General features: G+C 30.4%; 4 protein-coding genes and 10 pseudogenes across 4 annotated transcripts; 10 read left to right on the top strand and 4 right to left on the bottom strand.

Annotated features, from left to right (window-relative positions):
- Positions 1–5,528: 5,528 nt before the first annotated feature.
- LOC149514100 (uncharacterized) lies at positions 5,529–6,797 on the bottom strand. The gene is made up of 2 exons (XM_089745754.1): positions 6,093–6,797; positions 5,529–5,915 (listed from the first exon to the last, which is right to left on the bottom strand). Exons 1-2 carry the CDS (start codon positions 6,795–6,797, stop codon positions 5,760–5,762), a joined length of 861 nt encoding a protein of 286 aa, XP_089601880.1. The 3' UTR covers positions 5,529–5,759.
- Positions 6,798–8,215: 1,418 nt separating this feature from the next.
- LOC149514101 (uncharacterized) lies at positions 8,216–17,752 on the top strand (annotated as a pseudogene).
- Positions 17,177–19,791, top strand: LOC111274878 (beta-glucosidase 44-like). Its single transcript, XM_022859860.2, has 7 exons — positions 17,177–17,889; positions 17,989–18,274; positions 18,337–18,452; positions 18,658–18,929; positions 19,022–19,053; positions 19,124–19,226; positions 19,310–19,791. The coding sequence occupies exons 1-7, from the start codon at positions 17,771–17,773 to the stop codon at positions 19,585–19,587; spliced, it is 1,206 nt and encodes a 401-aa protein (XP_022715595.2). The 5' UTR covers positions 17,177–17,770; the 3' UTR covers positions 19,588–19,791.
- Positions 19,792–29,496: 9,705 nt separating this feature from the next.
- Positions 29,497–30,611, bottom strand: LOC149514102 (uncharacterized; annotated as a pseudogene).
- A 217-nt stretch (positions 30,612–30,828) lies between these two features.
- LOC149514103 (hydroxyproline O-galactosyltransferase GALT6-like) lies at positions 30,829–33,225 on the top strand (annotated as a pseudogene).
- A 16,264-nt stretch (positions 33,226–49,489) lies between these two features.
- On the top strand, positions 49,490–52,296 carry LOC111274885 (beta-glucosidase 44-like; annotated as a pseudogene).
- A 9,748-nt stretch (positions 52,297–62,044) lies between these two features.
- LOC149514104 (uncharacterized) lies at positions 62,045–63,493 on the bottom strand (annotated as a pseudogene).
- A 1,171-nt stretch (positions 63,494–64,664) lies between these two features.
- On the top strand, positions 64,665–66,619 carry LOC149514105 (hydroxyproline O-galactosyltransferase GALT6-like; annotated as a pseudogene).
- A 6,679-nt stretch (positions 66,620–73,298) lies between these two features.
- LOC111289254 (beta-glucosidase 44-like) lies at positions 73,299–76,042 on the top strand. The gene is made up of 11 exons (XM_022880134.2): positions 73,299–73,527; positions 73,629–73,687; positions 73,809–73,884; positions 73,973–74,044; positions 74,167–74,254; positions 74,354–74,606; positions 74,703–74,818; positions 75,077–75,294; positions 75,388–75,419; positions 75,490–75,592; positions 75,675–76,042. Exons 1-11 carry the CDS (start codon positions 73,299–73,301, stop codon positions 75,950–75,952), a joined length of 1,524 nt encoding a protein of 507 aa, XP_022735869.2. The 3' UTR covers positions 75,953–76,042.
- A 771-nt stretch (positions 76,043–76,813) lies between these two features.
- Positions 76,814–102,053, top strand: LOC149514106 (hydroxyproline O-galactosyltransferase GALT6-like; annotated as a pseudogene).
- A 1,573-nt stretch (positions 102,054–103,626) lies between these two features.
- On the top strand, positions 103,627–106,381 carry LOC149514107 (beta-glucosidase 44-like; annotated as a pseudogene).
- A 14,804-nt stretch (positions 106,382–121,185) lies between these two features.
- Positions 121,186–122,724, top strand: LOC111274882 (hydroxyproline O-galactosyltransferase GALT6-like; annotated as a pseudogene).
- Positions 122,725–129,407: 6,683 nt separating this feature from the next.
- LOC149514108 (beta-glucosidase 44-like) lies at positions 129,408–132,457 on the top strand (annotated as a pseudogene).
- Positions 132,458–142,110: 9,653 nt separating this feature from the next.
- Positions 142,111–143,717, bottom strand: LOC111289248 (uncharacterized). Its single transcript, XM_022880121.2, has 2 exons — positions 142,655–143,717; positions 142,111–142,477 (listed from the first exon to the last, which is right to left on the bottom strand). The coding sequence occupies exons 1-2, from the start codon at positions 143,423–143,425 to the stop codon at positions 142,322–142,324; spliced, it is 927 nt and encodes a 308-aa protein (XP_022735856.2). The 5' UTR covers positions 143,426–143,717; the 3' UTR covers positions 142,111–142,321.
- Positions 143,718–144,179: the final 462 nt, after the last annotated feature.

Raw genomic sequence — 144,179 nt, forward strand, 5'->3', positions numbered from 1 at the left:
CCATGAGCAACATAACCATCAATGCCTAACCCTTACTTTCCCACCTTCTCATCTTTCCTTTAATTGTTATAAGACTAACTTAAACCTATTTATACGGTGCCCCCACGCCATTTGCCTCTGACCTAACTAGCTTACCAAAAAGCATAATACCTAGCTAAACAAGTGAAATCAATCCCCGGAAAGCATCTTTCTACCATGCCTATAATGGGTCGAGCCTAAGGGTCCATTTAAAACTCCAATTTGAGGATTTTTATCGTATCAAAAAAATACTTTTCGATTGAATTTTTAATAATTATAAAATATATTACTTGATGCTGTAAAAACCGTTTAACCGAACCCTTGAATGGATATTAAGTAACTGCAAAAGTTCGCTAAGGGTTCTATTTTGAGAATAACTAGCATAATTATATAACTAATAACTCCTTAATCAAGTGTGGCTGAATTGAAAACGTGCTTCAAAAATGGCTTTGGTTACTATAGAGATTGAGGCTGAGAGTCGAGGGGCGGTGTGGAAATTTTCCTTGTCAGCGTCACATCCTGTCCATCTCATTCCCGAGAGCACATGCTGATGGCTGAAAGCGATGGGCTTTGGGCCAATTTTCACCGTTACATCAAATGGAATTCAATCGTACGTGGCAGATCGTGAACTGTACATAGTTTCGAAGCAAAAAAGAGAACGAAGATAAGAGAAAAAAAAAGATATAAACGTGGTGAGTATAGGTGATAAAAGCTTCCAGTACTTGGGAAGAATCAGCCTTACGTAAGATTAACTTTTTTTTTATTCTTTTTTAATGTTCACTTAATCCTTGAGTAAAATAATATTTTTTTAATTTAAATTATCAAAATTCAATATTTAACAATTTTAAATTTAAAAAAATTGAGTTTACAAAAAGCAATGTGAAAAATAACTACTTGAGATGGAACATTGAAAAGTTTAGAATATCTTAAGGATAGGTCCATCTTCAAGTTGCATTTCTACCCTATTACTTTTCATAATCATATGGCAAAATGTTTTCCTAAGTACAAATGTAAGTGTAATTGAGATGCAATAACTTGGGATGTACAAGTTTTAAAAACTCATTTTTATATGTTACTTTCCTCATTTGAGATTTTGATTTTGAATTTTAGGGTTTATGATTTTTTACTATCTTTACTTCGTCATGCTTAATTTAGTAGGATCTTGAAAGCTTATACCTTTGAAGGTACCTCTATCTTTCTTTTTCTTCATCATATTTTCTAACTAATAATCAATCGGTAAAAAATAAAAAAGACTCTCAAATAAAAATTTAATGATTATTTAAGCTTTTGATATTTTATTATAATCAATCAAATTATGAATTTTTTATTTCAAATAAATTGAATCCTAAAATATTTATTTTTACTTAATTAAATTTTTAAATATTTATTTTTACTCTATTAAATCCTTGATTAGATAAAAAATAATTAAAAAACTTTTTAACAAAAACTTAATTGATGAAAATGAATATTTAAAAATTTATTAATTGAAAAAATAATAAAATCTTGAATAATTATTTAATTTTAGTTTAAGAGTTTTTTTTTAATCCTTTTGCCTAATCAATAAAAGTAAAATTACTAGCAAATTCTTGACAAAAGCTTGTAAATTAATATGCTTTGTTAGACCGAATAAAGACCCAGGAATAAAGCTGAGTTCAGAAGGCCTACTACACAGAGAGAAGAGTTTAGGTAGGCTTTGAGAATGTCATCCACGCAAGCCCTGTTCTGTTAAAGGTGTCACAGGTACGAAACTTGTCTTAATTTAGTACGAAACTTGTCTTAGTTAGATACGCATTCATTTCTATAGAAAAGATTTAGATAAAACTTTTTAAATAAAATTTATGAAATTTTTTATTAAAATAATTAAATTAAAATTAAAATTGAAAATTAAAATTGATAAATTAAAAAATTTTGTTATATAAATTAAATATGAAAATTTTTTAAAAATTTAAATAAATTTTGATATATATTTTTAAATAGATATTTTTAATAAAAATATTGATAAAATTTTATTATTAAATAAGTATCGATCAAATTTAAATTATAAATAATATTTTTAATAATTTTTTTATATATGATTAATTTTTACATTAAATTTTATCAATTTAATTTTATTAAAAAAATTTTAAAATTATTTTAAAAATTTTTATAAATTTTACTTAAAAGAAATTCATGTAAATTTTGTCTCATTTTACCTGGTCCATGCCATGCAACTCACGTTTAAAAGCCTCTAGATAAAGGGCTGGAAGGTAAGATCATCTCATTCCAAGCATTCCAAGCTAATTTTCCCTTTAATCTTATTTTCTTCCTCCTTTAAAGATTTATTTGAGTGTTAGAATGCATCCCAAAATCTTAACTTTTGTGCCCTTTTAAATTTTTTTATTCTCTTTGGAAGGTTAAATGTACCCTCCATTCTGAGTCATGCTCAGATTCCGCCTTGTTAACCCATAAAACACCTCAATGTGCTTAACTAATTTACCTTAAATTTTTTTTTTTTTTGGATAAGTTGTATTTTATTTATCCAAAAGAAGTAATAAAATTACTACAATACATACATTATATATATATATAATTAAATCATATTCTAACTATTATATAGTATAACTTTATTTATATTCCATGCATCACACAAAATTTTATTGATTGGATCAACAACAATCAAATGTAATTCATGTAATCAAGTCCTAACAATTTTCTTAATCAGTTCATACACTTGTTTTTCTGTTTCTTCTTTATTTTTGAATAATTTATAATTCATTTTTTTTATATATAATATATATGAGCATTCCAAACAATGCACAATACTATTTATGTTAGTGCCTTACTTTTTATCATTGTCACTGTCCATTTCAATTCTTCAATGAAATGATTATTCTGTCAATCTTACATAATTGTAATACCTTTCTCCATATTATTTTTACATATTCACAACAAAAAACTAGATGATCCCTAGATTCCTTTCATGTGGACATAAACAGCATCTTTCATTCACCTCTATTTCTTAATTTCTCAATCTATAATTTATTGGAAGCTTATTTAATATAATTATCCATATAATCATTATATTAAAATCAAATTAATTTGTATCACTCAATTTTTCATTACTTAGACCTTAAGTTTGGACAGACCTATTGGTATGCACTAATTAAACTGTCAATGCTGATAAGAAAAGGGTACAGCACAGTACTTGTCGAAAGTAAGAAGCACATGTCTGGAAGGACAAAGGTCCTTAGAAATAAGCGTAGGTGTCATGCCAAGTAATATGTCTCACATTCAAACCAATAAAAAGGACTTTGGCCTACCCAATCTCTGTAGAAAGTTCCCACGTTTTCGAAAAATTACTTTTAACAATAATTTGTCTGTGAAATTTCTAATTCATTTTACACCACCTTATCCCTTTTCCTCTAAATTCCTAAATTTTAAGAGTTCAAATTGAGAATAGGGAATTGACCCTTAAACTTACAACAGGAAATTGACCTTTAAACCTGACATGCTTTCCACACAAAGGCAAACATAAACATATTTGTAACTATTTAGGGGTTGAAAGAGAGGTAAAGTTTATCGTCGGAAAACACAGGCTAAACTTTTATCTTCTTCATGCTTTCAATCTAAAGAGGAAAGAGTTACAAATATTAAAATTTGAATCCTAAATTTATTTGATGATAATTTTTAAAAATAATAATATGAATCAATTGAATTAATTTTGATTTCAAATTTTTATCTGTTGACTGTGTGTAATATTTGAATAATAAGCTCCTCAGAGGAATCAACCCAATTCTTTGGGTTTTTTTGAACAATGTCCCTTAAAATTAGAAACTGAATGACATTATACTTCCGGTTGCTATTCCATTACGCTAAAATGCCACTTTTTTTCTGTGCAGGACACTGCAGTTCCTTTCTAATTGAAGGTGGGGAGAAATATGGGATGCCCTTTATAAGCCCTTAGGCTTTTAGTGGAGAATAATGGGTTTTGGGGTAAAAGGTATGTGAATTGAAGTTAGATCCAAGAATTACAAACAAAATTAGAAGTTCCAGTTGGCCCAATTCTTTGTAAGAACATGGTTGTTTCTTGCCGGAGGTGGAGAGAATTCAGGCTTTGGGTCTGGGATGTGCGCCCTTGAGAAACCATAACAACAGGGCTGATAGCCATGTTTCCTGATCGAGTAGAGGAGCACTAGGCTGAATAAATTATCTCAGGTCCCTGAACCTGTCAAAAGTGCTTGATGACCACAGTCCTTCAACACACATTCAATAATGTACGATCCTCTAATAAATTTACTAATAGGTCGTATTTAAAACATCCTCCTTTCGCAAAGATCAAATAAAATCAATCCACTCATGCTACAAATTGCTGAAATTGGCTTTGAGATGTGAAACAACAGAATAAAGCGCTAGGAGCTAAACCGAATCTTAACCCCATTATGAAATAGGAATTGATAAGATACATATTACAGATAAGAGTAGGATCCAACTTTTTCAGTAAGATATTCATGGACATCTTAAAGTTTGAAAAAATAAAAAAAAAATTGAATGAAGTTTTTGTTCTGAATATTTTCAAAATTTTCTCAAGTACATTGATAAAATTATAAATTCGTCAATAATTATTTATATATTATAAGTAAATATTCTAAAAAAAAACCTGGCATGCTACAGTTCTTTGGAAGACCATCGACTATGTTGCCAAGCTTTGCATCAAAATAAAGTGGAAGGGACATCATCCTTGCATGTTTTGCAGGTTTCTTCTAAGCTTGCTAGTCAAAATAAGAACACGCATAGAATTGACTCCATCAGCCTATGGCCCACTGGTGGGACAACCTTCCTCCAAAAAATAGATGCTGAATTGCAGGACAAAGCCATATGCTCAGAGTCCGGCCTGAGGCCTCGGAAGTAAAATGTGAAACAATGAACCTGAGAGTCTAACAGGAGGAACATGGGGTCTTCTCTAGTTTGAGAGACTCCTACTAGTGCGGGTACCAATCATAGTATGCCACGTTTCTATCACTGCTAGGGTGCTGAAATCAAACTAGCATGATTGGATTGATTTTATTTCCGGTTTCTAGCAATGTAATTAGTCAAGTTTTAAGCAATTTCATTTCCTGTATTCCTAGCTTTGGGTTGTTTAATACCAAAAAGTAAGATCAAATTAACAATATGATAAATTGATTAAATTTAACAATTAGTGTATTTATATCAAATAAAATATTAATAATTCATATACTAATATCATATTTTATGTAAAAATTATATGTTATATTAATATAAAAAAATAAAATATATATATTTTTTATTTTTAATAAACTTGTATATAATTTTTTTAAAATTTTAATTTATAGTATTTTATTATTTTCATATTCAATCATCATATCCTATTTTAAATTTTAAATTGCAACTGCTAAGAGTTTTTGGCAATATCTTAAATTCAACCAGAAAACAATAGGAAGTTTTAGAATCCGAAAGAATTAGTACAACTTAGGAACCAAAGTGAAGATGGCACATTGGAATGTGAGCTGCTAATGGATTCTGTATTTCTGAGACAAAACAAAGTACTATATCTTACAGGTTAGACCACTTAAAAAGGGTCGTTTCTACAATTTAAATTAAACACAAATAACCTCTAATTCTTTTCTTTTTTTCAAAAGCAATGTAAAAGCTACAAATAGGACAACACTGCTTTAAGCTTCAAAAAGGTTTTCTATACTAGATATGCTTTAACTTCCAAAATGTTCTCTGTCACGCCAGCCACTTCAATCGGCTCTTTGTACAGTTGTTTTGAACAAGAGAACATACAACTTTTGATCCATTGAGAAATATAGAAACTCACCAACTGAATGTGTTACAAAAGACCCAAAACTCTTCCCCACAATGCAATGCCATGCCGGTCCATAGACACCATCAAACTCCTGCACACCCAAAAGTCCATCAATTATGTCAATCACAAACTCAAATACCCAAATAATAGTTCATAGGATCGACAAAAATTAATACAAAAAAACAATAGTCGCAAGGAGAGAAATCGTTTATTTTTTAGCACTTGAATTTGGATATACTTATTTTAACTAATTATCAGTATTACGTACCTTCTTGAGAGTGAGGGCAAGGGTTCTGCAAGTGAACTTTTCAAGGCTATCATGAGTCTTTCTTGCACAATCAACCGCATGGATCTGCATAAACGATGGCATATCAACTGAAACAATTTTGACACCACAATTTGCAAGAGTATCAGCCAGCTCTCCTTGTGAACCACAAAAGGATATCTTTCTACCTAATGAAGCTGAAGCTTTCTTCATATCATGATGCCCTTCATGCAGATTCTTCACCTCTTTCTCCTTCGTCGTCGAAATTAGCACTGATATTTGATGATGTTGTTCTTTCTTTTTATCCAAATCCTTTGATGTTTTCCTGACGTTCTCTTTTAATGATTCTTTAGCTGTTTTATGACGCAGGTAGTTTGCTTTGATAAGTGAAAACCTAGATGAATCAGCATCTGACACTGTCATGGCCTTGGCTTGTAAATGAATGTCTCTACTAGGTGGAGGGTGGTTATGTTGGTTGCTGATAGGCTTTTGGGGTGTATGGGTTTTGTAATTAAGGTTCAATTTGGAGAAGTAATCGGTCATGAAAAAGGGCTTTGTGGAAGGTATTAATGGATCTGAGTCTGGGTTTATTGGATGACTGGTTTTCGTGGTGGTGGTGGTTATAGGATTCTGCAACTTTTTTAGGATGGGATCTAGGGAATTGGATGATGCATTAGGTTCTGGTGCTGCTAGGGTGCTGTGAGCCATGTTATCTAATCGGTGGTGTTGTTGGGACAAGGCAAGGAAAGAGAGAAGGGGGTGTTTCTGGGGCTGCATGTAATGGGAGTTGTGCTTTTTGAGGGGTGGGGGTCAGGGGCTTGTGGACTGTGGTGTTGGGTTCACAGGATTAGGACACCTCGCATATGTGTGATTGTGAAGAGCTAGGGCTATTTATCCTCTAACATGCCCCGTAGGTGGTGATGTGTGATAGTGTTGGCCGTTGAGTTGATCTATTCCTCCATGGAAAGGCGAGGCTTCGATATTAATCAGTGGGTCCTTCAGAAATGGCAACGGAATTTGGGTTTCAGCCGAACTCCAAACCATGCCTAAACATAATGGGAAATGTTATTACAAATGATATAAAAGAAAGAGAACGTCATAAGAAAAAAAAAAAAGAGAAAATTTTATGACTTATGATCTAAGAATATTAACTTATATGCTGTGAGATTTCAACAAAAAAAAAAAAAAAAAGGGGAAGAGAGATTTAAGTAGCATATCCATTTGTCAAATAGCGGGGGTACAAATCAGACGAAGGAATGCTGCATAGATACAACACATTTTTATACTACCACTAGAAAAATATAAACGGATTCTGACTAATGGGAGAAATGAATGGGACAAATCTAAAGGACCAAGCATAATGATAAAACTCAAATACGCATATTCCAAGAGGTGGAATCAAAGATAAGAGCGGATCAGTTGCCAAATAATTATGAAAATCAATGAAGACGAAGCAAAATGCAAACAAGCAAAACATGGGGAGCAGAAGAAACAAATTTGTTACAAACTTAAAGCCTATTATTTTCTCAATAAAATGGAGAATAATTGTTACAAACAACATAAGCCTTCTCTTTCCCTCACCCTTCATTTAGCCGGCCGAAATCCCTACAATGGCTACATCTACGTACCACTTGCTTGAGGAAGTAACAAAAAAAATTATAAAAAATAACAGGTGATTAAAACATCGAATCGGACTAGTTGAATAAAAATTCGATGATATGTCTAATTTATAAAATAAAATTTCAATAAAATGAATAAAAACTGATTAAACTGAAAAAAACAAATATTTACACTGGTTTTAAGGTTTATTATTTTACTGTTTTATTATTCATAATTTTTTGGTAAGTGGTGAGATTTAGTCTTTAACCTCTTAATTCTACATTAAAGACATACGATAACCAAATGCGTATTTTTATTAAATATTTATTATATTCAATCCTTATTTAATATCAAAATTATGAATTTATTAATATTACAGTCTCTTTCTAATTGGATCAACCAATTGAATGAAAACCAAATCCTTCACCTATTCAACCTTTGGTCGGATTTTAAAAACAGAAGATCCATGAATTATACAAATTCATCATGGAACCATGGATTGCGTTACGTTTCAGTTATTTTAACAAATTCAACTCTCTTCAGGCCTAACAAATGAAAAAATTCAAAAGAAAACAAAAATCTACAGCTTTAATTCATGGCAATATTCTACGTTCTCATGCCAGAAAAATGTCTACTTCTTTATACCTGCAGTTGATGGTCAGGTCAAGTATGAGAAGTGGATTCGGGATGATAATCATGATCACTCTGAGGAGCACAAGACAACATGCGGTTGAAACAGTTAATAGGCCGAAGAAAAATGATGACCGTGGCCCTTTCGGAGCAAAGTTTTTGTCCTGACTCCTATTGCTGGTTTTGGAGGGATATCATGTTAATGTTGATGGAAGGCACATTACTTCTTTTCCTTATCAAACTGTAAGTTATATACTGTAAACGTAATACCATCCATCGTGTTGCATCTTGACTCATTCTTGATATGAGTTGATAATGTTAAGGATGCCAGTGGACTAACTTTGAACGGGGACATTGATGTCCACTCCGTATTTGCGGCATCTTTGCCTACATCACATCCTAGTTAATTTTACTCATCAAAAGCATCTTGAGATGACCAATGGATGGAAGGCTCCACCACTTTCTGAGCAGCCTGTGGATCTGCTTATTGGTATGCTTTCAGCAGGCAATCATTTTGCTGTGCGGATGGCTGTTAGGAAGTCTTGAATGCTGCATGAACTTGTTAAATCTTCAAATGTGGTTGCTTGTTTCTTTTTGGCAGTGGTACGTTAAGACTATCCTTAATAGTTTCAAGCCTAAAGTTCTGTATTTAACCACCTTCTCCGTATGTTTGGATAGCATCCAGGAAAGGAAGCAGAATTTTTTTGGACATATTGTTATTGTGCCTTATATGGACAACTATGACCTTATCGTGTTAAAAACTGTTACCATCTGTGACTATGGGGTGAGTGTGAAATTTGTTCCCAGTTTGAAGAAATGAATAGTTGAGGTGTTTCTTGAGATTGTTTTAAGGTGTTTGTTACAGGCCAGTGTGGTGGCTGCCAAGTACATAATGAATTGTGATGATGACACATTTATGAGAGTTGATGCAGTTATTTCAGTTCATCAGTTAACGGTAACATCAGTTCATCAAATGCATCTATTTCAGTTCATCACACATTTCTTTGTATACACATTTGTGATGATGATGCCAAGTACATAATGGATGGTCTTTGCTCTAGTTTATTTCAGTTCATCAGTTAATGCGTAGTTAAACGAATCATGGGATGATTTAGCTTGTAGAAACACCAATCTATATCAGTTGCACATTTCAGCTGTTTCTTGAGATTTTTTTTCTTCCTTTTTGACAGTTTTTTATTTGTTGAAAGTTTGATTCATTGGAATTTTCTAAATAATTTCCTGTGAATTCAAAATTGCTGTTGTTGCTGCATGGTAATTAATTTTATGGAATTTGTGGGAAACATCGGCTGCTTCGGAAGTGGCCGGGGGAACCGTTTCTGCCCTATGCAAACGGACCAGGATACATATTGTCATCTGACATTGCACTCTTCATCGTGCCATAGTTTGAAAAGCACAATTTAAGAGCAATTCGACAATTTCCTCTCTCTTCCGCTGAAGATCATGGTGATTGGCATGTTTTACTTAATATTTAAATAATTTCACTATCCGCAGTTGGTCAACATGGAAGATGTGAGTATGGGAATGTGGGTAGAGAAATTCAACAGCTCCAGACTGGTGTTTTATCTGCACAGCTTGATGTTCTACCAACTTGGATGCATAGAAGATTATTATACAGCTCACTGCCAGTCCCCAAGACAGATGATCTGCACGTGGGTCAAGTTACAAAGGCGGACAAGGCCTCATTGTTGCAACATGAGATAGTGTTGCAACAAGAATATGGTTGGCATATCTGGGATGGGTTAGTTGTATTTAGGTTGTCTTTTAATTCAAATTTATTCTTTATTTTTCCGAGCTCATTTTTTCTTTTTTGTTTCTTCCCCATTGTTTTCTATTCTCGCTGCAAATTACGTTTACAGAGCAATAGAATTGTTAAATCGTAAGTCATTTCAAACATTCTATTTAGGAGTTTGCAATTTATTGCTTCATTTGCACATTAATTCATCATTTGCTGCTGCAAATTTTGTGGCTGACAAACCCTTCAGCGCTAAGCCGAAAGGAATTCCAAGAATCGAATTTGAAATTTTCGTTTTTGTTTTCCAAATTTCGATCGATTTTCAACTTCAACAAAGATTTATTTCCATTTTTTCATCTCTTATAATGTAAAATTTTGATTCTGGAATCTTCATTTTTCTTTCTACAAATTGACAACGATTTTCAGCTTTAATTGGAGTTATGCTTCCAAATAAAATTCATTTCCTTTTTTTTTTTATGTCTATAATGTAGTATGAAATTGTTTTTTAAACAAATTTTCGAACAAAACATTGTTTACATGATAAATTATGAATTATCTAAAATGGTTGAGGAAATATGTGGAGTATAAAAATGTTTTTACATGATAAAAATGGGAAACAAATCTAAAATGGTAGACAAAACCGTTTGATATATGAATTAGCTTATGGTAATTTTTAAAATATTGAAAGTATATAACTATAAATTCTGAATCAATTATAATGATATATGATACAATCAAATTGAATATCTTTTGAGCCATTTATCTTAAAATAGAAACAAAACATAATATTTCTATCATTGTTATCTCATCAATTGACCCAAAATAATTATTCATGGATCAAGGCAAGCAATGAGATAAGCATTTTTCCTCTAGAAATGATAGCACTTATTTTATCCGAACCAAATTGTATGGTCTCAAGAACTAATTCATAATAAAACAAACTGTTTCTGAAATATATAAAAAATGTGAAAGGTAAAAAAAAATTTCTTGACAATAGGTTAAAATCAGGAAAAAAATTACCAAAAATCCAAACAAATACAAATTTTTAAAAAAGATATTCTAGTAAGTTATATTTTAATATAAATTTCCCAAAAAAAAAAAAGCATTTTAATAAACGTTTATGAACATACACTATCACCTTATGATAAATGATCAAAGCTCCTGAACAAAATATGAAAGAAAAAAAATAGTAAATAAGTGTTAAAAGAAAAATGAATCAAAATAAATATTAACTTTTTATAAGAATAAAATTATGAAAGTAGCAGTATACTTTCCAAAGAAAAGTTGTAAATTGAAAAATAATAGAGGTGTAACATAGGTTTATTGTATGAAAATTAAGTGTATAAATAATTTTTAAATTGATAAATATATTTTGAATTTTGAAATATAATAAATCATATATCTTTTTTAATTTTAAAACCATTTTAAAAAATAAATGAATATAAAAAAAATATATGAAGGTAAAAATATCAAATTTTGAGATTTTAAAATTTAAAAAAGAGATATATCTACATAACTAATGAAATTTGAATTAAATAAGATTAACTTTTAAAATTTCAAATTTATATTATAATTTACTTTTTATTTTAAAAGGGTAATTTTATCTATTTAATTATTTTAAATTTAAATTGGCTGAAAAAATGTTGATAATATAAAACTAACATTTAAAAATTTAAAATCAAGATTTCCCGTAAAAAGATAAAGCTAAAATTGGAACAACACTTGTAGTAAAAAATAATAGAGTTGATTATAGATAATATGATAAATTATTATTATATATATGAATTTATCTTCCATTTTTGTTTTGAAAGTTTTGGATAACTAAATAACTTTGAAATATATTTTTTGATAAATAACCTAAAATTTTAAAAAATCTTATGTATTATTTTAAAGAGAAAATTTTAAAATTTTCTTACATATTGAAAAGAGAACCTGTCTATATAAAATGTCCACATAGAGAGTACTTGTCTAAGAAAACGTCCACATTAACATCCATATAAACTTTTTTATTTTTAGTTTTACTCGTTAATGAGGTATAACCTTATGATTGATTGATAGTGTATTGCAATCATACAAAGTGCATTAAATATTAACTTTTAATAAATATTATTATTTAATTAAATATTTGGATAATTATGTGGGTTCAAAACAAATAGTTTTTTACATTGGCAGTTATGTTTGAATAAATAGTTTTATTTGAATAGACATTTATGTATGAAGAAACAGATAATTTAGATAGATAGTTATATCTATTAAAATAAAACATATACTTAATTAAGTTATAAATACTCTTGTGGTTTCTTTGAAAAGTATATAGAATACAAATATCAGAACACTCAATATTTTTTTAAATAATTCTTAGATTTTTTTTATAAATATTTGTTGTAAATTTTTTATAACAGTTCGTTAATCTTGTTATACATTAGTGAATGCTTAGTAGATTAATTTCAAAATGTAATCAATCGTTAAGTTTCGTTATACTCTTAAAATTTGTTATCTGTAACTTTTTCAACACATATTAAATAAATAATACCGCGAAAACAAATAAAACATTAAGGCAACTTCGCACTATTATATGTCTTAAAGTCTTTCCTCAATTTTGAAAAAAAAAATTTCATATTTTTTAAATACTATTTTGACAATCTTAAGGCTTTAATGGTTCAACAATGGCTATTGAAGGTAAAACGTTAAGGTAATTGGTTTCTAATTTTGTTAAATTGGATTGTTTTGATGGCGGTGATTTTCTAAAATATCAAAAGAAAATGTATTTCTTATTTTCAACCTTAAAGGTTGTATATGCTCTAACAACTCTCATGCAAGAAAAAAAATAAAATAAAATATGTTCTTGCAACTAGAGAGGCAGAAATGAGACAATGCAGATTAAATGTGTAAAAATTATATTTTGAATGGTTTGTCAAATAGTTTATTTGATACATACCAAAACTAGACTACTATAAATGAATTAAGGACAAATTAGAGAGTAGGTATATGATTGATGATACAACAAGTAAAAATTTTCTCAATGATCGTTTCAATAACTATCAAATAATTGATGGTCAAGCTGTTATCGAACAATTGCGTAAAATTGAAAATGCTTAATTAATTTAAATAGTATAATATAAACATGGATTAAATAATTATTGTGTCATCTATAATAAATAAATTTCTTTCATCATGAAAAGATTTTAAAACTAAAAGTAATTTATTTTTAAGAACTTGACTATTTTTAATTTTATTCATTAACGAAGTATTATTTTATGGTTGTATAACACTTATACATTTACGGTAAATCAAATTTAACTCATATATTAATTGTTTAATCAATACAAAACTGACCAAAACTTGGAAACCAAGTCTATGGTCTAACCAGGCACTTTGTCCACTTTAGGCCAATAACATTAGACTTTAATTCTTTTAAATTTAAATGGTTTTTTTTTTTTTTTTCAATTAGACATAAGCTTTCCATAAAATGTCTAGCAAGTTTTGGAGGACTTGGAGATGTGAAGGGACAAAATAACTAATAATTGCATAATGTTTTCCTCAATTTTCTTGAAATATGAAAAGTTGAAATTTATTTATAAATAAATTTAAAATATTAAAAAAAGTCTTTGAATTATTTTACTTTTTTCAAATAAGTTTTTATATTTTATTATATGCAAATAAATCCTTATTATTTGATTTGTGTCAAAATAAACTCTTATATCAAACAAAATATTAATTTATATTAAGGGTTTATTTAGATATAAATTAAAAATTGAGAACTCATTTAGATATAAATTAAACGTTAAAAATTTATTTACATGCAAGTTAAAATCAAGAGTTTATTTGGGTATAATAAAGTATAAAGATTTATTTAGATAAAAGGATAAAATTTATAGACCATTTTTTTTATTTAAGAAAAAAGGAAAAAGTTCAAACGAAGTTGTACCATTAATCTACAAAAATATTATACTACTAGTACTTGGAGGCAATCTCAAGGTTAGGCATTTGTTGGTTTGATCATTTTTTTCTTTTATTGATTTGAGATATGATTATATAACCTTTTTTGTTTAATTTCTTTCAATATGAAAAGAGATATTTTGTATGAAAAGAGAAAATTTTGTCTTATCTGGTGGATTTTTTATAAAATTGAAGAATTATTCAAAAATAGAAATTAAAGAGGAAACATCAGATTTTGAGAGAATAAAATATCCTAATAATATAAAATTTTAAAACCGACTGATTTTATTTAGCAAACTTATTTTAATTTTTTCTATCAAAATAAAAGTTTCATTTATCAACTATAGTAATTCTTTTTTTTTTTTTTTAGATTTCCCTATTCGATTTTATTATTCAATGTTCGTTTATTCAAATATTTAAAATAACAATTATATCTTATATTAAAACAAACACTCAAATTCAATTAAAATAAATATTTTGTTAAGAATTCCCACTAGCAATTTTATTATTGCTGTCACTCATAATATTGCTTTCACTCGCTTTTTTTTAGTATGGTTCCACATGCAAATGCCAGGCAGTCTGATTTAATATCAAAAGTTTGAGTAGAGATAGTTTTTTGAAAGGTTTTGTGTTCGGATAATGGCGTCAGTATATCAAGTTAAAGAAATGGCTAACAAAGATGGTAGAGGACCTAATGTATGAATGTTTTTGTCAAAGTTTCAGGTTAAATAAAATGATTTTGATTTGAGAAGTTAGTATATAGCAAAGTTTGTTTCTTATATCAAATTCTATTCAGCCTCACCTATGTGATGGAGTTATTATCAATATTATAGTTTAGATAGCTTCCGACATCATCTTCGCAATCATCTTCAACCTCCTAATTGAGGGTGGTTGCATTCTAAATTTGAGAGTAATAAATCTCATTCCTTATATATTGTATTTGATTCTTGCAGTGCAGCTTTAGTGAAGGGCTCAATTTAAGAGTCATAAATCCCTTTCCTCGTATATTGCATTTGATTCTTGTAACGGGTGGCCAAAAGTACATATGAGAAAAAACCTCAAAAGCTCCAAAACAGTTCTTTACATTCTCAAACAATGTTTGCTATCAAATAAGAATGCTAATTTTGTATATTCTCATTTTTGACATTCAGCAACTCACTTGTGAAGATTTGTTTGCTTATAAAGACATTGAACCGAAGCAAATACGACGTGACTGTGAGGAAGCAAGGAGCAGTGCAAAGAAAAGGGTGATTCGGTCTGAAAAGTGTGATTTGAATTAGCTCACACAGAATTGACAACTTTGACAGCCACAGGCAGAGTCCATGTGCACCATTTTCTCGTGAGTTTTGGCCTGGTTCATTGTTCACGGCTAGCCAGTTGCCATATATTTGTTTGGAAGCATTTGAGCTGCTAAAACAAGTTAAATCCAGTCCAAGCAAACTTTAGGCTTGATATTTACAAACACTAGTAAATAATGATTCTGTTTACATGGTATTAAATTAATTTTTTTATTTTTTAAAATATAAATAATCGCTGTATCATCCTATTAATTTTACTTGTAAATTTTAAAAAATCATTATCAGCCTATCTGATAATCAGTAATAATAATATTGGCCTTGTTAAACTTCAACTGTTTTTGGTAAAATTTTTGTTCAGTTTTGATTATAATTTCTTTGAGGATTTAGGGATATTTGGAACAGGTAAATTGATAGAAGAAATGACAATAATCAATAAGTGTACGCAGAATCTTTTCCCTGATTTATCAAAAAATTAAAAGCTAAGTTGAAATTAAGACGTTGTTTGATTAGCTAAAAAATTAAGTGGTGAATTTTTAATATTGAACTAATTTATGACTCATGTAATGCACAAATTAATTTTACCTATTTTTTTAAATATTAATTTAATCTATTTAAATATGTACATATACGCATAAATTAGCATTTTTTTAATTGCAGATACCATTTTTTTTTTTTTTATGTTTATTAGAGATTATAGAAAAATAAAAGTAAGGTAATCATCAAAATTAAAAACAAAAATAAATTTTTTCAATGGTAGATACTGTGTATTTTCTTTTTTATGTTTCTTAGAGATTAAATATTATAAACTCAGTACTATTTGCAATTAAAATAATCAGCAAGTTTAAAACAAAATATGCTTGTAACTTTATCTCCACTTCATGATTCAATATCAAATGACAATATTAAGTATATTATTTGATACGATATTCAATATCAAATGTTGAATATAAGTATATTATTTGATAACTTGAAATGTTAACTAATTTTGAAAATTATTTATTTTATATTTATATTTTTATCTTGATTTTTATTATATGTTATATTATTTCATAAAAAATTAAAATTTAATTGATACCTCACAAAATCAAGATATGACGCCACCTTCTTCCCTTCAGAATAATTGAGTAACTGAATTGTTAGAGTCATATCAGAGGTAATCCTAACTGTTTAGTCATTTCTTTTGTTTGATCAAATCTGTTTCTATCAAATTGAGATAAGATTACGATCATTTTTTTAGTTTTTTTTTTTTAATTATCACATTTTTTTATTTAATTTTATCATATCTGAAAAAATATTTATTTCTGGCATGAAAAATGATATTTTTGTTTTCTCAAGCAGATTTCTCAAGTTTTTATAAAATTGGAGAAACATTCAAAAATACAAGTTAATTAAAATATTCTTTTAGATTTTATTTTATTTTTCAATGTCTCTTTATCCAAATATTTAAAATAAGAACTACATCTTATCCAAAAAGTCAAAAACTGAAATTCAATTAAAATTAGCTTTAGCCTTTTCAATTCCAATAAAATCCCTCCACACACCTATAAATACACGTTGACAGTGAAGTTTTTTTCACTCAAACAAAACAATAGCTTTGGTCACCATGAAGAGTTTAGTAATCTTATTGTTGTTGTTAATTGCTGTTTTTAGTATTGTTTCACATGCAAATGCTAGTGCATGGCAGCCCCGATTTGACACTGGAGGCTTAAGCAGAGATATCTTTCCAAAAGGTTTTGTGTTTGGAACTGCCGCATCAGCATATCAAGTTGAAGGAATGGCTAGCAAAGACGGCAGAGGACCTAGCATATGGGATGTTTTTGCTAAAGTTCCAGGTTAAATCAAATGATTTTAATTTTAATTTTTACTTTTACTTTTTTTTAAATGTTAATTTTTTTAAAATGTAAAATTTTAAAAGGATATCATTTCATATATGTAACAGGAAATATTAAAAATAATGCTACTGGTGAAGTTTCCATTGATCAATATAATCACTACAAGGTATGATTTTATATCATTTTTATTTCTTATTAATGCAAAGGCTTGGAATTTTTATTTCATTTTTATTTCTTATTAATACAAAAGCTTATAGATTTAAATTAGTCAGGCTTATTTCTTTACTCTTCTTCCGTTTGCAGGAAGATGTTAATTTGATGCAAATGATGAACTTTGATGCCTACCGATTTTCGATCTCATGGCCGAGAATTTTTCCAAGTACATTTACCATCTTCCTTGATTATAAAATTGGCATACACATTTCATTTTTTGATTAATTAATGCTTATATTCATACCTTTATGTAGATGGCACAGGGGAGGTAAACTGGAAAGGAGTTGCCTACTATAATAGATTGATAAACTACATGCTTGAGAAAGGTATATATATTAATTTCAATGTATAAAATACTGAAATTTTGGACCGGGTATATGACATATTGCAGTATTCTAGTTATATTTTTGTAACTGGATGAAATATGTTAACTTTGTTATCCATGTAGGAATCACCCCACATGCGAATTTGTACCACTACGATCTGCCAGTTGCACTTCAGGAGAGATATGGAGGTTTTCTGAGTAAACAAATTGTGTAAGTTGAGAGATAACCTCTTTTTTCAGAGGGAGAAACCATTAACTTAGAAAATTAACTAAATTGTAAAATTAATTTACTATGATATGAATCTTGCAGCAAAGATTATGCTGATTATGCAGAATTCTGTTTCAAGACATTTGGTGATAGAGTAAAGAATTGGTGGACATTCAATGAACCGAAAGTGATTGCTTCTCTTGGATTTGACAATGGCATTAATCCTCCAAATAGATGTTCAAAGGAATTTGGAAATTGTACGGAAGGAAACTCAGCAACCGAGCCTTATATTGCAGCACATCATTTGATTTTAAGTCATGCTGAAGCTTCCAAAAGATATCGTGAAAAATATAAAGTAATGATTATTTTGGAGATTCTCTCAGTCAATTGATTTCTAATCTTGATATATAATCTAATATCTTATTTTAATGATTTTAATGTGCCTTTCAGGCTGAACAGAAGGGAAGAGTTGGTGTCTTCGCGGACTTTGTTTGGTATGAACCTCTAACAAAATCAAAGGCAGATAAGTATGCAGCACAAAGAGCAAGAGACTTCCATATTGGATGGTATAAATCTCTGAATACATACTGACAATGTACAATGTAGTCATCTATGTTTTAATTGTTCAATTAAATAGAATAAATGAAACATTAGGCATCCAGGGCCCCAAAATAGCAAGCTGTCCTATGTTCTCGGATTTCATTATTTTGAAGTATTTTTTCCTGGCACATATCTGGTCCTTATGACTTATTGAAATATATAAAAAAAAATGGAACTTATCAGTACTCATTTAAGGAGGGAATTATTGTCAAATTTATTTTGCAGGTTTTTGCACCCTTTTGTATATGGAGAATATCCAAGAACAATGCAAAAAATCGTAGGAGAAAGGCTTCCAAAGTTCAGCAAAAGTGAACTGGAGATTGTGAAAAACTCTTTTGATGTTCTTGGTCTCAACCACTACACTTCTTACTACATATATGACGCACACCAGCCAAAGACAAATGTGACTGGTTACGAACATGATTGGAATGTTGGGTATGCTTGTAAGTCATCCATCTTTTCCTACTTCATTTACCCAAAAATTTTTCTAGTTGTTTTGATGATATAACATACCTGTTTGTGTTCACTCTAACAGATGAACGTAATGGTGTGCCAATCGGTCGTCAGGTAATCTTTGTGCTTTCCACGTCTTAGCTTCTTAAGCTGTGCTAACACTAATGCACCAAAAAAATTGCAGGCTCATTCTCCATGGATTTATGAAGTTCCATCGGGCATTTACAAAGTTGTCACATATGTTAAAGAGCGTTATGGAAACCCCGAAATAATTCTCTCAGAAAATGGTAAAATTGAAGTTTTATTTCTCCACTGTTTGATCTTTGTAAACCACGCAAATTTGTTCATTTGTTTGGTTGATTAATTGCAGGAATGGATGACCCTGGCAATGTTCCATTTCCTGAAGCTTTGTTTGATACAAATAGAGTGAACTACTATACAACCTACTTGAAGGAATTGAAGAGAGCTATGGATGATGGAGCCAATGTCACTGGCTACTTTGCTTGGTCAATGCTTGACAACTTTGAATGGTTGTTAGGTTATACCTCAAGATTTGGCTTGATTTATGTTGATTACAATGATCTCAAGAGATACCCAAAGATGTCAGCATATTGGTTCAGGCAGATGCTTCAAAGAAAAATAGCTTAGGTTTATTTCTTAGGTTTTTAGGCTTTTTTTATGTTTCTTAGTGCTTTTGTTTTTAGTTCTTCTGGTGTTCACAACTTCTTAATTTCATATTCTAGAGTTTCAATAATAAAATTATTGTGAGCCAAATTATTGCTGAAGCGTATGGGTTTTTTTCTTCCTTCTTCCTCTTCTCTTTTTTGTTGCCACATTGCGTAGCTATATGGTTTGAGCAGCTTTTTCCATTGCAATTGAAGAACATAGCTCACCTCTTTTATCGAATGTTCATCTTTGTTTCAAAAATCGTGGCTTGAACTCATTGAGATTTTGTAAACATGAATTCTTGTACCAAGGATACAAGGGTATTCGCAAGTACATAAACTGATGACTTTGACAAAATTATCCGCAAGCAGAAAACAATTTTAACTAATTATTAGTATTACGTACCTTGTTGAGAGAGAGGCAAGAGTTCTGCAACTGAACTTTTCAAGGCGATCATGAGTCTTTCTTGCACAATCAACCGCATCGATCTGCATAAACGGTGACATATCAACTGAACACCGCAATTTGCAAGAGTATCAGTCATCTTTATTGGTGAACCACAAAAGGATATCTTTCTACAAGCTGAAGAATTCTTCATATAATGATGCCCTTCAAGTAGATTCTTCACTTCTTTCTCCTCCATCGTCGAAATTATTTTCTTGCTATCAAGCACTGATATTTGAAATGTTGTTCTTTCTTTTTATCCAAATCCTTTGATGTTTTCCTGACCTTCTCTTTTAATGATTCTTTGGCTGTTTTATGAGGCAGGTAGTTTGCTTTGATGAGTGAAAACCAGGAGGAATCAGCATCAGCTGACAATGTCATGGCCTTGGCTTGTAAATGAATGTCTCTACTAGGTGAGCCATGTTATCTAATTGGTGGTGTTGTTGGGACAAGGCAAGGAAAGAGAGAAGGGGGTGTTCCTGGGGCTGCATGTAATGGGAGTTGTGGCTTTTGAGGGGTGGGGTTCAGGGGCTTGTGGACTGTGGTGGTGGGTTCACATGATTAGTACACCTCGCATATGTGTGATTATGATGAGCTAGGGCCATTTATCCTCTAGCATTCCCCGTAGTTGGTGATGTGTGATTGTGTTGACCGTTGACTTGACCTATTCCTCCATGGAAGGGCCAGGCCTCGATATTAACCAGTGGGTCCTTCAGAAATGGCAAAGGAAGTTGGGTTTCAGCCGAACTTCAAACCATGCCTAAACATAACGGGAAATGTTATTACAAATGATATCAAAGAAAGAGAACATCATTTAAAAAAAAAAAAAAAGAGAAAATGTTATGACTTATGATCTAAGAATATTAACTTATATGCTGTGAGATTTCAAAAAAAAAATAATAATAATAATAAAGGAAGAGATATTTAAGTCGCATACACATTTGTCAAATAGCGGGGGTACAAATCAGACGAAGGAATGCTGCATAGATACAACACATTTTTATGCTACCACTAAAAAAACATAAACGGATTCTGACTAATGGGAGGAATGAATGGGACAAATCTAAAGGACTAAGCATAATGATAAAACTCAAATACGCATATTCCAAGAGATGGAATCAAAGATGAGAGCGGATCAGTTGCCAAATAATTATGAAAATCAGTGAAGGCGAAGTAAATGCAAACAAGGAATACAAGGGCAGCGCAAGAAACAAAACCTGTTATTTTCTCAATAAAACGGAGAATAATTGTTACAAACAACATTAGCCTTCTCTTTCCTTCACCCTTCATTTAGCCGGTCTAAATCCCTACATGGCTACATCTATGTATCACTTACCGGAGGAAGTAACAAGAAAAATATCATTAACAATAACAGATGATTAAAAAATCGGACTAGTTGAATCAAATATCGATGACATGTCAATAGTTTATAAAATCAGATTTTCAACGAAAGGAATAAAATCGATTAAACAAAAAAAAATCAATATTTACACCGGTTTTAAGGTTTATTTTATTATTTTGTTATTCATAAGTTTTTCGTAAGTGGTGAGATTTAGTCTTTAACCTCTTAATTTTACATTAAAGACATACCATAATCAAATGCATATTTTTATTAAATATTTACTATATTCAATCCTTATTTAAAATCAAAATCATGAATTTATTAATATTACAGTCTCTTTCTAAATGGATCAACCAATTGACTGAAAATCAAAACTTTCACCTGTTCAACCTTTGGTCGATTTTAAAAACAGAAGATCCATGAATTAAACAAATTCATCATGGAACCATGGATTGCATTACTTTCTGAACAGCCCGTGGATCTGTCTATTGGCATACTTTCAGCAGGCAATCATTTCGCTGAGAGGATGGCTGCAAGAAAGTCTTGGATGCTGAAAGAACTTGTTAAATCTTCAAATGTGGTTGCTTGTTTCTTTTTGGCAGTGGTACGTTAAGACTATCATTTATTGTTTATCTTTATTTAATTTTCAAAAAGTTTAAGAAAAATTTGATTTTATAGTATTTTATATTTAAATTTTATTTTTTATAAAATTGATGTTCATTATTTTTAATACCAAAAAATTAAAAAGTCATGAAAATAATTTTGAAAAATAAAAAAGAGAGAGTTATATGTTAAAAAAGATATAATTTTAAGATTAAAAAAATGAATAGAAAAAATAAATTTAAAATATTACATAATATAAATATAATAATTATAAAAAAAAATTGATTGCAAATTAAACTCACTGGCTACTTAAGCTAAGTAATAAAATGCTTAATAACTTAAGTTAGGAAATAGGTTCAATATTCAATAAATCAAATCTTAAAACTCAAGCTATCAAAAATCAATTGAGTCAAAGTAATTCAAAGTTATACTCCCTTCCCCTCTAATTATTTAGATATTATTTATTTTTATGGAGTTTAAGAAAAAATTTATGATTTTAATATATTTAATATTAAAATTTAAGTTTTTTATAAAATTAAAATTATATGATTTTTAATGTTAAAAAAATTATAAAAATAATTTTAAAATATAAAAAAAGAGTTTTCAATATTAAAAAATAATTTTGAAATATCTAAAAAATTTTAAAAAATTGACTAAGGGAGTAACTTAGACTTGATTTGAATTTAAACGGAGTGATAGGCGTGACTAAAGATGTAAATCACGCAATTTTCGTATTTGAATGACATAGCACGATATCTCATCGTGAAACCTCATTGGTCCAATGAAAATTTTTTAACTTGAGAAGAGAGATTTATTCCATTTTTAACCCTTATTTGTTTTATTTTTTTCAACTCTATTCATTTTCAATTTTGTTTTACTTTTAATTAATTATTTAAAAGTTTTTAAAATGATTTTTAAAAAGATAAAATTATTAATTCTTAATATTTACTAACAGAACTATTATTTAACAGAAAAATAATATAATATTTTTAAATTTTATAAATATTTAATATTTTAATATTTTTATTATATAAATTTTAATATAATATTTTTAATGATCATTTTTTTATTATAATTCATTTTACTATTATTATTACATTTGTATTCAAATACATATCTTCACTATTAATTTTAATTTTATTATTACAATAATTAATCTCATCGAAATTAATTTTTTTGAAAACCAATTTTGTTGTCTATTTAAATCTACCCTTAAATACATTGTTTGGTATTCTGTATATAAGATGAATAATTGAATATACAACTTGTGTATACTTATTTTCGGTTTTCAATAATTTTTTTTAGTATTAAATATAAAAGATTAAGTTGTATAATTAGTCTATGTACTCGATTTTAATCCTTATATTAAATTCATGAATTTCAAATCAAAATATTTTATATTTATGAATTTTATATTTTAATCCAATCGGTAACCCATCCAACTTTCTCATTGCTGACGTGTATTTCGATTTTGTTGATATGACACATTAATGTTTGATTGAAATTTTCAAGGATTTTAAAAATTAAAAAATACCACGTGATTATTTGGTTATTTAAAAATTAACGTAGCATGTTTTGGCCTTAAGCAAGTAAATTTCTGCCCAACTTGACCGCACCATAATTTCTTTCATTTATCTATTTCTAACACATTTTATCTTTGTATTTTTTATTTAATTATTTTTTATTTCACGATTTTTTTGGAAACAAAAAACTAAATTTTTTTTTTTTGTTTTTTAACTCATTGTATCTGTGTATTTTGTTTTTTTAATTTAATTATTTTTAATTTCATTTTTTTAACAAAAAACTTTACAAATTTTTTTTGCAACCATGAGCAACATAACCATCAATGCCTAACCCTTACTTTCCCACCTTCTCATCTTTCCTTTAATTGTTACAAGACTAACTTAAACCTATTTATACGGTGCCCCCACGCCATTTGCCTCTGACCTAACTAGCTTACCAAAAAGCATAATACCTAGCTAAACAAGTGAAATCAATCCCCGGAAAGCATCTTTCTACCATGCCTATAATGGTTCGAGCCTAAGGGTCCATTTAAAACTCCAATTTGAGGATTTTTATCGTATCAAAAAAATATTTTTCGATTGAATTTTTAATAATTATAAAATATATTACTTGATGCTGTAAAAACCGTTTAACCGAACCCTTGAATGGATATTAAGTAACTGCAAAAGTTCGCTAAGGGTTCTGTTTTGAGAATAACTAGCATAATTATATAACTAATAAGTCCTTAATCAAGTGTGGCTGATAGGGTATTGAAAACGTGCTTCAAAAATGGCTTTGGTTACTATAGAGATTGAGGCTGAGAGTCGAGGGGCGGTGTCGAAATTTTCCTTGTCAGCGTCACATCCTGTCCATCTGATTCCCGAGAGCAAATGCTAATGGCTGAAAGCGATGGGCTTTAGGCCAATTTTCACCGTTACATCAAATGGAATTCAATCGTACGTGGTAGATCGTGAACTGTACATAGTTTCGAAGCAAAAAAGAGAACGAAGATAAGAGAAAAAATAATGATATAAACGTGGTGAGTATAGGTGATAAAAGCTTCAAGTACTTGGGAAGAATTAGCCTTATGTAAGATTAACTTTTTTTTATTCTTTTTTAATATTCACTTAATCCTTGAGTAAAATAATAATTTTTTAATTTAAACTATCAAAATTCAATATTTAACAATTTTAAATCTAAAAAATTTGATTTTACAAAAAGCAATGTGAAAAATAACTACTTGAGATGGAACATTGAAAAGTTTAGAATATCTTAAGGATAGGTCCATCTTCAAGTTGCATTTCTACCCTATTACTTTTCATAATCATATGGCAAAATATTTTCCTAAGTACAAATGTAAGTGTAATTGAGATGCAATAACTTGGTATGTACAAGTTTTACAAACTCATTTCTATGTTACTTTCCTCATTTGAGAGTTTGATTTTGAATTTTAGAGTTTATGATTTTTTACAATCTTTACTTCGTCATGCTTAATTTAGTAGGATCTTGAAAGCTTATACCTTTGAAGGTACCTATACCTTTCTTTTTCTTCATCATATTTTTTAACTAATAATTAATAGATAAAAAAAGACTCTCAAATAAATATTTAATAATTATTTAAACCCTTAATATTTTATTATAATCTATCAAGCCCTGAATCTCTTATTTCAAATAAATTGAATTAGTAAACATTTTCAATTAAACCTTTAAACATATATTTTCACTTAATTAAATTCTTAATTGGATAAAAAAATTAAATAAAATTTTTTTGACAAAAACTTAATTAATGAAAATAAAATGTTTAAAGATTTAATTGATTAAAAAAATTAAATAATTATTAAATTTTAGTTCAATAGTTTTTTTTAATCTTTTTGCCTAATCAATAAAAGTAAAATTACTAGCAAATTGTTGACAAAAAACTTGTAAATTAATATGCTTTGTTAGACCCAATAAAGTTAGAGACTCAAGATAAAGCTTGATTCAAAAGGCCTACACGGAGCAAATAGTATAGGTATGCTTTGAGAATATCATCCGCGTAGCATCTTTTATTAAGGGCGTCATATGTATGCAACTTGTCTTAATTTAGTACATCACTTGTCTTAGTTAGATTAGGCGTTCATTTTACTTGGCCCATACCATGCAACCCACGCATAAAAGCCTGCAGATAAAAGGCGGGACGGTAAAATCATCACATTCCAAGCTAATTTCCGTTTACTCTTATTTGCTTCCTCTTCCAAAGATTGGAACGCGACTCAAAATCTTAATTTTTGTGCCCTTCTAATTTTTTTTTTTCTCCTTGACAGATTAGATGTACCCTCCATTCTGAGTCATGTGCAGATTCCACCTTGTTAACCCATAAAACACCTCAACATGCTTAACTAATTTACCTTAATTTTGGACTGACCTAATAGTATGCGCTAATTAAACTGTCAATGCTGATAAGAAAAGGATACAACACAGTACTTATCGAAAATTAAGAGTAAGAAGTACATGTCTGGAAGGACAAAGGTCCTTAGAAATAAGCGTAGGTGTCATGCCGAGTAATATGTCTTACATTCAAACCAACGAAAGGGACTTTGGCCCACCCGATCTCTGTAGAAAGTGCCCATGTTTTCCAAGAATTACTTTTAACAATAATTTGTGTGTGAAATTTCTAATTCATCTTACACCACCTCATCCCTTTTCCTCTAAATTCCCAAATTTTAAGAGTTGAAATTGAGAATAGGGAATTGACCCTTAAACTTAAAACAGGAAATTGAACTTAAAACAGGAAATTGATCTTTAAACCTGACACGCTTTCCACACAAAGTAAACATACATATTTGTAACTATGTAGGGGTTAAAGAGAGGTAAAGTTTTTCAGCTGGAAAACACCGCTTTAACTTTTATCTTTTTCATGCTTTAAATCTAAAAACAAGAGAAAGATTTTGCAAATGTTGATATTTAATTTTTAAATTTATTTAATACCACTTCTTAAAAATAATTATATGATTCAATTAAATTAATCCTGATTATAGTTATTAATTTCATTTTGATATCAATCGTATTGATCAATACACTTTAGTTACATCAAAATAGATAATTTTTTTGTATCAAATTTAGTACTAATAATATTGGTTATTTTTGTTAGTTTCGATCTGTTTTGTCAAATTTCAATGGAATAATATGTTTCGATTGGTACGTGAATATGAAATATATTTTATTATTTTTAACTTATTTAATATTATTTACTTATTTTTAAACTAATAAAAATAAAATTAATTGACAAAATAATCCTTAAAAGTTAAGTTTTTTTATTTTTTTATTTTAACTTTTTTTATACTTTATTTTTTCAAACAAAATTTTATAATTTATTTTTCAATCTAAAGTTTATAAGTATTTCAATTTTTTTCAAGAAAACAATTATATTTCTTTTATAAGGTTTAATAATCATAAAGCTTTGATTAATTTTTTCATCTTTTTGTTTTTATTTTAATATTTATATAAAAATATTTATTTAAATATCATATGATCAACTTAAATATTTAAAAATATTATGAAAAATTTACGATATTATTTCTTATAATTTTAAACTTATTTATTTGATTTGAATATATTACATATTTATTTTGTGACTTATTAATAATATTATAATATATAAGTTCATGCATATTTATAAATATATTTATATTAAATAAAAAAATTTAAAATAATATACAAAAACAATTGGTATTGATATATATCATATTTTAAAAAAAAATTAAAATATTATCCGATATGATATTAATAATTTTGTTTTGAATTCAAAATTTATCTGTTGACAATGTGTAATATTTGAATAATAAGCTCCTCGGAGGAATCAACCTAATTCTTTGGGTTTTTTCAACAATTTCCCTTAAAATTAGAAACAGAATGACATTATAATTCAGGTTGATATTCCATATGCTAAAATGTCACTGTTATTCTGCGTAGGGAGAAAGCCCTTAGGCTTTTAGTGGAGAAATAATGGGCTTTGGGGTAAAAGGTCTGCGAAGTGAAGTTAGATCCAGGATTTCGTGCTCGAATTACAAATAAAATTAGAAGCTCCAATTGGCCCAAATTGTAGTGATAATTGTTCAAAAAGTTGTGCTGAGAGTTTGGTTGGTGAGCCCAATTCTTTGTAAGATCATAGTTGTTTCTTTCCAGTGGCGGAGAGAATTCAGGCTTTGGGTCTGGGATGTGCGTCCTTGAGAAACCCTAACAACAGAGCTGAATGCCTTATTTCCTGACTGCGTAGAGCAGCACTAGGCTGAATAAATTATCTCCGGTCCCCAAACCTGTCAAAAGTGCTTGATGACCACAGTGATCCAACACGCAAGTAATAATGTACGATCCTCTACATAGATTTACTAACAGGTCGTATTCAAACGGCCTCATTTTGCAAATATCAAATAAAATCAATTCATCAAATCTTTGTTGGTTTGAGTGTTAAAAAATTCAATTTTTTAGAGTAAAGTTTTAATTTTGAGTTTTATAAATAAAAAAATAAAAAATAAAAAAGTTTGTTTCATTATAAAATCTGATACAATTCAATTTTAAAATAATTATCGAACATAAAAAAATTTCAGACAAAAAAAAAAATCAATCCATTCATGCTACAAATGGCTGAAATTGGCTTTGAAGTGTGAAGCAACAGAATAAAGCACTAGGAGCTTAACCAGTCTTAACCCCATTATGAAATAGGAATTGATAAGATACATACTACAGATAAGAGACGGATCTCACCTTTTAAGTAAGATATTCATGGACATCTTAAAGTTTGAAAAATAAAAAAGAAATCCAGTTAATTTTTTTCTCTCAAAATTTTCTTAAATACATTGACAAAATTATAAATTTATTAATAATTATATATATATTATAAGTGAACATCTAAAAAAATTTTTTGTATCTGGGACTGTCATTTACAGGCATGCTAAAGTTCTTTTAGAAGACCACAGACTATGTTGCCAAGCTTTGCATCAAAATAAACTGGAAGGGACATCAACCTTGCATGTTTTGCAGGTTTCTTCGAAGCTTGCTAGTCAAAATAAGAACATGCATAGAATTGACTCCATTGGCCTATGGCCCTCTGGTGGGACAACCTTCCTCAAAAAATTAAATGCTGAATTGCAGGACATAGTCATGTGCTCAGAGTCAAGACTCAGAAGTAAAATGTGAATCATCGGGGGTCTTCTCTAGTTTGAGAGACTCCTACTAGTGCGGGGACCAATCATAGTATGTCACGTTTCTATTAATGCTAGGGTGCTGAAATCAAAGTAGCATGAGTGGATTGATTTTATTTCCTGTTTTTTAGCAATGTAATTAATCAAGTTTTAAGCAATTTCATTTCCTGTATTCCTAGCTTTGGGTTGTTTAATGCCAAAAAGTATGATCGAATTAACAATATGATAAATTTGATTAAATTTGATAATTTGTGTATTTATATCAAATAAAATATTAATAATTTATATATTAATATAATAATTTATATAAAAATTATGTCATATCAATATAAACAAATAAATAATATATATTTATATTAAACTCATATACAATTATTTTTTTTAAATTTTAATTTATATTTTTTTATTATTTTCATATTCAATCATCATATCCTATTTTAAATTTTAAATTGCAACAGCTAAGAGTTTTTGGCAATATCTTAAATTCAACCAGAAAACAATAGGAAGTTTTAGAAATTTACAAATCCGAAAGAATTAGTACAACTTAGGAACCAAAGTGAAGATGGCACATTGGAATGTGAGCTGCTAATGGATTCTGTATTTCTGAGCCAAAACAAGGTACTATGTCTTACAGGTTAGACCACTTAGAAATGGTCGTTTCTACAATTTAAATTAAACAAAAATAACCTCTAATTCTTTTCTTTTTTTCAAAAGCAATGTAAAAGCTACAAATAGGACAACACTGCTTTAAGCTTCAAAATGGTTTTCTATACTAGATATGCTTTAACTTCCAATTTGTTCTCTGTCACGCCAACCACTTCAATCAGCTCTTTGTACAGTTGTCTTGAACAAGAGAACATACAACTTTTGATCCATTGAGAAATATAGAAACTCACCAACTGAATGTGTTACAAAAGACCCAAAAATCTTCCCCACAATGCAATGCCATGCCGGTCCATAGACACCATCAAACTCCTGCACACCCAAAAGTCCATCAATTATGTCAATCACAAACTCAAATACCCAAATCATAGTTCATAGGATCAACAAAAATTAATATAAAAAACAAAATTAGCAAGGAGAAAAACCGTTTATTTTTTCGTACTTGAATTTGGATGTACTTATTTTCACTAATTATCAGTATTACGTACCTTCTTGAGAGTGAGGGCAAGGGTTCTACAAGTGAAATTTTCAAGGCTATCATGAGTCTTTCTTGCACAATCAACCGCATGGATCTGCATAAACGGTGGCATATCAACTGAAACAATTTTGACGCCACAATTTGTGAGAGTATCAGCCAGCTCTCCTTGTGAACCACAAAAGGATGTCTTTCTACCTAATGAAGCAAAGCCTTCTTCATATCATGATGCCTTTCATGCAGATTCTTCACCTGTTTCTCCTTCGTCGTCGAAATTAGCACTGATATTTGATGATGTTGTTCTTTCTTTTTATCCAAATCCTTTGATGTTTTCCTCACGTTCTCGTTTAATGATTCTTTAGCCGTTTTATGAGGCAGGTAGTTTGCTTTGATAAGTGAAAACCTAGAGGAATCAGCATCAGCTGACACTGTCATGGCCTTGGCTTGTAAATGAATGTCTCCACTAGGTGGAGGCTGGTTATGTTGGTTGCTGGTAGGCTTTTGGCGTGTAAGGGTTTTGTAATTAAGGTTCAATTTCGAGAAGTAATTGGTCATGAAAAAGGGTTTCTTGGAAGGTATTAATGGATCTGAGTCTCGGGTTATTGGATGACTGGTTTTGGTGGTGGTGATTATAGGATTCTGCAACTTTTTTAGGATGGGATCTAGGGAATTGGATGATGCATTAGGTTCTGGTGCTGCTAAGGTGCGATGAGCCATGTTATCTAATTGGTGGTGTTGTTGGGACAAGGCAAGGAAAGAGAGAAGGGGGCGTTCCTGGGGCTGTATGTAATGGGAGTTGTGGTTTTTGACGGGTGGGGGTCAGGGGCTTGTGGACTGTAGTGGTGGGTTCACAGGATTAGGACACCTCGCATATGTGTCATTGTGATGAGCTAGGGCCATTTATCCTCTAAAATGTCCCGTAGGTGGTGATGTGTGATTGTGTTGACCGTTCACTTGATCTATTCCTCCATGGAAAGGCAAGGCTTCGATATTAATCAGTAGGTCCTTCAGAAATGGCAAAGGAAGTTGGGTTTCAGCCGGACTTGAAACCATGCCTAAACATAATGGGAAATGTTATTACAAATGATATAAAAGAAAGAGAACATCATAAAAAAAAGAAAAAAGAAAAGAGAAAATTTTATGACTTATGGTCTAAGAATATTAACTTATATGCTGTGAGATTTCAAAAAAAAAAAATAATAATAATAAAGGAAGAGAGATTTAAGTAGCATATCCATTTGTCAAATAGCGAGGGTACAAATCACACGAAGGAATGCTGCATAGATACAACACATTTTTATACTACCACTAAAAAGATTTAAACGGATTCTGACTAATGGGACAAATGAATGGGACAAATCTAAAGGATCAAGCATAATGATAAAACTCAAATACGCAAATTCCAAGAGGTGGAATCAAAGATAAGAGCGGATCAGTTGCCAAATAATTATGAAAATCAGTGAAGGCGAAGCAAAATGCAAACAAGCAAAACATGGGGAGTAGAAGAAACAAAACCTGTTATTTTCTCAATAAAATGGAGAATAATTGTTTCAAACAGCATTAGCCTTCTCTTTGGCTCACCCTTCATTTAGCCAGCCGAAATCCCTACATGGCTACATCTACGTACCACTTGCTTGAGGAAGTAACAAAAAAAAAAAAAAAAAAAAACAGGTGATTAAAAAATCGAATTGGAGTAGTTGAATAAAAAATCGATGATATGTCTAATTTATAAAATCAAATTTTCAGTAAAATGAATAAAAACTGATTAAACTGAAAAAAATAAATATTTACACTGGTTTTAAGGTTTATTATTTTACTGTTTTATTATTCATAATTTTTTGGTAAGTGGTGAGATTTAGTCTTTAACCTCTTAATTCTACATTAAAGACATACGATAACCAAATGCGTATTTTTATTAAATATTTACTATATTCAATCCTTATTTAATATCAAAATTATGAATTTATTAATATTACAGTCTCTTTCTAATTGGATCAACCAATTGAATGAAAACCAAATCCTTCACCTATTCAACCTTTGGTCGGATTTTAAAAACAGAAGATCCATGAATTATACAAAGTCATCATGGAACCATGGATTGCGTTACGTTTCAGTTATTTTAACAAATTCAACTCTCTTCAGGCCTAACAAATGAAAAAATTCAAGAGAAAACAAAAATCTACAGCTTTAATTCATGGCAATATTCTACATTCTCATGCCAGAAAAATGCCTACTTCTTTATACCTGCAGTTGATGGTCAGGTCAAGTATGAGAAGTGGATTCGGGATGACAATCATGATCACTCTGAGGAGCACAAGACAACATGGCGGTTGAAACAGTTAACAGGCCGAACAAAAATGTTGACCGTGGCCCTTTCGGAGCAAAGTTTTTGTCCTGACTCCTATTGCTGGTTTTGGAGGGATATGATGTTAATGTTGATGGAAGGCACATTACTTCTTTTCCTTATCAAACTGTAAGTTATACACTGTAAACTTAATACCATCCATCGTGTTGCATCTTGACTCATTCTTGATATGAGTTGATAATGTTAAGGATGCCAGTGGACTAACTTTGAACGGGGACATTGATGTCCACTCCGTATTTGCGGCATCTTTGCCTACATCACATCCTAGTTAATTTTACTCCTCAAAAGCATCTTGAGATGACCAATGGATGGAAGGCACCACCACTTTCTGAGCAGCCTGTGGATCTGCTTATTGGTATGCTTTCAGCAGGCAATCATTTTGCTGTGCGGATGGCTGTAAGGAAGTCTTGAATGCTGCATGAACTTGTTAAATCTTCAAATGTGGTTGCTTGTTTCTTTTTGGCAGTGGTACGTTAAGACTATCCTTAATAGTTTCAAGCCTAAAGTTCTGTATTTGACCACCTTCTCCGTATGTTTGGATAGCATCCGGGAAAGGAAGCAGAATTTTTTTGGACATATTGTTACTGTGCCTTATATGGACAACTATGACCTTGTCGTGTTAAAAACTGTTACCATCTGTGACTATGGGGTGAGTGTGAAATTTTTTCCCAGTTTGAAGAAATGAATAGTTGAGGTGTTTCTTGAGATTGTTTTAAGGTGTTTGTTACAGGCCAGTGTGGTGGCTGCCAAGTACATAATGAATTGTGATGATAACACATTTATGAGAGTTGATGCAGTTATTTCAGTTCATCAGTTAATGGTAACATCAGTTCATCAAATGCATCTATATCAGTGAAATAACTGCATCAAATGCATCTATTTCAGTTCATCACACATTTCTTTGTATACACATTTGTGATGATGATGCCAAGTACATAATGGATGGTCTTTCCTCTAGGTTATTTCAGTTCATCAGTTAATGCGTAGTTAAACGAATCATGGGATGATTTAGCTTGTAGAAACACCAATCTATATCAGTTGCACATTTCAGCTGTTTCTTGAGATTTTTTTTCTTACTGTTTGACGGTTTTTTATTTGTTGAAATTTGATTCATTGGAATTTTCTAAATAATTTCCTGTGAATTCAAAATTGCTGTTGTTGCTGCATGGTAATTAATTTTATGGAATTTGTGGGAAGCATCGGCTGTTTCGGAAGTGGCCGGAGGAACCGTATCTGCCCTATGCAAATGGACCAGGATACATATTGTCATCTGACATTGCACTCTTCATCTTGTCATAGTTTGAAAAGCACAATTTAAGAGCAATTCGACAATTTCCTCTCTCTTCCCCTGAAGATCATGGTGATTGGCATGTTTTACTTAATATTTAAATAATTTCACTATCCGCAGTTGGTCAACATGGAAGATGTGAGTATGGGAATGTGGGTAGAGAAATTCAACAGCTCCAGACTGGTGTTTTATCTGCACAGCTTGATGTTCTACCAACTTGGATGCATAGAAGACTATTATACAGCTCACTGCCAGTCCCCAAGACAGATGGGTCAAGTTACAAAGGCGGACAAGGCCTCATTGTTGCAACATGAGATAGTGTTGCAACAAGGATATGCTTGGCATATCTGGGATGGGTTAGTTGTATTTAGGTTGTCTTTTAATTCAAATTTATTCTTTATTTTTCCGAGCTCTTTTTTCTTTTCTGTTTCTTCCCCATTGTTTTCTATTCTCGCTGCAAATTACGTTTACAGAGCAATAGAATTGTTAAATCGTAAGTAATTTAAAACATTCTATTTAGGAGTTTGCAATTTATTGCTTCATTTGAACATTAATTTATCATTTGCTGCTGCAAATTTTGTGGCTGACAAACCCTTCAGCGCTAAGCCGAAAGGAATTCCAAGAATCGAATTTGAAATTTTCGTTTTTGTTTTCCAAATTTCGATCAATTTTCAACTTCAACAAAGATTTATTTCCATTTTTTCATCTCTTATAATGTAAAATTTTGATTCTGGAATCTTCATTTTTCTTTCTACAAATTGACAACGATTTTCAGCTTTAATTGGAGTTATGCTTCCAAATAAAATTCATTTCCTTTTTTTTTTTATGTCTATAATGTAGTATGAAATTGTTTTTTAAACAAATTTTCGAACAAAACATTGTTTACATGATAAATTATGAATTATCTAAAATGGTTGAGGAAATATGTGGAGTATAAAAATGTTTTTACATGATAAAAATGGGAAACAAATCTAAAATGGTAGACAAAACCGTTTGATATATGAATTAGCTTATGGTAATTTTTAAAATATTGAAACTGTAGACACCCAATTTAGTTCAGGCCCGGATTAATTGGGCCTGGCCCAAATGAGTAAGCCCAATCAAATTCTTATCTTGTGTTATTTTTTTTTTCTTTTTCTTTTTTCCTCTTTTGTATTTTACGTATTTTATTATTCATTATTATTATTATATATTAATATATGTATATATTTATTTATTTATTTATTTTTCTCTGTTAATATCTATATGTAATATATTTATATAGTTATATATTTATTATTATATTATAATAATTTTTTTTTTGTTTATCTTATTGTATCCCTAATTATCTGTTAATAATCTTTTTTTTTCTCTTTTCTTGATCCGTATCTGATTTTTTTGATTATTATTATTTTTTTTTTGTTTTCTTTTTTGGATGGCTGGGATTAAAAGTTAAAGAATCCCACTGTGGAGGGGAATTTAATTAGAAGAGTCTAACTGGATTCAAAGATTGAATCCCCGTCCAAGGAGGAATTGGGATTGATCAGGAACTCCTGATCAACCCCTATAAAAGGCACCTCCTGGAACAGATGAAGAACACAGAGAAAACAGTGAGCAAAGCTATTGAATTTGAGAGAAAAGAGGTGTATAGAAGAGTTTTCGAAGGCTAAAGAAGGTTGAGAAAAGTTAGGATAGCTGTAGGGATCGAAAATAACTTTTTAAAAATTTTTGGCAAAAAATTTTTCTGGAAATTTTTGGGAAATTTCCAGATTCCGGTGAAAATTCCGGTGACATTTGAATTTTTCGGTAACAATTCCGGCGAACCTTGAAGTTTTCGGCGACCTGTCCAGTTCCCGACGAACAATTCCAGAAATCGATGATCTTCCGGCAAACTTTCGACGAACCTCCGGCGAATTTTTCAAATTTCGGTGACTTTTTTCAGAATCTTACGAAAATTCCACCGGTGTTCTTCAGGCCCTTTAGAGAGGGGGGAGAGGAAAAAGGAAGAAGAGAGAGAGAAGGGATGAGCGTTCTGCCAAAAAACAGAGGGAAGTGCCTTTTATACCCTCTCAAAACGACGTCGTTTTGGCCTTAAGTAACCATAGGATCCGCGCGTTTTGCCGAAACCTGACCCGACCCGAGCGTCGACCCGCTTCTGACCCGCGCGTGCCTGCCCCCCTCGAGCCAAGCCGAGTCGAGCTGAGCTTCCCAAGCTGCCCCTCGAGCCGTTTTCTCTTTCTTGAGCCGAGCCGAGCCAAACTGCGATCCGAGCCGCTCCAGGTTTTTTTTTTTATTTTTATTTATTTGTTTATTTGTTTTTCTATTTTTTTATTTATTAGATTAGATTTATTTAATATTTTTTATCTTTATCTTATTTTTATTTTTGTTTTACTTTTCTTTATTTTTTTTCTTCTTTATTTACTTTTACTTTTATTTTGTTTTATATTCTTTAAATAAAAATCAAAAAAATATTTTTGAGGAAAAGTTGAAAGTATCAATTTTCCTTAGAAATAAATTTTCAAAAAATATTTTTGGAGAAAAGTTGAAAGTATCAATTTTCCTTAAAAATAAATTTTCAAAAAAAAGATTTTTGAGGAAAAGTTGAAAGTATCAATTTTCCCTACACAAGAACAATCATAATTTCCTTCCTTTCTATTTTGATTTTGATTTTGATTTTTCCTTAATTAATCCGATGATGGAGCCTCTGGAAGTGAAACAATAGTTTTTCTTGCATACTCTTGAGTTGAGGGAATTTTCTCAATTTTTTGCTAAAAGTATTAGAGTCAATTGAGAATAATTTCCAATAATTAATTGCTTGATAAAATTTTAAGGCTTATTGGATAACACAAAATTATGCTGGTACCATCTTTTGATGGGCGTTGTGAGGGTGCTATAACCTTCCTCACACGTAACCGAACTCTCGAACCCTGTTCTGGTTAGCAAACCCGAACATATTCTTTTAGGGACCCTTAAGCTTAGGTGTTCCCTGAAAGGACAGATTCTTAAGGTGGTCAATCGCACCTAGATAAAAAAGATTGGTGGCGACTCCCTAAAGTCAATGTCTAGCGATAGATCCCCGGATCTAGACGTTATGACAGCTTGGTGACTCTACTGGGGACTTTGAGAGTCAGGCCAGCAAATAATTTGTGTTATCCAAAAAGCCTAATAAAATTGAACCTTTTTGTATATATGTGTTATTATTCATTCATGTTTATTTACTTTGTTAATTATATCATTCATGTGCATGTACATAACATGAGCTCTACACTCGAGCTCCGTCCCTCTAGGAGGGAGTAAAGTACCTATTGCTTTCGTGAAGTCTAATACCTCCGCAGTGGCTAGCGAAATACTCCCACTCAAATTGAACCTTTCCCGCTTGTAGCCTGAATGGGTGAGGATTAGGGTGCCTTACTAGTCTGTGATGGACAAGGATGTAAGGGAACAATTTGAGGACCTTTAGACTCTGACCTTAAAACCGCATGTAGTGAACCTTAAGAGGGCCTACACCTAAGATAGAGCCCTTTCTACCCAATGATAGATATACCCTGAAATTAGGAAACAAAAAGGGTGTTTGTCTAATCATTTTGATTGTTTAACTTTGTGTATTATTTTTATCATATGTAACATTATGCACCAGCATCACTTTCATCTCATCCATGGAACTAACTATGTTGTTTGTCTGATTGTATGCATCTGTATTATTTTCATGATCATGTTTTAACACAATCATTTGCATTCATTTCATACTAGATTTTTTTCAAAAAAATGTACATTTCATCTGTGTATCAAAGCATCATACATAAGGCACAGCATAACATTTCTAATCATAAGTATGGTACTCAAGGTCCGAGGATAGCTCCATCTAGCGCAAACCCTGCTCATCCATACAACACAAGATCCAGAGCAAGGCAAATGGAAGAAGAAAGTTCTCATAGATTTGAAAAGCTAGAAAAAGCTCAGGAGAATATTGAAAGTGAACTAAGCAAGATTCTGGAGGCCCTTAATAACATGAATAAAGGAAAAGGAGTTGAAGGAAGTAAAAGCCAGCAATAAGTGGCTGACCCTTTGTACCCTTCAAGTTTTGGCCCACCTCAAGCCCAGTCTGCCCAAGAGGTCCAGCCACAACACTTTGCATATCCAACATATCCTGGAATGCCATCAACTTTCAACCCAGGGCAATATAATAGTTATATAAATCCTGTCTTCACTGAAAAGGCAGCAGAACCAATTCCTGATCTAAATGATGTAAAAGAGAAGGAGAAGGAAAAGATAAGGGTGGAAGCTGAGGAAAGCTTCAAAATTAGCATGCTAGAGCAGAGGCTACGGGCTGTGGAAGGATTTAGCTTTTATGGGTCAGTTGATGCTGCTGGGCTCTGCCTAGTCCCTGATGTGGTTATCCCTTATAAGTTCAAAGTATCGAAATTTAAAAAATATGATGGTACAAAATGCCTCAAAACCCACATCACCATGTATTGCAGGAAGATGGCAGCTCATGCTCATGATCAAAAACTCTTGATGCATGTTTTCCAATATAGCCTTACTGGCTCTACGGCCAGGTGGTATGTTCAGTTGGATAGGACTCACATTCGCTCTTGGAGTGATATGGCTCATGACTTCATCAGTCAATATCGACACATTATCGATTTGGCTCCTGATCATTTGTCTTTATAGAATCTAGAGAAAAAGGCAAATTAGTCTTTTAAAAAATACGCTCAGAGATGGAGAGATATAGCTTCACAGGTACAACCTCCACTAACAGAAAAAGAGACCACAGTGCTGTTTGTCAGTACTTTGAAACCTCTCTATTATGAAAAAATGATAGGGAATGCAACAAAAAATTTTACTGATATGGTGATTTCTGGAGAAATTATTGAAAGTACCATAAAAAATGGCAAGTTGAAAGGAGGAGAAACCAAGAAGGCATTAGAAAAGAAAGAAGCTGAAGCTCAAGCTGTGAGCTTTGATAGACAACAATTCAGAGGTTATCAACCTTATTCATCCCAAGGTTACTCTTTATACTATCCTACTGTGAATAATACCTCATCCTACCCATACCAGCTAGCTCCACAACCACCTTATTCATCCACATACTGATCAATTTATAGCCCTCAAGATCTTACATACAGCATCAACATTCAAGAACCCGAGTTTGCCCTATTAACCCAGTAAGTGGTTCACGAGAACAACGAACTACTCGAGAAAAATCTGTATTTGATCCAATCCCTATGACTTATATAGACTTATATCGAGACCTCTATAATAGCCATTTGATTGCCCCCAACCATGTGGAGCCGCTTAAATCACCCTACTCAAAGTGGTATGATCCTACAGCCCACTGCGACTATCATTATGAAATTACTGGCCATTCTACTGAAAATTGCACTGCTTTAAAGTATAAGGTGCAACGGTTGATCAATGATGGAATGGTAAGTTTTGATCAAGGAAAAGCAATAACACCTAATGTTAGCACTCTTAGTGAAAGTCAAGAACAGAAAGGAGCTGGAGAGTCACAATGAATTGAAGGGCAAGATGTTAATAGAGATTCTTCACCTGATCGCATAGGGGGATAATTTTAAAAAATGGAGATAAGGCTGGTTGAAGGTTTCTTCTGTCATTTTCGGATTTCTTTTCAAATAATGTTAGATTTCTTTTTGCAATATGACTTCACTTGTTATCATTTTAATAAAGGCAAGTCAATGCATTTCATTACATTTTTCTCTTTCACTTAATCAGTACTCCAAGCTCCGTTACCATTCATAACTTTACATTCCCATTCTTAAATTTCAGATGATAAATATTTAGACAATGATAACAATAATTCTGAGATTTAATTTTGAGAACTCATCCATATTAATATGAGAAGATGATTTGAGCAAAAAATAGGTTGTTACCGAAGGGAAAATAGATATGTCTTGAAGATGTGTAATCTTTTATACAGATTCATGAGCTTTGATGATATTCAAGAAAGGTATTCACAATTTAGATGAAAAATGACCATCTTTCTTTTACCATTTGAAAAACCATTTATTGCTACCCCTTTGAGCCTATTATGATTTCTTTTTCAGAAGAATCCCAACCAAGGATCACCCTCTACACTGGAGGGTAATTTTTGAAAAAAAAAAAAAACACCACAAAAGGTCTCAAAGATGAAAAGAGAAAGAAAAGCAAAAGAAAAAATAAATGCCACATATGATTTGGGGCAAAGTAATGAGAATCCTTTGTGTGAGGAAAGAAAAAGTAGTGAAATGATGTGGGGCAAAATGCCAAGTTATATCAAATGATCATTTGGTTTTGAACCTTTTTAATACATGTTTTGAGCCTATTATATCTATTTTTTTTATGACCCTTCACATTGGCCTACATTACAACCTTGAAAAGTTCATTTAGATCAAGTGTGAATACTCAATGAATGATCATATATTGAGCGAAGGTATGCTCATGAGGAAGCAATGGAATCATGCTCTAAAGTTTGATGTATGAAAGATATCAACAATGGATGAAAAATGAAAAAAGATAATGGAAAAAAGAAAAAAAATGAAAAAAAAAGAAGAAAAAATGAGAAAATGAAAAAAAGAGATTTTGGTAGAAAAAAAAAAGATCCAAGTCAAATGGCTCACATAAATGGAAGATCAAAGACATCTGAAAATCCCTAAAAGACTGGGGCAAAGTTCGCTAAGCTCAAGATGACTTCAGCAGTAAATGGAATTAGTTTTTAAAAAAGAACCCTAAATTAATGTTGAGAATTATCTGAATATTCATCATTTGGACATACCATTCATCCCACTGACATGTATCCAATTTATTTCCTCTCCCATTTATTTTGTACCAAAATAGATCTTCATTCACCTTGTGTTCTCTTATTGTTATACCCCTAGAATGAATTGAGAAAATGCTTGATTGCATTGTATTTGTCAAGATTTAAAATGATACTGAGTGAATGAATATGTGCTTAAAAGAGTCTTGCATTCATTTGAAAAGAAATCTAAGATGATGGTGGTAACAAAATGGTAGAAACCTAAAAGAGATGATTTGAAAAGGTATATGATATAATGGGGCAAATCTTGAAAAGTGATGAATTGATCGATATGACTTGCAAGTTATGATTGAATGATGAAGACAATCAGTAGACAGAGTTTGTTTTGGAATGGTTAATGCTGAGACATCTATGAGTAATGACCCAGTGATGATGGATGAAACTTGTTTTGAAATTTATTAGTGCTGAGAAATTCATTAAATGATGGTCAAGTGATGATCGATTGATGAAGCTTATTCCAAAGTATCGAGAAACTGAACAAAGAAGAATGTGAGTGGAAAAGACAATTGAGAGCTATACTAGCTCGATCTTAGAAGAGTAGTGTAATTGGATCCTTGAAGAATCAAAGGGCTTGACACCCAAGAAAGAAAAAAAAAAGCTTAAGAAATTTGAGTACCATACATTGAACAGGAATTAATTGACCAACATTTGCATAGCATGCATTGAAATTCATATGCATTTGCACAGCATACACTACTTTCAGGAAAGTATAGTGTATAAATTCAAGAAGCATGGGTGTTCCAACATCCCACATAGAGAGGACAGATATGAAGATATTTTACAGAATTGAAAAAAAAAAAGCTTGTCAAGTAAGTTCCTAATCCTTGAAATAGGATGTCTTTTGGTATCATGGTTGATTTATAAGACCTTTGGGCATAATCTCCTGAAATTCCTTCAAACACAACTTTCAACTCCTTTGGACATGATTGTCAGGGAGTAATTTACTTTCCAAAGTCGTGGTGCCTCTGTTTAGAGGAGCAATTTACTTTTCAAAGTCGTGGTGCCTCTGTTTAGAGGAATTACTTTTCAAAGTCGTGGTGCCTCTGTTTAGAGGAGCAATTTACTTTTCCAAAGTTTCGTTGCCTCTATTTAGAGGAGCAATTTACTTTTTCAAAGTCGTGGTGCCTCTGTTTAGAGGAGCAATTTATTTTCAAAGTCGTGGTGCCTCTGTTTAGAGGAGCAATTTACTTTTCAAAGTCGTGGTGCCTCTGTTTAGAGGAGCAATTTACATTCCAAAGTCGTGGTGCCTCTGTTTAAATGAGCAATTTACTTTTCCAAAGTTCCGTTGCCTCTGTTTAGAGGAGCAATTTACTTTTCAAAAGTCGTGGTGCCTCTGTTTAGATGAGCAATTTATGTTTCTCAAAGTCGTTCAGCCTCTGTTTAGAGGAGCTTGGGTAAAAAAAAAAAAAAAAAAAAAAAACAAAAAAAAAACACAAAAAAAACAACACAAGAAAAAAAAAACAAAAAACAAAAAAACACAAAAAAAACAAAAAAACAAAAAAAAAGACAATGTTGAGTTGAGTCTTGATTGGGTGTCTACGTCTTTGCGTAATTTCTGTTTCACAGAAAATGTGCAAAGAGGGACAGCTGTAGACACCCAATTTGGTTCAGGTCCGGATCAATTGGGCCTGGCCCAAATAGGTAGGTGTAGATACCCAATTTGATCTAGGCCTGGATCAATTGGGCCTGGCCCAAATGGGTAAGCCCAATCCAATTCTTATCTTGTGTTATTTTTTTTCTTTCTTTTTTCTTTTTTCCTCTTTTGTATTTTACGTATTTTATTATTCATTATTATTATTATATATTAATATATGTATATCTTTATTTATTTATTTATTTTTCTCTGTTAATATCTATATGTAATATATTTATATAGTTATATATTTATTATTATATTATAATAAATTTTTTTTTGGTTTATCTTATTGTATCCCTAATTATCTGTTAATAATCTTTTTTTTCTCTTTTCTTGATCCGTATCTGATTTTTTTTATTATTATTATTATTATTATTATTATTATTATTATTGTTATTATTACTATTATTTTGTTTTCTTTTTTGGATGGCTGGGATTAAAAGTTGAAGAATCCCACTGTGAAGGGGAATTCAATCAGAAGAGTCCAATTGGATTCAAATATTGAATCCCCGTCCAAGGAAGAATTGGGATTGATCAGGAACTCCTGATCAACCCCTATAAAAGGCACCTCCTGGAACAGATGAAGAACACAGAGAAAACAGTGAGCAAAGCTACTGAATTTGAGAGAAAAGAGGTGTATAGAAGAGTTTTTGAAGGCTAAAGAAGGTTGAGAAGAGTTAGGATAGCTGTAGGGATCGAAAATAATTTTTTAGAAATTTTTGGTGAAAAATTTTTTTGAAAATTTCTGGGAAATTTCCAGATTCCGACGAAAATTTTGGTGACATTTGAATTTTTCGGCAACAATTCCGGCAAACCTTGAAGTTTTCGGTGACCTACCTAGTTCTCGGCGAACAATCCCAGAAACCGGTGATCTTCCGGCAAACTTTCGGCGAACCTCCGACGAATTTTTCAGATTTCGGTGACTTTTTTCAGAATCAAACGAAAATTCCACCGGTGTTCTTCAGGCCCTTTAGAGAGAGGGGAGAGGAAAAAGGAAGAAGAGAGAGAGAGGGGAGGAGCGTTCTGTCAAAAAACAGAGGGAAGTGCCTTTTATACCCTCTCAAAACGACGTCGTTTTAGCCTTAAGTAACCAGAGGATCCGCGTGTTTTACCGAAACCCGACTCGACCCGAGCGTCGACCCGCTTCTGACCCGCGCGTGCCTGCCCCCCTTTGAGCCAAGCTGAGCCAAGCCGAGCTTCCCAAGCCGCCCCTCGAGCCGTTTTCTCTTCCTTGAGCCGAGCCGAGCTGCGATCCGAGCTGCTCCAGGTTTTTTTTTTGAATTTTTTTTATTTTCATTTATTTGTTTATTTGTTTTTTTATTTTTTTATTTATTAGATTAGATTTATTTAATATTTTTTATCTTTATCTTATTTTTATTTTTGTTTTACTTTTCTTTATTTTTTTTCTTCTTTATTTACTTTTTCTTTTATTTTGTTTTATATTCTTTAAATAAAAATCAAAAAAATATTTTTGAGGAAAAGTTGAAAGTATCAATTTTCCTTAGAAATAAATTTCCAAAAAATATTTTTGGGAAAAAGTTGAAAGTATCAATTTTTCTTAAAAATAAATTTTCAAAAAAAAGATTTTTGAGGAAAAGTTAAAAGTATCAATTTTCCTTGAAAATCAAAGTTTCAAAAAAAAAATATTTTTGAGGAAAAGTTGAAAGTATCAATTTTCCTTAGAAATAAATTTCAAAAAAATATTTTTGGGAGAAAAGTTGAAAGTATCAATTTTCCTTAAAAAATAAATTTCAAAAAAATAATTTTTGAGGAAAAGTTGAAAGTATCAATTTTTCCTACACAAGAACAATCATCATTTCTTTCCTTTCTATTTTGATTTTGATTTTGATTTTTCCTTAATTAATCCGACGACGGAGCCTCTGCAAGTGAAACAGTAGTTTTTCTTGCATACTCTTGAGGTAAGGGAATTTTCTCAATTTTCTGCTAAAAGTATTAGAGTCAATTGAGAATAATTTCCAATAATTAATTACTTGGTAAAATTTTAAGGCTTATTTGATAACACAAAATTATGCTGGTACCATCTTTTGATGGGCGTTGTGAGGGTGCTATAACCTTCCTCACACGTAACCGAACTCCCGAACCCTGTTCTGGTTAACAGACCCAAACCTATTCTTTTAGGGACCCTTAAGCTCAGGTGTTCCCTGAAAGGACAGATTCTTAAGGTGACCAATCGCACCTAGATAAAAAAGATTGGTGGCGACTCCCTAAAGTCAATGTCTAGCGATAGATCCTCGGATCTAGACGTTATGACAGAAAGTATATAACTATAAATTCTGAATCAATTATAATGATACAATGAAATTGAATATCTTTTGAGCCATTTATCTTAAAATAGAAACAAAAAACATAATATTTCTATCATTGTTATCTCATCAATTGACCCAAAATAATTATTCATGGATCAAGGCAAGCAATGAGATAAGCATTTTTCCTCTAGAAATGATAGCACTTATTTTATCAGAACCAAATTGTATGGTCTCAAGAACTAATTCATAATAAAACAAATTGTTTCTGAAATATATAAAAAATGTGAAAGGTAAAAAAAATTTTCTTGACAATAGGTTAAAATCAGGAAAAAAATTACCAAAAATCCAAACAAATACAAATTTTTAAAAAAGATATTCTAGTAAGTTATATTTTAATATAAATTTCCCAAAAAACAAAAGAATTTTAATAAACATTTATGAACATACACTATCACTTTATGATAAATGATCAAAACTCTTGAACAAAATATGAAAGAAAAAATCAATAAATAAGTGTTAAAAGAAAAATGAATCAAAATAAATATTAGCTTTTTATAAGAATAAAATTATGAAAGTAGCAGTATACTTTCCAAAGAAAAGTTGTAAATTGAAAAATAATAGAGGTGTAACATAGGTTTATTGTATGAAAATTAAGTGTATAAATAATTTTTAAATTGATAAATATATTTTGAATTTTGAAATATAATAAATCATACGTCTTTTTTAATTTTAAAACCATTTTAAAAAATAAATGAATATAAAAAAAATATATGAAGGTAAAAATATCAAATTTTGAGATTTTAAAATTTAAAAAAGAGATATATCTACATAACTAATGAAATTTGAATTAAATAAGATTAACTTTTAAAATTTCAAATTTATATTATAATTTACTTTTTATTTTAAAAGGATAATTTTATCTATTTAATTATTTTAAATTTGAATTGGCTGAAAAAAATGTTGATAATATGAAACTAACATTTAAAAATTTAAAATCAAGATTTCCCGTAAAAAGATAAAGCTAAAATTGGAACAACACTTGTAGTAAAAAATAATAGAGTTGATTATAGATAATATGATAAATTATTATTATATATATGAATTTATCTTCCATTTTTGTTTTGAAAGTTTTGCATAACTAAATAACTTTTAAATATATTTTTTGATAAATAACCTAAAATTTAAAAAAATCTTACGTGTTATTTTAAAGATAAAACTTAAAAATTTTCTTACATATTAAAAATAGAAGCTGTCTATATAAAATGTCCACATAGAGAGTACTTGTCTAAGAAAACGTCCACATTAACATCCATAAAAACTTTTTTATTTTTAGTTTTACTCGTTAATGAGGTATAACCTTATGATTGATTGATAGTGTATTGCAATCATACAAAGTGCATTAAATATTAACTTTTAATAAATATTGTTATTTAATTAAATATTTGGATAATTATGTGCGTTCAACTAGAGAGAGACGGAAATGAGACAATGTAGATTACATGTGTAAAAATCATATTTTGAATGGTTTGTCAAATAGTTTATTTGATACATACCAAAACTAGACTACTATAAATGAATTAAGGACAAATTAGAGAGTAGATATATGATTGATGATATAACAAGTAAAAATTTTCTCAATGATCGTTTCAATAATTATCAAATAGTTTATGGTCAAGCTGTTATTGAACAATTGCATAAAATTGAAAATGCTTAAGTAATTTAAATAGTATAATATGAACATGGATTAAATAATTATTGTGTCATCTGTAATAAATAAATTTCTTTCATCATAAAAAGATTTTAGAACTAAAAGTAATTTATTTTTAAGAACTTGACTATTTTTAATTTTATTCATTAATGAAGTATTATTTTATGGTTGTATAGCACTTATACATTTAGGTAAATCAAATTTAACTCATATATTAATTATTTAATCAATACAAAACTAACCAAAACTTGGAAACCAAGTCTATGGTCCAACCAGGCACTTTGTCCACTTTAGGCCAATAATATTAGACTTTAATTCTTTTAAATTTAAATGGTTTTTTTTTTTTTTCAATTAGGCATAAGCTTCCCATAAAATGTCTAGCAAGTTTTGGAGGACTTGGAGATGTGAAGGGACAAAATAACTAATAATTGCATAATGTTTTTCCTCAATTTTCTTGAAATATGAAAAGTTGAAATTTATTTATAAAAAAAGTTAAAATATTAAAAAAAGTCTTTGAATTATTTTACTTTTTTTAAATAAGTTTTTATATTTTATTATATGCAAATAGATCTTTATTATTTGATTTGTGTCCAAATAAACTCTTATATCAAACAAAATATTAATTTATATTAAGGGTTTTTTAGATATAAATTAAAAATTAAGAACTTATTTAGATATAAATTAAAAGTTAAAAATTTATTTACATGAAAAATTAAAATCAAGAGTTTATTTGGGTATAATAAAGTATAAAGATTTATTTAGATAAAATGATAAAATTTATAGACCATTTTTTTTATTTTAGAAAAAAAGAAAAAGTTCAAACGAAGTTGCACCATTAGTCTACAAAAATATTATACTACTAGTACTTGGAGGCAATCTCAAGGTTAGGCATTTGTTGGTTTGATCATTTTTTTCTTTTATTGATATGAGATATGATTATGATAATTTTTTTTTATTTAATTTCTTTCAATCTGAAAAGAGATATTTTGTATGAAAAGAGAAAATTTTGTCTTATCTGGTGGATTTTTTATAAAATTGAAGAATTATTCAAAAATAGAAATTAAAGAGGAAACATCAGATTTTGAGAGAATAAAATATCCTAATAATATAAAATTTTAAAACCGACTGATTTTATTTAGCAAACTTATTTTAATTTTTTCTATCAAAATAAAAGTTTCATTTATCAAGTATATTAATTCTTTTTTTTTTTTTTTAGATTTCCCTATTCGATTTTATTATTCAATGTTCGTTTATTCAAATATTTAAAATAACAATTATATCTTATATTAAAACAAACACTCAAATTCATTTAAAATAAATATTTTGTTAAGAATTCCCACTAGCAATTTTATTATTGCTGTCACTCATAATATTGCTTTGACTCGCTTTTTTTTAGTATGGTTCCACATGCAAATGCCAGGCAGTCTGAATTAATATCAAAAGTTTGAGTAGAGATAGTTTTTCGAAAGGTTTTGTGTTCGGATAATGGCGTCAGTATATCAAGTTAAAGAAATGGCTAACAAAGATGGTAGAGGACCTAATGTATGAATGTTTTTGTCAAAGTTTCAGGTTAAATAAAATGATTTTAATTTGAGAAGTTAGTATATAGCAAAGTTTGTTTCTTATATCAAATTCTATTCAGCCTCACCTATGTGATGGAGTTATTATCAATATTATAGTTTAGATAGCTTCCGACATCATCTTCGCAATCATCTTCAACCTCATAATTGAGGGTCGTTGCATTCTAAATTTAAGAGTCATAAATCTCATTCCTTATATATTGTATTTGATTCTTGCAGTGCAGCTTTAGTGAAGGGTTCAATTTAAGAGTCATAAATCCCTTTACTCGTATATTGCATTTGATTCTTGTAACGGGTGGCCAAAAGTACAAATGTGAGAAAACCTCAAAAGCTCCAAAACAGTTCTTTACGTTCTCAAACAATGTTTGCTATCAAATAAGAATGCTAATTTTGTATATTCTCATTTTTGACATTCAGCAACTCACTTGTGAAGATTTGTTTGCTTATAAAGACATTGAACCGAAGCAAATACGACGTGACTGTGAGGAAGCAAGGAGCAGTGCAGAGAAAAGGGTGATTCGGTCTGAAAAGTGTGTGATTTGACTTAGCTCACACAGAATTGACAACTTTGACAGCCACAGGCAGAGTCCATGTGCACCATTTTCTCGTGAGTTTTGGCCTGGTTCATTTTTCACGGCTAGCCAGTTGCCATATATTTGTTTGGAAGCATTTGAGCTGCTAAAACAAGTTAAATCCAGTCCAAGCAAACTTTAGGCTTGATATTTACAAACACTAGTAAATAATGATTCTGTTTACATGGTATTAAATTAATTTTTTTATTTTTTAAAATATAAATAATCGCTGTATCATCCTATTAATTTTACTTGTAAATTTTAAAAAATCATTATCAGCCTATCTGATAATCAGTAATAATAATATTGGCCTTGTTAAACTTCAACTGTTTTTGGTAAAATTTTTGTTCAGTTTTGATTATAATTTCTTTGAGGATTTAGGGATATTTGGAACAGGTAAATTGATAGAAGAAATGACAATAATCAATAAGTGTACGCAGAATCTTTTCCCTGATTTATCAAAAAATTAAAAGCTAAGTTGAAATTAAGACGTTGTTTGATTAGCTAAAAAATTAAGTGGTGAATTTTTAATATTGAACTAATTTATGACTCATGTAATGCACAAATTAATTTTACCTATTTTTTTAAATATTAATTTAATCTATTTAAATATGTACATATACGCATAAATTAGCATTTTTTTAATTGCAGATACCATTTTTTTTTTTTTTATGTTTATTAGAGATTATAGAAAAATAAAAGTAAGGTAATCATCAAAATTAAAAACAAAAATAAATTTTTTCAATGGTAGATACTGTGTATTTTCTTTTTTATGTTTCTTAGAGATTAAATATTATAAACTCAGTACTATTTGCAATTAAAATAATCAGCAAGTTTAAAACAAAATATGCTTGTAACTTTATCTCCACTTCATGATTCAATATCAAATGACAATATTAAGTATATTATTTGATACGATATTCAATATCAAATGTTGAATATAAGTATATTATTTGATAACTTGAAATGTTAACTAATTTTGAAAATTATTTATTTTATATTTATATTTTTATCTTGATTTTTATTATATGTTATATTATTTCATAAAAAATTATATTTTAATTGATACCTCACAAAATCAAGATATAACGTCACCTTCTTCCCTTCAGAATAATTGAGTAATTGAATTGTTAGAGTCGTATCAGAGGTAATCCCAACTGTTTAGTCATTTTTTTCGTTTGATCAAATCTGTTTCTATCAAATTGAGATAAGATTACGATCATTTTTTTAGTTTTTTGTTGAATTATCACCTTTTTTTATTTAATTTTATCATATCTGAAAAAATATTTATTTCTGGCATAAAAAATGATATTTTTGTTTTCTCAAGTAGATTTCTCAAGTTTTTATAAAATTGGAGAAACATTCAAAAATACAAGTTAATTAAAATATTCTTTTAGATTTTATTTTATTTTTCAATGTCTCTTTATCCAAATATTTAAAATAAGAACTACATCTTATCCAAAAAATCAAACACTGAAATTCAATTAAAATTAGCTTTAGTCTTTTCAATTCCAATAAAATCCCTCCACACACCTATAAATACACGTTGACAGTGAAGTTTTTTTCACTCAAACAAAACAATAGCTTTGGTCACCATGAAGAGTTTAGTAATCTTATTGTTGTTGTTAATTGCTGTTTTTAGTATTGTTTCACATGCAAATGCTAGTGCATGGCAGCCCCGATTTGACACTGGAGGCTTAAGCAGAGATATCTTTCCAAAAGGTTTTGTGTTTGGAACTGCCGCATCAGCATATCAAGTTGAAGGAATGGCTAGCAAAGACGGCAGAGGACCTAGCATATGGGATGTTTTTGCTAAAGTTCCAGGTTAAATCAAATGATTTTAATTTTAATTTTTACTTTTACTTTTTTTTAAATGTTAATTTTTTTAAAATGTAAAATTTTAAAAGGGTATGATTTCATATATGTAACAGGAAATATTAAAAATAATGCTACTGGTGAAGTTTCCATTGATCAATATAATCACTACAAGGTATGATTTTATATCATTTTTATTTCTTATTAATGCAAAGGCTTGGAATTTTTATTTCATTTTTATTTCTTATTAATACAAAAGCTTATAGATTTAAATTAGTCAGGCTTATTTCTTTACTCTTGTTCCGTTTGCAGGAAGATGTTAATTTGATGCAAATGATGAACTTTGATGCCTACCGATTTTCGATCTCATGGCCGAGAATTTTTCCAAGTACATTTACCATCTTCCTTGATTATAAAATTGGCATACACATTTCATTTTTTGATTAATTAATGCTTATATTCATACCTTTATGTAGATGGCACAGGGGAGGTAAACTGGAAAGGAGTTGCCTACTATAATAGATTGATAAACTACATGCTTGAGAAAGGTATATATATTAATTTCAATGTATAAAATACTGAAATTTTGGACCGGGTATATGACATATTGCAGTATTCTAGTTATATTTTTGTAACTGGATGAAATATGTTAGCTTTGTTATCCATGTAGGAATCACCCCACATGCGAATTTGTACCACTACGATCTGCCAGTTGCACTTCAGGAGAGATATGGAGGTTTTCTGAGTAAACAAATTGTGTAAGTTGAGAGATAACCTCTTTTTTCAGAGGGAGAAACCATTAACTTAGAAAATTAACTAAATTGTAAAATTAATTTACTATGATATGAATCTTGCAGCAAAGATTATGCTGATTATGCAGAATTCTGTTTCAAGACATTTGGTGATAGAGTAAAGAATTGGTGGACATTCAATGAACCGAAAGTGATTGCTTCTCTTGGATTTGACAATGGCATTAATCCTCCAAATAGATGTTCAAAGGAATTTGGAAATTGTACAGAAGGAAACTCAGCAACCGAGCCTTATATTGCAGCACATCATTTGATTTTAAGTCATGCTGAAGCTTCCAAAAGATATCGTGAAAAATATAAAGTAATGATTATTTTGGAGATTCTCTCAGTCAATTGATTTCTGATCTTGATATATAATCTAATATCTTATTTTAATGATTTTAATGTGCCTTTTCAGGCTGAACAGAAGGGAAGAGTTGGTGTCTTCGCGGACTTTGTTTGGTATGAACCTCTAACAAAATCAAAGGCAGATAACTATGCAGCACAAAGAGCAAGAGACTTCCATATTGGATGGTATAAATCTCTGAATACATACTGACAATGTACATTGTAGTCATCTATGTTTTAATTGTTCAATTAAATAGAATAAATGAAACATTAGGCATCCAGGGCCCCAAAATAGCAAGCTGTCCTATGTTCTCGGATTTCATTATTTTGAAGTATTTTTTCCTGGCACATATCTGGTCCTTATGACTTATTGAAATATATAAAAAAAAATGGAACTTATCAGTACTCATTTAAGGAGGGAATTATTGTCAAATTTATTTTGCAGGTTTTTGCACCCTTTTGTATATGGAGAATATCCAAGAACAATGCAAAAAATCGTAGGAGAAAGGCTTCCAAAGTTCAGCAAAAGTGAACTGGAGATTGTGAAAAACTCTTTTGATGTTCTTGGTCTCAACCACTACACTTCTTACTACATATATGACGCACACCAGCCAAAGACAAATGTGACTGGTTACGAACATGATTGGAATGTTGGGTATGCTTGTAAGTCATCCATCTTTTCCTACTTCATTTACCCAAAAATTTTTCTAGTTGTTTTGATGATATAACATACCTGTTTGTGTTCACTCTAACAGATGAACGTAATGGTGTGCCAATCGGTCGTCAGGTAATCTTTGTGCTTTCCACGTCTTAGCTTCTTAAGCTGTGTTAACACTAATGCACCAAAAAAATTGCAGGCTCATTCTCCATGGATTTATGAAGTTCCGTCGGGCATTTACAAAGTTGTCACATATGTTAAAGAGCGTTATGGAAACCCCGAAATAATTCTCTCAGAAAATGGTAAAATTGAAGTTTTATTTCTCCACTGTTTGATCTTTGTAAACCACGCAAAGTTGTTCATTTGTTTGGTTGATTAATTGCAGGAATGGATGACCCTGGCAATGTTCCATTTCCTGAAGCTTTGTTTGATACAAATAGAGTGAACTACTATACAACCTACTTGAAGGAATTGAAGAAAGCTATGGATGATGGAGCCAATGTCACTGGCTACTTTGCTTGGTCAATGCTTGACAACTTTGAATGGTTGTTAGGTTATACCTCAAGATTTGGCTTGATTTATGTTGATTACAATGATCTCAAGAGATACCCAAAGATGTCAGCATATTGGTTCAGGCAGATGCTTCAAAGAAAAAAAGCTTAGGTTTATTTCTTAGGTTTTTCAGGCTTTTTAATGTTTCTTAGTGCTTTTGTTTTTAGTTCTTCTGGTGTTCACAACTTCTTATTTTTATATTCTAGAGTTTCAATAATAAAATTATTGTGTGGCAAATTTTTGCTGAAGCGTATGGGTTTTTTTCTTCCTTGTTTCTCTTCTCTTTTTTGTTGCCACATTGCGTAGCTATATGGTTTGAGCAGCTTTTTCCATTGCAATTGAAGAACATAGCTCACCCCTTTTATCTAATGTTCATCTTTGTTTCAAAAATCGTGGCTTGAACTCATTGAGATTTTGTAAACAAGAATTCTTGTACCAAGGATACAAGGGTATTCGCAAGTACATAAACTGATGACTTTGACAAAATTATCCGCAAGGAGAAAACAATTTTAACTAATTATTAGTATTACGTATCTTGTTGAGAGAGAGGCAAGAGTTCTGCAACTGAACTTTTCAAGGCGATCATGAGTCTTTCTTGCACAATCAACCGCATCGATCTGCATAAACGGTGGCATATCAACTGAACACCACAATTTGCAAGAGTATCAGTCAGCTCTATTGGTGAACCACAAAAGGATATCTTTCTACAAGCTGAAGAATTCTTCATATAATGATGCCCTTCAAGTAGATTCTTCACTTCTTTCTCCTCCATCGTCGAAATTATTTTCTTGCTATCAAGCACTGATATTTGAAATGTTGTTCTTTCTTTTTATCCAAATCCTTCGATGTTTTCCTGACCTTCTCTTTTAATGATTCTTTAGCTGTTTTATGAGGCAGGTAGTTTGCTTTGATAAGTGAAAACCATGAGGAATCAGCATCAGCTGACAATGTCATGGCCTTGGCTTGTAAATGAATGTCTCTACTAGGTGAGCCATATTATCTAATTGGTGGTGTTGTTGGGACAAGGCAAGGAAAGAGAGAAGGGGGTGTTCCTGGGGCTGCATGTAATGGGAGTTGTGGTTTTTGAGGGGTGGGGGTCAGGGGCTTGTGCACTATGGTGGTGGGTTCACAGGATTAGGACAACTCGCATATGTGTGATTGTGATGAGCTAGGGCTATTTATCCTCTAACATGCCCCGTAGGTGGTGATGTGTGATAGTGTTGGCCGTTGAGTTGATCTATTCCTCCATGGAAAGGCGAGTCTTCAATATTAATCAGTGGGTCCTTCAGAAATGGCAACGGAATTTGGGTTTCAGCCGAACTCCAAACCATGCCTAAACATAATGGGAAATGTTATTACAAATGATATAAAAGAAAGAGAACGTCATAAAAAGAAAAAAGAGAAAATTTTATGACTTATGATCTAAGAATATTAACTTATATGCTGTGAGATTTCAAAAAAAAAAAAAATAATAATAATAAAGGAAGAGATATTTAAGTCGCATACACATTTGTCAAATAGCGGGGGTACAAATCAGACGAAGGAATGCTGCATAGATACAACACATTTTATGCTACCACTAAAAAAACATAAACGGATTCTGACTAATGGGAGGAATGAATGGGACAAATCTAAAGGACTAAGCATAATGATAAAACTCAAATACGCATATTCCAAGAGATGGAATCAAAGATGAGAGCGGATCAGTTGCCAAATGATTATGAAAATCAGTGAAGGCGAAGCAAATGCAAACAAGGAACACAAGGGCAGCGCAAGAAACAAAACCTGTTATTTTCTCAATAAAACGGAGAATAATTGTTACAAACAACATTAGCCTTCTCTTTCCTTCACCCTTCATTTAGCCGGTCTAAATCCCTACATGGCTACATCTATGTATCACTTACCGGAGGAAGTAACAAGAAAAATATCATTAACAATAACAGATGATTAAAAAATCGGACTAGTTGAATCAAATATGGATGACATGTCAATAGTTTATAAAATCAGATTTTCAACGAAAGGAATAAAAATCGATTAAACCGAAAAAATCAATATTTACACCGGTTTTAAGGTTTATTTTATTATTTTGTTATTCATAAGTTTTTCGTAAGTGGTGCGATTTATTCTTTAACCTCTTAATTCTACATTAAAGACATACCATAATCAAATGCATATTTTTATTAAATATTTATTATATTCAATCCTTATTTAAAATCAAAATCATGAATTTATTAATATTACAATCTCTTTCTAAATGGATCAACTAATTGATTGAAAATCAAAACTTTCACCTGTTCAACCTTTGGTCGATTTTAAAAACAGAAGATCCATGAATTAAACAAATTCATCATGGAGCCATGGATTGCATTACTTTCTGAACAGCCTGTGGATCTGTCTATTGGCATACTTTCAGCAGGCAATCATTTCGCTGAGAGGATGGCTGCAAGAAAGTCTTGGATGCTGAAAGAACTTGTTAAATCTTCAAATGTGGTTGCTTGTTTCTTTTTGGCAGTGGTACGTTAAGACTATCATTTATTGTTTATCTTTATTTAATTTTCAAAAAGTTTAAGAAAAATTTGATTTTATAGTATTTTATATTTAAATTTTATTTTTTATAAAATTGATGTTCATTATTTTTAATACCAAAAATTAAAAAGTCATGAAAATAATTTTGAAAAATAAAAAAGAGAGAGTTATATGTTAAAAAAGATATAATTTTAAGATTAAAAAAATGAATAGAAAAAATAAATTTAAAATATTACATAATATAAATATAATAATTATAAAAAAAATTGATTGCAAATTAAACTCACTGGCTACTTAAGCTAAGTAATAAAATGCTTAATAACTTAAGTTAGGAAATAGGTTCAATATTCAATAAATCAAATCTTAAAACTCAAGCTATCAAAAATCAATTAGTCAAAGTAATTCAAAGTTATACTCCCTTCCCCTCTAATTATTTAGATATTATTTATTTTTATGGAGTTTAAGAAAAAATTTATGATTTTAATATATTTAATATTAAAATTTAAGTTTTTTATAAAATTAAAATTATATGATTTTTAATGTTAAAAAAATTATAAAAATAATTTTAAAATATAAAAAAAGAGTTTTCAATATTAAAAAATAATTTTGAAATATCTAAAAAATTTTAAAAAATTGACTAAGGGAGTACTTAGACTTGATTTGAATTTAAACGGAGTGATAGGCATGACTAAAGATGTAAATCACGCAATTTTCGTATTTGAATGACATAGCACGATATCTCATCGTGAAACCTCATTGGTCCAATTAAAATTTTTTAACTTCACTAGAAAGATTTATTCCATTTTTAACCCTTATTTGTTTTATTTTTTTCAACTTTATTCATTTTCAATTTTGTTTTACTTTTAATTAATTATTTAAAAGTTTTTAAAATGATTTTTAAAAGATAAAATTATTAATTCTTAATATTTACTAACAAAACTATTATTTAACAGAAAAATAATATAATATTTTTAAATTTTATAAATATTTAATAATTTAATATTTTTATTATATAAATTTTAATATAATATTTTTAATGATCATTTTTTTATTATAATTCATTTTACTATTATTATTATATTTGTATTCAAATACATATTTTCACTATTAATTTTAATTTTATTATTACAAAAATTAATCTCATTGAAATTAATTTTTTTAAAACCAATTTTATTATCTATTTAAATCTACCCTTAAATACATTGTTTGGTATTCTGTATATAAGATGAATAATTGAATATACAACTTGTGTATACTTATTTTCGGTTTTCAATAATTTTTTCCAGTATTAAATATAAAAGATTAAGTTGTATAATTAGTCTATGTACTCGATTTTAATCCTTATATTAAATTCATGAATTTCAAATCAAAATATTTTATATTTATGAATTTTAAATTTTAATCCAATCGGAAACCCATCCAACTTTCTCATTGCTGACGTGTATTTCGATTTTGTTGATATGACACATTAATGTTTGATTGAAATTTTCAAGGATTTTAAAAACTAAAAAATATCACGTGATTATTTGGTTATGTAAAAATTAACGTGGCATGTTTTGGCCTTAAGCAAGTAAATTTCTGCCCAACTTGACCGCACCATAATTTCTTTCATTTATCTATTTCTAACACATTTTATCTTTGTATTTTTTATTTAATTATTTTTTATTTCACGATTTTTTTGGAAACAAAAAACTAAATTTTTTTTTTGTTTTTTAACTCATTGTATCTGTGTATTTTGTTTTTTTAATTTAATTATTTTTAATTTCATTTTTTTAACAAAAAACTTAAAAAATTTTTTTTGCAACCATGAGCAACATAACCATCAATGCCTAACCCTTACTTTCCCACCTTCTCATCTTTCCTCTAATTGTTATAAGACTAACTTAAACCTATTTATACGGTGCCCCCACGCCATTTGCCTCTGACCTAACTAGCTTACCAAAAAGCATAATACCTAGCTAAACAAGCGAAATCAATCCCCGGAAAGCATCTTTCTACCATGCCTATAATGGGTCGAGCCTAAGGGTCCATTTAAAACTCCAATTTGAGGATTTTTATCGTATCAAAAAAATACTTTTCGATTGAATTTTTAATAATTATAAAATATATTACTTGATGCTGTAAAAACCGTTTAACCGAACCCTTGAATGGATATTAAGTAACTGCAAAAGTTCGCTAAGGGTTCTATTTTGAGAATAACTAGCATAATTATATAACTAATAAGTCCTTAATCAAGTGTGGCTGATAGGGTATTGAAAACGTGCTTCAAAAATGGCTTTGGTTACTATAGAGATTGAGGCTGAGAGTCGAGGGGCGGTGTGGAAATTTTCCTTGTCAGCGTCACATCCTGCCCATCTCATTCCCGAGAGCACATGCTGATGGCTGAAAGCGATGGGCTTTGGGCCAATTTTCACCGTTACATCAAATGGAATTCAATCGTACGTGGCAGATCGTGAACTGTACATAGTTTCGAAGCAAAAAAGAGAACGAAGATAAGAGAAAAAAAAAGATATAAACGTGGTGAGTATAGGTGATAAAAGTTTCAAGTACTTGGGAAGAATTAGCCTTATGTAAGATTAACTTTTTTTTATTCTTTTTTAATATTCACTTAATCCTTGAGTAAAATAATAATTTTTTAATTTAAACTATCAAAATTCAATATTTAACAATTTTAAATCTAAAAAAATTGAGTTTACAAAAAGCAATGTGAAAAATAACTACTTGAGATGGAACATTGAAAAGTTTAGAATATCTTAAGGATAGGTCCCTCTTCAAGTTGCATTTCTACCCCATAACTTTTCATAATCATGTGGCAAAATGTTTTCCTAAGTACAAATGTAAGTGTAATTGAGATGCAATAACTTGGTATGTACAAGTTTTACAAACTCATTTCTATATGTTACTTTCCTCATTTGAGATTTTGATTTTGAATTTTAGGGTTTATAATTTTTTACTATCTTAATTTCGTCATGCTTAATTTAGTAGGATCTTGAAAGCTTATACCTTTGAAGGTACCTCTACCTTTCTTTTTCTTCATCATATTTTCTAACTAATAATCAATAGTTAAAAAATAAAAAAGACTCTCAAATAAAAATTTAATGATTATTTAAGCTTTTGATATTTTATTATAATCAATCAAATTATGACTTTTTTATTTCAAATAAATTGAATCCTAAAATATTTATTTTTATTTAATTAAATTTTTAAATATTTAGTTTTACTCTATTAAATCCTTGATTAGATAAAAATAATTAAAAAACTTTTTAACAAAAACTTAATTGATGAAAATGAATATTAAAAATTTATTAATTGAAAAAATAATAAAATCTTGAATAATTATTTAATTTTAGTTTAAGAGTTTTTTTTTTTAATCCTTTTGCCTAATCAATAAAAGTAAAATTACTAGCAAATTCTTGACAAAAGCTTGTAAATTAATGTGCTTTGTTAGACCGAATAAAGTTAAAGACCCAGGAATAAAGCTGAGTTCAGAAGGCCTACTACACAGAGAGAAGAGTCTAGGTAGGCTTTGAGAATGTCATCCGCTCAAGCCCTGTTCTGTTAAAGGTGTCACAGGTATGAAACTTGTCTTAGTTAGATACGCATTCATTTCTATAGAAAAGATTTAGATAAAACTTTTTAAATAAAATTTATGAAATTTTTTATTAAAATAATTAAATTAAAATTAAAATTAAAATTAAAATTAAAAATTAAAAATTAAAATTAAAATTGATAGATTAAAAAATTTTGTTATATAAATTAAATATGAAAAGTTTTAAAAAATTTAAATAAATTTTGATATATATTTTTAAATAGATATTTTTAATAAAAACATTGATAAAATTTTTATCATTAAATAAGTATTGATCAAATTTAAATTATAAATAATATTTTTAATAATTTTTTTATATATGATTAATTTTTACATTAAATTTTATGAATTTAATTTTATTAAAAAATTTTTAAAATTATTTTAAAAAATTTTATAAATTTTACTTAAAAGAAATTCATGTAAATTTTGTCTCATTTTACCTGGTCCATGCCATGCAACTCACGTTTAAAAGCCTCTAGATAAAAGGCTGGAAGGTAAGATCATCTCATTCCAAGCATTCCAAGCTAATTTTCCTTTTAATCTTATTTTCTTCCTCCTTTAAAGATTTATTTGAGTGTTAGAATGCATCCCAAAATCTTAACTTTTGTGCCCTTTTAAATTTTTTTATTCTCTTTGGAAGGTTAAATGTACCCTCCATTCTGAGTCATGCTCAGATTCCGCCTTGTTAACCCATAAAACACCTCAATGTGCTTAACTAATTTACCTTTTTTTTTTTTTTTGGATAAGTTGTATTTTATTTATCCAAAAAAAGTAATAAAATTACTACAATACATACATTATATATATATATAATTAAATCATATTCTAACTATTATACAATATAACTTTATCTATATTCCATGCATCATATAAAATTTTATTGATTGGGTCAACAACAATAAAATGTAATTCATGTAAGTCCTAACAACTTTTTTAATCAGTTCATACACTTGTTTTTCTGGCTTTTCTTTATTTTTGAATAATTTATAATTCATTTTTCTTTATATATAGTATATATGAACATTCTAAACAATGCACAATACTACTTATATTAATACCTTACTTTTTATTATTGTCATTGCCCATTTCAATTCTTCAATCCACTTCTTGATTATTCTCTCAATCTTATATGATTGTAATACCTTTCTTCATACTATTTTTACATATTCATAACAAAAAATTAGATGATCTCTATATTCTTTTTATGTTGACATAAACAACATCTTTCATTCACCTCTATTTTCTAATTTCTTAATCGATATTTTATTGAAAGCTTATTTAATATAATTATCCATATAATCATTATATTAAAATCAAATTAATTTATACCACTCAATTTTTCATTGCTTAGACCTTAAGTTTGGACAGACCTATTGGTATGCACTAATTAAACTGTCAATGCTGATAAGAAAAGGGTACAGCACAGTACTTGTCGAAAGTAAGAAGTACATGTCTGGAAGGACAAAGGTCCTTAGAAATAAGCGTAGGTGTCCTGCCAAGTAATATGTCTAACATTCAAACCAATAAAAATGACTTTGGCCTACCCAATCTCTGTAGAAAGTTCCCACGTTTTCCAAGAATTACTTTTAACAATAATTTGTCTGTGAAATTTCTAATTCATTTTACACCACCTTATCCCTTTTCCTCTAAATTCCTAAATTTTAAGAGTTCAAATTGAGAATAGGGAATTGACCCTTAAACTTACAACGGGAAATTGACCTTTAAACCTGACATGCTTTCCACACAAAGGCAAACATAAACATATTTGTAACTATTTAGGGGTTAAAAGAGAGGTAAAGTTTATCGCCGGAAAACAAAGGCTAAACTTTTATCTTCTTTATGCTTTCAATCTAAAGACAAGAGAAAGAGTTACAAATGTTAAAATTTAAATATTAAATTTATTTGATATTAATTTTAAAAAAAATAATATGAATCAATTGAATTAATTTTGATTTCAAAATTTTGTTTGTTGACTGTGTGTAATATTTGAATAATAAGCTCCTCAGAGGAATCAACCCAATTCTATGGGTTTTTTTGAACAATGTCCCTTAAAATTAGAAACTGAATGACATTATACTTCCGGTTGCTATTCCATTACGCTAAAATTCCACTTTTTTTCTGTGCAGGATACTGCAGTTCCTTTCTAATTGAAGGTGGGGAGAAACATGGGATGCCCTTTATAAGCCCTTAGGCTTTTAGAGGAGAATAATGGGCTTTGGGGTAAAAGGTATGTGAATAGAAGTTAGATCCAGGAATTACAAACAAAATTAGAAGTTCCAGTTGGCCCAATTCTTTGTAAGAACATGGTTGTTTCTTGCCGGAGGTGGAGAGAATTCAGGCTTTGGGTCTGGGATGTGCGCCCTTGAGAAACCATAACAACAGGGCTGATTGCCATATTTCCTGTTTGAGCAGAGGAGCACCAGGCTGAATAAATTATCTCAGGTCCCTGAACCTGTCAAAAGTGCTTGATGACCACAGTCCTTCAACACACATTCAATAATGTACGATCCTCTAATAAATTTACTAATAGGTCGTATTTAAAACATCCTCCTTTTGCAAAGATCAAATAAAATCAATCCACTCATGCTACAAATTGCTGAAATTGGCTTTGAGGTGTGAAACAACAGAATAAAGCGCTAGGAGCTAAACCAAATCTTAACCCCATTATGAAATAGGAACTGATAAGATACATATTACAGATAAGAGACGGATCCAACTTTTTCAGTAAGATATTCATGGACATCTTAAAGTTTCAAAAAAAAAAAATTGAATGAAGTTTTTATTCTGAATATTTTCAAAATTTTCTCAAGTACATTGATAAAATTATAAATTCGTCAATAATTATATATATATTATAAGTAAATATTCTAAAAAAAAATACCTGGCATGCTACAGTTCTTTGGAAGACCATTGACTATGTTGCCAAGCTTTGCATCAAAATAAAGTGGAAGGGACATCATCCTTGCATGTTTTGCAGGTTTCTTCTAAGCTTGCTAGTCAAAATAAGAACATGCATAGAATTGACTCCATCAGCCTATGGCCCACTGGTGGGACAACCTTTCTCCAAAAAATAAATGCTGAATTGCAGGACATAGCCATATGCTCAGAGTCAGGCCTCGGAAGTAAAATGTGAAACAATGAACCTGAGAGTCTAACAGGAGAAACACGGGGTCTTCTGTAGTTTGAGAGACTCCTACTAGTGCGGGTACCAATCATAGTATGCCACGTTTCTATCACTGCTAGGGTGCTGAAATCAAACTAGCATGATTTGATTGATTTTATTTCCTGTTTCTAGCAATGTAATTAATCAACTTTTAAGCAATTTCATTTCCTGTATTCCTAGCTTTGGGTTGTTTAATACCAAAAAGTAAGATCAAATTAACAATATGATAAATTGATTAAATTTAACAATTAGTGTATTCATATCAAATAAAATATTAATAATTCATATATTACTATCATATTTTATGTAAAAATTATATGTTATATTAATATAAAAAAATAAAATATATATTTATTTTTATTAAACTTGTATATAATTTTTTTTTAAATTTTAATTTATATTTTTTTATTATTTTCATATTCAATCATCATATCTTATTTTAAATTTTAAATTGCAACTGCTAAGAGTTTTTGGCAATATCTTAAATTCAACCAGAAAACAATAGGAAGTTTTAGAATCCGAAAGAATTAGTACAACTTAGGAACCAAAGTGAAGATGGCACATTGGAATGTGAGCTGCTAATGGATTCTGTATTTCTGAGACAAAACAAAGTACTATATCTTACAGGTTAGACCACTTAAAAAGGGTCGTTTCTACAATTTAAATTAAACACAAATAACCTCTAATTCTTTTCTTTTTTTCAAAAGCAATGTAAAAGCTACAAATAGGACAACACTGCTTTAAGCTTCAAAAAGGTTTTCTATACTAGATATGCTTTAACTTCCAAAATGTTCTCTGTCACGCCAGCCACTTCAATCAGCTCTTTGTACAGTTGTTTTGAACAAGAGAACATACAACTTTTGATCCATTGAGAAATATAGAAACTCACCAACTGAATGTGTTACAAAAGACCCAAAACTCTTCCCCACAATGCAATGCCATGCCGGTCCATAGACACCATCAAACTCCTGCACACCCAAAAGTCCATCAATTATGTCAATCACAAACTCAAATACCCAAATAATAGTTCATAGGATCGACAAAAATTAATACAAAAAAACAATAGTCGCAAGGAGAAAAATCGTTTATTTTTTAGTACTTGAATTTGGATATACTTATTTTAACTAATTATCAGTATTACGTACCTTCTTGAGAGTGAGGGCAAGGGTTCTGCAAGTGAACTTTTCAAGGCTATCATGAGTCTTTCTTGCACAATCAACCGCATGGATCTGCATAAACGGTGGCATATCAACTGAAACAATTTTGACACCAAAATTTGCAAGAGTATCAGCCAGCTCTCCTTGTGAACCACAAAAGGATATCTTTCTACCTACTGAAGCTGAAGCTTTCTTCATATCATGATGTCCTTCATGCAGATTCTTCACCTCTTTCTCCTTCGTCGTCGAAATTAGCACTGATATTTGTGTTGTTCTTTCTTTTTATCCAAATCCTTTGATGTTTTCCTGACGTTCTCTTTTAATGATTCTTTAGCTGTTTTATGACGCAGGTAGTTTGCTTTGATAAGTGAAAACCTAGATGAATCAGCATCTGACACTGTCATGGCCTTGGCTTGTCAATGAATGTCTCTACTAGGTGGAGGGTGGTTATGTTGGTTGCTGATAGGCTTTTGGGGTGTAGAGGTTTTGTAATTAAGGTTCAATTTGGAGAAGTAATCGGTCATGAAAAAGGGCTTCGTGGAAGGTATGGGGTTATTGGATGACTGGTTTTGGTGGTGGTAGTTATAGGATTCTGCAACTTTTTTAGGATGGGATCTAGGGAATTGGATGATGCATTAGGTTCTGGTGCTGCTAGGGTGCTGTAAGCCATGTTATCTAATTAGTGGTGTTGTTGGGACAAGGCAAGGAAAGAGAGAAGGGGGTGTTCCTGGGCTGCACGTAATGGGAGTTGTGGTTTTTGAGGGGTGAGGGTCAGGGGCTTGTGGACTATGGTGGTGGGTTCACAGGATTAGGACACCTCGCATATGTGTGATTGTGATGAGCTAGGGCTATTTATCCTCTAACATGCCCCGTTGGTGGTGATGTGTGATAGTGTTGGCCGTTGACTTGATCTATTCCTCCATGGAAAGGCGAGGCTTCGATATTAACCAGTGGGTCCTTCAGAAATGGCAACGGAATTTGGGTTGCAGCCGAACTCCAAACCATGCCTAAACATAATGGGAAATGTTATTACAAATGATATAAAAGAAAGAGAAAGTCATAAAAAAAAAAAGAGAAAATTTTATGACTTATGATATAAGAATATTAACTTATATGCTGTGAGATTTCAAAAAAAAAAAAAAAAGGAAGAGAGATTTAAGTAGCATATCCATTTGTCAAATAGCGGGGGTACAAATCAGACGAAGGAATGCTGCATAGATACAACACATTTTTATACTACCACTAGAAAAATATAAACGGATTCTGACTAACGGGAGAAATGAATGGGACAAATCTAAAGGACCAAGCATAATGATAAAACTCAAATAGGCATATTCCAAGAGGTGGAATCAAAGATAAGAGCGGATCAGTTGCCAAATAATTATGAAAATCAGTGAAGGCGAAGCAAAATGCAAACAAGCAAAACATGGGGAGCAGAAGAAACAAATTTGTTACAAACTTAAAGCCTGTTATTTTCTCAATAAAATGGAGAATAATTGTTACAAACAAAATAAGCCTTCTCTTTCCCTCACTCTTCATTTAGCCGACCGAAATCCCTACATGGCTACATCTACGTACCACTTGCTTTAGGAAGTAACAAAAAAAATTATAAAAAATAACAGGTGATTAAAACATCGAATCGGACTAATTGAATAAAAAATCGATGATATGTCTAATTTATAAAATCAAATTTTCACTAAAATGAATAAAAACTGATTAAACTGAAAAAAATAAATATTTACACTGGTTTTAAGGTTTATTATTTTACTGTTTTATTATTCCTAATTTTTTGGTAAGTGGTGAGATTTAGTCTTTAACCTCTTAATTCTACATTAAAGACATACGATAACCAAATGCGTATTTTTATTAAATATTTATTATATTCAATCCTTATTTAATATCAAAATTATGAATTTATTAATATTACAGTCTCTTTCTAATTGGATCAACCAATTGAATGAAAACCAAATCCTTCACCTATTCAACCTTTGGTCGCATTTTAAAAACAGAAGATCCATGAATTATACAAATTCATCATGGAACCATGGATTGCGTTACGTTTCAGTTATTTTAACAAATTCAACTCTCTTCAGGCCTAACCAATGAAAAAATTCAAGAGAAAACAAAAATCTACAGCTTTAATTCATGGCAATATTCTACATTCTCATGCCAGAAAAATGCCTACTTCTTTATACCTGCAGTTGATGGTCAGTTCAAGTATGAGAAGTGGATTCGGGATGACAATCATGATCACTCTGAGGAGCACAAGACAACATGGCGGTTGAAACAGTTAATAGGCCGAAGAAAAATGTTGACCGTGGCCCTTTCGGAGCAAAGTTTTTGTCCTGACTCCTATTGCTGGTTTTGGAGGGATATCATGTTAATGTTGATGGAAGGCACATTACTTCTTTTCCTTATCAGACTGCAAGTTATACACTGTAAACTTAATACCATCCATCGTGTTGCATGTTGACTCATTCTTCATATGAGTTGATAATGTTAAGGATGCCAGTGGACTAACTTTGAACGGGGACATTGATGTCCACTCCGTATTTGGGGCATCTTTGCCTACATCACATCCTAGTTAATTTTACTCCTCAAAAGCATCTTGAGATGACCAATGGATGGAAGGCTCCACCACTTTCTGAGCAGCCTGTGGATCTGCTTATTGGTATGCTTTCAGCAGGCAATCATTTTGCTGTGCGGATGGCTGTAAGGAAGTCTTGAATGCTGCATGAACTTGTTAAATCTTCAAATGTGGTTGCTTGTTTCTTTTTGGCAGTGGTACGTTAAGACTATCCTTAATAGTTTCAAGCCTAAAGCTCTGTATTTAACCACCTTCTCCGTATGTTTGGATAGCATCGAGGAAAGGAAGCAGAGTTTTTTTGGACATATTGTTATTGTGCCTTATATGGACAACTATGACCTTGTCGTGTTAAAAACTGTTACCATCTGTGACTATGGGGTGTGTGTGAAATTTTTTCCCAGTTTGAAGAAATGAATAGTTGAGGTGTTTCTTGAGATTGTTTTAAGGTGTTTGTTACAGGCCAGTGTGGCGGCTGCCAAGTACATAATGAATTGTGATGATGACACATTTATGAGAGTTGATGCAGTTATTTCAGTTCATCAGTTAATGGTAACATCAGTTCATCAAATGCATCTATTTCAGTTCATCACACATTTCTTTGTATACACATTTGTGATGATAATGCCAAATACATAATGGATGGTCTTTGCTCTAGGTTATTTCAGTTCATCAGTTAATGCGTAGTTAAACGAATCATGGGATGATTTAGCTTGTAGAAACATCAATCTATATCAGTTGCACATTTCAGCTGTTTCTTGAGATTTTTTTTCTTACTTTTTGACTGTTTTTTATTTGTTGAAAGTTTGGTTCATTGAAACTTTCTAAATAATTTCCTGTGAATTCAAAATTGCTGTTGTTGCTGCATGGTAATTAATTTTATGGAATTTGTGGGAAGCATCGGCTGTTTCGGAAGTGGCCGGAGGAACCGTATCTGCCCTATGCAAATGGACCAGGATACATATTGTCATCTGACATTGCACTCTTCATCGTGTCATAGTTTGAAAAGCACAATTTAAGAGCAATTCGACAATTTCCTCTCTCTTCCCCTGAAGATCATGGTGATTGGCATGTTTTACTTAATATTTAAATAATTTCACTATCCGCAGTTGGTCAACATGGAAGATGTGAGTATGGGAATGTGGGTAGAGAAATTCAACAGCTCAAGACTGGTGTTTTATCTGCACAGCTTGATGTTCTGCCAACTTGGATGCATAGAAGATTATTATACAGCTCACTGCCAGTCCCCAAGACAGATGATCTGCACGTGGGTCAAGTTACAAAGGCGGACAAGGCCTCATTGTTGCAACATGAGATAGTGTTGCAACAAGAATATGCTTGGCATATCTGGGATGGGTTACTTGTATTTAGGTTGTCTTTTAATTCATTTTTATTCTTTATTTTTCCAAGCTCATTTTTTCTTTTCTGTTTCTTCCCCATTGTTTTCTATTCTCGCTGCAAATTACGTTTACAGAGCAATAGAATTGTTAAATCGTAAGTAATTTAAAACATTCTATTTAGGAGTTTGCAATTTATTGCTTCATTTGCACATTAATTTATCATTTGCTGCTGCAAATTTTGTGGCTGACAAACCCTTAAGCGCTAAGCCGAAAGGAATTCCAAGAATCGAATTTGAAATTTTCGTTTTTGTTTTCCAAATTTCGATCGATTTTCAACTTCAACAAAGCTTTATTTCCATTTTTTCATCTCTTATAATGTAAAATTTTGATTCTGGAATCTTCATTTTTCTTTCTACAAATTGACAACGATTTTCAGCTTTAATTGGAGTTATGCTTCCAAATAAAATTCATTTCCTTTTTTTTTTATGTCTATAATGTAGTATGAAATTGTTTTTTAAACAAATTTTCGAACAAAACATTGTTTACATGATAAATTATGAATTATCTATAATGGTTGAGGAAATTTGTAGAGTATAAAAATGTTTTTACATGATAAAAATGGGAAACAAATCTAAAATGGTAGACAAAACCGTTTGATATATGAATTAGCTTATGGTAATTTTTAAAATATTGAAAGTATATAACCATAAATTCTGAATCAATTATAATGATATATGATACAATCAAATTGAATATCTTTTGAGCCATTTATCTTAAAATAGAAACAAAAAACATAATATTTCTATCATTGTTATCTCATGAATTGACCCAAAATAATTATTCATGGATCAAGGCAAGCAATGAGATAAGCATTTTTCCTCTAGAAATGATAGCACTTATTTTATCAGAACCAAATTGTATGGTCTCAAGAACTAATTCATAACAAAACAAATTGTTTCTGAAATATATAAAAAATGTGAAAGGTAAAAAATTTTTTTCTTGACAATAGGTTAAAATCAGGAAAAAAATTACCAAAAATCCAAACAAATACAAATTTTTAGAAAAGATATTCTAGTAAGTTATATTTTAATATAAATTTCCCAAAAAACAAAAGAATTTTAATAAACATTTATGAACATACACTATCACTTTATGATAAATGATCAAAGCTCCTGAACAAAATATGAAAGAAAAAAAATAGTAAATAAGTGTTAAAAGAAAAATTAATCAAAATAAATATTAGCTTTTTATAAGAATAAAATTATGAAAGTAGCAGTATACTTTCTAAAGAAAAGTTGCAAATTGAAAAATAATAGTGGTGTAACATAGGTTTATTGTATGAAAATTAAGTGTATAAATAACTTTTAAATTGATAAATATATTTTGAATTTTGAAATATAATAAATCATATTTATCTTTTTTAATTTTAAAACCATTTTAAAAAATAAATGAATATAAAAAAATATATATGCATGTAAAAATATCAAATTTTGAGATTTTAAAATTTTAAAAAGAGATATATCTACATAACTAATGAAATTTGAATTAAATAAGATTAACTTTTAAAATTTCAAATTTATATTATAATTTACTTTTTATTTTAAAAGGATAATTTTATCTATTTAATTATTTTAAATTTAAATTGGCTGAAAAAAATATTGATAATATGAAACTAACATTTAAAAATTTAAAATCAAGATTTCCTGTAAAAAGATAAAGCTAAAATTGGAACAACACTTGTAGTAAAAAATAATAGAGAGTTGATTATAGATAATATGATAAATTATTATTATATATATGAATTTATCTTCCATTTTTGTTTTGAAAGTTTTGGATAACTAAATAACTTTTAAATATATTTTTTGATAAATAACCTAAAATTTTAAAAAATCTTATGTGTCATTTTAAAGATAAAATTTAAAAAATTTTCTTACATATTAAAAAGAGAAGCTGTCTATATAAAATGTCCACATAGAGAGTACTTGTCTAAGAAAACGTCCACATTAACATCCATATAAACTTTTTTATTATTAGTTTTACTCGTTAATGAGGTATAACCTTATGATTGATTGACAGTGTATTGCAATCATACAAAGTGCATTAAATATTAACTTTTAATAAATATTGTTATTTAATTAAATATTTGGATAATTATGTGCGTTCAAAACAAATCGTTTTTTACATTGGCAGTTATGTTTGAATAAATAGTTTTATTTGAATGGACATTTATGCTTGAACAAATAGAAAATTTAGATAGATAGTTATATCTATTAAAATAAACATATATTTAATTAAGTTATAAATATTCTTGTGATTTCTTTGGAAAGTATATAGAATAAAAATATCAGAACACTCAATATTTCTTTAAATAATTCCTAGATTTTTTTATAATTATTTGCTGTAGATTTTTTATAACAGTTCGTTAATCTTGTTATACATTGATGAATGCTTAGTGGATTAATTTCAAAATGCAATCAACTGCTAGGTTTTCTTATATTCTTAAGGTTTGTTATCTATAACTTTTTCAACACATATTAAGTAAATAATACAACGAAAACAAATAAAACATTAAGACAATTTCACACTATTATATGTCTTAAAGTCTTTCCTCAATTTTGAAAAAAAATTATTTCATATTTTTTAAATACTATTTTGACAATCTTAAGGCTTTAATGGTTCAACAATGGCTATTGAAGGTAAAACATTAAGGTAATTGGATTCTAATTTTGTTAAATTGGATTGTTTTGATGGTGGTGATTTTCAAAAATATTAAAAGAAAATGTATTTCTTATTTTCAACCTTAAATGTTGTATATGCTCTAACAACTCTCATGCAAAAAAAAAAATAAAATAGAATATGTTCTTACAACTAGAGAGAGACAGAAATGAGACAATGTAGATTAAATGTGTAAAAATCATATTTTTAATGGTTTTTCAAATAGTTTATTTGATACATACCAAAACTAGACTACTATAAATGAATTAAGGACAAATTAGAGAGTAGGTATATGATTGATGATACAACAAGTAGAAATTTTCTCGATGATCGTTTCAATAATTATCAAATAGTTGATGGTCAAGTTGTTATTGAACAATTGCGTAAAATTGAAAATGCTTAATTAATTTAAATAGTATAACATGAACATAGATTAAATAATTATTGTGTCATCTGTAATAAATAAATTTCTTTCATTATAAAAATATTTTAAAACTAAAAGTAATTTATTTTTAAAAACTTGACTATTTTTAATTTTATTCATTAATGAAATATTATTTTATGGTTGTATAGCACTTATACATTTACGGTAAATCAAATTTAACTCATATATTAATTATTTAATCAATACAAAACTAACCAAAACTTGGAAACCAAGTCCATGGTCCAACCAGGCACTTTGTCCACTTTAGGCCAATAACATTAGACTTTAATTCTTTTAAATTTAAATGGTTTTTTTTTTTTTTCAATTAGACATAAGCTTCCCATAAAATGTCTAGCAAGTTTTGGAGGGCTTGGAGATGTGAAGGGACAAAATAACTAATAATTGCATAATGTTTTTCCTCAATTTTCTTGAAATATGAAAAGTTGAAATTTATTTATAAAAAAAGTTAAAATATTAAAAAAAGTCTTTGAATTATTTTACCTTTTTTAAATAAGTTTTTATATTTTATTATATGCAAATAAATCCTTATTATTTGATTTGTGTCCAAATAAACTCTTATATCAAATAAAATATTAATTTATATTAAGGGTTTATTTAGATATAAATTAAAAATTAAGAATTTATTTAGATATAAATTAAAAATTAAAAATTTATTTACATGCAAATTAAAATCAAGAGTTTATTTGGGTATAATAAAGTATAAAGATTTATTTAGATAAAATGATAAAATTTATAGACCATTTTTTTTTAATTTTTAAAAAAAAAGAAAAAGTTCAAACGAAGTTGTACCATTAGTCTACAAAAATATTATACTACTAGTACTGGGAGGCAATCTCAAGGTTAGGCATTTGTTGGTTTGATCATTTTTTTTTTTATTGATTTGAGATATGATTATGATAACCTTTTTTGTTTAATTTCTTTCAATCTGAAAAGAGATATTTTGTATGAAAAGAGAAAATTTTGTCTTATCTGTGGATTTTTTATAAAATTGAAGAATTATTCAAAAATAGAAATTAAAGAGGAAACATCAGATTTTGAGAGAATAAAATATCTTAATAATATAAAATTTTAAAACCGACTGATTTTATTTAGCAAACTTATTTTAATTTTTTCTATCAAAATAAAAGTTTCATTTATCAACTATAGTAATTCTATTTTTTTGTTAAGAATTCCCACTAGCAATTTTATTATTGCTGTCACTCATAATATTGCTTTCACTCGCTTTTTTTTAGTATGGTTCCACATGCAAATGCCAGGCAGTCTGATTTAATATCAAAAGTTTGAGTAGAGATAGTTTTTCGAAAGGTTTTGTGTTCGGATAATGGCGTCAGCATATCAAGTTAAAGAAATGGCTAACAAAGATGGTAGAGGACCTAATGTATGAATGTTTTTGTCAAAGTTTCAGGTTAAATAAAATGATTTTAATTTGAGAAGTTAGTATATAGCAAAGTTTATTTCTTATATCAAATTCTATTCAGCCTCACTTATGTGATGGAGTTATTACCAATATTATAGTTTAGATAGCTTCCGACATAATCTTCGAGATCATCTTCAACCTCATAATTGAGGGTGGTTGCATTCTAAATTTGAGAGTCATAAATCTCATTCCTTATATATTGTATTTGATTCTTACAGTGCAGCTTTAGTGAAGGGCTCAATTTAAGAGTCATAAATCCCTTTCCTCGTATATTGCATTTGATTCTTGTAACGGGTGGCCAAAAGTACAAATGAGAAAAAACCTCAAAAGCTCCAAAACAGTTCTTTACATTCTCAAATAATGTTTGCCATCAAATAAGAATGCTAATTTTATATCTTCTCATTTTTGACATTCAGCAACTCACTTGTGAAGATTTGTTTGCTTATAAAGACATTGAACCGAAGCAAATACGACGTGACTGTGAGGAAGCAAGGAGCAGTGCAGAGAAAAGAGTGATTCGGTCTGAAAAGTGTGTGATTTGATTTAGCTCACACAGAATTGACAACTTTTGACAGCCACAGGCAGAGTCCATGTGCACCATTTTCTCGTGAGTTTTGGCCTGGTTCATTGTTCACGCTAGCCAGTTGCCATATATTTGTTTGGAAGCATTTGAGCTGCCAAAACAAGTTAAATCCAGTCCAAGCAAACTTTAGGCTTGATATTTACAAACACTAGTAAATAATGATTCTGTTTACATGGTATTAAATTAATTTTTTTATTTTTTAAAATATAAATAATTGCTGTATCATCCTATTAATTTTACTTGTAAATTTTAAAAAATCATTATCAGCCTATCGGATAATCAGTAATAATAATATTGGCCTTGTTAAACTTCAACTGTTTTTGGTAAAATTTTTGTTCAGTTTTGATTAGAATTTCTTTGAGGATTTAGGGATATTTGGAATAGGTAAATTGATAGAAGAAAGGACAAATAATCAATGAGTGTATGCAGAATCTTTTTCCTGATTTATCAAAAAATTAAAAGCTAAGTTGAAATTAAGACGTTGTTTGATTAGCTAAAAAATTAAGTGCTGAATTTTTAATATTGAACTAATTTATGACTCATGTAATGCACAAATTAATTTTACCTATTTTTTAAAATATTAATTTAATCTATTTAAATATGTACATATACGCATAAATTAGCATTTTTTTAATTGTAGATACCATTTTTTTTTCTTTTTAATGTTTATTAGAGATTAGAGAAAAATAAAAGTAAGGTAATCATCAAAATTAAAAACAAAAATAAATTTTTTCAAAGGTAGATACTGTGTATTTTCTTTTTTATGTTTCTTAGAGATTAAATATTATATACTCAGTACTATTTTGCAATTAAAATAATCAGCAAGTTTAAAACAAAATATGCTTGTAACTTTATCTCCACTTCATGATTCAATATCAAATGACAATATTAAGTATATTATTTGATACAATATTCAATATCAAATGTTGAATATAAGTATATTATTTGATAACTTGAAATGTTAACTAATTTTGAAAATTATTTATTTTATATTTATATTTTTATCTTTATTTTTATTATATGTTATATTATTTCATAAAAAATTATATTTTAATTGATACCTCACAAAATCAAGATATGACACCACCTTCTTCTCTTCAGAATAATTGAGTAATTGAATTGTTAGAGTCATATAAGAGGCAATCCCAACTGTTTAGTCATTTTTTTCGTTTGATCAAATCTGTTTCTATGAAATTGAGATAAGATTATGATCCCTTTTTTAGTTTTTTTTTTTTGAATTATTACCTTTTTTTATTTAATTTTATCATATCTGAAAAAATATTTATTTCTGGCATGAAAAATGATATTTTTGTTTTCTCAATTTGATTTTTCAAAGAGTTTTTATAAAATTGGAGAAACATTCAAAAATACAAGTTAATTAAAATATTCTTTTAGATTTTATTTTATTTTTCAATGTCTCTTTATCCAAATATTTAAAATAAGAACTACATCTTATCCAAAAAATCAAACACTGAAATTCAATTAAAATTAGCTTTAGCTTTTTCAATTCCAATAAAATCCCTCCACACACCTATAAATACAGGTTGACTGTGAAGCTTTTTTTCACTCAAACAAAACAATAGCTTTGGTCACCATGAAGAGTTTAGTAATCTTATTGTTGTTGTTAATTGCTGTTTTTAGTATTGTTCCACATGCAAATGCTAGTGCATGGCAGCCCCGATTTGACACTGGAGGCTTAAGCAGAGATATCTTTCCAAAAGGTTTTGTGTTTGGAACTGCCGCATCTGCATATCAAGTTGAAGGAATGGCTAGCAAAGACGGCAGAGGACCTAGCATATGGGATGTTTTTGTTAAAGTTCCAGGTTAAATCAAATGATTTTAATTTTAATTTTTACTTTTTTTTAAATGTTAATTTTTTTAAAATGTAAAATTTTAAAAGGATATGATTTCATATATGTAACAGGAAATATTAAAAATAATGCTACTGGTGAAGTTTCCATTGATCAATATAATCACTACAAGGTATGATTTCTTATTAATGCAAAGGCTTGGAATTTTTATTTCATTTTTATTTCTTATTAATACAAAAGCTTATAGATTTAAATTAGTCGGGCTTATTTCTTTACTCTTTTTCCGTTTGCAGGAAGATGTTAATTTGATGCAAATGATGAACTTTGATGCCTACCGATTTTCGATCTCATGGCCGAGAATTTTTCCAAGTACATTTACCATCTTCCTTGATTATAAAATTGGCATACACATTTCACTTTTTGATTAATTAATGCTTATATTCATACCTTTATGTAGATGGCACAGGGGAGGTAAACTGGAAAGGAGTTGCCTACTATAATAGATTGATAAACTACATGCTTGAGAAAGGTATATATATTAATTTCAATGTATAAAATACTGAAATTTTGGACCGGGTATATGACATATTGCAGTATTCTAGATATATTTTTGTAACTGGATGAAATATGTTAACTTTGTTATCCATGTAGGAATCACCCCACATGCGAATTTGTACCACTACGATCTGCCAGTTGCACTTCAGGAGAGATATGGAGGTTTTCTGAGTAAACAAATTGTGTAAGTTGAGAGATAACCTCTTTTTTCAGAGGGAGAAACCATTAACTTAGAAAATTAACTAAATTGTAAAATTAATTTACTATGATATGAATCTTGCAGCAAAGATTATGCTGATTATGCAGAATTCTGTTTCAAGACATTTGGTGATAGAGTAAAGAATTGGTGGACATTCAATGAACCGAAAGTGATTGCTTCTCTTGGATTTGACAATGGCATTAATCCTCCAAATAGATGTTCAAAGGAATTTGGAAATTGTACGGAAGGGAACTCAGCAACCGAGCCTTATATTGCAGCACATCATTTGATTTTAAGTCATGCTGAAGCTTCCAAAAGATATCGTGAAAAATATAAAGTAATGATTATTTTGGAGATTCTCTCAGTCAATTGATTTCTAATCTTGATATATAATCTAATATCTTATTTTAATGATTTTAATGTGCCTTTTCAGGCTGAACAGAAGGGAAGAGTTGGTGTCTTCGCGGACTTTGTTTGGTATGAACCTCTAACAAAATCAAAGGCAGATAAGTATGCAGCACAAAGAGCAAGAGACTTCCATATTGGATGGTATAAATCTCTGAATACATACTGACAATGTACAATGTAGTCATCTATGTTTTCATTGTTCAATTAAATAGAATAAATGAAACATTAGGCATCCAGGGCCCCAAAATAGCAAGCTGTCCTATGTTCTCGGATTTCATTATTTTGAAGTATTTTTTCCTGGCACATATCTGGTCCTTATGACTTATTGAAATATATAAAAAAAATGGAACTTATCAGTACTCATTTAAGGAGGGAATTATTGTCAAATTTATTTTGCAGGTTTTTGCACCCTTTTGTATATGGAGAATATCCAAGAACAATGCAAAAAATCGTAGGAGAAAGGCTTCCAAAGTTCAGCAAAAGTGAACTGGAGATTGTGAAAAACTCTTTTGATGTTCTTGGTCTCAACCACTACACTTGTTACTACATATATGACGCACACCAGCCAAAGACAAATGTGACTGGTTACCAACATGATTGGAATGTTGGGTATGCTTGTAAGTCATCCATCTTTTCCTACTTCATTTACCCAAAAATTTTTCTAATTGTTTTGATGATATAAACATACCTGTTTGTGTTCACTCTAACAGATGAACGTAATGGTGTGCCAATCGGTCGTCAGGTAATCTTTGTGCTTTCCACGTCTTTGCTTCTTAAGCCGTGTTAACACTAATGCACCAAAAAAATTGCAGGCTCACTCTCCATGGATTTATGAAGTTCCATCGGGCATTTACAATGTTGTCACATATGTTAAAGAGCGTTATGGAAACCCCGAAATAATTCTCTCAGAGAATGGTAAAATTGAAGTTTTATTTTCCACTGTTTGATCTTTGTAAACCACGCAAAGTTGTTCATTTGTTTGGTTGATTAATTGCAGGAATGGATGACCCTGGCAATGTTCCATTTCCTGAAGCTTTGTTTGATACAAATAGAGTGAACTACTATACAACCTACTTGAAGGAATTGAAGAGAGCTATGGATGATGGAGCCAATGTCACCGGCTACTTTGCTTGGTCAATGCTTGACAACTTTGAATGGTTGTTAGGTTATACCTCAAGATTTGGCTTGATTTATGTTGATTACAATGATCTCAAGAGATACCCAAAGATGTCAGCATATTGGTTCAGGCAGATGCTTCAAAGAAAAATAGCTTAGGTTTATTTCTTAGGTTATTAGGCTTTTTTATGTTTCTTAGTGCTTTTGTTTTTAGTTCTTCTGGTGTTCACAACTTCTTAATTTCATATTCTAGAGTTTCAATAATAAAATTATTGTGAGCCAAATTATTGCTGAAGCGTATGGGTTTTTTTCTTCCTTCTTCCTCTTCTCTTTTTTGTTGCCACATTGCGTAGCTATATGGTTTGATCAGCTTTTTCCATTGCAATTGAAGAACATAGCTCACCCCTTTTATCTAATGTTCATCTTTGTTTCAAAAATCGTGGCTTGAACTCATTGAGATTTTGTAAACAAGAATTCTTGTACCAAGGATACAAGGGTAATCGCAAGTACATAAACTGATGACTTTGACAAAATTATCCGCAAGGAGAAAACAATTTTAACTAATTATTAGTATTACGTACCTCCTTGAGAGTGAGGGCAAGAGTTCTGCAACTGAACTTTTCAAGGCGATCATGAGTCTTTCTTGCACAATCAACCGCATCGATCTGCATAAACGGTGGCATATCAACTGAACACCACAATTTGCAAGAGTATCAGTCAGCTCTATTGGTGAACCACAAAAGGATATCTTTCTACAAGCTGAAGAATTCTTCATATAATGATGCCCTTCAAGTAGATTCTTCACTTCTTTCTCCTCCATCGTCGAAATTATTTTCTTGCTATCAAGCACTGATATTTGAAATGTTGTTCTTTCTTTTTATCCAAATCCTTTGATGTTTTCCTGACCTTCTCTTTTAATGATTCTTTAGCTGTTTTATGAGGCAGGTAGTTTGCTTTGATAAGTGAAAACCATGAGGAATCAGCATCAGCTGACAATGTCTGGCCTTGGCTTGTAAATGAATGTCTCTACTAGGTGAGCCATATTATCTAATTGGTAGTGTTGTTGGGACAAGGCAAGGAAAGAGAGAAGGGGGTGTTCCTGGGGCTGCATGTAATGGGAGTTGTGGTTTTTGAGGGGTGGGGGTCAGGGGCTTGTGGACTGTGGTGATGGGTTCACAGGATTAGGACACCTCGCATATGTGTGATTGTGAAGAGCTAGGGCTATTTATCCTCTAACATGCCCCGTAGGTGGTGATGTGTGATAGTGTTGGCCGTTGAGTTGATCTATTCCTCCATGGAAAGGCGAGGCTTCGATATTAATCAGTGGGTCCTTCAGAAATGGCAACGGAATTTGGGTTTCAGCCGAACTCCAAACCATGCCTAAACATAATGGGAAATGTTATTACAAATGATATAAAAGAAAGAGAACGTCCTAAAAAAAAAAAAAAGAGAAAATTTTATGACTTATGATCTAAGAATATTAACTTATATGCTGTGAGATTTCAACAAAAAAAAAAAAAAAAAGGGAAGAGAGATTTAAGTAGCATATCCATTTGTCAAATAGCGGGGGTACAAATCAGACGAAGGAATGCTGCATAGATACAACACATTTTTATACTACCACTAGAAAAATATAAACGGATTCTGACTAATGGGAGAAATGAATGGGACAAATCTAAAGGACCAAGCATAATGATAAAACTCAAATACGCATATTCCAAGAGGTGGAATCAAAGATAAGAGCGGATCAGTTGCCAAATAATTATGAAAATCAGTGAAGACGAAGCAAAATGCAAACAAGCAAAACATGGGGAGCAGAAGAAACAAATTTGTTACAAACTTAAAGCCTGTTATTTTCTCAATAAAATGGAGAATAATTGTTACAAACAACATAAGCCTTCTCTTTCCCTCACCCTTCATTTAGCCGGCCGAAATCCCTACAATGGCTACATCTACGTACCACTTGCTTGAGGAAGTAACAAAAAAAATTATAAAAAAAAACAGGTGATTAAAACATCGAATCGGACCAGTTGAATAAAAAATCGATGATATGTCTAATTTATAAAATCAAATTTTGAATAAAATGAATAAAAACTGATTAAACTGAAAAAAATAAATATTTACACTGGTTTTAAGGTTTATTATTTTATTGTTTTATTATTCATAATTTTTTGGTAAGTGGTGAGATTTAGTCTTTAACCTCTTAATTCTACATTAAAGACATACGATAACCAAATGCGTATTTTTATTAAATATTTACTATATTCAATCCTTATTTAATATCAAAATTATGAATTTATTAATATTACAGTCTCTTTCTAATTGGATCAACCAATTGAATGAAAACCAAATCCTTCACCTATTCAACCTTTGGTTGGATTTTAAGAACAGAAGATCCATGAATTATACAAATTCATCATGGAACCATGGATTGCGTTACGTTTCAGTTATTTTAACAAATTCAACTCTCTTCAGGCCTAACAAATGAAAAAATTCAAAAGAAAACAAAAATCTACAGCTTTAATTCATGGCAATATTCTACATTCTCATGCCAGAAAAATGTCTACTTCTTTATACCTGCAGTTAATGGTCAGGTCAAGTATGAGAAGTGGATTCGGGATGATAATCATGATCACTCTGAGGAGCACAAGACAACTTGGCGGTTGAAACGGTTAATAGGCCGAAGAAAAATGGTGACCGTGGCCCTTTCGGAGCAAAGTTTTTTGTCCTGACTCCTATTGCTGGTTGTCCTAATGATTTTGTATCCGTCCAATAAATTTGAAAACGAAATTTAAAAAAAAAAAGAGTCATTACCAATCTTTTTTGGTTAGGTGCGATTGGTCACCTATTAAAACATATCCTTTTAATAAAGTTTTAAAATTAATTAAAATTTATTAAAAAGATAATTTTATGGTCTGTGAAATAGTTTGGGTTCGAGAGTCGTTACGTGTGGGGAAGGATTAGCACTCCCATAGCGCTCGTTAAAAAATGGTACCAATTAACAACGCCTTATTCTTTGATTTTGATAAAAATAGTTCAATTTTCGGTGTTTGAAAAATAATTTTCTTGATTTTTATTTATTAGAAAAAAAATTTATCCTCGAGAAAAATAAATTAAAATATTTTTATTGAAATAATTCTTAAAATGTTCCAGTACATTGGTAACATTAGAAGAACTTTTTCTTACCTAGAGATTTTTTAGACATCGCTTCTCGGAATACCTTAGAATCTCATCTTCGGAAGCTCGAATTTATTTTCGTAAAAAAAAATGTCATGCATGCAATGCAAAAATGTTATCATGTTTATGCACACATTTTATTCTCTTTTGTTAGAACATTTTTTAATTATTTTATTAATATTTTTATTTAAAATTTTGAAGAAAAATGAAAATTATATTGAAGTTTTTCTATAAATATTTCAATACACTGGTAATATTTTACAAAAAAATCTTCTCACCTAGAGATTTCTTAAAGCATCGCTACTCGAAATACTTTTAGAATCCCATTATCGAATAAAATTTCTTTTCTTCTCATTTTTATAACTTATTTTTAATATATTAAACAATTTTTATTTATTACTAAAAAAAAAAATTTTACTATATTGAAATTTTTTTATAAATACTCAAATACACTGGTAGTATTTAAAAAAAAATCTTCTCACTTAGAGATTTCTTAGGCATCACTACTAGGAATACCTTTGAATCTCATCGTCGGATAAAAATTTTCTTTTCTCTCATTTTTTATTACTTTAGTATTATTATTAAATTTATTTTTATATTATTTTGTTTTTAAAGTTAATTTTAAAAATTAACAAAATTATAAACAAAATTAACCACATATTTCATCATTTAATCTAACAAACATAAATATTTTAATATGCATAAATATTAATAAAATAATATATAAAAAATAAAATTAAAATTAAAAATTTTTTTTTACCCGAACCGGATCGATCAACGGTCCGGTTCAACGGTTTGATCTGGTGGTTAGGCTTGATCTGTGGCTTAGCAGTTCGAGCACGGTCCGGTTCGATCTGGTCCGGTTCAGATGGATCAGTCAAGGGCTGAAGAAGAAATGGGTCGTCGGGTAGGGTGCACGAATCTCGGGTCGGGTCACGGATCGATGCGCGGATCCTCAGAAACTAAAACGACATTGTTTTGGGCGTTTATTGAAATGATGTCGTTTGGTTATTGACAGCTTATGTAAAAGTTAAAAAAAAATTTTTTACTCATTTCCTTTGTTTTTCAGACAAAAAAAGCTTTTCTTCTCTCTCTTTTTTTTTTCTTAGGCCAAACGCAGATGGCCGACTGGCCGTTACTCCTTCATCGTCGTCGCCTTTCGTTAGTCACCGACTGCTGTTGGCGGTGGTTGAAAAATTTCCAATAAACATCAAAATGTTCTCCTCGGCCTCCTGAGTTCAAATCCAAGGTCCTTTTCGCCAAAAAGAGTCTCCACTTCCCTAGATCTGCTGGTGAAGTTTCGGTGAGAATATTTTTTTTATTCTAACCCCTTTTTTTAAAAAAACTGACCCTTTTTTTTTCGTGCAAAAAGCTTGGCACTAGGTTCCTTCCAACGGGGAGGACTGTGTATTTTCTTTTTGTGTTTTTTTCCTTTCGTTTTTGCAGCATCTCTCCCTATTTTTTTCATCTCCGTTTTGGTTTAGCTACCGTGCGTATGCTTGAGGGAAGGGCATCGGGCTCGGTATAGGGTGTAAGCACGAGTCCCATGCCTCTTTTATTCGTTTCTGTCTTATTTGATATTTGTCAATGGGACGAGTAATTAGAGGGGTGGAAGGTAGGGTATAGTGACCAAAAAGGTGGGATGTAGGGTTTGGTGGCAGTGGTGTCGTCCCCGGCACCACTGCCATCTTCAATTTTTCTGTTCTGTTTTATTTTTTTTGTATTTTGTATTATTTTTGATATATTTTTTATTGGATTTCGTATTTTGTATTTATATTACGTATTTTGTATTTTTGGACAAATTGATATCCACAGCTGTCCCTTTTTGGAAATTACTTGTAATCAATAATAGGGCAAAGACAATGACAACAATTTTGTTTGGAATCCAAATGATTTTTTTTTTTGAAAATGCTTATTTCACTTGAGGCTGGGCAACTTTTGAAAATTTAAAATTTGAAAAAGATTCCTCTCAGTAGAGACTCAACAACTTTAAAAATTTCATCTTAAAAAGCTTCTATCAGGAGAGGCTCAACAACTTTAAAATCTCATTTGGAAAAGGGCTTTTATCAGCAAGGCTCAACGACTTTAAAAATTATCTTGAAAAAGGCTCATCTCAGCAGAGGCTCAACAACTTTAAAAATCTCATCTGAAAATGGTTCATCTCAGCAGAGGCTCAACAACTTTAGAAATCTCATATGAAAAAGCTCCTTTCAATAGAGGTTCAACAACTTTAAAAATCTTGAAAAAGGTTCATCTTAGTAGAGGCTCAACGACTTTAAAATCTTGAAAAAAGCTCCTCTCAGTAGAGGTTCAATAACTTTAAAAATTTCATCTTAAAAAGCTCATTTCAGCAAGGCTTAACAACTTTAATATCTCATTTGAAAAAAGGCTCCTCTCAGCAGAGGCTCAACGATTTTAAAAATCATTTTGAAAAGAGCCCCTCTCAGCAGAGGCTCAATAACTTTAAAAATCTCATCTGAAAATGGTTCCTCTCAGTAGAGGTTCAACAACTTTAAAAATCTCATATGAAAAAGCTTCTCTCAACAAAGGCTTAACAATTTTTAAAATCTTAAAAAAGGCTCCTCTCAGCAGAGGTTTAACGACTTTAAATCTTAAAAAAGGCTCATCTCAGCAGAGGCTCAACTACTTTAAAAATTTCATCTTAAAAAGCTTCTCTCAGCAGAGGCTCAACGACTTTAAAAATCATCTTGAAAAGGGCTCCTCTTAACAGAGGCTCAACAACTTTAAAAATCTCATCTGAAAATGGCTCCTTTCAGCAAAGGCTCAATAATTTTAGAAATCTCATCTAAAAAAGCTCATCTCAATAGAGACTCAATAACTTTAAAAATCTTAAAAAAAGCTCTTCTCAGCAGAGGCTCAACGATTTTAAAAATTTCATCTTAAAAAGCTTCTCTCAGCAAAGGCTCAACAACTTTAAAATCTCATTTAGAAAAACTCCTCTCAACAGAGGCTCAACAACTTTAAAAATCTTGAAAAAGGCTCCTCTCAACAGAAGCTCAACGATTTTAAAATCTCTTTTGGAAAAGCTCCTCTCAGCAGAGGCTCAACAACTTTAAAAATCTCATCTTGAAAAAGGGCTCTTCTCAGCAGATACTCAACAACTTTAAAATCTATCTTGAAAAAGCTCCTCTCAGTAGAGGCTCAACAATTTTAAAATTTCATCTTGCAAAAGCTCCTCTCAGCAGAGGCTCAACAACTTTAAAATCTCATCTTTTCTCAAAATTGAGTTCTTTTCTTTTAACAAGTAAATTTTTCTCTTTTGAAATCTTTTGTTTGATCAGAAAGTGGAAAGTCTCCGTCCTTATTAAAACTGCTCATGGATGCATGTACTGAGTGCTCTAAATGCAATGCATGTAATGCAATCAAAATTATTTATTGTAGTAAAAAGGTTTTTAAAATCTCTCGCTTTTGGCTTCTTTTATCAGAATTCTTATACAACAATCTGTTCTTAGCATCTGACCATAATATTATTCTTCTTCAAAAGTCTATAACATCAATGTCTTGTAATGCTTTTCTCATCCCTTTTCATTTGTCTTTGTCAACTTTTAAAAAGTAATGCTAAGATCTTTCATGTTTCTTCATCATTTTAAATCCAAGACCAATAAAATGCAATCACATATTTCTTTTATTCATATGATGGACAAAAATGAGAATAAAGGAATGGATAGGTGTTATTTCCAAAAGAAAGATAATATATTTTATTACACTGGTAACAAGTGCATGACAAAGTATTTGAGTTGAAACAAAAGTGCCCAAATGATGATCATAAGATAATCATGAACAGAATATTCTCAGATTCTTTTTCTAAAACTAAACTATATGACGTTCTTGATCCTTCAGAGTTCATCAAACTACACTTGCCCCTGTATTATGGAATGATGCTTCTTCTTCACATCCAAGCCACATTTTGTCAGGTTTTTAGCTTCAGATGAGTCATTATTTTTTTATTTTTTATTTTTTTCAAGCAAAATATTTTTTCACAGCATCTGAGTTTATCGAAGTAGGTAAATCATTTTCGTCCATCTCTGTCAAAATCAATGTCCTACCAAAAAAGGCCTTTTTCACCATATACAGGCCTTTCTAATTTGGTGTCTATTTTCTTCGATTATCATGTTAATTTAGAAGGATCTTTTTTAGCACTAAATCTCCTTTCCTAAAGTAACAGGGATAGATTTTTTTGTCATGTGCTCTTATCATTCTCTTTTTGATATAATTGACCATGACAAAGTGCTGTAAGTCTTTTCTCTTCAATGAAGTTCAATTGCTCGTAGCGATTTCAAACCCATTCTGCTTCCTCTAATTCTACCTCTATCAGGACTCTCAACGAGGAAATTTCCACTTCGATCGGTAGCACAGCCTCCATTCTATATACCAAAGAGAACGAAGTGGCCCAGTAGATGTTCGGATGATGTTCTATAAGCATGCAAAGCAAATGGTAACTTCTCATGTCAATATTTTTAAGTATCAATCATTTTTTTCATGATTCTTTTGATATTCTTATTTACAGCTTCTACTGCCCTATCATCTTGGGACGATATGATATCGAATTACGGTGACGAATCTTGAACTAAGTACAAACCTCATTCATCACTTGCTGTTCAAATTTTTGGCATTATCAGAAATAATTGTCTTTGAAAGCTCATATCTGCATATTATCTCTCTTTTTATAAATTTACATACCACAGATCGGATCACACTAGCGTGTGATGTGGCTTCTACCTATTTTGTAAAGTAATCAATCATCACAAAGATGAATCTATGTCCATTGGAAGCTTTCGGAGTGATAAGACCGATGACATCCATACCTCACATAAAGAATGGTCATGGAGGAGCCAAAACATGCAACGCTATTGGAGAAGTGTAAATCTTGTCAGTATAGATTTAACATTTATGGTATTTTCTGGCATAATCAATACAGTCACTTTTCATTGTCAACTAATAGTATCCAACCCTCATAATTTGTCTAGCCATCATATGATGATTTGCATATGCCCCACAAACTCCATCATGCATTTCTTCAATAATCCTTTTCGTTTCAACTGTATTTATACACCTTAAGAGTACTTGATCTCGACCCTTTTTATAGAGAACGTCTCCATCAAGAAAGAAACTCATAGCTAACCTTCTAATAGTTCTCTTATCATTTTTTGTTACGTGTCCTAGGTATTGCTGGCTTTTAATGTATTGCATGATGTCATGATACCATGGTTTCCCATCAACTTTTTCTTCAACACTTGAACAATGTGTTGGTTCATCCTTTACATCCAGCTTGATGGGTTATATTTTAGTATTTGCATCTATTTTAGTCATTGTAGCTAGAGTAACCAATGCATCAGTAATTTGGTTTTTCTCTCTAGGCAAATGCTCAAATAAACTTCTTCAAATTGTTTAACCAACTGAGAAATATACTTATGGTACCGTATCAACTTGAAATCTCTGGTTTTCCATTTTTCTCGTAACTGATAGATGATTAGAGCTGAATCTCCAAACACATCTAATACTTTGATTTTTTTTTCAATTGTTGCTTGTAGACCTATAACACAGGCCTAATACTCAGCCACATTATTTGTGTAATTAAAATTTAGCTTAACTGTAATGGGATAATAGTGCCCATCAAGAGATATTAAAATTGCCCCAATTTCATGACCAAAAGCATTAGCAGCTCCATCAAAATACATCATCCAGGACTCTTTAACAGGTTCATTTTTTTCAATGGCCATCACATCTTCATCAAAGAACTCCAGGTTCATTGGTTCATAATTTTTGTAGCACGATTAACAAGGAACTCAGCTACGACACTTCTTTTTATAGTTTTTTGAGTCACATAAATGATATCATTTTCTGAAAGCATAACTTGCCACCGTGCTATTTTTCCTGTCAATGTGGGCTTTTCGAATATATATTTAATAGGATCTAACTTTGCTATGAGCCAAGTGGTATGATAAAACATGTATTGTCGGAGCCTTCGAGTTGTTCAAGCTAATGCAAAACATATCTTTTCTAATGGTGAATACTTGGACTCATAATCGGTGAATTTTTTACTTAAGTAGTATACTGCTTGTTCTTTCCTGTCAGTTTCATCTCTTTGCCCCAGCACACATCCCATCAAATTTTCATGCACTGTTAAGTACAAGATCAAAGGTTTTTTTCGAGATTGACCGTACCAACACATGTGGATTTGACAAGTATTCTTTGATCTTATCAAAAGCTTCTTGGCATTCATCATTCCATTCTCCTGGATTATATTTTTTGAGAAGCTTGAAAATAGGATCGCACTTATAGGTGAGTTGAGAGATAAAATGAGCAATATAGTTCAGTCTCCCTAAGAAACCTCATACTTTTTTTGAGGTATGAAAAGGAGATAAGTTTTGGATGGCTTGTATCTTATCCAGGTCCACTTCAATTCTTCTTTCACTGACCACAAATCCCAATAGTTTTTCTGACTTGGCATCAAATGTACATTTAGTGGGATTCAACTTCAGCTGAAATCTTCTCAACCTATCAAACAACTTTTGAAATTGACTATATGATCTTCTCTTTCATGAGATTTTATAATTATATCATTCACATATAACTCTATTTTTTTTATGCATCATGTCATGAAAGAGAGTCACCATTGCTCTTTGATAAGTGGCACCAACATTTTTTAACCTAAAAGGTATGACTTTGTAATAGAATGTCCCTCACATGGTCACAAATGTAGTTTTTTCCATATCATCTCGAGCCATCTTAATCTGATTATAGCCTGAGAAACCATCCATAAAGGAAAATGTGGAATGCCTAGCGGTATTATCCACTAGAGTATCGATGTGAGGTTGAGAAAAGTTATCCTTAGGGCTTGCCCTATTCAAATCTCGATAATCGACACACATTCTCACTTTTTCATCCTTCTTAGGAACTGACACTATGTTGGCTACCCATTCAGGATATTTTACCACTTCCAAAAATTCAGCATCGAATTGTTTCTTCACTTTTTTTTTTAATTTTCAGCAGCATCTTTGGTTTCATATGCCTTAGCTTTTGCTGCATCGGCTTACATCATGGTTTTAAAAGTAACTTGTGCTCTACAATATCAATGCTGAGTCTTGGCATATCCTAGTAAGTCAATGCGAACACATCTACATATTCTCGGAGCAGCTCTTTTAGCTTCTGTTTTTTAGCTGGTAAAAGAGATATACCAACTTTAACCTTTTTTCTGTTTTCACCATCTCTCAAATTCACTTATTCGATAATTTTCTGATGGGGTTCAATTGGCTTATCTTTATATTCTATTAATTTTAACAAATCAAGAGATAATGTGTAGTTATCTGAATCTTCCTCATTATCAAGTTCATCAATATGAATTAAGTTTTCAAAATCAAATCCGAGATTATTACCATGATTATCTTTGTGTTCAGTGTTTGAGACCCTACAAAGGGTAAGATGAAGAGAATATTGACACACAAAAATGAAATGACAAGAAAATGATGGAAAAAAAGAATGAAAAATAAAGATGAAAATAATAGAAGAAATACAGATGCATCTTCTAAGTCTTTTATTAAAACGACAAACATAAACATACCATAAAAGATCTTTTAATACTCGTAGAAAGTAATTAAGGATTTAAAGTTTCACAGTACATTACTTTTCTAAAGTTTTAAAGACAACAGGTAGCTCTGTAACTTTTCAATTTCTAGCTCAAAATCTGAAGGATAAGGGTACACGAACAGCTCTTTACTTCGACTTTTCTTTTCTCCGTCATCCACCATTTGAATGGTCAGTTCTGAAAATTCTTCCACGAATCTTACACTTAGGGCTCCCGATAAATCTGGATAAATATATCCTCCCAAGTGAAAAGAATCATAGAGGTATGGAATGGTCATAGGCTCTGACTTTGGCTCATATCCCTTAAGATTAACTATCCTCTTATCTTTTTTCTCATTCACCATTCTTATTATGTCCCTTATTATTGGCTTATATTCCAAGCCAAATCTGTCTCTCTTTTCATATATGACCGATGGCTTCATGATTTCTTATAGGTTCTTTTCAAGTCCAGCTTCAGGTTATTATCCCATCTTGGTAAGCTATTTGACTATCATTTTAGTTATCATAGACAAGTGTGATGAATACAATTTAGATATTTCAGTTATATATGTTGCATTGGCAATCTCGAAATATTTATAAGAGCATTCCAGAGCTTTATCTGTTGATTTCACATAAGAAGTATTTATCGATTGAGTTATCAATAAATTTTTTTCTCCTATCACACATGTTAGCTTTCTTTCAACAATGAATTTGACTTTTTGATGTAATGAAGATGGAACAGCACCTACCATATGGATCCACTGTCTATCCAATAAATAAATGTATAAAGGAGAGATGTCCATAACTTGAAATTTTACGTTGAAAATACATGAGCCAATCTGTAATGGCACTTCTATATCTCCTAGCACCTCTCTTCTGATTTCATCAAAGGTTCTCACTATCATATGACTAAGTTTCATATAAGATCCATCAACAGGGAGTTTTGCCAGAGTAGTCACAGGCATAACATTGATGGATGAGCCATTATTAATCAAAATCTTAGCCATTATATGACCTTTACATTTCGCAGTAATGTGAAGAGCCTTGGTACTTCCTTTTCTTCAAGAGAAATCTCTTCATCACTGAAAGAGATATAGATTGAAATCATCAGATTACCAACAAGTTGTATTACATATTCAATAGAAGCATTGTGAGACATATATGCTTGATTTAGCACATTCAGTAAAGCATTACGATGTGACTCTGAACTAAGCAATAATGACAATAGTAAAATTTTAGCTCGCATCTGGTTAAGCTATTCTACCACACTATACTCATTATCTTTTATTAACTTTAAAAATTCACATACTTCACTCTCAGATACTGGCTTTTGACATTTTTTTTTGGGGCTGTGTCAAGATCACTCTGACTTTCATTTTTTTCTCTTACCTTGGCTTTCTCTTTTCTAGCTTTTTCTAGAGCCTTTAGGGTATAACACCTGTCACTTCGAGTTATGACTCTTACACCTGTTATGTTGACAGTATCTGGGTTGACTATGATATCATAATCATACTTTTAAAGTACTGCTTTATCATTCTGATATGAAAAAGGGCTAGAAACTTTAATTGTCACCACTGGTCGAGAGACGGGCTTCTCTAACTTTGATGTTGGCTTTTCATCATAATAGATAGTTATCGGAATATGCACAAACTTATTCTTTGAATTAATGGTAGACACTTCCGCTTTCACCAACTCTTCTCTCTCTTGGTAAAACTCTATTCGACCCTTATCCATTAATTTTTGCACCTCTTGACGAAATTGGTGACAATTCTTGATAGAATGCCCTAGAATACCTCTGTGATAATTACAGCTTTCAGTTAAGTTAATTGCTTCAGAGTAATTTTAAGGTTTTATTGGCTTCAACATGTCAGCTTTGACCAATACTTCGAACACCCTAACCATCAGAGTCTTAACTTCATTTATTTTTCCCTTCACGTGGCTTCTTTGTCCATCAATTAAAGCATTTGTTGATGGTTTGGTATGATTTGGTAGAGGGTTCCCATTGACATTTACAGTCCCTTGTTGGTTGGTATCAAAGTTTAATACCCTTTCATTTATTAACCCTTGTACTTTACGCTTTAAAGCAGTACAGTTCTCAGTGGAATGACCTGGATTCTCATAGTGATAATCATAATGTGCATTGGGGTCATACCATTTAGAAAACAGAGGTTTTCAAGGTTCAACGATAACAAAAGCAAGTAGATATTTTTTAATAAGTCGAGGATACAAATCTATGTATGTCATTGGAATAGGATCGAAAGTGATTTTTTTTTAGGTATTTCTTGGGGCTCTCAAACCACTGTTAGGGATAGGTCTCCATTCTAGTATGATAGGTGCAGCAGGATGATTGTAGGTGTATATATGAAAGGATGGCTGAAAACAAGATAGATAAGTTGGTTGTGGTAATGACTGGTATGATTGATATGAATGATGGATAGATGTAACATGGTTTACAGAAGGGTAATGGGTTTGATAGACTGGTGTAGGATAAGGTGTGAAACCTTTGATTGTTACCCCATATAGTTCACTGCTTGAGCTTCATTCTCTTTCCTTTTAGGAGCTCCACATTTTTTTGCTCCACTTGTCTCTCCTGCATCGAGCTTACCATTTTTTATGGCGTTTTCAATTATCTCACCTGATATCATCATATCTATAAAGTTATTGATTGTATTGCCTATCAATCTCTCATAGTACGATGCTTTCAAGGTGTTCACAAATAAAATAGTTATTTTTTTCTCAGTGAGAGGAGGTTGAATTGTGTAGCCACATCTTTCCATCTTTGTGCATACTTCTTAAAGTTTTCAGTTGCTTTTTTTCATACTTTGTAGAGATAAACGATTTGGAACCAGATCCATGACATGTAGATATTGTGTAAGGAATGCCTTTGTAAGCTCTTACTAAGAACGAATACGAGTCTTGTCTAATTGAACATACCATCTAGCTGTAGAACCTGTAAGACTATCTTGAAATATGTGCATTAACAACTTTTTATCACGAGTATGTGCTGTCATCTTTCAATAATACATGGTGATATGGGTCATCGGGCATTTTGTGCCATCATATTTTTTAAATTCAGGGATCTTGAATTTAGGTGGAATGACCACATCTGAAACTAAACAAAGGTCAGCCGCATTTGTGGAGCCATAAAAATTCATTCCCTCTACAAGCCTAAGTCTTTCTTCCAATAACTTCATCCTCTTTCGGGTACTAGTATCTTTTACTTTTTCAGGTGTCTGTATCCCTAGCTTTTTTCTTTTCTTAGGATCATCTAAATTAGGAACTAAGATTGGCTCAGGTGGTTTTTCCATCATAATAGGATTAACAAAATTTTGAAATTGTCATGGAGCAAGTGTGGATGTCATTCCTGGATAAGGATTGGGATATCCACCGGGAATAGGAATTGGTACTCTAGTTCCTTGTGAAGGTTGGATCAGCTATGACTTAAACCTTAGAGGGTAAACAAGATCTACCATATCTGGCGATTGCTCTTGAAAGCTAGGATTTTCTTCCACTACTTTTTTCTTGAGCATATTTATTATTATACTGAGATCCCTTTTTAGTTCTTCTTGAGCTTTCTCAATTCTCTCAAATCGACTGGCCTGTTCTTGCTCCATGATTCTTGTCTGAGTCCTAATATTGTATGAATGATGAGTAGGTTGGGTCAAAATTTTTGATGGGCGAGCTATTCTTGAACCTTTATTCCCACAAAGTTTTTATTTTGAAAAAGAAGAAAAAAAGAAAAAATCAGAATGTTATGTGTTGAAAATTTTATTTTTTTACTTATTTTATGAAAAATGATGTATATGATGCATGAATGCAAGTATGAGATATTTGTTCTTAGACGAATTTTAACATTAAAAATTTTTATTGATCCCATACAACTTTTATTACATAGGATTTACCATCCTAGAGTTATATCCATAGAAGCGTTTGACTTACTCATAATGGTCTTTCACCTCATCTAGAAAGTTCACTAGGCATTATCCATATTCCTTTATGGGATTGACTTCTCTTCTCAATGCTTTTACCTTTTCAATCATCTCTCATGCTTTCTTCACTGTCTTGCAAACTTGATTAGTTAAGTGTTCTATGTACTGTTACCTCCTTAAGCTTTTTGCCTTCTATGTCATGTGAGCATCTCTTTCTGAATCACATATGAAGATTCAATCTTTTTCTCTTCTATGCCACTCATCTATCATTGCTGAAATATGGCTTTTGTGGTTTTGTAGTTGTATCTTTAACCCTTGGATCACCTGGTGAAGTGATTCTTTTTCATTCAGTACTTCGAAGTGCTTTCTTTTCTCTTTTGCTAGCATGACTTTCAACCTTTCCTTTTTGTTTTGGCATTCCACCAATCTTGTTGAGGTTGTAGAGTATAACCCCTTCCAATTCTGATATTCTTGAGAAATTCTGGTGGTCTTCTTTTGCTTTTCTTGAGCTTTGCCCTTTCATTGGTTTATTCTCTCTCGGAGCTCATCCATTTCACGTTGTCAACTAAGGTAAGACTTGGTGAGTTTTTCAGTTTTGAATTAAACTCGTAACCTCTTATTTTTTTGGTGTAGATCTTTTAAATCACTATTAGCCAGATCTCGTTCTTTTATGACTTTTTCTAATCTGCTCCTTTATATCTCTGCTTCATATTTTAATTGCCCTACTTTCTCAGAAAGTCTTAAATTTCTCTTTTTATTTCTTCTTTCTCAGCTTTTAATTTTTTCTTAACAAGCTCAACTTCTGATAATTGCACCTCTTTCGAAAAATTAACCAATTAATATGAGCTATCATTAGGAGGGAGTACTATGTTTCTAGGTCGTCTTGCTTTTCAAATCTGGTAATCAAAAGTGACTTTGTCGATGGAGGCCCTAACCTTATTCTTCGTATTCTCTTTTATGCTTGGATCATCTGCTCTGAAGTTCTTGATGGATTCGATTCCCTATAAATGAATTCTACTTGGACCAGGCCATGAGTAGCAGAAACAAACTGCTTTGCACCAAATTACATAAGTACCATCAATGGAGTGTAACTTACAATACCTCATAATTCTAACAACGATATCCACGACTCATTTTCTTCATGATACAATAAGGGCATACGAGGCATCCAAGGCACCATCCACTCAATTTCATCCCTAGTAAGCCATCGCAAGAAAATAACCCATTCTTCCTTAGTCTTTAATATCAGCCATTGGCTTTTACAAAACTCTTTGATTGATGCCTTATTTCAAAGATATAGTTTCAAAAATGCACTTTTCCCACACTTGAAATGACTTCTAACCTATACATATAATAGAGATGCGCATCTTATGAATAATCTTTTTTCATTTCGTCGACAGAAATTCAATGACCTAATGGTTTCGACTAGGACTGCTGGAGCGAGATTAATTGCTTGGGTTTTAATTTGCTTAAAAAAATCTATCACAGTTATCTTAATATAACCTAAAGTTTTCAAAAAGATTACCATGCCATACAATGCTAGAACAAACACAGTCATACCTTGATCATCATTTAAATGCTTTTGAATGAAGTTTTGGAGAAAGTTACAATGAATGTCGAGATGTTCACCTTTAGACTTCAAGAAGGAATCAATGGTTTCTACTTTAACCCCCATAAGCTTGGCTAACTTTTTACAATAACTTGATTTTGACTTTCGCGTAAATACTTTATCTAGACATTGTAGTTTTATCCCGAGCAAAATCGAATACTCTTTGATAGTTGGAACCAAATCTTCCTGATTAAAAGTGAAGCATCTATAGGATGGATCCCAAAACTGTATAGCTGCTTTGACCAACTGTTCATCAATTACTATTGAAATGAGAGATGCAATCTGCCATACTTTTTACAAAAGCTTTCTTTTCTTTTTTCACTTAACTGACCTCAAACAGTAGCTAACTCTTTTAAATCATTCTATGTGAGATCTAAATACACTTTCTCGGGTAATTCAGACACATAACCAGTAGGCAAACAATCTGCATTCTTTTGTTGAGCTTCTTTCGACCAAACATGTACTTCATTATACGACTTACATGGCACACTGACTGAGGATGAGTAAATCTATAGTTTTATGGGATCTATGAAAACTTTTTGGGAGAAATGTCCTAAAGCAAATATCTCGATACAAAACTGTATGATATGATTAATGCAAAAAAAAAAGAAAAAGAAACAAAATTAAGTTAGTGTGAAGATGTGGTTTAAGAAAAAAATATTTTTTTATTTTTTTTTTAGTGTTTTGAGATTTTTTGTTTGTTTTGTTTCATATTATACACAAATTTTATTTTTAGGTATTTTCTATAAGAAGATGGATAAGGCTCTACATAAGGCTGGTTTTCTAGGGTTATTATATGCTGGGTTTGGATTGACAAGGTCTAAAAGTTCCCAAATTATTCCTCACTGTCGTCCGTATTGGACTAGTAAGGCACCTCGATCCTCACCCATTACAGGCTATGAACAGAAAGGGTTCAATTCGAGTGAAAGTATTTCACTTGCCATTACGGAGGTTATCACCTCACGAGAGTATAGATACTTTACTTCTTCCTATAAAGGACAGAGCCTGGGTATAGAGCTCATGTATGAGATGCATCGTGCCATTGTGTGCAAATATATCCTAATTTATTGAGAGCAATATATACAGAAAAATAAAACATAAGAGGCATAGTAAAAGAAATGTGTGTGAATTTTTTTTGCTTTTTATTTTTGATTTATTTTGTTCTTTTTTTTATTTTTACCTTTTTACCTTTTTTATTAAAAATGAAAAATAAAAATCTAAGAAATTGATTAAGATTGTTTAAATCAAAATTTGAGGATAACAAGTAGTTAATTTTGGCCTGACTCTCGAAAACAAAAGGCATCCCCAGCGGAGTCGCTAAGCTGTCGTAACGGTTTTGTGTCCGTCCGACGAATTTGAAAACGAAATTTAAAAAAAAAAGAGTCCCCACCAATCTGTTTTGGCTAGGTGTGATTGGCCACCTACTAAAACATATCCTTTTAATAAAGTTTTACAATTAATTAAAATTTATTAAAAAGATAATTTTAGGGTTTGCGAAATAGTCTGGGTTCAGGAGTTTGTTATGCGTGGGGAAGGATTAGCACCCCTAGAGCACCCGTTAAAAAATGGTACCAATTAACAACGTGTTATCCTTTGATTTTGATAAAAATAGTCTAATTTTCGGTGTTCGAAAAATAATTTCCTTGATTTTTATTTATTAGAAAAAAAATTTATTCTCGAGAAAAATAAATTAAAACTTTTTTATTGAAATAATTCTTAAAATGTTCCAGTACATTGGTAACATTAGAAGAACTTTTTCTCACCTAGAGATTTTTTAGGCATCGTTTCTCGGAATACCTTAGAATCTCATTTTCGGAGGCTCAAATTTATTTTTATAAAAAAAATGTCATGCATGCAATGCAAAAATATTATCATGTTTATGCACACATTTTATTCTCCTTTGTTAGAAATTTTATTAATTATTTTATTAATATTTTTATTTAAAATTTCGAAGAAAAATAAAAATTATATTGAAGATTTTCTATAAATATTTCAATACACTGATAATATTTTACAAAAAAATCTTATCACCTATAGATTTCTTAAAGCATCTCTACTCGAAATACTTTTAAAATCCCATCATCGGATAAAATTTCTTTTTTTCTCATTTTTATCACTTTTTTAATATATTAAACAATTTTTATTTATTACTTAAAAAAAAAATTTTTACTGTATTGAAAATTTTTTATAAAAATTCTAATACACTGGTAGTATTTAAAAAAAAATCTTCTCACCTAGAGTTTTTTAGGCATCACTACTCAGAATACCTTTGAATCTCATCGTCAGATAAAAATTTCCTTTTCTCTCATTTTTTATTACTTTAGTATTATTATTAAATTTGTTTTTAAAGTTTATTTTAAAAATTAACAAAATTATAAACAAAACTAACCACATATTTCATCATTTAATCTAACAAACATAAATATTTTAATATGCATAAATATTAATAAAATAACATGTAAAAAAAAATTAAAATTAAAAAAACAATTTTACTTGAACCGGACCGATCAACGGTCTGGCCAACGCGTGGTTCGGTCTGACGATTCGGTTCGGTTTGAGTGGCTCAGCGTTCGAGCGCGGTCCGATTTGGTCTGATCCGATTCAGATGAATCGATCAAGGGCTAAAGAAGAAACGGGTCATCGGGTCGGGTGCGCGGATCCCGGGTCGGGTCACAGGTCGACGCGCAGATCCTCAGAAACTAAAACGACGTCGTTTTCGACGTTTATTGAACCGACTTCGTTTTCGGCGTTTATTGAAACGACGTCGTTTTGGCTATTGACAGCTTATATAAAAGTTAAAAAATTTTTTTTTTCTTATTTCCTTCGTTTTTTTAACAAAAAAAGCTTTTCTTCTCTCTCTTTTTTTTTTTTCTTTAGCCAAACGCAGATGGCCGGCAGGTCGTTACTTCATCGTCGTTGCCGCTTTTTGCCGGTCATCGGCCGCAGTTGACGGTGGTTAAAAAATTCTCAGTAAACACCAAAATGATCCTCTCGGCCTCCTGAGTTCAGATCTGAGGTTCTTTTCACCAAAAAGAGTCTTTACTTCCCTAGATCTGTTGGTGAAGTTTCGGTGAGACTATTTTTTTTTATTTTGACCCCTTTTTTTTTCTTCGTGTAGGAAGCTTGGCGCTGGGTTCCTTCCTACGAGGACGATTGCGTATTTTTTTTTCTTTTAAATTTCGTTTTCAAATTCGTCGGATGACCCAAAACCATTACGACACTGGTTTTGGAGGGATATCATGTTAATGTTGATGGAAGGCACATTACTTCTTTTCCTTATCAAACTGTAAGTTATATACTGTAAACTTAATACCATCCATTGTGTTGCATCTTGACTCATTCTTGATATGAGTTGATAACGTTAAGGATGCCAGTGGACTAACTTTGAACGGGGACATTGATGTCCACTCCGTATTTGCGGCATCTTTGCTTAAATCACATCCTAGTTAATTTTACTCCTCAAAAGCATCTTGAGATGACCAATGGATGGAAGGCTCCACCACTTTCTGAGCAGCCTGTGGATCTGCTTATTGTTATGCTTTCAGCAGGCAATCATTTTGCTATGCGGATGGCTGTAAGGAAGTCTTGAATACTGCATGAACTTGTTAAATCTTCAAATGTGGTTGCTTGTTTCTTTTTTGCAGTGGTACGTTAAGACTATCCTTAATAGTTTCAAGCCTAAAGTTCTGTATTTAACCACCTTCTCCGTATGTTTGGATAGCATCCAGGAAAGGAAGCAGAATTTTTTTGGACATATTGTTATTGTGCCTTATATGGACAACTATGACCTTGTCGTGTTAAAAACTGTTACCATCTGTGACTATGGGGTGAGTGTAAAATTTGTTCCCAGTTTGAAGAAATGAATAGTTGAGGTGTTTCTTGAGATTGTTTTAAGGTGTTTGTTACAGGCCAGTGTGGTGGCTGCCAAGTACATAATGAATTGTGATGATGACACATTTATGAGAGTTGATGCAGTTATTTCAGTTCATCAGTTAATGGTAACATCAGTTCATCACACATTTCTTTGTATACACATTTGTGATGATGATGCCAAGTACATAATGGATGGTCTTTGCTCTAGGTTATTTCAGTTCATCAGTTAATGCGTAGTTAAACGAATCATGGGATGATTTAGCTTGTAGAAACACCAATCTATATCAGTTGCACATTTCAGCTATTTCTTGAGTTTTTTTTCTTAGTTTTTGACTGTTTTTTATTTGTTGAAAGTTTGATTCATTGGAATTTTCTAAATAATTTCCTGTGAATTCAAAATTGCTGTTGTTGCTGCATGGTAATTAATTTTATGGAATTTGTGGGAAGCATCGGCTGTTTCGGAAGTGGCCGGAGGAACCGTATCTGCCCTATGCAAATGGACCAGGATACATATTGTCATCTGACGTTGCACTCTTCATTGTGTCATAGTTTGAAAAGCACAATTTAAGAGCAATTCGACAATTTCCTCTCTCTTCCCCTGAAGATCATGGTGATTGGCATGTTTTACTTAATATTTAAATAATTTCACTATCCGCAGTTGGTCAACATGGAAGATGTGAGTATGGGAATGTGGGTAGAGAAATTCAACAGCTCAAGACTGGTGTTTTATCTGCACAGCTTGATGTTCTGCCAACTTGGATGCATAGAAGATTATTATACAGCTCACTGCCAGTCCCCAAGACAGATGATCTGCACGTGGGTCAAGTTACAAAGGCGGACAAGGCCTCATTGTTGCAACATGAGATAGTGTTGCAACAAGAATATGCTTGGCATATCTGGGATGGGTTAGTTGTATTTAGGTTGTCTTTTAATTCAAATTTATTCTTTATTTTTCCGAGCTCATTTTTTCTTTTTTGTTTCTTCCCCATTGTTTTCGATTCTCGCTGCAAATTACGTTTACAGAGCAATAGAATTGTTAAATCGTAAGTCATTTCAAACATTCTATTTAGGAGTTTGCAATTTATTGCTTCATTTGCACATTAATTCATCATTTGTTGCTGCAAATTTTGTGGCTGACAAACCCTTAAGCGCTAAGCCGAAAGGAATTCCAAGAATCGAATTTGAAATTTTCGTTTTTGCTTTCCAAATTTCGATCGGTTTTCAACTTCAACAAAGATTTATTTCCATTTTTTCATCTCTTATAATGTAAAATTTTGATTCTGGAATCTTCATTTTTCTTTCTACAAATTGACAACGATTTTCAGCTTTAATTGGAGTTATGCTTCCAAATAAACTTCATTTCCTTGTTTTATGTCTATAATGTAGTATGAAATTGTTTTTTAAACAAATTTTCGAACAAAACATTGTTTACATGATAAATTATGAATTATCTATAATGGTTGAGGAAATTTGTAGAGTATAAAAATGTTTTTACATGATAAAAATGGGAAACAAATCTAAAATGGTAGACAAAACCGTTTGATATATGAATTAGCTTATGGTAATTTTTAAAATATTGAAAGTATATAACCATAAATTCTGAATCAATTATAATGATATATGATACAATCAAATTGAATATCTTTTGAGCCATTTATCTTAAAATAGAAACAAAAAACATAATATTTCTATCATTGTTATCTCATCAATTGACCCAAAATAATTATTCATGGATCAAGGCAAGCAATGAGATAAGCATTTTTCCTCTAGAAATGATAGCACTTATTTTATCCGAACCAAATTGTATGATCTCAAGAACTAATTCATAATAAAATAAACTGTTTCTGAAATATATAAAAAATGTGAAAGGTAAAAAAAAAAATTTCTTGACAATAGGTTAAAATCAGGAAAAAAATTACCAAAAATCCAAACAAATACAATTTAAAAAAAAAGATATTCTAGTAAGTTATATTTTAATATAAATTTCCCAAAAAAAAAAAAGAATTTTAATAAACATTTATGAACATACACTATCACTTTATGATAAATGATCAAAGCTCTTGAACAAAATATGAAAGAAAAAAATTAGTAAATAAGTGTTAAAAGAAAAATGAATCAAAATAAATATTAGCTTTTTATAAGAATAAAATTATGAAAGTAGCAGTATACTTTCCAAAGAAAAGTTGTAAATTGAAAAATAATAGAGGTGTAACATAGGTTTATTGTATGAAAATTAAGTGTATAAATAATTTTTAAATTGATAAATATATTTTGAATTTTGAAATATAATAAATCATATATCTTTTTTAATTTTAAAACCATTTTAAAAAATAAATGAATATAAAAAAATATATGAAAGTAAAAATATCAAATTTTGAGATTTTAAAATTTTAAAAAGAGATATATCTACATAACTAATGAAATTTGAATTAAATAAGATTAACTTTTAAAATTTCAAATTTATATTATAATTTACTTTTTATTTTAAAAAGATAATTTTATCTATTTAATTATTTTAAATTTAAATTGGCTGAAAAAAATGTTGATAATATGAAACTAACATTTAAAAATTTAAAATCAAGATTTCCCGTAAAAAGATAAAGCTAAAATTGGAACAACACTTGTAGTAAAAAATAATAGAGTTGATTATAGATAATATGATAAATTATTATTATATATATGAATTTATCTTCCATTTTTGTTTTGAAAGTTTTGGATAACTAAATAACTTTTAAATATATTTTTTGATAAATAACCTAAAATTTTAAAAAATCTTATGTGTTATTTTAAAGATAAACTTTAAAAATTTTCTTACGTATTAAAAAGGGAAGCTGTCTATATAAAATGTCCACATAGAGAGTACTTGTCTAAGGAAATGTCCACATTAACATCCATATAAACTTTTTTATTTTTAGTTTTACTCGTTAATGAGGTATAACCTTATGATTGATTGATAGTATATTGCAATCATACAAAGTGCATTAAATATTAACTTTTAATAAATATTGTTATTTAATTAAATATTTGGATAATTATGTGCGTTCAAAACAAATCGATTTTTACATTGGCAGTTATGTTTGAATAAATAGTTTTATTTGAATGGACATTTATGTTTGAACAAACAGAAAATTTAGATAGATAGTTATATCTATTAAAATAAATATATATTTAATTAAGTTATAAATACTCTTGTGATTTCTTTGGAAAGTATATAGAATAAAAATATCAGAACACTCAATATTTCTTTAAATAATTCCTAGATTTTTTTATAACTATTTGCTGTAAATTTTTTATTACAGTTCGTTAATCTTGTTATACATTGGTGAATGTTTAGTGGATTAATTTCAAAATGCAATCAACTGTTAGGTTTCGTTATACTCTTAAAGTTTGTTATCTGTAACTTTTTCAACATATATTAAGTAAATAATACAATGAAAACAAATAAAACATTAAGGCAACTTCGCACTATTATATGTCTTAAAGTCTTTCCTCAATTTTGAAGAAAATTATTTCATATTTTTTAAATACTATTTTAACAATCTTAAGGTTTTAATGGTTCAACAATGGCTATTGAAGGTAAAACTTAAGGTAATTGGATTTTAATTTTGTTAAATTGGATTGTTTTGATGGCGGTGATTTTTGAAAATATCAAAAGAAAATGTATTTCTTATTTTCAACTTTAAAGGTTGTATTTGCTCTAACAACTCTCATGCAAGAAAAAAATAAAATAGAATATGTTCTTGCAATTAGAGAGAGGCAGAAATGAGACAATGCAGATTACATGTGTAAAAATCATATTTTGATTGGTTTGTCAAATAGTTTATTTGATACATACCAAAACTAGACTACTATAAATGAATTAAGGACAAATTAGAGAGTAGGTATATGATTGATGATATAACAAGTAAAAATTTTCTCAATGATCGTTTCAATAATTATCAAATAGTTTATGGTCAAGCTGTTATTGAACAATTGCATAAAATTGAAAATGCTTAAGTAATTTAAATAGTATAATATGAACATGGATTAAATAATTATTGTGTCATCTGTAATAAATAAATTTCTTTCATCATAAAAAGATTTTAAAACTAAAAGTAATTTATTTTTAAGAACTTGACTATTTTTAATTTTATTCATTAATGAGGTATTATTTTATGGTTGTATAGCACTTATACATTTAGGTAAATCAAATTTAACTCATATATTAATTATTTAATCAATACAAAACTAACCAAAACTTGGAAACCCAGTCTATGGTCCAACCAGGCACTTTGTCCACTTTAGGCCAATAATATTAGACTTTAATTCTTTTAAATTTAAATGGTTTTTTTTTTTTTTTTCAATTAGACATAAGCTTCCCATAAAATGTCTAGCAAGTTTTGGAGGACTTGGAGATGTGAAGGGACAAAATAACTAATAATTGCATAATGTTTTTCCTAAATTTTCTTGAAATATGAAAAGTTGAAATTTATTTATAAAAAAAGTTAAAATATTAAAAAAAAGTCTTTGAATTATTTTACTTTTTTTAAATAAGTTTTTATATTTTATTATATGCAAATAAATCTTTATTATTTGATTTGTGTCCAAATAAACTCTTATATCAAACAAAATATTAATTTATATTAAGGGTTTTTTAGATATAAATTAAAAATTAAGAACATATTTAGATATAAATTAAAAGTTAAAAATTTATTTACATGCAAAATTAAAATCAAGAGTTTATTTGGGTATAATAAAGTATAAAGATTTATTTAGATAAAATGATAAAATTTATAGACCATTTTTTTTATTTTAGAAAAAAAGAAAAAGTTCAAACGAAGTTGTACCATTAGTCTACAAAAATATTATACTACTAGTACTTGGAGGCAATCTCAAGGTTAGGCATTTGTTGGTTTGATCATTTTTTTCTTTTATTGATTTGAGATATGATTATGATAATTTTTTTTATTTAATTTCTTTCAATCTGAAAAGAGATATTTTGTATGAAAAGAGAAAATTTTGTCTTATCTAGTGGATTTTTTATAAAATTGAAGAATTATTCAAAAATAGAAATTAAAGAGGAAACATCAGATTTTGAGAGAATAAAATATCCTAATAATATAAAATTTTAAAACCAACTGATTTTATTTAGCAAACTTATTTTAATTTTTTCTATCAAAATAAAAGTTTCATTTATCAACTATAGTAATTCTTTTTTTTTTTTTTAGATTTCCCTATTCGATTTTATTATTCAATGTTCGTTTATTCAAATATTTAAAATAACAATTATATCTTATATTAAAACAAACACTCAAATTCAATTAAAATAAATATTTTGTTAAGAATTCCCACTCGCAATTTTATTATTGCTGTCACTCATAATATTGCTTTCACTCGCTTTTTTTTAGTATGGTTCCACATGCAAATGCCAGTCAGTCTGATTTAATATCAAAAGTTTGAGTAGAGATAGTTTTTCGAAAGGTTTTGTGTTCGGATAATGGCGTCAGTATATCAAGTTAAAGAAATGGCTAACAAAGATGGTAGAGGACCTAATGTATGAATGTTTTTGTCAAAGTTTCATGTTAAATAAAATGATTTTAATTTGAGAAGTTAGTAGATAGCAAAGTTTGTTTCTTATATCAAATTCTATTCAGCCTCACCTATGTGATGGAGATATTATCAATATTATAGTTTAGATAGCTTCCGACGTCATCTTCGCAATCATCTTCAACCTCATAATTGAGGGTGGTTGAATTCTAAATTTGAGAGTCATAAATCTCATTCCTTATATATTGTATTTGATTCTTGCAGTGCAGCTTTAGTGAAGGGCTCAATTTAAGAGTCATAAATCCCTTTCTTCGTATATTGCATTTGATTCTTGTAACGGGTGGCCAAAAGTACAAATAAGAAAAAACCTCAAAAGCTCCAAAACAGGTCTTTACATTCTCAAACAATGTTTGCTATCAAATAAGAATGCTAATTTTGTATATTCTCATTTTTGACATTCAGCAACTCACATGTGAAGATTTGTTTGCTTATAAAGACATTGAACCGAAGCAAATACGACGTGACTGTGAGGAAGCAAGGAGCAGTGCAGAGAAAAGGGTGATTCGGTCTGAAAAGTGTGTGATTTGACTTAGCTCACACAGAATTGACAACTTTGACAGCCACAGGCAGAGTCCATGTGCACCATTTTCTCGTGAGTTTTGGCCTGGTTCATTGTTCACGGCTAGCCAGTTGCCATATATTTGTTTGGAAGCATTTGAGCTGCCAAAACAAGTTAAATCCAGTCCAAGCAAACTTTAGGCCTGATATTTACAAACACTAGTAAATAATTATTCTGTTTACATGGAATTAAATTAATTTTTTTATTTTTTAAAATATAAATAATTTCTGTATCATCCTATTAATTTTACTTGTAAATTTTAAAAAATCATTATCAGCCTATCTGATAATCAGTAATATTAATATTGGCCTTGTTAAACTTCAACTGTTTTTGGTAAAATTTTTGTTCAGTTTTGATTAGAATTTCTTTGAGGATTTAGGGATATTTGGAACAGGTAAATTGATAGAAGAAATGACAAATAATCAATAAGTGTATGCAGAATCTTTTCCCTGATTTATCAAAAAATTAAAAGTTAAGTTGAAATTAAGACGTTGTTTGATTAACTAAAAAATTAAGTGCTGAATTTTTATTTTTAATATTGAACTAATTTATGACTCATGTAATGCACAAATTAATTTTACCTATTTTTTAAAATATTAATTTAATCTATTTAAATATGTACATATACGCATAAATTAGCATTTTTTTAATTGTAGATACCAATTTTTTCCTTTTTATGTTTATTAGAGATTAGAGAAAAATAAAAGGAAGATAATCATCAAAATTAAAAACAAAAATAAATTTTTTCAATGGTAGATACTGTGTATTTTCTTTTTTATGTTTCTTAGAGATTAAATATTATATACTCAGTACTATTTGCAATTAAAATAATCAGCAAGTTTAAAACAAAATATGCTTGTAACTTTATCTCCACTTCATGATTCAATATCAAATGACAATATTAAGTATATTATTTGATACGATATTCAATATCAAATGTTGAATATAAGTATATTATTTGATAACTTGAAATGTTAACTAATTTTGAAAATTATTTATTTTATATTTGTATTTTTATCTTGACTTTTATTATATGTTATATTATTTCATAAAAAATTAAATTTTAATTGATACCTCACAAAATCAAGATATGACGCCACCTTCTTCCCTTCAAAATAATTTAGTAATTGAATTGTTAGAGTCATATCAGAGGCAATCCCAATTGTTTAGTCATTTTTTTCGTTTGATCAAATCTGTTTCTATCAAATTGAGATAAGATTACGATCACTTTTTTAGTTTTTTTTTTTGAATTATCACCTTTTTTTATTTAATTTTATCATATCTGAAAAAATATTTATTTCTGGCATGAAAAATGATATTTTTGTTTTCTCAAGTAGATTTCTCAAGTTTTTATAAAATTGGAGAAACATTAAAAAATACAAGTTAATTAAAATATTCTTTTAGATTTTATTTTATTTTTGAATGTCTCTTTATCCAAATATTTAAAATAAGAACTACATCTTATCCAAAAAATCAAACACTGAAATTCAATTAAAATTAGTTTTAGCCTTTTCAATTCCAATAAAATCCCTCCACACACCTATAAATACACGTTGACAGTGAAGTTTTTTTCACTCAAACAAAACAATAGCTTTGGTCACCATGAAGAGTTTAGTAATCTTATTGTTGTTGTTAATTGCTGTTTTTAGTATTGTTTCACATGCAAATGCTAGTGCATGGCAGCCCCGATTTGACACTGGAGGCTTAAGCAGAGATATCTTTCCAAAAGGTTTTGTGTTTGGAACTGCCGCATCAGCATATCAAGTTGAAGGAATGGCTAGCAAAGACGGCAGAGGACCTAGCATATGGGATGTTTTTCTAAAGTTCCAGGTTAAATCAAATGATTTTAATTTTAATTTTTACTTTTTTTTAAATGTTAATTTTTTTAAATGTAAAATTTTAAAAGGATATCATTTCATATATGTAACAGGAAATATTAAAAATAATGCTACTGGTGAAGTTTCCATTGATCAATATAATCACTACAAGGTATGATTTTATATCATTTTTATTTCTTATTAATGCAAAGGCTTGGAATTTTTATTTCATTTTTATTTCTTATTAATACAAAAGCTTATAGATTTAAATTAGTCAGGCTTATTTCTTTACTCTTGTTCCGTTTGCAGGAAGATGTTAATTTGATGCAAATGATGAACTTTGATTTCTACCGATTTTCGATCTCATGGCCGAGAATTTTTCCAAGTACATTTACCATCTTCCTTGATTATAAAATTGGCATACACATTTCATTTTTTGATTAATTAATGCTTATATTCATACCTTTATGTAGATGGCACAGGGGAGGTAAACTGGAAAGGAGTTGCCTACTATAATAGATTGATAAACTACATGCTTGAGAAAGGTATATATATTAATTTCAATGTATAAAATACTGAAATTTTGGACCGGGTATATGACATATTGCAGTATTCTAGTTATATTTTTGTAACTGGATGAAATATGTTAACTTTGTTATCCATGTAGGAATCACCCCACATGCGAATTTGTACCACTACGATCTGCCAGTTGCACTTCAGGAGAGATATGGAGGTTTTCTGAGTAAACAAATTGTGTAAGTTGAGAGATAACCTCTTTTTTCAGAGGGAGAAACCATTAACTTAGAAAATTAACTAAATTGTAAAATTAATTTACTATGATATGAATCTTGCAGCAAAGATTATGCTGATTATGCAGAATTCTGTTTCAAGACATTTGGTGATAGAGTAAAGAATTGGTGGACATTCAATGAACCGAAAGTGATTGCTTCTCTTGGATTTGACAATGGCATTAATCCTCCAAATAGATGTTCAAAGGAATTTGGAAATTGTACAGAAGGAAACTCAGCAACCGAGCCTTATATTGCAGCACATCATTTGATTTTAAGTCATGCTGAAGCTTCCAAAAGATATCGTGAAAAATATAAAGTAATGATTATTTTGGAGATTCTCTCAGTCAATTGATTTCTAATCTTGATATATAATCTAATATCTTATTTTAATGATTTTAATGTGCCTTTTCAGGCTGAACAGAAGGGAAGAGTTGGTGTCTTCGCGGACTTTGTTTGGTATGAACCTCTAACAAAATCAAAGGCAGATAACTATGCAGCACAAAGAGCAAGAGACTTCCATATTGGATGGTATAAATCTCTGAATACATACTGACAATGTACAATGTAGTCATCTATGTTTTAATTGTTCAATTAAATAGAATAAATGAAACATTAGGCATCCAGGGCCCCAAAATAGCAAGCTGTCCTATGTTCTCGGATTTCATTATTTTGAAGTATTTTTTCCTGGCACATATCTGGTCCTTATGACTTATTGAAATATATAAAAAAAAATGGAACTTATCAGTACTCATTTAAGGAGGGAATTATTGTCAAATTTATTTTGCAGGTTTTTGCACCCTTTTGTATATGGAGAATATCCAAGAACAATGCAAAAAATCGTAGGAGAAAGGCTTCCAAAGTTCAGCAAAAGTGAACTGGAGATTGTGAAAAACTCTTTTGATGTTCTTGGTCTCAACCACTACACTTCTTACTACATATATGACGCACACCAGCCAAAGACAAATGTGACTGGTTACGAACATGATTGGAATGTTGGGTATGCTTGTAAGTCATCCATCTTTTCCTACTTCATTTACCCAAAAATTTTTCTAGTTGTTTTGATGATATAACATACCTGTTTGTGTTCACTCTAACAGATGAACGTAATGGTGTGCCAATCGGTCGTCAGGTAATCTTTGTGCTTTCCACGTCTTAGCTTCTTAAGCTGTGTTAACACTAATGCACCAAAAAAATTGCAGGCTCATTCTCCATGGATTTATGAAGTTCCATCGGGCATTTACAAAGTTGTCACATATGTTAAAGAGCGTTATGGAAACCCCGAAATAATTCTCTCAGAAAATGGTAAAATTGAAGTTTTATTTCTCCACTGTTTGATCTTTGTAAACCACGCAAAGTTGTTCATTTGTTTGGTTGATTAATTGCAGGAATGGATGACCCTGGCAATGTTCCATTTCCTGAAGCTTTGTTTGATACAAATAGAGTGAACTACTATACAACCTACTTGAAGGAATTGAAGAGAGCCATGGATGATGGAGCCAATGTCACTGGCTACTTTGCTTGGTCAATGCTTGACAACTTTGAATGGTTGTTAGGTTATACCTCAAGATTTGGCTTGATTTATGTTGATTACAATGATCTCAAGAGATACCCAAAGATGTCAGCATATTGGTTCAGGCAGATGCTTCAAAGAAAAATAGCTTAGGTTTATTTCTTAGGTTTTTAGGCTTTTTTATGTTTCTTAGTGCTTTTGTTTTTAGTTCTTCTGGTGTTCGCAACTTCTTAATTTCATATTCTAGAGTTTCAATAATAAAATTATTGTGAGCCAAATTATTGCTGAAGCGTATGGGTTTTTTTCTTCCTTCTTCCTCTTCTCTTTTTTGTTGCCACATTGCGTAGCTATATGGTTTGAGCAGCTTTTTCCATTGCAATTGAAGAACATAGCTCACCTCTTTTATCGAATGTTCATCTTTGTTTCAAAAATCGTGGCTTGAACTCATTCAGATTTTGTAAACAAGAATTCTTGTACCAAGGATACAAGGGTATTCGCAAGTACATAAACTGATGACTTTGACAAAATTATCCGCAAGGAGAAAACAATTTTAACTAATTATTAGTATTACGTACCTTGTTGAGAGAGAGGCAAGAGTTCTGCAACTGAACTTTTCAAGGCGATCATGAGTCTTTCTTGCACAATCAACCGCATCGATCTGCATAAACGGTGACATATCAACTGAACACCACAATTTGCAAGAGTATCAGTCAGCTTTATTGGTGAACCACAAAAGGATATCTTTCTACAAGCTGAAGAATTCTTCATATAATGATGCCCTTCAAGTAGATTCTTCACTTCTTTCTCCTCCATCGTCGAAATTATTTTCTTGCTATCAAGCACTGATATTTGAAATGTTGTTCTTTCTTTTTATCCAAATCCTTTGATGTTTTCCTGACCTTCTCTTTTAATGATTCTTTGGCTGTTTTATGAGGCAGGTAGTTTGCTTTGATAAGTGAAAACCATGAGGAATCAGCATCAGCTGACAATGTCATGGCCTTGGCTTGTAAATGAATGTCTCTACTAGGTGAGCCATATTATCTAATTGGTGGTGTTGTTGGGACAAGGCAAGGAAAGAGAGAAGGGGGTGTTCCTGGGGCTGCATGTAATGGGAGTTGTGGTTTTTGAGGGGTGGGGGTCAGGGGCTTGTGGACTATGGTGGTGGGTTCACAGGATTAGGACACCTCGCATATGTGTGATTGTGATGAGCTAGGGCTATTTATCCTCTAACGTGGTGATGTGTGATAGTGTTGGCCGTTGAGTTGATCTATTCCTCCATGGAAAGGCGAGGCTTCGATATTAATCAGTGGGTCCTTCAGAAATGGCAACGGAATTTGGGTTTCAGCCGAACTCCAAACCATGCCTAAACATAATGGGAAATGTTATTACAAATGATATAAAAGAAAGAGAACGTCATAAAAAGAAAAAAGAGAAAATTTTATGACTTATGATCTAAGAATATTAACTTATATGCTGTGACATTTCATCAAAAAAAAAAAAGAAAGGAAGAGAGATTTAAGTAGCATATCCATTTGTCAAATAGCGGGGGTACAAATCAGACGAAGGAATGCTGCATAGATACAACACATTTTTATACTACCACTAGAAAAATATAAACGAATTCTGACTAATGGGAGAAATGAATGGGACAAATCTAAAGGACGAAGCATAATGATAAAACTCAAATACGCAAATTCCAAGAGGTGGAATCAAAGATAAGAGCGGATCAGTTGCCAAATAATTATGAAAATCAGTGAAGGCGAAGCAAAATGCAAACAAGCAAAACATGGGGAGCAGAAGAAACAAAACCTGTTATTTTCTCAATAAAATGGAGAATAATTGTCGCAAACAGCATTAGCCTTCTCTTTGCCTCACCCTTCATTTAGCCAGCCGAAATCCCTACATGTCTACATCTACGTATCACTTGCTTGAGGAAGTAACAAAAAAAAAAAAAAAAACAGGTGATTAAAAAATCGAATTGGACTAGTTGAATAAAAATTCGATGATATGTCTAATTTATAAAATCAAATTTTCAATAAAATGAATAAAAACTGATTAAACTGAAAAAATAAATATTTACACTGGTTTTAAGGTTTATTATTTTACTGTTTTATTATTCATAATTTTTTGGTAAGTGGTGAGATTTAGTCTTTAAGCTCTTAATTTTACATTAAAGACATACGATAACCAAATGCGTATTTTTATTAAATATTTACTATATTCAATCCTTATTTAATATCAAAATTATGAATTTATTAATATTACAGTCTCTTTCTAATTGGATCAACCAATTGAATGAAAACCAAATCCTTCACCTATTCAACCTTTGGTCGGATTTTAAAAACAGAAGATCCATGAATTATACAAATTCATCATGGAACCATGGATTGCGTTACGTTTCAGTTATTTTAACAAATTCAACACTCTTCAGGCCTAACAAATGAAAAAATTTAAAAGAAAACAAAAATCTACAGCTTTAATTCATGGCAATATTCTACATTCTCATGCCAGAAAAATGTCTACTTCTTTATACCTGCAGTTGATGGTCAGGTCAAGTATGAGAAGTGGATTCGGGATGATAATCATGATCACTCTGAGGAGCACAAGACAACATAGCGGTTGAAACGGTTAATAGGCCGAAGAAAAATGGTGACCGTGGCCCTTTCAGAGCAAAGTTTTTTTCCTGACTCCTATTGCTGGTTGTCGTAACGATTTTGTATCCGTCCGACGAATTTTAAAACGAAATTTAAAAAAAAGAAAAAACGGAGTCATCATCAATCATTTTTGGTTAGGTGCGATTGACCACCTACTAAAACATATCCTTTTAATAAAGTTTTAAAATTAATAAAATTTATTAAAAAGATAATTTTACGGTCTGTGAAATAGTTTGGGTTCGGGAGTCGGTTACGTGTGGGGAATAATTAGCACCCCCACAGCACCCGTTAAAAAAAGGTACCAATTAACAAAATGTTATCCTTTGATTTTGATAAAAATAGTCCAATTTTCAGTGTTCGAAAAATAATTTTCTTGATTTTTATTTATTAGAAAAAAAATTTATCCTCGAGAAAAATAAATTAAAACTTTTTTATTGAAATAATTCTTAAAATGTTTCAGTACATTGGTAACATTAGAAGAACTTTTTCTTACCTAAAGATCTTTTAGACATCGCTTTTCGGAATACCTTAGAATCTCATCTTCGGAAGCTTGAATTTATTTTCGTAAAAAAAAATGTCATGCATGCAATGCAAAAATGTTACCATGTTTATGCACATATTTTATTCTCTTTTGTTAGAAATTTTTTTAATTATTTTTTTAATATTTTTATTTAAAATTTTGAAGAAAAATGAAAATTATATTGAAGTTTTTCTATAAATATACCAATACATTGATAATATTTTAGAAAAAAATCTTCTCACCTAGAAATTTCTTAAAGCATCTCTACTCAGAATATTTTTAGAATCCCATTATCGAATAAAATTTCTTTTCTTCTCATTTTTTAAACTTATTTTTAATATATTAAACAATTTTTATTTATTACTAAAAAATTTTTTTTTACTATATTGAAAATTTTTTATAAATACTCCAATACATGGTAGTATTTAAAAAAAAAATCTTCTCACCTACAGATTTCTTAGGCATCATTACTCGGAATACCTTTAAATCCCATCGTCGGATAAAAATATTCTTTTCTGTCATTTTTTATTACTTTAGTATTATTATTAAATTTATTTTTATATTATTTTGTTTTTAAAGTTTATTTTAAAAATTAACAAAATTATAAACAATATTAACCACATATTTCATCATTTAATCTAACAAACATAAATATTTTAATATGCATAAATATTAATAAAATAATATATAAAAAATAAAATTAAAATTAAAAACAAAATTTTTTTACCTGAACCAGATCGGTCAACGGTTCGGTTCAACGGTTCGGTCCGATGGTTAGGCTCGATCTGGGTGGCTTAGCAGTTTGAGCGCGGTCCGATTCAGATGGATCGATCAAGGGCTAAAGAAGAAATGGGTCGTCGGGTCGGTGCACGGACCTCGGGTCGGGTCACGGATCGATGTGCGGATCCTCAGAAACTAAAACGATGTTGTTTTGGGCGTTTATTGAAACGATGTCGTTTGGTTATTAACAGCTTATGTAAAAGTTTTAAAAAAAAATTTTACTCATTTCCTTCGTTTTTAAGACAAAAAAAGCTTTTCTTCTCTCTCTTTTTTTTTTCTTCGGCCAAACGCAGATGGCTGGCTGGCCGTTACTCCGCCATCGCTGTCGCCTTTCGTCGGTCATCGACTGTCGTTGGCGGTGGTCAAACAATTCCCAATAAACACCAAAATGTTCCCCTCGGTCTCATGAGTTCAGATCCAAGGTCTGTTTCGCCAAAAAGAGTCTCCACTTCCCTAGATCTACTGGTGAAGTTTCGGTGAGACTATTTTTTTTATTCTGACCCTTTTTTTTTTAAACTGACCTTTTTTTTTTCGTGCAAGAAGCTTGGCACTGGGTTCCTTCCAACGAGGAGGACTGTGTATTTTTTTTGTGTTTTTTTCTTTCATTTTTGCAGCATCTCTCCTCATTTTCTCCGTCTCCATTTTTGTTTGGCTAGAAGCTCTATTTATAGAGCTCTGACCATGCGTATGCTTGAGGGAAGGGCATTGGGCTCGGTATGGGGTGTAAGCACGAGCTCCATGCCTCTTTTATTCGTTCCTGTCTTATTTGACATTTGTCAATGGGATGAGTAATTAGAGGGGTGAAGGGTAGGGTATAGTGACCAAAAAGGTGAGATGTAGGGTTTGGTGGCAGTGGTACCGTCCCCGACACCACTGCCATCTTCGATTTTTCTGTTCTATTTTTTTTTGTATTTTGTATTATTTTTGGTATATTTTTTATTGGATTTCGTATTTTGTATTTATATTACGTATTTTGTGTTTTTGGATAAATTGATGTCCACAGCTGCCCCTCTTTGGACATTACTAGTAATCAATAATAGGGCAAAGACAAAGACAACAATTTTTTCTGGAATCCAAATGATTTTTTTTTTCGAAAATGCTCATTTCACTTGAGGCTCGACAACTTTTGAAAATTTAAAATCTGAAAAAGACTCCTTTCAGTAGAGACTCAACAACTTTAAAAATTTCATCTTAAAAAGCTTGTCTCAGGAGAGGCTCAACAACTTTAAAATCTCATTTGGAAAAGGGCTCTTCTCAGCAAAGGCTCAACGACTTTAAAAATCATCTTGAAAAAGGCTCATCTCAGCAGAAGCTCAATAACTTTAAAAATCTCATCTGAAAATGGTTCATCTCAGCAGAGGCTTAACAACTTTAAAAATCTCATCTGAAAAAGCTCCTCTTAACAGAGGCTCAATAACTTTAAAAATCTTAAAAAATGCTCATCTCAGCAGAGGCTCAACGACTTTAAAATCTTAAAAAAGGCTCATCTCAGTAGAGGCTCAGCGACTTTAAAATCTTGAAAAAAGCTCCTCTCAGCAGAGGCTCAACGACTTTAAAAATCATCTTAAAAAGGGTCCCTCTCAGCAGAGGCTCAATAACTTTAAAAATCTCATCTGAAAAAGGCTCCTCTCAGCAGAAGTTCAACAACTTTAGAAATCTCATATGAAAAAGCTCCTCTCAATAGAGGCTCAACAACTTTTAAAATCTTGAAAAAGGCTCCTTTCAGCAGAGGTTTAACGACTTTAAAATCCTGAAAAAAGCTCATCTCAGCAAAGGCTCAACGACTTTAAAAATTTCATCTTAAAAAGCTTATCTCAGCAGAGGCTCAACAACTTTAAAATCTCATTTGAAAAATGGCTCATTTCAGTAGAGACTCAATGACTTTAAAAATCATCTTGAAAAGGGCCCCTCTCAACAAAGGCTCAATAACTTTAAAAATCTCATCTGAAAATGGCTCATTTCAGTAAAGGCTCAATAACTTTAGAAATCTCATCTGAAAAAGCTCCTCTCAATAGAGGCTCAATAACTTTAAAAATCTTGAAAAAGGCTCCTCTCAGCAGAGGCTCAACGACTTTAAAATTTTCATCTTAAAAAGTCTATTCTTAACATCTGATCACAATATTTTTCTCCTTCAAAAGTCTGTAATATCAATGTATTGTAATGCTTTTCTCATCCTTTTTCATTTGTCTTTGTCAACTTTTAAAAAGTAATGCTAAGATCTTTCATGTTTGTTTTTCTTTTCATCATTTTAAATCCAAGACCAATAAAATGCAATCACATATTTCTTCTATTCATATGACGGACAAAAATGAGAATAAAGGAATGGATAGGTGTTATTTCCAAAAAAAAGATAACATATTTTATTAGACTAATAACAAGTGCATGGTAAAGTATTTGAGTTGAAATAAAGGTGCCCAAATGATGATCATAAGATAATCATGAATAGAATATTCTCAAATTCTTTTTCTAAAACTAAATTAGATGACTTTTTTGATCCTTCAGAGTTCGTCAAACTACACTTGCCCCTGTATTGTGGAATGATGCTTCTTCTTCGCATCCAAGCCACCTTTTTTCAGGTTTTTAGCTTCAGATGAGTCATTATTTTTTTATTTTTTTTTTCAAGCAAAATATTTTTTCACAGCATCTGAGTTTATCGGAGTAGGTAAATCATTTTCGTCCATCTCTGTCAAAATCAATGCCCCACCAAAAAAGGCCTTTTTCATCATATACAAGCCTTTCCAATTTGGTGTCTATTTTCCTCGATTATCATGTTAATTTGGAAGGATCTTTTTTAGCACTAAATCTCCTTCCCTAAAGTAACAGGGATGGATTTTTTTATCATGTGCTCTTATCATTCTCTTTTTGATATAATTGACCATGACAAAATGCTGTAAGTCTTTTCTCTTCAATGAGGTTCAACTGCTCGTAGCGATTTCAAACCCATTCTGCTTCCTCTAATTCTACCTCTATCAGACTCTCACCGATAGAATTTTTACTTCGACCGGTAGCACAGCTTCTATTCTATATACCAAAGAGAACGAAGTGGCCTCAGTAAATGGTCGGACTGATGTTCTATAAGCATGCAAAGCAAATGGTAACTTCTCACGTCAATCTTTTTAAGTATCAATCATTTTTTTCATGATTCTTTTGATATTCTTATTTACAACTTCTACTGCTCTATTCATCTTAGGACGATATGGTATCGAATTACGGTGACGAATCTTGAACTGAGTGCAAACTTCATTCATCATTTTACTGTTCAAATTTTTGGCATTATTAGAAATAATTATCTCTAAAAGCTCATATCTGCATATTATCTCTCTTTTTATGAATTTGCATACCACAGATCAGGTCACACTAACGTGTGATGTGGCTTCTACTCATTTTGTAAAGTAATCAATCATCACAAAGATGAATCTATGCTCATTGAAAGCTTTCGAAGTGATAAGACCGATGACATCTATACCCCACATAGAGAATGGCCATGGAGGAGCCAAAACATGTAACGTTATTGGAGGAGTGTGGATCTTGTCAGCATAGATCTGAAATATATGGCATTTCTTGGCATAATCAATACAGTCACTCTTCATTGTCAACTAATAGTATCCAACCCTCATAATTTGTCTAGCCATCATATGACCATTTGCATATGCCCCACAAACTCTATCATACATTTCTTCAATAATCCTCTTCATTTCAGCTACATTTATACACCTTAAGAGTACTTGATCTTGACCCCTTTTATAGAGGATGTCTCCATCAAGAAAAAAACTCATAGCCAACCTTCTAATAGTTCTCTTATCATTTTTTGTTACATGTCCTGGGTATTACTGACTTTTAATGTATTGCATGATGTCATGATATCATGGTTTCCCATCAACTTTTTCTTCAACACCTGAACAATGTGCTGGTTCATCATTTACATCCAGCTTGATAGGTTAGATTTCAGTATTTGCATCTATTTTAATCATTGTAGCTAGAATAGCCAATGCATCAGCAATTTGGTTTTTCTCTTTAGGCAAATGCTCAAATTAAACTTCTTCAAATTGTTTAACCAACTGAGAAATGTACTTATGGTACCGTATCAACTTAAAATCTCTAGTTTTCCATTCTTCTCATAACTGATAGATGACTAAAGCTGAATCTCCAAACACATCTAATACTTTGATTTTCTTTTTAATTGTTGCTTGTAGACCTATAACACAGGCCTCATACTCAGTCACATTATTTATGTAATGAAAATTTAACCTGACTGTAATGGGATAATAGTGCCCATCAGGAGATATTAAAATTGCCCAAATTCTATGACCTAAAGTATTAGCAGCTCCAGCAAAATACATCATTCAGGGCTCTTTAACAGGTTCATTTTTTTCAATGGCCATCACATCTTCATCAGAGAACTCTAGGTTCATTGGTTCATAGTTTTCGACAGCACGATCAACAAAGAACTCAGCTACGACATTTTTTTTATAGCTTTTTGAGTCACATAAATGATATCATATTCTGAAAGCATAACTTGCCACTGTGCTATTCTTCCTATCAATGAGGGCTTTTCGAATATATATTTAATAGGATCCAACTTTGCTATAAGCCAAGTGGTATGATAAAGCATGTATTATCGGAGCCTTCGAGCTGTCCAAGCTAATGCACAACATATCTTTTCTAATGGTGAATACTTGGACTTATAATCAGTGAATTTTTTACTCAAGTAGTATATTGCTTGTTCTTTCCTGTCAGTTTTATGTCTTTGCCCCAGCACACATCCCATCGAATTTTCATGCACTGTTAAGTACAAGATCAAAGGTTTTTTTCGAGATTGATGGCACTAACACAGGTGGATTTGACAAGTATTTTTTGATCTTATCAAAAGCTTCTTGGCATTCATCATTCCATTCTCCTGGATTATATTTTTTAAGAAGCTTGAAAATAGGATCGCACTTATAGGTGAGTTGAGAGATGAAATGAGCAATCTAGTTCAGTCTTCTTAAGAAACCTCATACTTTTTTTAGGGTACAAAAAAGAGATAAATTTTGGATGGCTTGTATCTTATCTGGGTCTACTTCAATTCTTCTTTCACTGACCATAAATCCCAATAGTTTTTCTGAGTTGGCATCAAATGTACATTTAGCGAGATTCAACTTCAGTTGAAATCTTCTCAACCTGTCAAACAACTTTTGAGATTGACTATATGATCTTCTCTTTCATGAGATTTTACAATTATATCATTCACATATACCTCTATTTCTTTATGTATTATGTCATGAAAGAGAGTCACCATTGCTCTTTGATAAATGACACCAACATTTTTTAACCTAAAAGGTATGACTTTGTAACAGAATGTCCCTCGCATGGTCACAAATGTAGCTTTCTCCATATCATCTCGAGCTATCTTAATTTGATTATAGCCTGAGAAACCATCCATAAAGGAAAATGTGGAATGCCTAGTAGTATTATCCACTAGAGTATCGATGTGAGATAAAGAAAAGTTATCCTTAGGATTTACCCTATTCAAATCTCAATAATTGACACACATTCTCACTTTTTCATCCTTCTTAGGAATTGACACTATGTTGGCTACCCATTCAGGATATTTTGCCACTTTCAAAAATCCAGCATCGAATTGTTTTTTCACTTTCTTTTTAATTTTCAGTAGCATCTCTGGTTTCATGCGCCTAAGCTTTTGCTGCATCGACTTACATCATGGTTTTAAAGGTAACTTGTGCTCTACAATATCAGTGCTGAGTCCTGGCATATCCTAGTAAGTCAATACGAATACATCTACATATTCTCGGATTAGTTCTTTTAGCTTCTATTTTTCAGCTGGTAAAAGAGATATACCAACTTTAACCTTTTTTCTGTTTTCACCATCTCTCAAATTCACTAATTCGATAATTTCTTGATGGGGTTCAATTGGCTTATCTTCATATTCTATTAATTTTAACAAATCAAGATATAGTGTACAGTTATCTGAATCTTTCTCATTATCAAGTTCATCAACATGAATTAAGTTTTCAAAATCAAATTCGAGATTATTGCCATAATTATCTTTGTGTTCAGTGTTTGGGACCCTATAAAGGGTAAAATGAAGAGAATATTGGCACACAAAAATGAAATGACAAGAAAATGATGGAAAAAAAGAATGAAAAATGAAGATGAAAATAATAAAAGAAATACGGATGCATCTTCTAAGTCTTTTATTAAAACGACAAACATAAACATACCATAAAAGATCTTTTAATACTCGTAGAAAGTAATTAAGGATTTAAAGTTTCACAGTACATTACTTTTCTAAAGTTTTAAAGACAACAGATAGCTCTGTAACTTTCCAATTTCTAGCTCAAAATCTGAAGGATAAGGGTACACGAACAGCTCTTCACTTCGACTCTTCTTTTCTCCATCATCCACCATTTGAATGGTCAGCTCTGAAAATTTTTTCACGAATCCTGCACTTAGGGCTTTCGATAAATCTGGATAAATGTATACTTCTGAGTGAAAAAAATCATAAAGGTATGGAATGGCCATAGGCTCTGACACCGGCTCATATCCCTTAAGATTAGCTATCATTTTATCTCTTTTCTCATTCATCATTCTTATTCTGTCCCCTCTTGTTGGCTTATATCTCAAGCCAAATCTATCTCTCTTTTCATATATGATCGATGGCTTCGTGATTTCTTATAGGTTCTTTTTAAGTCCAGCTTCAGGTCATTATCCCATCTTGGTAAGCTATTTGACTATCATTTTAGTTGTCATAGACAAGTGTGACAAATACAATTTAGATCCTTCAATTATATATATTGTATTGGCAATCTCGAAGGATCTATAAGAGCATTCCAGAGCTTTATCTGTTGATTTCACATAAGAAGTATTTATCGATTGAGTTACCAATAAATCTTTTTCTCCTACCATACATGTTAGCTTTCCTTCAACAATGAATTTGACTTTTTGATGTAATGAAGATGGAATAGCACCTACCATATAGATCTACGATCTACCCAATAAATAACTGTATGAAAAAAAGATGTCCATAACTTGAAATTTTACGTCGAAAATACATGAGCCAATCTGCAATGGCACTTCTATATCTCTTAGCACCTCTCTTCTGGTTCCATCAAAGGTTCTCACTATTATATGACTAGGTTTCATATAAGATCCATCAATAGAGAGTTTTACTAGAGTAGTTATAGGCATAACATTGATGGATGAGCCATTATTAATCAAAATCTTAGCCATTATATGACCTTTATATTTTGCAGTAATGTGAAGAGCCTTGGTACTTCCTTTTCTTCAGTAGAAATCTCTTCATCACTGAAAGAGATATAGTTGAAATCGTCAGATTACCAACAAGTTATTTTACATATTCAATAGAAGCATTGTGAGACACATATGCTTGATTTAGCATATTCAGTAAAGCATTATGATGTGACTTTGAACTGAACAATAATGACAATAGTAAAATTTTAGCTAGCATCTTGTTAAGCTGTTCTACCACACTATACTCATTATGTTTTATTAACTTTAAAAATTCACATACTTCACTCTCAGATACTGGTTTTTGACATTTTTTTTTGGGGCTGCGTCAAGATCACTCTGACTTTCATTTTTTTTCTCTTACCTTGGCTTTCTCTTTTCTAGCTTTTTTTAGAGCCTCTGAGGTATAACACCTGCCACTTCGAGTTATGCCTCCTACACCCATTATGTTGGCAATATCTGGGTTGACTATGACATCATAATTATGAGTCGTCTTTTTTCATTTCATTGACAGAAATTCAATGACCTGATGGTTTCGGCTAGGACTGTTGGAGCGAGATTAATTGCTTGGGTTTTAATTTGCTCAAAAAAATCTACCACAGTTATCTCAATGTAACCCAAAGTTTTCAGAAAGATTACCATGCCATACAATGCTAGAACAAACACAGTCATATCTTGATCGTCATTTAAATGCTTTTGAATGAAGTTTCGAAGAAAGTTCCAACGAATGTTGAGATGTTCACCTTTAGACTTCACGAAAAAATCAATGGTTTCTACTTTAACTCCCATAAGCTTGGCTAACTTTTTACGATAACTTGATTTTGACTTTCGTGTAAATACTTTATTTGGACATTGTAGTTCTATCCCGAGCAAAATCGAATACTCTTCGATAGTTGGCACCAAATCTTCTTGATTAAAAGTGAAGCATCTATAGGATGGATCCCAAAACTATATAGCTGCTTTGACCAACTGTTTATCGATTACTATTGAAATGAAGGATGCAATCTGCCATACTTTTTGCAAAAGCTTTCTTTTTTTTTTTTTCACTTAATTGACCTCAAACAGTAGCTAACTCTTTTAAATCATTCTATGTGAGATCTAAATACACTTTGTTGGGTAATTCAGACACATAACCAGTAGGCAAACAATTTGTGTTCTTTTGTTGAGCTTCTTTCGACTAAACATGTACTTCATTATACGACTCACATGACACACTGACTAAGGATGAGTAAATCTATAGTTCTATAGGATCTATGAAAATTTCTTGGAAGAAATATCCTAAAGTAAGTATCTCGAAGCAAATATCTCGATGCAAAACTATATGATATGATTAATGCAAAAAGAAAAAGAAAAAAAAATAAAATTGAGTTAGTGTGAGGATGTGGTTTAAGAAAAAAATATTTTTTTTATTTTTTTTTTAGTGTTTTGAGATTTTTTGTTTGTTTTGTTTCATATTATACACAAATTTTATTTTTAGGTATTTTCTATAAGAAGATGGATAAGGCTCTACATAAGGCTGGTTTTCTAGGCTTATTATATGCTGGGTTTGGATTGACAAGGTCTAAAAGTTCCCAAATTATTCCTCACTGTCGTCCGTATTGGACTAGTAAGGCACCCCGATCCTCACCCATTACAGGCTATGAACAGAAAGGGTTCAATTCGAGTGAAAGTATTTCACTTGCCATTACGGAGGTTATCACCTCACGAGAGTATAGATACTTTACTTCTTCCTATAAAGGACAGAGCCTGGGTATAGAGCTCATGTATGAGATGCATCGTGCCATTGTGTGCAAATATATCCTAATTTATTGAGAGCAATATATACAGAAAAATAAAACATAAGAGGCATAGTAAAAGAAATGTGTGTGAATTTTTTTTGCTTTTTATTTTTGATTTATTTTGTTCTTTTTTTTATTTTTACCTTTTTACCTTTTTTATTGAAAATGAAAAATAAAAATCTAAGAAATTGATTAAGACTGTTTAAATCAAAATTTGAGGATAACAAGTAGTTAATTTTGGCCTGACTCTCGAAAACAAAAGGCGTCTCCAGCGGAGTCACCAAGCTATCGTAACGGTTTTGTGTCCGGCCGACGAATTTGGAAATGAAATTTATAAAAAAAAAGAGTCCCACCAATCTTTTTTGGCTAGGTATGATTGGCCACCTACTAAAACATATCCTTTTAATAAAGTTTTACAATTAATTAAAATTTATTAAAAAGATAATTTTAGGGTCTGCGAAATAGTCTGGGTTCGGGAGTTTGTTACGCGTGGGGAAAGATTAGCACCCCTACAGCGCCTGTTAAAAAATGGTACCAATTAACAACGTGTTATCCTTTGATTTTGATAAAAATAGTCTAATTTTCGGTGTTCGAAAAATAATTTCCTTGATTTTTATTTATTAGAAAAAAATTTATTCTCGAGAAAAATAAATTAAAAACTTTTTATTGAAATAATTCTTAAAATGTTCCAGTACATTGGTAACATTAGAAGAACTTTTTCTCACCTAGAGATTTTTTAGGCATCGTTTCTCGGAATACCTTAGAATCTCATCTTCGGAGGCTCGAATTTATTTTTATAAAAAAAATGTCATGCATGCAATGCAAAAATATTACCATGTTTATGCACACATTTTATTCTCCTTTGTTAGAAATTTTATTAATTATTTTATTAATATTTTTATTTAAAATTTTGAAGAAAAATGAAAATTATATTGAAGATTTTCTATAAATATTCCAATACACTGGTAATATTTTTAAAAAAATCTTCTCACCTAGAGATTTTTTAGGTATCACTACTCGGAATACCTTTAAATCTCATCGTCGGATAAAAATTTCCTTCTCTCTCATTTTTTATTACTTTAGTATTATTATTAAATTTATTTTTATATTATTTTGTTTTTAAAGTTTATTTTAAAAATTAACAAAATTATAAACAAAATTAACCACATATTTCATCATTTAATCTAACAAACATAAATATTTTAATATGCATAAATATTAATAAAAGAATATATAAAAAATAAAATTAAAATTAAAAAATTTTTTTTTACCTAAACCGGACCGATCAACGGTCTGATCAACGTGCGGTTCGATCCAACGGTTCGGCTCGGTTTGAGTGGCTCAGTGGTTCGAGCGCGGTCCAGTTTGGTCTGATCCGATTTAGATGAATCGATCAAGGGCTGAAGAAGAAACGGGTTATCGGGTCGGGTGCACGAATCCCGGATCGGATCACGGGTCGACGCACGGATCCTTAGAAACTAAAACGATGTCGTTTTCGGCATTTATTGAAACAACGTCATTTTGACTATTAACAGCTTATATAAAAGTTAAAAAAAAAATTTTTTACTCATTTCCTTCGTTTTTCAAACAAAAAAAGCTTTTCTTCTCTCTTTTTTTTTTCTTCAGCCAAACGCAGATGGCTGGCTAACCGTTACTTCGTCGTCGTCGCCGCTTTTTACCGGTCACCGGCCGCCGTTGGCGGTGGTCGAAAAATTCTTAGTCAACACCAAAATGATCCCCTCGGCCTCCTGAGTTCAAATCCGAGGTTCTTTTCACCAAAAAGAGTCTTTACTTCCTTAGATCTGTTGGTGAAGTTTCGGTGAGACTATTTTTTTTTTATTTTGACCCCTTTTTTTTTCTTCGTGCAGGAAGCTTGGTGCTAGGTTCCTTCTTACGGAGAGGACTATATATATATATATATATATATATTTTTTTTAAATTTCGTTTTCAAATTCGTCAGACGGACCCAAAACCATTATGACACTGGTTTTGGAGGGATATCATGTTAATGTTGATGGAAGGCACATTACTTCTTTTCCTTATCAAACGGTAAGTTATATACTGTAAACTTAATACCATCCATTGTGTTGCATCTTGACTCATTCTTGATATGAGTTGATAATGTTAAGGATGCCAGTGGACTAACTTTGAACGGGGACATTGATGTCCACTCCGTATTTGCGGCATCTTTGCCTACATCACATCCTAGTTAATTTTACTCCTCAAAAGCATCTTGAGATGACCAATGGATGGAAGGCTCCACCACTTTCTGAGCAGCCTGTGGATCTGCTTATTGGTATGCTTTCAGCAGGCAATCATTTTGCTGTGCGGATGGCTGTAAGGAAGTCTTGAATGCTGCATGAACTTGTTAAATCTTCAAATGTGGTTGCTTGTTTCTTTTTGGCAGTGGTACGTTAAGACTATCCTTAATAGTTTCAAGCCTAAAGTTCTGTATTTAACCACCTTCTCCGTATGTTTGGATAGCATCCAGGAAAGGAAGCAGAATTTTTTTGGACATATTGTTATTGTGCCTTATATGGACAACTATGACCTTGTCGTGTTAAAAACTGTTACCATCTGTGACTATGGGGTGAGTGTGAAATTTGTTCCCAGTTTGAAGCAATGAATAGTTGAGGTGTTTCTTGAGATTGTTTTAAGGTGTTTGTTACAGGCCAGTGTGGTGGCTGCCAAGTACATAATGAATTGTGATGATGACACATTTATGAGAGTTGATGCAGTTATTTCAGTTCATCAGTTAATGGTAACATCAGTTCATCAATGCATCTATTTCAGTTCATCACACATTTCTTTGTATACACATTTGTGATGATGATGCCAAGTACATAATGGATGGTCTTTGCTCTAGGTTATTTCAGTTCATCAGTTAACGCGTAGTTAAACGAATCATGGGATGATTTAGCTTGTAGAAACACCAATCTATATCAGTTGCACATTTCAGCTGTTTCTTGAGTTTTTTTTCTTACTTTTTGACTGTTTTTTATTTGTTGAAAGTTTGATTCATTGGAATTTTCTAAATAATTTCCTGTGAATTCAAAATTGCTGTTGTTGCTGCATGGTAATTAATTTTATGGAATTTGTGGGAAGCATCGGCTGTTTCGGAAGTGGCCGGAGGAACCGTATCTGCCCTATGCAAATGGACCAGGATACATATTGTCATCTGACATTGCACTCTTCATCGTGTCATAGTTTGAAAAGCACAATTTAAGAGCAATTCGACAATTTCCTCTCTCTTCCCCTGAAGATCATGGTGATTGGCATGTTTTACTTAATATTTAAATAATTTCACTATCCGCAGTTGGTCAACATGGAAGATGTGAGTATGGGAATGTGGGTAGAGAAATTCAACAGCTCAAGATTGGTGTTTTATCTGCACAGCTTGATGTTCTGCCAACTTGGATGCATAGAAGATTATTATGCAGCTCACTGCCAGTCCCCAAGACAGATGATCTGCATGTGGCTCAAGTTACAAAAGCGGACAAGGCCTCATTGTTGTAACATGAGATAGTGTTGCAACAAGAATATTCTTGGCATATCTGGGATGGGTTAGTTGTATTTAGGTTGTCTTTTAATTCAAATTTATTCTTTATTTTTCTGAGCTCATTTTTTCTTTTTTGTTTCTTCCCCATTGTTTTCTATTCTCGCTGCAAATTACGTTTACAGAGAAATAGAATTGTTAAATCGTAAGTCATTTCAAACATTCTATTTAGGAGTTTGCAATTTATTGCTTCATTTGCACATTAATTTATCATTTGCTGCTGCAAATTTTGTGGCTGACAAACCCTTCAGCGCTAAGCCGAAAGGAATTCCAAGAATCGAATTTGAAATTTTCGTTTTTGTTTTCCAAATTTCGATCAATTTTCAACTTCAACAAAGATTTATTTCCATTTTTTCATCTCTTATAATGTAAAATTTTGATTCTGGAATCTTCATTTTTCTTTCTACAAATTGACAACGATTTTCAGCTTTAATTGGAGTTATGCTTCCAAATAAAATTCATTTCCTTTTTTTTTTATGTCTATAATGTAGTATGAAATTGTTTTTTAAACAAATTTTCGAACAAAACATTGTTTACATGATAAATTATGAATTATCTATAATGGTTGAGGAAATATGTAGAGTATAAAAATGTTTTTACATGATAAAAATGGGAAACAAATCTAAAATGGTAGACAAAATCGTTTGATATATGAATTAGCTTATGGTAATTTTTAAAATATTGAAAGTATATAACTATAAATTCTGAATCAATTATAATGATACAATCAAATTGAATATCTTGTGAGCCATTTATCTTAAAATAGAAACAAAAAACATAATATTTCTATCATTGTTATCTCATCAATTGACCCAAAATAATTATTCATGGATCAAGGCAAGCAATGAGATAAGCATTTTTCCTCTAGATATGATAGCACTTATTTTATCCTAACCAAATTGTATGATCTCAAGAACTAATTCATAATAAAACAAACTGTTTCTGAAATATATAAAAAAATGTGAAAGGTAAAAAAAAAATTCTTGACAATAGGTTAAAATCAGGAAAAAAATTACCAAAAATCCAAACAAATACAATTTTAAAAAAAAGATATTCTAGTAAGTTATATTTTAATATAAATTTCCCAAAAAACAAAAGCATTTTAATAAACATTTATGAACATACACTATCACTTTATGATAAATGATCAAAGCTCTTGAACAAAATATGAAAGAAAAAAAATAGTAAATAAGTGTTAAAAGAAAAATGAATCAAAATAAATATTAACTTTTTATAAGAATAAAATTATGAAAGTAGCAGTATACTTTCCAAAGAAAGTTGTAAATTGAAAAATAATAGTGCTGTAACATAGGTTTATTGTATGAAAATTAAGTGTATAAATAATTTTTAAATTGATAAATATATTTTGAATTTTGAAATATAATAAATCATATATCTTTTTTAATTTTAAAACCATTTTAAAAATATAAATGAATATAAAAAAAATATATGAAGGTAAAAATATCAAATTTTGAGATTTTAAAATTTAAAAAAGAGATATATCTACATAACTAATGAAATTTGAATTAAATAAGATTAACTTTTAAAATTTAAAATTTATATTATAATTTACTTTTTATTTTAAAAGGATAATTTTATCTATTTAATTATTTTAAATTTAAATTGGCTGAAAAAAATGTTGATAATATGAAACTAACATTTAAAAATTTAAAATCAAGATTTCCTGTAAAAAGATAAAGCTAAAATTGGAACAACACTTGTAGTAAAAAATAATAGAGAATTGATTATAGATAATATGATAAATTATTATTATATATATGAATTTATCTTCCATTTTTGTTTTGAAAGTTTTGGATAACTAAATAACTTTGAAATATATTTTTTGATAAATAACCTAAAAATTTTAAAAATCTTATGTATTATTTTAAAGATAAAATTTAAAAATTTTCTTACATATTGAAAAGAGAAGCTGTCTATATAAAATGTCCACATAGAGAGTACTTCTCTAAGAAAACGTCCACATTAACATCCATATAAACTTTTTTATTTTTAGTTTTACTCGTTAATGAGGTATAACCTTACGATTGATTGATAGTGTATTGCAATCATACAAAGTGCATTAAATATTAACTTTTAATAAATATTATTATTTAATTAAATATTTGGATAATTACGTGCGTTCAAAACAAATAGTTTTTTACATTGGCAGTTAAGTTTGAATAAATAGTTTTATTTGAATGGACATTTATGCTTGAACAAACAGAAAATTTAGATAGATAGTTATATCTATTAAAATAAACATATATTTAATTAAGTTATAAATACTCTTGTGATTTCTTTGGAAAGTATATAGAATAAAAATATCAGAACACTCAATATTTCTTTAAATAATTCCTAGATTTTTTTATAACTATTTGCTGTAGATTTTTTATAATAGTTCGTTAATCTTGTTATACATTGGTGAATGTTTAGTGGATTAATTTTAAAATGCAATCAACTGTTAGGTTTCGTTATACTCTTAAGGTTTGTTATCTATAACTTTTTCAACACATATTAAGTAAATAATACAATGAAAACAAATAAAACATTAAGGCAACTTCGCACTATTATATGTCTTAAAGTCTTTCCTCAATTTTGAAGAAAATTATTTTTATATTTTTTAAATACTATTTTGACAATCTTATGGTTTTAATGGTTCAACAATGGCTATTGAAGGTAAAACTTAAGGTAATTGGATTCTAATTTTGTTAAATTGGATTCTTTTGATGGCGGTGATTTTTGAAAATATCAAAAGAAAATGTATTTCTTATTTTCAACTTTAAAGGTTGTATTTGCTCTAACAACTCTCATGCAAGAAAAAAATAAAATAGAATATGTTCTTGCAACTAGAGAGAGTCAGAAATGAGACAATGCAAATTACATGTGTAAAAATTATATTTTGAATGATTTGTCAAATAGTTTATTTGATACATACCAAAACTAGACTACTATAAATGAATTAAGGACAAATTAGAGAGTAAGTATATGATTGATGATATAACAAGTAAAAATTTTCTCAATGATCGTTTCAATAATTATCAAATAGTTTATGGTCAAGTTGTTATTGAACAATTGCATAAAATTGAAAATGCTTAAGTAATTTAAATAGTATAATATGAACATGGATTAAATAATTATTGTGTCATCTGTAATAAATAAATTTCTTTCATCATAAAAAGATTTTAAAATTAAAAGTAATTTATTTTTAAGAACTTAACTATTTTTAATTTTATTCATTAATGAAGTATTATTTTATGGTTGTATAGCACTTATACATTTAGGTAAATCAAATTTAACTCATATATTAATTATTTAATCAATACAAAACTAACCAAAAACTTGGAAACCAAGTCTATGGTCCAACCAGGTACTTTGTCCGCTTTAGGCCAATAATATTAGACTTTAATTCTTTTAAATTTAAATGGTTTTTTTTTTTTTCAATTAGACATAAGCTTCCCGTAAAATGTCTAGCAAGTTTTGGAGGACTTGGAGATGTGAAGGGACAAAATAACTAATAATTGCATAATGTTTTTCCTTAATTTTCTTGAAATATGAAAAGTTGAAATTTATTTATAAAAAAAGTTAAAATATTAAAAAAAGTCTTTGAATTATTTTACTTTTTTTAAATAAGTTTTTATATTTTATTATATGCAAATAAATCTTTATTATTTGATTTGTGTCCAAATAAACTCTTATATCAAACAAAATATTAATTTATATTAAGGGTTTTTTAGATATAAATTAAAAATTAAGAACTTATTTAGATATAAATTAAAAGTTAAAAATTTATTTACATGCAAAATTAAAATCAAGAGTTTATTTGGGTATAATAAAGTATAAAGATTTATTTAGATAAAATGATAAAATTTATAGACCATTTTTTTTATTTTAGAAAAAAAGAAAAAGTTCAAACGAAGTTGTACCATTAGTCTACAAAAATATTATACTACTAGTACTTGGAGGCAATCTCAAGGTTAGGCATTTGTTGGTTTGATCATTTTTTTCTTTTATTGATTTGAGATATGATTATGATAGTTTTTTTTATTTAATTTCTTTCAATCTGAAAAGAGATATTTTGTATGAAAAGAGAAAATTTTGTCTTATCCAGTGGATTTTTTATAAAATTGAAGAATTATTCAAAAATAGAAATTAAAGAGGAAACATCAGATTTTGAGAGAATAAAATATCCTAATAATATAAAATTTTAAAACCGACTGATTTTATTTAGCAAACTTATTTTAATTTTTTCTATCAAAATAAAAGTTTCATTTATCAACTATAGTAATTCTTTTTTTTTTTTTTTTAGGTTTCCCTATTCGATTTTATTATTCAATGTTCGTTTATTCAAATATTTAAAATAACAATTATATCTTATATTAAAACAAACACTCAAATTCAATTAAAATAAATATTTTGTTAAGAATTCCCACTAGCAATTTTATTATTGCTGTTACTCATAATATTGCTTTCACTCGCTTTTTTTTAGTATGGTTCCACATGCAAATGCCAGGCAGTCTGATTTAATATCAAAAGTTTGAGTAGAGATAGTTTTTCGAAAGGTTTTGTGTTCGGATAATGGCGTCAGTATATCAAGTTAAAGAAATGGCTAACAAAGATGGTAGAGGACCTAATGTATGAATGTTTTTGTCAAAGTTTCAGGTTAAATAAAATGATTTTAATTTGAGAAGTTAGTATATAGCAAAGTTTGTTTCTTATATCAAATTCTATTCAGCCTCACCTATGTGATGGAGTTATTATCAATATTATAGTTTAGATAGCTTCCGACATCATCTTCGCAATCATCTTCAACCTCATAATTGAGGGTGGTTGCATTCTAAATTTGAGAGTAATAAATCTCATTCCTTATATATTGTATTTGATTCTTGCAGTGCAGCTTTAGTGAAGGGCTCAATTTAAGAGTCATAAATCCCTTTCCTCGTATATTGCATTTGATTCTTGTAACGGGTGGCCAAAAGTACATATGAGAAAAAACCTCAAAAGCTCCAAAACAGTTCTTTACATTCTCAAACAATGTTTGCTATCAAATAAGAATGCTAATTTTGTATATTCTCATTTTTGACATTCAGCAACTCACTTGTGAAGATTTGTTTGCTTATAAAGACATTGAACCGAAGCAAATACGACGTGACTGTGAGGAAGCAAGGAGCAGTGCAAAGAAAAGGGTGATTCGGTCTGAAAAGTGTGATTTGAATTAGCTCACACAGAATTGACAACTTTGACAGCCACAGGCAGAGTCCATGTGCACCATTTTCTGGTGAGTTTTGGCCTGGTTCATTGTTCACGGCTAGCCAGTTGCCATATATTTGTTTGGAAGCATTTGAGCTGCCAAAACAAGTTAAATCCAGTCCAAGCAAACTTTAGGCCTGATATTTACAAACACTAGTAAATAATTATTCTGTTTACATGGTATTAAATTAATTTTTTTATTTTTTAAAATATAAATAATTGCTGTATCATCCTATTAATTTTACTTGTAAATTTTAAAAAATCATTATCAGCCTATCTGATAATCAATAATAATAATATTGGCCTTGTTAAACTTCAACTGTTTTTGGTAAAATTTTTGTTCAGTTTTGATTAGAATTTCTTTGAGGATTTAGGGATATTTGGAATAGGTAAATTGATAGAAGAAATGACAAATAATCAATAAGTGTATGCAGAATCTTTTCCCTGATTTATCAAAAAATTAAAAGCTAAGTTGAAATTAAGACGTTGTTTGATTAACTAAAAAATTAAGTGGTGAATTTTTAATATTGAACTAATTTATGACTCATGTAATGCACAAATTAATTTTACCTATTTTTTTAAATATTAATTTAATCTATTTAAATATGTACATATACGCATAAATTAGCATTTTTTTTAATTGCAGATACCATTTTTTTTCTTTTTTATGTTTATTAGAGATTATAGAAAAATAAAAATAAGGTAATCATCAAAATTAAAAACAAAAATAAATTTTTTCAATGGTAGATACTGTGTATTTTCTTTTTTATGTTTCTTAGAGATTAAATATTATAAACTCAGTACTATTTGCAATTAAAATAATCAGCAAGTTTAAAACAAAATATGCTTGTAACTTTATCTCCACTTCATGATTCAATATCAAATGACAATATTAAGTATATTATTTGATACGATATTCAATATCAAATGTTGAATATAAGTATATTATTTGATAACTTGAAATGTTAACTAATTTTGAAAATTATTTATTTTATATTTATATTTTTATCTTGATTTTTATTATATGTTATATTATTTCATAAAAAATTAAAATTTAATTGATACCTCATAAAATCAAGATATGACGCCACCTTCTTCCCTTCAGAATAATTGAGTAACTGAATTGTTAGAGTCATATCAGAGATAATCCCAACTGTTTAGTCATTTTTTTCGTTTGATCAAATCTGTTTCCATCAAATTGAGATAAGATAAAGGTCATTTTTTTAGTTTTTTTTTTTGAATTATCACCTTTTTTTATTTAATTTTATCATATCTGAAAAAATATTTATTTCTGGCTTGAAAAATGATATTTTTGTTTTCTCAAGCAGATTTCTCAAGTTTTTATAAAATTGGAGAAACATTCAAAAATACAAGTTAATTAAAATATTCTTTTAGATTTTATTTTATTTTTCAATGTCTCTTTATCCAAATATTTAAAATAAGAACTACATCTTATCCAAAAAATCAAACACTGAAATTCAATTAAAATTAGCTTTAGCCTTTTCAATTCCAATAAAATCCCTCCACACACCTATAAATACAAGTTGACAGTGAAGTTTTTTTCACTCAAACAAAACAATAGCTTTGGTCACCATGAAGAGTTTAGTAATCTTATTGTTGTTGTTAATTGCTGTTTTTAGTATTGTTTCACATGCAAATGCTAGTGCATGGCAGCCCCGATTTGACACTGGAGGCTTAAGCAGAGATATCTTTCCAAAAGGTTTTGTGTTTGGAACTGCCGCATCAGCATATCAAGTTGAAGGAATGGCTAGCAAAGACGGCAGAGGACCTAGCATATGGGATGTTTTTGCTAAAGTTCCAGGTTAAATCAAATGATTTTAATTTTAATTTTTACTCTTTTTTAAATGTTAATCTTTTTAAAATGTAAAATTTTAAAAGGATATCATTTCATATATGTAACAGGAAATATTAAAAATAATGCTACTGGTGAAGTTTCCATTGATCAATATAATCACTACAAGGTATGATTTTATATCATTTTTATTTCTTATTAATGCAAAGGCTTGGAATTTTTATTTCATTTTTATTTCTTATTAACACAAAAGCTTATAGATTTAAATTAGTCAGGCTTATTTCTTTACTCTTGTTCCGTTTGCAGGAAGATGTTAATTTGATGCAAATGATGAACTTTGATGCCTACCGATTTTCGATCTCATGGCCGAGAATTTTTCCAAGTACATTTACCATCTTCCTTGATTATAAAATTGGCATACACATTTCATTTTTTGATTAATTAATGCTTATATTCATACCCTTATGTAGATGGCACAGGGGAGGTAAACTGGAAAGGAGTTGCCTACTATAATAGATTGATAAACTACATGCTTGAGAAAGGTATATATATTAATTTCAATGTATAAAATACTGAAATTTTGGACCGGGTATATGACATATTGCAGTATTCTAGTTATATTTTTGTAACTGGATGAAATATGTTAACTTTGTTATCCATGTAGGAATCACCCCACATGCGAATTTGTATCACTACGATCTGCCAGTTGCACTTCAGGAGAGATATGGAGGTTTTCTGAGTAAACAAATTGTGTAAGTTGAGAGATAACCTCTTTTTTCAGAGGGAGAAACCATTAACTTAGAAAATTAACTAAATTGTAAAATTAATTTACTATTATATGAATCTTGCAGCAAAGATTATGCTGATTATGCAGAATTCTGTTTCAAGACATTTGGTGATAGAGTAAAGAATTGGTGGACATTCAATGAACCGAAAGTGATTGCTTCTCTTGGATTTGACAATGGCATTAATCCTCCAAATAGATGTTCAAAGGAATTTGGAAATTGTACAGAAGGGGACTCAGCAACCGAGCCTTATATTGCAGCACATCATTTGATTTTAAGTCATGCTGAAGCTTCCAAAAGATATCGTGAAATATATAAAGTAATGATTGTTTTGGAGATTCTCTCAGTCAATTGATTTGTAATCTTGATATATAATCTAATATCTTATTTTAATGATTTTAATGTGCCTTTTCAGGCTGAACAGAAGGGAAGAGTTGGTGTCTTCGCGGACTTTGTTTGGTATGAACCTCTAACAAAATCAAAGGCTGATAACTATGCAGCACAAAGAGCAAGAGACTTCCATATTGGATGGTATAAATCTCTGAATACATACTGACAATGGACAATGTAGTCATCTATGTTTTAATTGTTCAATTAAATAGAATAAATGAAACATTAGGCATCCAGGGCCCCAAAATAGCAAGCTGTCCTATGTTCTCGGATTTCATTATTTTGAAGTATTTTTTCCTGGCACATATCTGGTCCTTATGACTTATTGAAATATATAAAAAAAAAACTTCAAAAAAAAATGGAACTTATCAGTACTCATTTAAGGAGGGAATTATTGTCAAATTTATTTTGCAGGTTTTTGCACCCTTTTGTATATGGAGAATATCCAAGAACAATGCAAAAAATCGTAGGAGAAAGGCTTCCAAAGTTCAGCAAAAGTGAACTGGAGATTGTGAAAAACTCTTTTGATGTTCTTGGTCTCAACCACTACACTTCTTACTACATATATGACGCACACCAGCCAAAGACAAATGTGACTGGTTACGAACATGATTGGAATGTTGGGTATGCTTGTAAGTCATCCATCTTTTCCTACTTCATTTATCCAAAAATTTTTCTAGTTGTTTTGATGATATAACATACCTGTTTGTGTTCACTCTAACAGATGAACGTAATGGTGTGCCAATCGGTCGTCAGGTAATCTTTGTGCTTTCCACGTCTTAGCTTCTTAAGCTGTGTTAACACTAATGCACCAAAAAAATTGCAGGCTCATTCTCCATGGATTTATGAAGTTCAATCGGGCATTTACAAAGTTGTCACATATGTTAAAGAGCGTTATGGAAACCCCGAAATAATTCTCTCAGAAAATGGTAAAATTGAAGTTTTATTTCTCCACTGTTTGATCTTTGTAAACCACGCAAAGTTGTTCATTTGTTTGGTTGATTAATTGCAGGAATGGATGACCCTGGCAATGTTCAATTTCCTGAAGCTTTGTTTGATACAAATAGAGTGAACTACTATACAACCTACTTGAAGGAATTGAAGAGAGCTATGGATGATGGAGCCAATGTCACTGGCTACTTTGCTTGGTCAATGCTTGACAACTTTGAATGGTTGTTAGGTTATACCTCAAGATTTGGCTTGATTTATGTTGATTACAATGATCTCAAGAGATACCCAAAGATGTCAGCATATTGGTTCAGGCAGATGCTTCAAAGAAAAATAGCTTAGGTTTATTTCTTAGGTTTTTAGGCTTTTTTATGTTTCTTAGTGCTTTTGTTTTTAGTTCTTCTGGTGTTCACAACTTCTTAATTTCATATTCTAGAGTTTCAATAATAAAATTATTGTGAGCCAAATTATTGCTGAAGCGTATGGGTTTTTTTCTTCCTTCTTCCTCTTCTCTTTTTTGTTGCCACATTGCGTAGCTATATGGTTTGAGTAGCTTTTTCCATTGCAATTGAAGAACATAGCTCACCTCTTTTATCGAATGTTCATCTTTGTTTCAAAAATCGTGGCTTGAACTCATTGAGATTTTGTAAACAAGAATTCTTGTACCAAGGATACAAGGGTATTCGCAAGTACATAAACTGATGACTTTGACAAAATTATCCGCAAGGAGAAAACAAATTTAACTAATTATTAGTATTACGTACCTTGTTGAGAGAGAGGCAAGAGTTCTGCAACTGAACTTTTCAAGGCGATCATGAGTCTTTCTTGCACAATCAACCGCATCGATCTGCATAAACGGTGACATATCAACTGAACACCACAATTTGCAAGAGTATCAGTCAGCTTTATTGGTGAACCACAAAAGGATATCTTTCTACAAGCTGAAGAATTCTTCAAATAATGATGCCCTTCAAGTAGATTCTTCACTTCTTTCTCCTCCATCGTCGAAATTATTTTCTTGCTATCAAGCACTGATATTTGAAATGTTGTTCTTTCTTTTTATCCAAATCCTTTGATGTTTTCCTGACCTTCTCTTTTAATGATTCTTTGGCTGTTTTATGAGGCAGGTAGTTTGCTTTGATAAGTGAAAACCAGGAGGAATCAGCATCAGCTGACAATGTCATGGCCTTGGCTTGTAAATGAATGTCTCTACTAGGTGAGCCATGTTATCTAATTGGTGGTGTTGTTGGGATAAGGCAAGGAAAGAGAGAAGGGGGTGTTCCTGGGGCCGCATGTAATGGGAGTTGTGGCTTTTGAGTGGTGGGGGTCAGGGGCTTGCGGACTGTGGTGGTGGGTTCACATGATTAGGACACCTCGCATATGTGTGATTATGATGAGCTAGGGCCATTTATCCTCTAGCATGCCCCGTAGTTGGTGATGTGTGATTGTGTTGACCGTTGACTTGACCTATTCCTCCATGGAAAGGCCAGGCTTCGATATTAATCAGTGGGTCCTTCAGAAATGGCAACGGAAGTTGGGTTTTAGCCGAACTTCAAACCATGCCTAAACATAACGGGAAATGTTATTACAAATGATATAAAAGAAAAAGAACATCATTAGAAAAAAAAAAAAAAAAAGAAAATGTTATGACTTATGATCTAAGAATATTAACTTATATGCTGTGAGATTTCAAAATAATCATAATAATAATAATAAAGGAAGAGATATTTAAGTCGCATACACATTTGTCAAATAGCGGGGGTACAAATCAGACGAAGGAATGCTGCATAGATACAACACATTTTTATACTACCACTAAAAAAACATAAACGGATTCTGACTAATGGGAGGAATGAATGGGACAAATCTAAAAGACTAAGCATAATGATAAAACTCAAATACGCATATTCCAAGAGATGGAATCAAAGATGAGAGCGGATCAGTTGCCAAATAATTATGAAAATCAGTGAAGGCGAAGTAAATGCAAACAAGGAATACAAGGGCAGCGCAAGAAACAAAACCTGTTATTTTCTCAATAAAACGGAGAATAATTGTTACAAACAACATTAGCCTTCTCTTTCCTTCACCCTTCATTTAGCCGGTCTAAATCCCTACATGGCTACATCTATGTATCACTTACTGGAGGAAGTAACAAGAAAAATATCATTAACAATAACAGATGATTAAAAAATCGGACTAGTTGAATCAAATATCGATGACATGTCAATAGTTTATAAAATCAGATTTTCAACGAAAGGAATAAAAATCGATTAAACCGAAAAAAATCAATATTTACACCGGTTTTAAGGTTTATTTTATTATTTTGTTATTCATAAGTTTTTCGTAAGTGGTGCGATTTAGTCTTTAACCTCTTAATTCTACATTAAAGACATACCATAACCAAATGCATATTTTTATTAAATATTTATTATATTCAATCCTTATTTAAAATCAAAATCATGAATTTATTAATATTATAGTCTCTTTCTAAATGGATCAACCAATTGACTGAAAATCAAAACTTTCACCTGTTCAACCTTTGGTTGATTTTAAAAACAGAAGATCCATGAATTAAACAAATTCATCATGGAACCATGGATTGCATTACTTTCTGAACAGCCTGTGGATCTGTCTATTGGCATACTTTCAGCAGGCAATCATTTCGCTGAGAGGATGGCTGCAAGAAAGTCTTGGACGCTGAAAGAACTTGTTAAATCTTCAAATGTGGTTGCTTGTTTCTTTTTGGCAGTGGTACGTTAAGACTATCATTTATTGTTTATCTTTATTTAATTTTCAAAAAGTTTAAGAAAAATTTGATTTTATAGTATTTTGTATTTAAATTTTATTTTTTATAAAATTGATGTTCATTATTTTTAATACCAAAAAATTAAAAATTCATGAAAATAATTTTGAAAAATAAAAAAGAGAGTTATATGTTAAAAAAGATATAATTTTAAGATTAAAAAAATGAATAGAAAAAATAAATTTAAAATATTACATAATATAAATATAATAATTATAAAAAAAATTGATTGCAAATTAAACTCACTGGCTACTTAAGCTAAGTAATAAAATGCTTAATAACTTAAGTTAGGAAATAGGTTCAATATTCAATAAATCAAATCTTAAAACTCAAGCTATCAAAAATCAATTGAGTCAAAGTAATTCAAAGTTATACTCCCTTCCCCTCTAATTATTTAGATATTATTTATTTTTATGGAGTTTAAGAAAAAATTTATGATTTTAATATATTTAATATTAAAATTTAAGTTTTTTATAAAATTAAAATTATATCATTTTTAATGTTAAAAAAATTTTAAAAATAATTTTAAAATATAAAAAAAGTGTTTTCAATATTAAAAACTAATTTTGAAATATCTAAAAAATTTTAAAAAATTGACTAATGGAGTAACTTAGACTTGATTTGAATTTAAACGGAGTGATGGGCGTGACTAAAGATGTAAATCACGCAATTTTCGTATTTGAATGACATAGCACGATATCTCATCGTGAAACCTCATTGGTCCAATGAAAATTTTTTAACTTCAGTAGAAAGATTTATTCCATTTTTAACCCTTATTTGTTTTATTTTTTTCAACTTTATTCATTTTCAATTTTGTTTTACTTTTAATTAATTATTTAAAAGTTTTTAAAATGATTTTTTAAAAAGATAAAATTATTAATTCTTAATATTTACTAACAGAACTATTATTTAACAGAAAAATAATATAATATTTTTAAATTTTATAAATATTTAATATTTTAATATTTTTATTATATAAATTTTAATATAATATTTTTAATGATAATTTTTTTATTATAATTCATTTTACTATTATTATTACATTTACATTCAAATACATATCTTCACTATTAATTTTAAATTTATTATTATAATAATTAATTTCATCGAAATTAATTTTTTTGAAACCAATTTTGTTGTCTATTTAAATCTACCCTTAAATACATTGTTTGGTATTCTGTATATAAGATGAATAATTGAATATACAACTTGTGTATACTTATTTTCGGTTTTCAATAATTTTATTAGTATTAAATATAAAAGATTAAGTTGTATAATTAGTCTATTTACTCGATTTTAATCCTTATATTAAATTCATGAATTTCAAATCAAAATATTTTATATTTATGAATTTTAAATTTTAATCCAATCGGTAACCCATCCAACTTTCTCATTGCTGACGTGTATTTCGATTTTGTTGATATGGCACATTAATGTTTGATTGAAATTTTGAAGGATTTTAAAAATTAAAAAATACCACATGATTATTTGGTTATTTAAAAATTAACGTGGCATGTTTTGGCCTTAAGCAAGTAAATTTCTGCCCAACATGACCGCACCGTAATATCTTTCTTTTATCTTTTTCTAACACATTTTATCTTTGTATTTTTTATTTAATTATTTTTTATTTCACGATTTTTTTGGAAACAAAAAACTAAATTTTTTTTTTGTTTTTTAACTCATTGTATCTGTGTATTTTGTTTTTTAATTTAATTTTTTTTAATTTCATTTTTTTAACAAAAAACTTTAAAAAATTTTTTTTGCAACCATGAGCAACATAACCATCAATGCCTAACCCTTACTTTCCCACCTTCTCATCTTTCCTTTAATTGTTACAAGACTAACTTAAACCTATTTATACGGTGCCCCCACGCCATTTGCCTCTGACCTAACTAGCTTACCAAAAAGCATAATACCTAGCTAAACAAGTGAAATCAATCCCCGGAAAGCATCTTTCTACCATGCCTATAATGGGTCGAGCCTAAGGGTCCATTTAAAACTCCAATTTGAGGATTTTTATCGTATCAAAAAAATATTTTTCGATTGAATTTTTAATAATTATAAAATATATTACTTGATGCTGTAAAAACCGTTTAACCGAACCCTTGAATTGATATTAAGTAACTGCAAAAGTTCGCTAAGGGTTCTGTTTTGAGAATAACTAGCATAATTATATAACTAATAACTCCTTAATCAAGTGTGGCTGATAGGGCATTGAAAACGTGCTTCAAAAATGGCTTTGGTTACTATAGAGATTGAGGCTGAGAGTCGAGGGGCGGTGTGGAAATTTTCCTTGTAAGCGTCACATCCTGCCCATCTCATTCCCGAGAGCACATGCTGATGGCTGAAAGCGATGGGCTTTGGGCCAATTTTCACCGCTACATCAAATGGAATTCAATCGTACGTGGCTGATCGTGAACTGTACATAGTTTCGAAGCAAAAAAGAGAACGAAGATAAGAGAAAAAAAAAAGATATAAACGTGGTGAGTATAGGTGATAAAAGTTTCAAGTACTTGGGAAGAATTAGCCTTATGTAAGATTAACTTTTTTTTATTCTTTTTTAATATTCACTTAATCCTTGAGTAAAATAATAATTTCTTAATTTAAACTATCAAAATTTAATATTTAACAATTTTAAATCTAAAAAAATTGAGTTTACAAAAAGCAATGTGAAAAATAACTACTTGAGATGGAACATTGAAAAGTTTAGAATATCTTAAGGATGGGTCCATCTTCAAGTTGCATTTCTACCCTATTACTTTTCATAATCATATGGCCAAATATTTTCCTAAGTACAAATGTAAGTGTAATTGAGATGCAATAACTTGGGATGTACAAGTTTTACAAACTCATTTCTATATGTTACTTTCCTTATTTGAGATTTTGATTTTGAATTTTAGGGTTTATGATTTTTTACTATCTTTACTTCGTCATGCTTAATTTAGTAGGATCTTGAAAGCTTATACCTTTGAAGGTACCTCTACCTTTCTTTTTCTTCATCATATTTTCTAACTAATAATCAATAGGTAAAAAATAAAAGACTCTCAAATAAAAATTTAATGATTATTTAAGCTTTTGATATTTTATTATAATCAATCAAATTATGAATTTTTTATTTCAAATAAATTGAATCCTAAAATATTTATTTTTACTTAATTAAATTTTTAAATATTTATTTTTACTCTATTAAATCCTTGATTGGATAAAAATAATTAAAAAACTTTTTAACAAAAACTTAATTGATGAAAATGAATATTTAAAAATTTATTAATTGAAAAAATAATAAAATCTTGAATAATTATTTAATTTTAGTTTAAGAGTTTTTTTTTTAATCCTTTTGCCTAATCAATAAAAGTAAAATTACTAGCAAATTCTTGACAAAAGCTTGTAAATTAATATGCTTTGTTAGACCGAATAAAGTTAAAGACCCAGGAATAAAGCTGAGTTCAGAAGGCCTACTACACAGAGAGAAGAGTCTAGGTAGGCTTTGAGAATGTCATCCGCTCAAGCCCTGTTCTGTTAAAGGTGTCACAGGTATGAAACTTGTCTTAATTTAGTACATCACTTGTCTTAGTTAGATACGCATTCATTTCTATAGAAAAGATTTAGATAAAACTTTTTAAATAAATTTTATGAAATTTTTTATTAAACTAATTAAATTAAAATTAAAATTGATAGATTAAAAAATTTTGTTATATAAATTAAATATGAAAATTAAAAATAATTTAAATAAATTTTGATATATATTTTTAAATAGATATTTTTAATAAAAATATTGATAAAATTTTTATCATTAAATAAGAATTGATCAAATTTAAATTATAAATAATATTTTTAATAATTTTTTATATATGATTAATTTTTACATTAAATTTTATCAATTTATCGATTTAATTTTTTTAAAAAATTTTTTAAAATTATTTTAAAAAATTTTATAAATTTTACTTAAAGAAATTCATGTAAATTTTGTCTCATTTTACCTGGTCCATGCCATGCAACTCACGTTTAAAAGCCTCTAGATAAAAGGCTGGAAGGTAAGATCATCCCATTCCAAGCATTCCAAGCTAATTTTCCTTTTAATCTTATTTTCTTCCTCCTTTAAAGATTTATTTGAGTGTTAGAATGCATCCCAAAATCTTAACTTTTGTGCCCTTTTAAATTTTTTTATTCTCTTTGGAAGGTTAAATGTACCCTCCATTCTGAGTCATGCTCAGATTCCGCCTTGTTAACCCATAAAACACCTCAATGTGCTTAACTAATTTACCTTAATTTTGTTTTTTTTTTTTTTTTGAATAAAGTTGTATTTTATTTATCCAAAAAAAGTAATAAAATTGCTACAGTACATACATTCTATATATATATAATCAAATCATATTCTAACTATTATTCAATATAACTTTATCTATATTCCATGCATCACACAAAAATTTATTGATTGGGTCAATAACAATTAAATACAATTCATTTAATCGAGTCCTAACAACTTCTTTAATCAACTCATACACTTGTTTTTCTGTTTTTTTTTTATTATTGAATAATCTGTGATTCTTTTCTCTTTATATATAATATATATGAGCATTCTAAACAATGTGTAATATTATTGATATTAGTACCTTACCTTTTATCAATGTCATTGTCCATTTCAATTTTTCAATCAATTCCCTGACTACTTTGTCAATATTACATGATTGTAATACCCTTTTTCATATTATTTTTATATATTCACAACCAAAAACTAGATAGTCTTTAGATTTCTTCTTATGTTGACATAAGCAGCATATTTCATTCACCTTTATTTTTTAATTTGTCAATCTATATTTTATTGGAAGCCTCTTTAATATAATCATTCATACAATCATTGAGTGTTTTGAAATATAATATCAAAATTAGATTAATTTATACCATTCAATTTTTCATTGCTTAGACCTTAATTTTGGACTGACCTATTGGTATGTACTAATTAAAACTGTAAATGCTGATAAGCAAAGGGTACAGCACAGTACTTGTCGAAAATTAAGAGTAAGAAAGTACATGTCTGGAAGGATAAAGGTCCTTAGAAATAAGGGTAGGTGTCCTGCCGAGTAATATGTCTCACATTCAAACCAATAAAAAGGACTTTAGCCTACCCAATCTCTGTAGAAAGTTCCCACGTTTTCCAAGAATTACTTTTAACAATAATTTGTCTGTGAAATTTCTAATTCATTTTACACCACCTTATCCCTTTTCCTCTAAATTCCTAAATTTTAAGAGTTCAAATTGAGAATAGGGAATTGACCCTTAAACTTACAACAGCAAATTGACCTTTAAACCTGACATGCTTTCCACACAAAGGCAAACATAAACATATTTGTAACTATTTAGGGGTTAAAAGAGAGGTAAAGTTCATCGCCGGAAAACACAGGCTAAACTTTTATCTTCTTCATGCTTTCAATCTAAAGAGGAAAGAGTTACAAATATTAAAATTTGAATCTTAAATTTATTTGATGATAATTTTTAAAAATAATAATATGAATCAATTGAATTAATTTTGATTTCAAATTTTTATCTGTTGACTGTGTGTAATATTTGAATAATAAGCTCCTCAGAGGAATCAACCCAATTCTTTGGGTTTTTTTGAACAATGTCCCTTAAAATTAGAAACTGAATGACATTATACTTCCGGTTGCTATTCCATTACGCTAAAATGCCACTTTTTTTCTGTGCAGGACACTGCAGTTCCTTTCTAATTGAAGGTGGGGAGAAATATGGGATGCCCTTTATAAGCACTTAGGCTTTTAGTGGAGAATAATGGGCTTTGGGGTAAAAGGTATGTGAATAGAAGTTAGATCCAGGAATTACAAACAAAATTAGAAGTTCCAGTTGGCCCAATTCTTTGTAAGAACATGGTTGTTTCTTGCCGGAGGTGGAGAGAATTCAGGCTTTGGGTCTGGGATGTGCGCCCTTGAGAAACCATAACAACAGGGCTGATTGCCATATTTCCTGTTTGAGTAGAGGAGCACCAGGCTGAATAAATTATCTCAGGTCCCTGAACCTGTCAAAAGTGCTTGATGACCACAGTCCTTCAACACACATTCAATAATGTACGATCCTCTAATAAATTTACTAATAGGTCGTATTTAAAACATCCTCGTTTTGCAAAGATCAAATAAAATCAATCCACTCATGCTACAAATTGCTGAAATTGGCTTTGAGGTGTGAAACAACAGAATAAAGCGCTAGGAGCTAAACCAAATCTTAACCCCATTATGAAATAGGAACTGATAAGATACATATTACAGATAAGAGACGGATCCAACTTTTTCAGTAAGATATTCATGGACATCTTAAAGTTTGAAAAAATAAAAAAAAAATTTGAATGAAGCTTTTGTTCTGAATATTTTCAAAATTTTCTCAAGTACATTGATAAAATTATAAATTCGTCAATAATTATATATATATATATTATAAGTAAATATTCTAAAAAAAATACCTGGCATGCTACAGTTCTTTGGAAGACCATCGACTATGTTGCCAAGCTTTGCATCAAAATAAAGTGGAAGGGACATCATCCTTGCATGTTTTGCAGGTTTCTTCTAAGCTTGCTAGTCAAAATAAGAACATGCATAGAATTGACTCCATCAGCCTATGGCCCACTGGTGGGACAACCTTCCTCCAAAAAAAAAATGCTGAATTGCAGGACAAAGCCATATGCTCAGAGTCAGGCCTCAGGCCTCGGAAGTAAAATGTGAAACAATGAACCTGAGAGTCTAACAGGAGGAGCATGGGGTCTTCTCTAGTTTGAGAGACTCCTACTAGTGCGGGTACCAATCATAGTATGCCACGTTTCTATCACTGCTAGGGTGCTGAAATCAAACTAGCATGAGTGGATTGATTTTATTTCCTGTTTCTAGCAATGTAATTAATCAAGTTTTAAGCAATTTCATTTCCTGAATTCCTAGCTTTGGGTTGTTTAATACCAAAAAGTAAGATCAAATTAACAATATGATAAATTGATTAAATTTGACAATTAGTGTATTTATATCAAATAAAATATTAATAATTCATATATTAATATCATATTTTATGTAAAAATTATATGTTATATTAATATAAAAAAATAAAATATATATTTTTATTTTTATTAAACTTGTATATAATTTTTTTAAAATTTTAATTTATATTTTTTTATTATTTTCATATTCAATCATCATATCCTATTTTAAATTTTAAATTGCAACTGCTAAGAGTTTTTGGCAATATCTTAAATTCAACCAGAAAACAATAGGAAGTTTTAGAATCCGAAAGAATTAGTACAACTTAGGAACCAAAGTGAAGATGGCACATTGGAATGTGAGCTGCTAATGGATTCTGTATTTCTGAGACAAAACAAAGTACTATATCTTACAGGTTAGACCACTTAAAAAGGGTCGTTTCTACAATTTAAATTAAACAAAAATAACCTCTAATTCTTTTCTTTTTTTCAAAAGCAATGTAAAAGCTACAAATAGGACAACACTGCTTTAAGCTTCAAAAAGGTTTTCTATACTAGATATGCTTTAACTTCCAAAATGTTCTCTGTCACGCCAACCACTTCAATCAGCTCTTTGTACAGTTGTCTTGAACAAGAGAACATACAACTTTTGATCCATTGAGAAATATAGAAACTCACCAACTGAATGTGTTACAAAAGACCCAAAACTCTTCCCCACAATGCAATGCCATACCGGTCCATAGACACCATCAAACTCCTGCACACCCAAAAGTCCATCAATTATGTCAATCACAAACTCAAATACCCAAATAATAGTTCATAGGATCGACAAAAATTAATACAAAAAAACAATAGTCGCAAGGAGAAAAATCGTTTATTTTTTAGTACTTGAATTTGGATATACTTAATTTAACTAATTATCAGTATTACGTACCTTCTTGAGAGTGAGGGCAAGGGTTCTGCAAGTGAACTTTTCAAGGCTATCATGAGTCTTTCTTGCACAATCAACCGCATGGATCTGCATAAACGGTGGCATATCAACTGAAACAATTTTGACACCAAAATTTGCAAGAGTATCAGCCAGCTCTCCTTGTGAACCACAAAAGGATATCTTTCTACCTAATGAAGCTGAAGCTTTCTTCATATCATGATGTCCTTCATGCAGATTCTTCACCTCTTTCTCCTTCGTCGTCGAAATTAGCACTGATATTTGATGATGTTGTTCTTTCTTTTTATCCAAATCCTTTGATGTTTTCCTGAAGTTCTCTTTTAATGATTCTTTAACTGTTTTATGACGCAGGTAGTTTGCTTTGATAAGTGAAAACCTAGATGAATCAGCATCTGACACTGTCATGGCCTTGGCTTGTAAATGAATGTCTCTACTAGGTGGAGGGTGGTTATGTTGGTTGCTGATAGGCTTTGGGGGTGTAGGGGTTTTGTAATTAAGGTTCAATTTGGAGAAGTAATCGGTCATGAAAAAGGGCTTCGTGGAAGGTATTAACGGATCTGAATCTGGGGTTATTGGATGACTGGTTTTGGTGGTGGTGGTTATAGGATTCTGCAACTTTTTTAGGATGGGATCTAGGGAATTGGATGATGCATTAGGTTCTGGTGCTGCTAGGGTGCTGTGAGCCATGTTATCTAATTGGTAGTGTTGTTGGGACAAGGCAAGGAAAGAGAGAAGGGGGTGTTCCTGGGGCTGCATGTAATGGGAGTTGTGGTTTCTGAGGGGTGGGGGTCAGGGGCTTGTGGACTGTGGTGTTGGGTTCACAGGATTAGGACACCTCGCATATGTGTGATTGTGATGAGCTAGGGCTATTTATCCTCTAACATGCCCCGTAGCTGGTGATGTGTGATAGTGTTGGCCGTTGAGTTGATCTATTCCTCCATGGAAAGACGAGGCTTCGATATTAATCAGTGGGTCCTTCAGAAATGGCAACGGAATTTGGGTTTCAGCCGAACTCCAAACCATGCCTAAACATAATGGGAAATGTTATTACAAATGATATAAAAGAAAGAGAACGTCGTAAAAAAAAAAAAAAAAAGAAAATTTTATGACTTATGATCTAAGAATATTAACTTATATGCTGTGAGATTTAAACAAAAAAAAAAAGGGAAGAGAGATTTAAATAGCATATCCATTTGTCAAATAGCGGGGGTACAAATCAGACGAAGGAATGCTGCATAGATACAACACATTTTTATACTACCACTAGACAAATATAATAGGATTCTGACTAATGGGAGAAATGAATGGGACAAATCTAAAGGACCGAGCATAATGATAAAACTCAAATACGCATATTCCAAGAGGTGGAATCAAAGATAAGAGCGGATCAGTTGCCAAATAATTATGAAAATCAGTGAAGGCGAAGCAAAATGCAAACAAGCAAAACATGGGGAGCAGAAGAAACAAATTTGTTACAAACTTAAAGCCTGTTATTTTCTCAATAAAATGG

This window comes from Durio zibethinus, chromosome 17 (assembly GCF_047325235.1).
Source record: "Durio zibethinus cultivar Kanyao isolate XHJ-2024 chromosome 17, ASM4732523v1, whole genome shotgun sequence".
In the NCBI taxonomy this organism is placed as follows: domain Eukaryota; kingdom Viridiplantae; phylum Streptophyta; class Magnoliopsida; order Malvales; family Malvaceae; genus Durio; species Durio zibethinus.

Excerpts from the sequence above, each read along its gene's own strand:
- LOC149514100 (XM_089745754.1), bottom strand. The coding sequence starts at position 6,797 with ATGGCTCACAGCACCCTAGCAGCACCAGAACCTAATGCATCATCCAAT. Across the intron at positions 5,916-6,092 it reads TTGCCCTCACTCTCAAGAAG|GAGTTTGATGGTGTCTATGG; the intron begins GTACGTAATACT and ends TTGGGTGTGCAG.
- LOC111274878 (XM_022859860.2), top strand. The coding sequence starts at position 17,771 with ATGAAATATGTTAACTTTGTTATCCATGTAGGAATCACCCCACATGCG. Across the intron at positions 17,890-17,988 it reads TTTCTGAGTAAACAAATTGT|CAAAGATTATGCTGATTATG; the intron begins GTAAGTTGAGAG and ends TGAATCTTGCAG. Across the intron at positions 19,054-19,123 it reads GTGTGCCAATCGGTCGTCAG|GCTCATTCTCCATGGATTTA; the intron begins GTAATCTTTGTG and ends AAAAAATTGCAG.
- LOC111289254 (XM_022880134.2), top strand. The coding sequence starts at position 73,299 with ATGAAGAGTTTAGTAATCTTATTGTTGTTGTTAATTGCTGTTTTTAGT. Across the intron at positions 73,528-73,628 it reads TGTTTTTGTTAAAGTTCCAG|GAAATATTAAAAATAATGCT; the intron begins GTTAAATCAAAT and ends TATATGTAACAG. Across the intron at positions 75,420-75,489 it reads GTGTGCCAATCGGTCGTCAG|GCTCACTCTCCATGGATTTA; the intron begins GTAATCTTTGTG and ends AAAAAATTGCAG.
- LOC111289248 (XM_022880121.2), bottom strand. The coding sequence starts at position 143,425 with ATGCAGCCCCAGGAACACCCCCTTCTCTCTTTCCTTGCCTTGTCCCAA. Across the intron at positions 142,478-142,654 it reads TTGCCCTCACTCTCAAGAAG|GAGTTTGATGGTGTCTATGG; the intron begins GTACGTAATACT and ends TTGGGTGTGCAG.